The 144,179-nt window shown below is 33.5% G+C and overlaps 13 protein-coding genes and 3 long non-coding RNA genes across 17 annotated transcripts; 6 read left to right on the top strand and 10 right to left on the bottom strand.

Annotated features, from left to right (window-relative positions):
- The first annotated feature begins 47,764 nt into the window (after nucleotides 1-47,764).
- Nucleotides 47,765-49,764, top strand: DCTN6-p27 (dynactin subunit 6). Its single transcript, XM_075294097.1, has 3 exons — nucleotides 47,765-47,922; nucleotides 47,983-48,442; nucleotides 49,579-49,764. The coding sequence occupies exons 1-3, from the start codon at nucleotides 47,900-47,902 to the stop codon at nucleotides 49,678-49,680; spliced, it is 585 nt and encodes a 194-aa protein (XP_075150212.1). The 5' UTR covers nucleotides 47,765-47,899; the 3' UTR covers nucleotides 49,681-49,764.
- Polr1D (RNA polymerases I and III subunit AC2 l(2)37Cg) lies at nucleotides 49,682-50,296 on the bottom strand. Its single transcript, XM_075294098.1, has 2 exons — nucleotides 50,101-50,296; nucleotides 49,682-50,044 (listed from the first exon to the last, which is right to left on the bottom strand). Exons 1-2 carry the CDS (start codon nucleotides 50,116-50,118, stop codon nucleotides 49,751-49,753), a joined length of 312 nt encoding a protein of 103 aa, XP_075150213.1. The 5' UTR covers nucleotides 50,119-50,296; the 3' UTR covers nucleotides 49,682-49,750.
- A 118-nt stretch (nucleotides 50,297-50,414) lies between these two features.
- Nucleotides 50,415-51,935, top strand: mRpS23 (mitochondrial ribosomal protein S23). Its single transcript, XM_075294096.1, has 3 exons — nucleotides 50,415-50,573; nucleotides 50,624-50,785; nucleotides 51,502-51,935. Exons 1-3 carry the CDS (start codon nucleotides 50,530-50,532, stop codon nucleotides 51,878-51,880), a joined length of 585 nt encoding a protein of 194 aa, XP_075150211.1. The 5' UTR covers nucleotides 50,415-50,529; the 3' UTR covers nucleotides 51,881-51,935.
- On the bottom strand, nucleotides 51,892-52,907 carry Polr2C (RNA polymerase III subunit RpII33). Its single transcript, XM_075294095.1, has one exon. The coding sequence runs from the start codon at nucleotides 52,775-52,777 to the stop codon at nucleotides 51,950-51,952; it is 828 nt and encodes a 275-aa protein (XP_075150210.1). The 5' UTR covers nucleotides 52,778-52,907; the 3' UTR covers nucleotides 51,892-51,949.
- A 1,108-nt stretch (nucleotides 52,908-54,015) lies between these two features.
- On the top strand, nucleotides 54,016-61,122 carry IntS3 (integrator complex subunit 3). Its single transcript, XM_075294093.1, has 9 exons — nucleotides 54,016-54,523; nucleotides 54,590-55,200; nucleotides 55,340-55,973; nucleotides 56,044-57,414; nucleotides 57,488-57,645; nucleotides 58,140-58,284; nucleotides 58,338-58,463; nucleotides 58,547-58,735; nucleotides 60,648-61,122. The coding sequence occupies exons 1-9, from the start codon at nucleotides 54,422-54,424 to the stop codon at nucleotides 60,714-60,716; spliced, it is 3,405 nt and encodes a 1,134-aa protein (XP_075150208.1). The 5' UTR covers nucleotides 54,016-54,421; the 3' UTR covers nucleotides 60,717-61,122.
- Nucleotides 61,123-62,890: 1,768 nt separating this feature from the next.
- Nucleotides 62,891-65,609, top strand: LOC142224325 (uncharacterized). Its single transcript, XR_012719121.1, has 2 exons — nucleotides 62,891-63,212; nucleotides 65,134-65,609. It is a non-coding gene; the product is annotated as an uncharacterized LOC142224325 (long non-coding RNA).
- A 1,666-nt stretch (nucleotides 65,610-67,275) lies between these two features.
- On the bottom strand, nucleotides 67,276-68,536 carry LOC142224324 (E3 ubiquitin-protein ligase CHIP-like). The gene has a single exon (XM_075294092.1). The coding sequence runs from the start codon at nucleotides 68,454-68,456 to the stop codon at nucleotides 67,578-67,580; it is 879 nt and encodes a 292-aa protein (XP_075150207.1). The 5' UTR covers nucleotides 68,457-68,536; the 3' UTR covers nucleotides 67,276-67,577.
- Nucleotides 68,537-69,443: 907 nt separating this feature from the next.
- Nucleotides 69,444-111,094, top strand: LOC142224323 (calcium load-activated calcium channel). The gene is made up of 4 exons (XM_075294091.1): nucleotides 69,444-69,589; nucleotides 69,648-69,725; nucleotides 110,487-110,661; nucleotides 110,723-111,094. The coding sequence occupies exons 1-4, from the start codon at nucleotides 69,529-69,531 to the stop codon at nucleotides 110,955-110,957; spliced, it is 549 nt and encodes a 182-aa protein (XP_075150206.1). The 5' UTR covers nucleotides 69,444-69,528; the 3' UTR covers nucleotides 110,958-111,094.
- Nucleotides 80,412-104,608, bottom strand: LOC142224321 (uncharacterized). Its single transcript, XM_075294089.1, has 4 exons — nucleotides 104,391-104,608; nucleotides 104,188-104,250; nucleotides 82,487-82,649; nucleotides 80,412-82,414 (listed from the first exon to the last, which is right to left on the bottom strand). The coding sequence occupies exons 1-4, from the start codon at nucleotides 104,459-104,461 to the stop codon at nucleotides 80,474-80,476; spliced, it is 2,238 nt and encodes a 745-aa protein (XP_075150204.1). The 5' UTR covers nucleotides 104,462-104,608; the 3' UTR covers nucleotides 80,412-80,473.
- On the bottom strand, nucleotides 86,098-87,188 carry Csas (CMP-sialic acid synthase). The gene has a single exon (XM_075298063.1). The coding sequence runs from the start codon at nucleotides 87,155-87,157 to the stop codon at nucleotides 86,426-86,428; it is 732 nt and encodes a 243-aa protein (XP_075154178.1). The 5' UTR covers nucleotides 87,158-87,188; the 3' UTR covers nucleotides 86,098-86,425.
- On the bottom strand, nucleotides 111,014-114,343 carry l(2)37Bb (FAD-dependent oxidoreductase domain containing lethal (2) 37Bb). Its single transcript, XM_075294090.1, has 4 exons — nucleotides 113,809-114,343; nucleotides 113,575-113,725; nucleotides 113,356-113,505; nucleotides 111,014-112,317 (listed from the first exon to the last, which is right to left on the bottom strand). The coding sequence occupies exons 1-4, from the start codon at nucleotides 114,208-114,210 to the stop codon at nucleotides 111,479-111,481; spliced, it is 1,542 nt and encodes a 513-aa protein (XP_075150205.1). The 5' UTR covers nucleotides 114,211-114,343; the 3' UTR covers nucleotides 111,014-111,478.
- A 2,479-nt stretch (nucleotides 114,344-116,822) lies between these two features.
- l(2)SH0834 (lethal (2) SH0834) lies at nucleotides 116,823-118,779 on the bottom strand. 2 transcript variants are annotated; one of them, XM_075294100.1, is made up of 4 exons: nucleotides 118,459-118,778; nucleotides 117,520-117,597; nucleotides 117,241-117,456; nucleotides 116,944-117,182 (listed from the first exon to the last, which is right to left on the bottom strand). In XM_075294100.1, exons 1-4 carry the CDS (start codon nucleotides 118,688-118,690, stop codon nucleotides 117,154-117,156), a joined length of 555 nt encoding a protein of 184 aa, XP_075150215.1. In that variant the 5' UTR covers nucleotides 118,691-118,778; the 3' UTR covers nucleotides 116,944-117,153. The 2 variants fall into 2 exon arrangements, with proteins under 2 accessions (XP_075150214.1, XP_075150215.1); XM_075294099.1 differs by having other exon boundaries at nucleotides 116,823-117,456; nucleotides 118,459-118,779.
- Nucleotides 118,780-121,033: 2,254 nt separating this feature from the next.
- On the top strand, nucleotides 121,034-122,831 carry Rpn3 (regulatory particle non-ATPase 3). Its single transcript, XM_075294086.1, has 2 exons — nucleotides 121,034-121,337; nucleotides 121,395-122,831. The coding sequence occupies exons 1-2, from the start codon at nucleotides 121,183-121,185 to the stop codon at nucleotides 122,710-122,712; spliced, it is 1,473 nt and encodes a 490-aa protein (XP_075150201.1). The 5' UTR covers nucleotides 121,034-121,182; the 3' UTR covers nucleotides 122,713-122,831.
- A 1,123-nt stretch (nucleotides 122,832-123,954) lies between these two features.
- Nucleotides 123,955-126,709, bottom strand: Usp14 (ubiquitin specific protease 14). Its single transcript, XM_075294084.1, has 6 exons — nucleotides 126,515-126,709; nucleotides 126,257-126,436; nucleotides 126,093-126,193; nucleotides 125,636-126,036; nucleotides 124,710-124,932; nucleotides 123,955-124,649 (listed from the first exon to the last, which is right to left on the bottom strand). Exons 1-6 carry the CDS (start codon nucleotides 126,528-126,530, stop codon nucleotides 124,083-124,085), a joined length of 1,488 nt encoding a protein of 495 aa, XP_075150199.1. The 5' UTR covers nucleotides 126,531-126,709; the 3' UTR covers nucleotides 123,955-124,082.
- Nucleotides 126,710-127,200: 491 nt separating this feature from the next.
- LOC142224317 (uncharacterized) lies at nucleotides 127,201-127,674 on the bottom strand. The gene is made up of 2 exons (XR_012719120.1): nucleotides 127,472-127,674; nucleotides 127,201-127,414 (listed from the first exon to the last, which is right to left on the bottom strand). It is a non-coding gene; the product is annotated as an uncharacterized LOC142224317 (long non-coding RNA).
- A 185-nt stretch (nucleotides 127,675-127,859) lies between these two features.
- LOC142224315 (uncharacterized) lies at nucleotides 127,860-128,375 on the bottom strand. The gene is made up of 2 exons (XR_012719119.1): nucleotides 128,124-128,375; nucleotides 127,860-128,059 (listed from the first exon to the last, which is right to left on the bottom strand). It is a non-coding gene; the product is annotated as an uncharacterized LOC142224315 (long non-coding RNA).
- Between the last annotated feature and the right edge of the window lie 15,804 nt (nucleotides 128,376-144,179).

Below are 144,179 nucleotides of genomic sequence, written 5' to 3'. Positions count from 1 at the left end.
ACGTATAGCCCCCATATTAACGGACCCCTAAATTTGGCTTGCGATTGCTCTAAAAGAAGCAAATTTCATCCGATCAGGCTGAAATTTGGTACATGGTGTTGGTATATGGTCTCTAATAACCATGCGAAAATTGGTCCATATCGGTCCACTTTTACGTATAGCCCCCATATAAACGGACCCCCAAATTTGGCTTGCGATTGCTCTAAGAGAAGCAAATTTCATCCGATCCGGCTGAAATTTGGTACATGCTGTTAGTATATGGTCTCTACCAACCATGCAAAAATTGGTCCACATCGGTCCATAATTATATATAGCCCCCATATAAACCGATCCCCAGATTTGGCTTGCGGAGCCTAAAAGAGAAGCAAATTTCATCCGGTCCGGCTGAAATTTGGTACATGATGTTGGTATATGGTCTCTAACACCCATGCAAAAATTGGTTTCCATCGGTCCATAATTATATATAGCCCCCATATAAACCGATCCCCAGATTTGTCTTGTGGAGCCTAAAAGAGAAGCAAATTTCATCCGATCCGGCTGAAATTTGGTACTTGCTGTTAGTATATGGTCTCTACCAACCATGCAAAAATTGGTCCACATCGGTCCATAATTATATATAGCCCCCATATAAACCGATCTCCAGATTTGGGTTGCGGAGCCTCAAAGAGAAGCAAATTTCATCCGATCCGCCTGAAATTTGGTACATGATATTGGTATATGGTCTCTAACAACCATGCAAAAATTGGTCCACATCGGTTCATAATTATATATAGCCCCCATATAAAACGAACCCCAGATTTGGCTTGCGAAGTCTCCAAGAGAAGCAAATTTCATCCAATCCGGTTGTAATTTGGAACATGGTGTTAGTATATGATCTTTAACAACCGTGCCAGAATTGGTCCATATCGGTCCATAATTATATATAGCCCCCATATAAAGCGTTCTCCAGATTTGACCTCCGGAGCCTCTTGGAGGAGCAAAATTCATCCGATCCGGTTCAAATTAGGAACGTGGTGTTAGTATATGGTCGCTAACAACCATACCAAAATTGGTCCAATCACACAAAAATTGGTCCATATCGGTCCATAATCATGGTTGCCACTAGAGCCAAAAATAATCTACCAAAATTTTTTTCTATAGAAAATTTTGTCAAAATTTTATTTCTATAGAAAATTTTGTCAAAATTTTATTTCTAGAGAAAATTTTGTTAAAGTATTATTCGGTTCATAATAAAATTTTCATCATTGTCAAAATTTTATTTCTATAGAAAATTTTGTCAAAATTTTATTTCTATAGAAAATTTTGTTCAAATTTTATTCGGTTCATAATCATGGTTGCCACTCGAGCCAAAAATAATCTACCAAGATTTTATTTCTACAGAAAATTTTGTCAAAAGTTTATTTCTATAGAAAATTTTGTTAAAATTTTATTTCTGTAGAAATTTTTGTCAAAATTTTCTTTCTATAGAAAATTTTGTTATACAATTTAGAAGATGGTGTTACGAGGTTTTAAGATGCCTTGCCATCGGCAAGCGTTACCGCAACTTAAGTAATTCGATTGTGGATGGCAGTGTTTAGAAGAAGTTTCTACGCAATCCATGATGGAGGGTACATAAGCTTCGGCCTGGCCGAACTTACGGCCGTATATACTTGTTTTTAATATATTTTTTAACATATATTCCAGATTCGTTCGGAAGTTCCCGAAAAGGTGTTCAGCATTTCATACTATTATATTAAATTTTGACTACGAAATTGTAAAGTGTGTTTTATAAAAGACTTAAAGTCAGAAAAGAAAAGTGCTTGATATAAACGAAATGGACTGAGTTCAAATCAAATATTATTTTTTTATTGCAACAATAAAAATTGTGTAATAAATAAAGGTTTTTGTATACAAGTTTAAAATTTTCGAAGAAATTCAAAAACTCTTACAAAAGAAGAACGTGAGTTCGAGTATATAAAAATATTTTTCCATCGAATCCTAAGGTTAACGATAACCATTCAAAAGCACATTATATTCACTCTTAGAAAAATATGTTTTTCATATGTTCCGATATAAAAAAAATGTGTTTCGGGCACAATTTTAAAACACAATATATTTAAGTGTAAACATGTAATGTTCCTAAACTAACACTAAATGTTTGGGACATCTATGTTAATATGTTAGAATATATTATGTTTGGGGCATGAATGTTTCATAAAAATCATATGTGTGAATGCAAACATATATAAATTTACAAATTTCGACTAAACATACATATGTTGTGATATTTTATTCAAAGCGACAGAGAGAGTATAGAGAAAGAAATAGAGATGGAAGCCGGGAGAGTTGACGAAAGATATCAACATAACACAGCGAAAGAATCAAAAGAGAACAATTTCTGTGAAACCGCTTGTATGTTGTTTCGGAAAACTGTTTTATAATATTATTTAATTTGAATAAAGAGAATAGACATTCGGAACTAAGAGAATAGACATTTGAAAAACAAACAGCATATGTTTTCGCCTTGAGAGCAGCATTTTATGTATGTGTGGACATGTGTTTTGTTTATCATTTTGGCATTATGGGCACAATATTTTTCTTGGTTCGTTAAAAGAAATCAGGGGTCTTCATAAAAATAACGAAAGGACACTATACTATTTTTAGAGTTGGGACAGTAAAATGAAATAAGGAGGAAATAGTGAAAAATTACACAGTAAAATTTATAAAAACAAAGTTTAGTTCCTCTTTATTAATAAGTAGTCCACGAGGAGTTGACGGACACCTTCAAATATAAAAGCGGGCATTAATTTCGAGTTTTGCAGTTAAAACAATTTGAAAACTTTATTTTCTTTAAAATGAATTATTAAAGAAAAATAAAAGGCATTTTAGAGCGATGGTGTTAAATCCTAGTAAAAAACTGTTGACGCCTAAATAAATTTATGTTTATATTATAAAATTATTTATGTATGTTTTTACTCGACTCCACGTTCTTCTTTTGTTAGAGTTTTTGAATTCCTTCCAAATTTTAAAGTTTTGTACCAAAAACTGTTTTTTGTTACAAAATTGTTATTTTTGCAATAAAAAATAATATTTTATCCAAAAATCAGTCAATTTCGTTTATATCAAGCACTGTACTGACTATAAATCTTTAATAACCCACATTTTGAAGTTTTATTATAAAAATTTAATATAGTATAAATATAAATGTGTAAATTAAAAAAAAAAGTGTTCGGTCGGAGCAGGGATTGAACCCACGACCCTTTGCACGCAAGGCAGACATGCTAACCACTGCTCCACGTGGCAAACAAATGTATGTTTCTGTTAAATAATGTTATGTTTGCATGGGCTCGTGGGCGCTGCAAACTATGCTATATAAATGTAACTTATAACGATAATTATCTACTGGTGACTATAACAGCTACGTAGCCCAGTGGATAGTGTGTTGGCTTACAAACTGTATGTTCCTCGGTTCGATTCTCCGTGCAGGCGAAAGGTAAAATTTAAAAAATTTATAAAAGTGAATAATTTCTTCAACATTACAGAAAAAGGTGCCAAGAACTAAAATATTTCGTGGAAGTGAAAATTACGAGTATGTTAGGGAATGAGCACAATCGTCTTTGGGAAAAATTCTTCCAAGCATATAATATTTTTGGGCTCAAAATGCTTCCAAACATATAATATGTTCACATAAAACAAACATATTAATGTTTCGGCAGTATCCAATAATATATGTGCTTCCTGCAAAATATGTTTGGAACATATGTTAAAGAAGCGATTTTTTTTTTGAGGGTGTTTAAATTCTAAACAGTAATTTTACAACAGCACATAAATTTATTTTGGTGTAAACAATTGTTTGCTAGCATGTAACACCATTAATTTAGAAATACAAATTAATATGAATTTTTATTAACGAATAATTTTGTACTTAATTTAATTCTTAAGGCCGGTATAAATTGGTATTATCGCCTTAAAATGGCCATGTTTACCCTTTTACTTTTCTTTAATAATTTCTTTTAAAGAAAATAAACTTATTCAATTGTTGCTTTGGATCTTTCCCCACCATGTTATAATACAATTTACCGGAAAAAGTTGTAATGTTATTCTGGTTTTGCCGCTAAAATGAGAAATAATTTTAGCGGCAAAACTAGAACTCAATGCCCACTTTTATTTTCGAAAAAATCCGTCAACTCCTCTTGGACCACTCATTAATAAAGAGGAACTAATCTTTGTTTTTATAGCTCTTCAAAGGTCGATACTTTCAATGAAGTAGTGTTGTCGTTATAATTAACTGATTTGACTTAAAAATGGGTATCATAACATGAAAGAACAAATTTTGGACTAAGGTCAACTTGACTTTAATAATTCCGAAAAATTCTTTAAAATTAATGAAACTGTCTTTAAATATGTTGCATTTTTGCATCTTGACTACAAAGCAAAAATCATTCAAAAATAGGATATGTTTTTCAATACTTTATTTTAAAGACATTTTTTACTTTTAACGGACATTTTATAGCATATGAAAAAAAGCTGAAAAAGCGAAAAATTGAAATGTGCTTCGTAGAGTAAAGTACACCATTTAAAAGATAATTGTGTCTTAAAAGCATCCTTACTTGTATTCTCCGCTTCTTTGGTTCGGAATCAATATCAAAATTGTTAAAGTGGAGACACAATCTTTGGAACCGGACATGCTTTTTGTTCAGTGTATAGTGCCCTTTCGTTAGTTTTTATGAAGATCCCTTTAATTATCTTTGTTTGAATATTTTGATTTACTCGTCCTACGTTCCGATTTGTTTTGACGAAACAAAAAAATTGTGGCCGTAATGCGAAAATGATAAACAAAACTCATGCTCTTTTTTTCAAATATATTTTATCTTGGTTCCGAATGAATTTTCTCTCCGAATACTCATTTTAATATTTTACTTAAGCATATACAATTTTTGGCGAAGTCTTATATCACAACATATATATGTTTACTCCAAATTTGTAAATTTATACTTGTTTATATTCACACATAGTATTTTTCCAATCTTTAATGGAATTTTCTTTGTGTATATATATTTTTAAGGCGCCAATTGATTACTTTCATTATTTTACTTCCAGCATACACTTTGTCTCTCTTTGTAAACACATATATGTTTATGGGCTATTTCTAAATTAATATATGTTTGCATCCAAGCATATTATATTTACAAACATTTTATGTCCCAAACATAATATGTTCTAACATATTAACATATATGTCCCAAACATATTATGCTAGTTTATGAACATTATATGTTTGCACTCAAAAATATTGTGTTTAAAAATTTGAGTTCCAAACATATAATGTTTATACCCAAACATATGAAAAACAGTCTTTTTCGTCCGTGTATATATAATAATGGACCGATATGGACCAATATGGACGGTTGTTAGAGACCATATGCTAACACCACGTACCAAATTTCAACCGGATCGGATGAATTTTGGATCGGTTTATATGGGGTCTATATATAATTGTGGACACCACACCCTCAAAAAAAATCGCTTCTTTAACATATGTTCCAAACATATTTTGCAGGAAGCACATATATTATTGCATACTGCCGAAACATTAATATGTTTGTTTTATGTGAACATATTATATGTTTGGAAGCATTTTGAGCCCAAAAATATTATATGCTTGGAAGAATTTTTCCCAAACACGATTGTGCTCATTCCCTAACATACTCGTAATTTTCACTTCCACGAAATTTTTTAGTTATGGGCACCTTTCTCTGTAATACAAATAATGTTGAAGAAATTATTCACTTTTATAAATTTTTTAAATTTTACCTTTCGCCTGCACGGAGAATCGAACCGAGGACCATACAGTTTGTAAGCCAACACACTATCCACTGGGCTACGTAGCTGTTATAGTCACCAGTAGATAATTATCGTTTTAAGTTACATTTATATAGCATAGTTTGCAGCGCCCACGAGCCCATGCAAACATAACATTATTTAACAGAAACATACATTTGTTTGCCACGTGGAGCAGTGGTTACCATGTCTGCCTTGCATGCAAAGGGTCGTGGGTTCAATCCCTGCTCCGACCGAACATTTTTTTTTTTGTTTTTTTTTTTTTTTTTTTTTAATTTACACATTTATATTTATACTATATTAATTTTTTTAAATGAAACATCGAAATGTGCGTTATTAAAGATTTATAGTCAGTAACAGTGCTTGATATAAACGAAATTGAATGATTTTTGGATAAAATATTATTTTTTATTGCGAAAATAACAATCTTGTAATAAAAAACTGTTTTTGTACAAAACTTTAAAATTGTGAAGGAATTCAAAAACTAACAAAAGAAGAACGTGGAGTCGAGTATACACATACATACATAATTTTATAATATAAACATAAATTTATTTAGGAGTGAACAGTTTTTTACTAGCATTTAACACCATCGCTCTTAAATTCCTTTTATTTTTCTTTAATAATTCATTTTAAAGAAAATAAACTTTTTAAATTGTTTTAGCTGTAAAAGTCGAACTTAATGCCCGCTTTTATATTTGATGGTGTCCGTTAACTCCTCGTGGACTACTTTTTAATAAAGAGAAACTAAACTTTGTTTTTTTACATTTTACTGTGTAATTTTTCACTAGTTCCTCCTTATTTCATTTTACCGTCCCAACTCTAAAAAGAGTATAGTGCCCTTTCGTTATTTTTATGAAGACCCCTGATTTCTTTTAACGAACCAAGAAAAAAATAATGCCAAAATGATAAACAAAACACATGTCCACACATACATAAAATGCTGCTCTCAAGGCGAAAACATAAGCTGTTTGTTTTTCAAATGTCTATTCTCTTGGTTCAGAATGTATATTCTCTTTATTCAAATTAAATAATATTTAGACTTAAACATATCAAATTTTTGGCCTTATCATAAAACAGTTTTCCGAAACAACATACAAGCGGTTTCACAGAAATTGTTCTCTTTTGACTCTTTTGCTGTGTTATATTGATATCTTTCGTCAACTCTCCCGGTTTCCATCTCTATTTCTCTCTATACTCTCTCTGTCGCTTTGAATAAAATATCACAACATATGTATGTTTAGTTGAAATTTGTAAATTTATATATGTTTGTATTCACACATATGATTTTTATGAAACATTCATGCCCCAAACATAATATATTCTAACATATTAACACAGATGTCCCAAACATTTAGTGTTAGTTTAGGAAAATTACATGTTCGCACTTAAATATATTGTGGTTTAAAATCGTGCCCGAAACACATTTTGTTTATATCGGAACATATGAAAAACATATTTTTCTAACAGTGCATGTACTAAATTTCAGCCAGATCGGATGAAATATGCTACTCTTATAGGCTCCATAAGCCAAATCTAGGGGTCCGTTTATATGGGGGCTATACGTAAAAGTGTACCGATATGGCCCATTTGCAATACCATCCGACCTACATCAATAACAACTACTTGTGCCAAGTCGATATCTTGTTTCGTTCGGAAGTTAGCGTGATTTCAACAGACGGACGGACGGACATACTTAAATCGAATCAGAATTTCACCACGACCCAGAATATATATACTTTATGGGGTCTTACAGCAATATTTCGATGTGTTACAAACGGAATAACAATGTTAATATACCCCCATCCTATGGTGGAGGGTATAAAAATCTAACCACGCAAAGTGAAAACTAGTACTAATTCAACAGCGACGCAACTTCGAAACAATGCAAAACGAAACGACGCAAACTGAGCTCTAGGTGTATCATAAAAGGAATATGATAACCTCTTAGAGCAAAATGTTAATTTTTGTCAGTGAACATGTAACATGTTTGTCGCAACCATGTTATTTTCTCCGACGTTATGTATCTGATGTGTACAACAATTTTTTATTTGGCGAGAAACAATATTTTTGTGGCAAAAATTTTGTTTTCTCCCCATCTAAAATTGCTCTAAGAGGTGATCATATTCCTTCTCTGCGTGCACCTCCAACCTTCCTTGAAAATTTTAAACAAAGCAGAGAATTTCGGTCCAATTTTCAAAAAACGGGCAAGGAGGAGGTCCCCTTATCCGATCATATATCAAACAATGAGGTACCCTATTTCCATCACATGAACCACTCTGCGTTGTCTGAAAATTTCATGTAAATCGTTTCAGCCGTTTCCGAGCTTACCTAGGACATACACAAAACACACCAAGATACTTAAGGGACAACTATTTTTTCGAGTGTACAATTTAACAAAAAACTTTTTTAAATTTTGGTATGAGATAAACAAATCTAGACTTATTTGAAATGAACTTCGCATCGTTTGAGCCATGTAGACACCTTTTGTTTAGCACTTTCCTATTTTCTCCCATATCCCTCCTGAAGATTACTCTCCACCATTACGAGTTCAATGAACTTTCCACAATGAATACCAACATATGAACGAAGCAACCCCAAACGAATTTGCCGATTTTTAAAGGAAAAACTGACCTACCCTTTTGAAATATAAAACTTTGGCCTTTACAACCCCCAAAAAATTCTCCAAGCAATATTACTCCCCCGCTCATCGTTCCATTAGACCTAAACAACAACCCTAAGTCATCGCCCTTCCCTTTCCGCTTAGTTAGATGCCTTTATTTTCCTAGCTTTTTGGCCTAGCACGTATTCCTACACACACACCCACAAACACACATCTACAAATGCAAACACTTGTAGAGGGCAAAACACCACCATCATCCAAATACTCGTAGTCTGTTACAGGATTATTTGAGGACTATTTTGTTATTTATTATTCGAAATATTTGCAATAAGAAAAAGTGCTTCTGTAAATCCCCCCATTTTCGTAAATGTTGTAAGGGTGGTTGCATCGGTTCGGTTTCTTTATATTCGCCAGAATATTTGTTTACCTTTATGACTGACATAAAAACGAGGGGGACCCAGAATGGAATCGAATCTTAGCTTAGCTTAGCAAAGGAAAGTAAATACATTTTTTGACAAATGAGAAAAAGCCAAATGCGGGCAGAGCAAACTATGTGACAACCTAACCAATCCTACCGAATTGATGATATTAGCACATTAAACAAAAATAATTAAATGAAAGTCTGAGACAAATTTTATCGTTATAAATAGATCCACATTTATATAACATATAGAAGGAAGCTGACACGAAGTGTTACCTATTAAATTGATCAGGGATAAAATGTGTGAAAGTTTTCTTGAGAATACACTCAAAAAAATTGAACCCTCTATTTCATTAAAGCCAATTCAACTTTATTTTAGTTCATGGAATTATTTTATACGGAGAAAGTTTCCTTTACTCTAATAATTTTTTGCGTACGTTAGTAAAATGAACTAAAATAAGGGAAAAATTATACCCAAATGAGGTATAAAGATTTACTAAATTCGTACTTCACACAAAATACTAAAATAGTAAATTTTACTACAAATGCGCCCATCTTGAACTTCGTACGGCACTAAAGACATTCTTGCAATTTTGAACTCCAATTCTTAATTCAAACTACAAAATTTTCTTTATCAAGTGAAAAAAAATTAATTTTGTCCAATACATTTTCTTGTCGAAAAACATTTATTACTTTTATGATATCGCCGTGATGTTAAATTTTCTAAAATTATCGAAAACTTTTCTTCCTGGTGGGTTCACTGTTTTTTTCAGAACCCTACCGGAAATTGGTGCAAATTGCCACTGACGGACCTATTATAGGACTGGTACCGGTGATCCAGTTTGTCGCAGTTTTTAAATAGTCGTAATTTAATGATTTCCATACCCGCTTATTGGATCTACACATTTAATGAAGTAGAATTACCAGAACAACCAATTGTTCAACATATTTCAAAAGTTTTTCATTTTTGGTGCGATTCGGATAACCAAAATCAAAGATTCTTAAAAGTTTGTCCGAGACTGGTTCGTGCCCTAAGGAACGAGTCCAAGACGTGTCCTAAAGTGTAAATTTACACCGTCAATGATGACCGGCCCCTTCCATACGTCTTGACCAAAACTAGGACTGGTTCATACACACCAGGGACTAGTCCTGTACCGGTCCTGTGGTTGATCCATTTCCCGTAGGGAATATATTCACTTTTAGCTCATATATCCAATTTTAGCCTTGGGTCGGATAAGATAAGGGATAGTCAACTTTGAAACCACATTTCAATTACTACTCTTGAATTACTCCCTTATCACTGAATGTTGCTGATTCCATGTTTATCTCAATGACAAGGGTCCTGGTTTTTAAGCCGAGACCGAATGGCGTGTAAGAACCGATTTTATGAACTGTAAGCACGTTATTCAATAACTGTTGCATCCTTACAAGTAAAGCGCTATATTTGTTTCCTTTTTTATTTCATTTGTCAAAAGTATAAAATGCCGCATATAACATCAAATTGTTGGCACTTTAAATTTGTTCGAATTGGATGCCTTTGGCACGAACTATGGCAAACGATCGACAAAATGTCCCTTACGGATTGAGATCTGACTACTTTGGGGGGCATTGTGCTATAGAAATGAAGCTATGAACCTCATTTTTAAGTCATTCTTGGTGCTGACTGCGATGGTGTTGGAATGTATGTTACATTCCAACACCATCGCACACCGGCCACGTTTGCTACATTTGGTAGAATTCTATCAAAAAGGGTCGATTTTTTACTTTTTGGTAGGTTTGTAGAATTCTTGATGTTTTCATAAATTTTGCAAAATATTCCTCTCTAACTAATAGCTCATTCACATTAGGCTCGAAATCTATTAAAAGTTGATTTGAAATCCCTTATTTAGAAGGCAAATGACAGTTGAAATCTAGTTAAAGTTGATTTTGGAAGTGTAATGTGAATGAGGTACGACGACGACATTTTCTATAGAAATAAAATTTTGACAAAATTTTCTATAGATATAAAATTTTGAGAAAATTTTCTATGGAAATGAAAGTTTGACAAAATTGTCTATAGAAATTTTGACAAAAAAAAAATCTATAGAAATTTTGACAAAATTTTCTATGGAAATGAAAGATTCACAAAAATTTCTATAGAAATACAATTTTGACAACATTTTCTACACAGAAAAAAATCCAGTAGTTAAACTAACACTAAATTTAACTTATTTCTATTGGAAACAAATTATTTGCTTGTAGTTAAATTTTATTATTTTTATCGAAATTTTCCACAGCTTAATGAAATCATACTTTAAGTATGTCTCAAAAATTTCATGAACTAAACGTAAGTATAAAGTTCAATGATCGTGCACATAAGTTCAATATGAACTAAAATAAATGAAAATTTTCGTACGATTCCCAAAAATAGTAAGAATGAACTACTGTATGGTTAAAATGGTCATGATTTGGCGCCAATGATTTTCTTCTTTATTTTTCGTTAATTTTTTTTTCTATGAGATGATGTAATTTCGTGAACTGCAGTTAAAAAGTCCAACAGAGCATTAAAATTTCCTGGTTTTAATAACGCTTTGTGGAAATCTCAAAATGTGGAGTAAAATTTAGTTCAATTTTCGTGCGTGGTAGTTCATTCTTCTTATAAAACAGTTCACTTTTTTTCGGTGTATGGAAATAAAATTTTGACAAAATTTCCTATAGAAATAAAATTTTGACAAAAAAAATTTACAAAATTTCCGATAGAAATAAAATTTTGACAAAATTTTCTATATAATTGAAATTTTGACAAAATTTTCTTTAGAAATAAAATGTTGACAAAATTTTCTATAGAAATAAAATTTTGACAAAATTTTCTATAGTAAGTATATACAGCAGAAAGTTCGGCCGGGCCGAATCTTAAGTACCCACCATCATGAATCAAATATAATAGTTTATTTTGAAAAGTCTTAGTCGTAGCGGCTTACTTGATAATATATAGAATTTCAGGGGATTTTATGACAAATATTCTCCAAAGCACATCAGTTCAACCAGTACGCTTCCCGAAGATACATTTAAAAAATTTACCTGGAATTTTACATTCAGTTTCAAGCAATTTTCATGATCAGTGGGCCTACTATATCGGTCTATATGGCGGTTCTAGAATCTAAACCCCAAATCGGAGGGCACAATATATTCAGCATACCCGTTTATAGTCCTAAAAACCTCCAGATTTTCAGGCAAATTGGATATAAACTATGGTTTCTAGAAGCCCAAGAAGTAAAATCGGGAGATCGGTCTATATGGTGGCTATATCAAAACATGGTCTGATACTCACCATTTTTGGAAAACTTCTTTATGGTCCTAAAATACCTCCAGATTTCCAATTTCAAGCAAATTTAATAAAAACTACAGATTCTAGAAGCCAAGAAGTAAAATCGGGAGATCGGTCTATATGGGGGCTATATCAAAACATGGACCGATAAACATAATTTTCGGCACACCTCTTTATGGTCCAAAAATACCTCTAGATTTTCAATTTCAGGCAAATTGGATAAAAATTACGGTTTCTAGAAGCTCAAGAAGTAATATCGGGAGATCGGTCTATGTGGGGGCTTTACCAAAACATGGAACGATAAACATCATTTTCGGCACACCTCTTTATGGTCCTCAAATACCTCTAGATTTATAAATTCAGGCAAATTGGATATAAGCTATGGTTTCTAGAAGCCCAAGAAGTAAAATCGTGAGATCGGTCTATATGGTGGCTATATCAAAACATGGTCTGATACTCACCATTTTTGGAAAACTTCTTTATGGTCCTAAAATACCTCTAGATTTCGAATTTCAGGCAAATTGAATAAAAACTACAGATTCTAGAAGCCAAGAAGTAAAATCGGGAGATCGGTCTATATGGGGGCTATAGCAAAACATGGACCGATAAACATCATTTTCGGCACACCTCTTTATGGTCCAAAAATACTTCTAGATTTTCAATTTCAGGCAAATTGAATAAAAATTACGGATTCTAGAAGCTCAAGAATATCGGGAGATCGATCTATATGGGGGCTATACCAAAACATGGGCCGATAAGCACCATTTTCGGCACACCTCTTTATGGTCCTAAAATACCTCTAGATGTATAAATTCAGGCAAATTGGATATAAACTATGGTTTCTAGAAGCCCAAGAAGTAAAATCGGGAGATCGGTCTATATGGGAGCTAACTATATCAAAACATGGGCCGATACTCACCAGTTTCGGCACACATCTTTACGGCCCAAAATACTTCTACATTTAAAATTTCAGGCATATTGGATAAAAACTACTGTTTCTATAAGACCCCAAATCGGGAGGTCAGTTTATATGGGGACTATAACAAAACCTGGACCGATATAGCCCATCTTGAAGCCATCAGTACTTGACCTGCCTGCAGACAAAAGACGAGTTTGTGCAAAATTTCAGCACGATTGCTTCATTATTGAAGACTGTAGCGTAATAACAACAGACAGACGGACATGGTTATATCGTCTTAGAATTTCTCCCTGATCAAGAATATATATACTTTATATGGTCGGAAATCGATATTTCGATGTCACCATTCTATGGTGGTGGGTATAATAAAATTTTGACAAAATTTTCTTTAGAAATAAAATTTTGACAAAATGTTCTATAGAAATGAAATATGGACAAAATTACCTATAGAAGTTTTGGTGAAAAAATTATATGGTTGGAACTCAAATTTTTAACACATTATTTTTAAGTGCAAGCATATAAAGTTCATAAACTAGTATAACATCTATGGGACATGTATGTTAATATGTTAGAACATACTCGTATTATCATTGGGACATCACATTTTCTTAAAAATAATGCCTCTGGATGCAAACATATGTATATTAATTTAGAAATTTCTTGTAAACATATATATGTTTAGAAACTTCAGAGAGACAGAGATAATAGAGAAGAAAGATAACGATGGCGACGGAGATAGGTAACGAGAGACATGTAAAGATATGTAAAACTGCTTGTTTAATTACGACAAATATAAGTGAAGGTTGATGAGTAAACGTTCATTATTGCTCATCGACTTACATATTTTTAACACAGAAAAAAAATTCTGATTGATTGATCCATCTAATTTTTTAATTTAATTTTTTGGTTTGAACAAATTCTGAAAATGTATATATTTGAAGCAGAATATGTTTGGGAGTTTAAGTTACAGAGGCCAACTTTTTTGAGAATACATACCTTCAATACACGGCCATTTTGTTTATTCACAAACTTCTCAGTTTTAAATGGCTTCTCTCGGAGAAAACCAAATTCTCTAATTAGACACTTTCGTGCAAGGCTTTTTCTAGACTAATTTTTTTTGCGTATCCCTATGCTCTTGCACGATTTGAATATTCAATGGTTTTATTCCAAACTAATTTTGGCCTTCATTTTTGGATGGTGTTGTTACCTAAATACTTTTAGTACGCGATGCGACACTGCCAGTACACGCAGAGAAGGAATATGATCACCCCAAACATGTTTCAAGCGCACCATATTACTTTTCCACGAGGAGCACGTAACATGTTAGTCAAGCTTTACGATAGAGCTGCCAGTTGACAGAGTGCAACAATAGGGTTGCCCAATCCCGAAATACAAAAGGCTTAAGAAGTGATGCAAATTCAGTGCAAAGGATGCGGAAACGGTGGACATTTGTTCTATGACAATCTCGTGTTAAATTTATCGCTTTTGCGACAACTTCCGTATCCAAAAAGAAAATTCTCATTACGCATTTTTGCTGGAGAACTCTTGGCGAAGGTGAAAAGAAACTTATTTTTCAGTGTTTGAATTTAGAATTGTATTTAAAGAAAAGGATATCCTAAAATCATGGTGTGGGTGTTTTTGTAGGAATCGTTGTTTTGGGAGTTCTTTTGAAAATACACATAAACTACCACCATCATAGATATGGTGTCTAGCTACGATCTATCATTTATGGCTGTTGCTTCCCAGATCCTGTTACTCCCTTATCGACTTGGCCTACGGGGGGTATTGTACATAGGAAGGATGATGGGGCATAAATCATGGCAACAACCCCTGAGCTTAATATTCAGCAAAAGCAAAAAAACAAAACGTTTGATTTCTTGTGTTCATTCTTCAACGTTTTTCCCTGCGCCAGCATTTGATTCTATTTTCCATATGGATGGATGGCTATTGTAGACATTTACCATATCCAAGTGGCCTTGCCTGTAAATCGTCCTGTGTGTGGGTGTTCCGATATATGAGAATACTCGTATGTGTTGTGGAAAATCCTTGATTTTCCAAAGGCTATTGTGGGTTGACTCGAATAGTGAACAACTTCACAGTATGGGCACCGTCTGCCTTCCTGGTTGATGGTGAAGGTCTAGCTGGCCGACTGCATACGTAAGTAGTAACCCGGGTATAATAATGCTGCTGATCGAACATTTTCTAAAGGTGTGAGCAAATGGACAGACAGCCTGTCGTCTGCAATAAGATTTGTTGTGACCAACAAAAATAGCAACAAGGACGACATCGTTAGCCCTATATGCCAGCATCAGACAAATTCTATATATACACACGGATACTTATACTAATACACAAGTATATAGGAAACTGGATTTGCTAGGTGGCGGCTGCAATTGCTGACAAGGCCGGGATGATGTTTAACTCTGCAACTCTCTATTGATGTCATAGACGATGAGAATTTCATTTGGTATTTTGCCATGTTGACTAGCCATCCTGCTGCTGCTGCTGCTGCACTACTCTCAAAGCCAAACGCCAACGCCAATTGTGGGTTGATATTCTGCAGACTTCTCTTGACAGCAGAGCCGACGGTTTATAAGTTTTCAACCCCCAAGCAAATGAACGTACAGACATCAAGTATTTTCGGGGTCAATAAACTTTTGGAAAAATATATTGTATCTCAACTTCAACTCCATCCATACATCTCCCTCTCCTTTACCAATCATCCACCCATCATAGTATTTTGTGCAACAATTCGCCTTTGTCGGCCCATATACACCCGCCAATGCTGCTGCGATGATGATGATGATGTCTGGTCTGCGGAGTACTGTACCAATATTCTATATATTCCATCTACTCATCAACTAGGGGTGGTGGAAAGGTGAAGGTGGCTTCATTTTTCCGGTTCCGGTTGTTGTTATTTTATTTCATATATAAACGCATTTTTAAAAGCTTTAAATGTAAGTTACTCTAGCTTGTTGTTGGTTGTTATTACTACCGACCGTCTCTTGTAGTATTTCATTTCATCCCTATTCGATTGGATAGTGTTTCCAGAGGGTGGTATTGCCATTAAATGTAATGCTTATAAGGATATAGATAGGGTGGCGGTAGTGATGATATTGTTTGTTTGAATTGTTGATTTTTTTTTTGCACAGCATTTGCACTGCAGACCGCACCATCGTACACAATTTGTGTCCGCGAAATGTTATGGTGTTTTACCTTCCCTCCCTTCCGTGACCGTGCATATGTTGGCACGAGTGCAAAATTCATTTGTAGACATTCTATACCTTTTCCCATTTCATGTCTACGAAACAAAAAGTTTGAATTATTTAATCAAAGTACAGCTGTTCAATTTACCAACTCGCACCTTCCATGTTTCATTCGTAACGCACATTGTACAGTACTATGTACTTACAGGCCAGCATGTTCCTAAGGATTAAAGCTATTCAGACATAAATGCAATCATATATGTACGATTGCCTGGATCATAAAAAAAATGTACGAGGGTCGTTTAGAACAAAAAAATGCTTTAGGCGAACGACCTTTTTCGAATTTCGAAAATGACGATTCAGGCAAAAATTTTACTCAAAAAAATTGAAGATTTGTAAACAAAACTCACAAACCTACCACAATTCAGCACAACTTCCAAATTTTCGATATTCGGTAATAGCCACTTGGACATTTCTTGGATATTTTCTTATGGGAAGACTCAAATACGCGACGAATTACCGTGACGGTTAGCGGCGTGTGGCGAAATTGAAATATATTCTAACTCCTTGCAGGGAAATGGGATAGTGTTACCATCGCTTAGCAACATTTTTAACCAGGGCTGTGGAGTTGGAGTCGGAGTTTGAAGATTTTGCTGGAGTCGGAGTCGTAAAAATTTTGCTCGACTCCGACTCCGGCAAAACTAATTTTTTTAAAACAATTCACATTTTTGGAACTAAACGTGTTTTTACGCAGTTTAGATTCCATTGTGCTATTCATTCGATCAATGTACGGTATGAGTGTAAATGAAATGCAACTTCCAATTATGGAGATTATTTTATGTATCCTAGAATATTAGACTAGCAGATTGGCTGAATCAATCGATTTTAATATCTACCACCATAAACATTTTTTTGAAGTATTTAGAACCTTCGATTTTATTTTAAGACTATATAGCTATATACACATGTGGAAGATTGGCAGTCAAAATTTTGTCAAAATTGTATTTCTATAGAAAAATTTGTCAAAATTTTATTTATTGTTGTTGTTTTTGATTTAAGCTTAAAACCATGCATTGACTAAACTACAAGTGTAGCTTAACCAACAGAGGAAAAGAATGTTTGTCAAATTTATTTGGGCAAAGCCCTATAGACTGCAAGATGGTTGGATGGACGCACGTTTCGGAATTACCACATTCCTCATCAACATCCTCTACTTGCAGCAAAACTATCAACCAATTATCAGAATAAATTCAGGCAGTTCACTAAACCCAAAAGTGAACCACACTTGAACCCAGGGCTGTGGAGTCGAGCCAATTTTGCTCGACTCCGACTCCGGCTCCGACTCCAGCATTTTTCATCAGCTCGACTCCGACTCCGACTCCGGAGTCGACTCCGGGTAATATAACTAAATATCATTTTAATACCACTAATTTGTCATTCTATTGTGGGGTACCGTAAGTGGATCGATATAAAGTATCGTATTTATTTATGTGTGCAAAAAAAGGTCTTAATTTCACATTAGATGCCAATTAAACTCTATATTTCAAATTTAGGGCAATGTTTAATAAATAAAATAATGCTATAAATACCCATCATAATATGAGAAGATACCAACAGTATATGTATTTGTGGACCAAAATTATTGATACTATCTCAAATTCTTTAAATTTGTTGCGAGCTATATAAAGGTTTATATTCCCATATGCACGAATTTGAATCTGAATCGATTTAGACAAAATTGTATATACTTCTCAAAATCTATGTACTTTAAATTTAAATCTAACGTTATTGGACGTAAGACAATTTTAACAAAAAATAAAAATGCAAGGAAAGTCTAAAGTCGGGCGGGCCGATTAGAAATAAAATTTTGGCAAAATTTTTTATAGAAATCAAATTTTGACCAAATATATAGAAATAAACTTTTGAATAAAATTTTTATAGAAATAAAATTTGGCAAAAAATTTATAGAAATAAAAGTTTGAAAAAGTTACCAATAGAAATACAATTTTAAAAAAATGTGTAGCAAATAAAATTTTGAAAAATTTTCTATAGAAATAAAATTTTGCAAAATAACATATTCTATAGAAACAAAATTTTGACTAAATTTTCTATAGAAATAAAATTTTGACTAAATTTTATATAGAAAAATATATTTCTATAGTTATAAAATTTCGAATACATTTTTTATAGCAGTGAGCATCAGTAAGAAAAAAAATTTTGAGAAAATTTGCTATAGAAATAAAATTTGACAATTTTTTCTTATAGAAATAAAATTTTGAAAAAATTATCAATAAAAATACAATTTTAGAAAAATTTTTGTGTAGTAAATAAAATTCTGCAAAATATTCTACAATTTTGACCAAATTTTCTAATAAACAATCTATTGCTATAAAATGTTGGCAAAATTTTCTATAGAAATAAAATGTTGACTTAAATTTTTAAAGAAATAAAATATCAATAGAAATAAAATTAAAAAAAATGTGTAACAAACAAACTTTTGCAAAATTTTCTATAGAAATAAAATTTTGCAAAATATTCTATAGAAACAAAATTTTGACCCAATTTTCTATAGAAATAAAATTTTGACTAAATTTTCTATAGAAAAAAATATTTCTATAGTAATAAAATTTTGAATAAATTTTTTTATAGAAATAAAATTTTGACAAAATTTGCTATAGAAATAAAATTTTGACAAAACTTTTTATAGAAATAACATTTTGACAAAATTTTCTATAAAAAGCAACTTTGAAAAAATTTTCTGTCAATATTCCACATATGTATATGGCCTTAAAATAAAATTAAAAAAAATAATAATTTCGGGTATTAAAATGGATCGATCCAGCCCATCTGCTAGTCTAACATTCTAGGAAACATCAAAAGATAGCCGTAATTGGAAGTTGATTTTCATGTACAATCATGCTGTACATTGATCGAATGAATAACGCAATGGAAACTAATTTGCGTAAAAACTTGCTTAGTTACAAAAATGTGAAGTGTTTTAAAAAATTTGATTTAGCCGGAGTCGGAGTCGAGCAAAATTTTTACGACTCCGACTCCGACTCCAGCAAAATCTTCAGACTCCGACTCCAAGACTCCGACTCCGGCTCCACAGCCCTGCTTGAACCTACCGAAAATAGGTTTTACATGATAGCCGGCTTATGCCGACAATACTGTTTTATGAAGGGAAAAAATACGGTGGAAGCAAAAACTTGGCTTGATAATGAGTTTCCGGACTCTGCCCCAGGGAAATCAACAATAATTGATTGGTATGCAAATTCAAGCGTGGTGAAATGAGCACGGAGGACGGTGAACGCAGTGGACGCCCGAAAGAGGTGGTTACCGACGAAAACATCAAAAAAATCCACAAAATGATTTTGAATGACCGTAAAATGAAGTTGATCGAAATAGCACAGGCCTTAAAGATATCAAAGGAACGTGTTGGTCATATATGCGGAAGCTCTGTGCAAAATGGGTGCCACGCGAGCTCACATTTGACCAAAAACAACAACGTGTTGATGATTCTGAGCGGTGTTTGCAGCTGTTAACTCGTAATACACCCGAGTTTTTCCGTCGATATGTGACAATGGATGAAACATGGCTCCATCACTACACTCCTGAGTCCAGTCGGCAGAGTGGACAGCGACCGATGAACCGTCTCCGAAGCGTGGAAAGACTCAAAAGTCCGCTGGCAAAGTAATGGCCTCTGTGTTTTGGGATGCGCATGGAATAATTTTTATCGATTATCTTGATAAGGGAAAAACCATCAACAGTGACTATTATATGGCGTTATTGGAGCGTTTGAAGGTCGAAATCGCGGCAAAACGGCCCCATATGAAGAAGAAAAAAGTGTTGTTCCACCAAGACAACGCACCGTGCCACAAGTCATTGAAAACGATGGCAAAAATTCATGACTTGGGCTTCGAATTGCCCACCCACCGTATTCTCCAGATCTGGCCCCCAGCGACTTTTTCTTGTTCTCAGACCTCAAAAGGATGCTCGCAGGGAAAAAATTTGGCTGCAATGAAGAGGTGATCGCCGAAACGGAGGCCTATTTTGAGGCAAAACCGAAGGAGTACTACCAAAATGGTATCAAAAAATTGGAAGGTCGTTATAATCGTTGTATCGCTCTTGAAGGGAACTATGTTGAATAATAAAAACGAATTTTGACAAAAAAAATGGGTTTTACTTTGATAGACCGGGGACTTATCAGCCAACCTGTTAGTTTAGTCAATGCATGGTTTTAAGCTGAAATCAAAAACAACAACAATGATTAAAGAAAAAAAAACCAACAATAACAAAACAAAACGAATGAAAAAATTTTATTTCTATAGATATAAAATTTTGTCAAAATTTTATTTCTGTAGAAAATTTTGTCAAAAATTTTATTTCTATAGAAATTTTTGTCAAAATTTTATTTCTATAGAAAATTTTGAACATTTTTAATTCTTATTGATTTGCTTTAAATTTTGCACAAAGTGTATATTTGATAGTGCAGTCAAGTGTGGCAAATTTGGTTGAAATTGATTCCGATTTAGATATAGCCCCCATATAAACGTACAGTTGCAGAAATGCACTATTTCACCCGAGTTAGTGCAAATTTTAGGCGCATTTTACTAAACACACGCAGAGAAGAAACATGATTGTCACAATCATATTCGAAGAGCAAAATAATATGGTAGGAGCCATTTTTGCGGCGACCATGTAACATTTTCACCTGCAACCATGTTGGGTCAGTGAACATGGTTCTAAGAAAAATAAAATTGTCCTCATCTAAAATGTTATTATATTGATAAAAAGAATTTTGTTTCCATTAAAAGACAATGGTCACGATCTAAAATGTTATGGTATTCGTCAAAAATGTTTTTCTTTCAGTTAAAAGAACATGGTCACAACCTATAATGTTTTGATCTTTATGAAAAAAAAAATTCTTGGTCGAAAAAAGGACGCCACTTGAGAAAAGAAAACAAAAAATTAAATTTATTTATTTGTTTGTATTTATTTATAAATTAATTCATTGTTTATTTGTATTTAAAATGTCGTGCAAGCAAACTTCACATAATTTTACACACTCTATTTTGGTTCAATTTCAACAATATGTAATCATTCCATATTTACGTCGTGCCCATCAAATGTACAAACGCAGGCATCATGTAACTGCAAATAAAAATAAATTATACCATAAGCAAAATGCATAACAAAAATCAGGTAATTTTTTTTCAATTACACTTTCCTTTTTTGTGTTCACATAAAACCACGTGCCACTTCTGAATAAATAAATTAACACAAAACACAATAATTCCGTATTCTCCGTCCATTCCAAGAAACAATCAACACACGACTGACGCGTAAAATGAAAATCGTGTGTACCTTCTCAATGTTTTTATAAAATTATTTTCGCTGCAAACAAGTTAAAAAATCAAATGGTCACGAAAACAATGTACATGGTCTTTATGGTCATGTAATGGTTCTAGACATGTCTATATGTAACCTATAAAAATACTTTTTTCTCTGCAAAAAAGTAAAAAAACTTGAATGGTCAGGTACATGATTTTCCCGAATATGTAATGGTCTCAAATTCTATCATTTAAATAATAGAACATGTTTGCGGCATTTGAGAACCATTTAAATGCTTATTGCCAACATATAATTTTCTCCGCTCGAAAATTATTTTCACAAAGACCAAATACATGGTTTTCGCGACAATTACATACTCTAGATAAGCATTAAATGGATGCGGCAACCATTTCCAAACATGTTTATTCTGTGCGTGCAATATCATTAGAAAGGTATTTGAGAGGACTTTACGAAATTTACGAAAATTGAAAGTTTTGGGCACTTATATGCACTTATTTCCCCATAAGCCAGACTTTTAATCCAATGTTCATGAAATTTTGCACAGAGTGTACAATTAACATATTAGAAATGTGTGCTAAATTTGGTCAAAATCGGCTCAGATTTGGACGAAGTCCACATATATACCAATTTAAAAAACTTATCAGATTTTGCTTTAGGACCCTCTTGGAGGAGCAAAATTCATCCGATCCGGTTGAAATGTTGTACGCTATATTAGTATATGTTCTCTAACAACCATGTAAAATTGGTCCATATCGGTCTATAACACAAGGGAACAATGATTCTATTGATTAACCCTTTCGACCCCGAATTTTTATCGGTATTGCTAAATGAAGTCATTTAAGAAGCATCTTGCCAAAATTTCGGGTCGCCACGCCCATTCGTTTAGACGGTAGAGACGTATGATATACCTATTACGTTTTATTGCATTTTTTAAAGTTTGTTGTCACTTTTACAGTAAATATGTACTTGGATGCGCATGTGAGCAACGTTTATGCCTCACGCTCCCGCACGACTCACGACAATTTTCGTAATTCACGACAAATCTCGTGATTCACGAATATTTTCGGAACACGAAAATTTTCGTGGCTCACTGAAATGATCGTAATTCACGAAATTTCTCGTGACTCACTATAATATTCTTGATTCACGACAAATCTTATGTCTCTCTGCAATTACTGATGAGTAATTAACAATCATAATTCACGACGGAACCATTAGCACAATTAAAATACGTTGCACATTGTGATTTTTTGTGTCTCTGTTTTACCGTGAGTGAGAATTTTATGGCGAACGTGTATTTTATCGTGAGTGAACGTGAATTTTATCGTGAGCGTGAGTTGGATCGTGAACTCACGCACAATCACGAACACAATTTGAATTTTATTCACGCTCACGCACGACACATTTTTGTCTAGTCCCGTTCATGCACATTCAAGAGATTTAGTTAAAATTTCATTCACGGCTTCGCGTGATTCACAAAAATGCTTTGTGATTTTGGTTTGGACCCAAGTCATTTTAATTAGCAATAAAAAACCCAATATCCGTGCTCAAACTAATCCACACACAAAAAAATGTTTGTTCTGATTCAATCACGAAATTAATTAATCCAATTAATTTTTTAATTGAAATGTCTTCAGTCACGAAAATGATAGTATCAATCACAGTTTTAATTGGAAATTAAACAAATGCTTGATTACAAAATTGATTGATTTTATTAGCAATTTTCAATTAATTTTTTAATTGATTCAATTAAAAATTTAATTGATGTTGAAGGCAAAACTCAATAAATTTTTTCCATTAAAAACGTAACTATTTTCAATTACTTTCTTAACTGACTTACGGAAATTTTCATGTAGGTCCGTTAGGCTTTAACTGCCAGTTAACAGAAAGAAAAATGAAAATATCTTTTCTCCGGTGAACTTTCAACTGAAAAAATTTCAGCAGTTATGTTTCTAACTGGCATACGCAAGATGACAGGTGAGTAGATATCACGGTATAAAAGTTCTTTAGCTTCGTGAAAGTGGGGGTTAGTGTTTTTAGTTTGATATAAATTTTTAGTTAAAAATTAAAAAAATGTCGATCACTTTTTTTAAGTGACTTAGTCTTCCGAGTTTGATTAAAACGTTAATTGTATCAATTATTTTTTAATTAAAAATTTTAAAATGTTCAATCATTGTATAATTAGCTTAATGTTTCTATCTTGATTAAAAAGTTAATTGTATCAATTATTATATTAATTGAAAAAATTTTCAACTTCAATGAACTTTTTAATTGTAAATATTTTGGTGATATTTTATTCTGTGCACCAGTATGTTGCCAAGAAGGCCGATATCTCTGACTTCCTCCCTGTTTACGATTCCTTCCGAATTCCTCCCCAACACTGCAGATATGTCTTCCACATCATCGCCCCATTCCTCGTGACTGGGACATCCCAATCGAAGTTCAAAATTTGTTCAATATCATTCTTCTTCACACCTTTTTTCTCTAGGCCTCATGTTCAATAATATGTAATTTTACTACCACAATTGCCCAAAGTTGCCCACAGACAACTTTACAACTTTAAAAAGTTCTCATCTGTTCTTTTTTTTACAATTCTAAGATTTGACTTCCACAAATATTTTATTTGACATGTACTACAACAGATTTAATAAAAACGTTCAACATTTTTGTTGTAATTTTTGAAAATGTATAAAAACCTTTTTCGAAACTCGCAAATATTTTTTTCTTGAGGCATGCGTACGAATGAAAAAAAAAATTGCTAATTGACAACTAAATTAGCTGTTTTTTTTTCAACTTGAAGAAAACACTTGTAGCTTTCGATACCGTTACAGTTTTATGAACCCAGCAAAAAAAATTAGAAGTTGTTCCAAACATTTCTTTTAAAGCCCATCCCAGAATCCCCCATCGATTTTTCCAACTTCCGATGCAGTCCTTTTGGACAAGTCCACAAACATTTCTTCTAAAGAGCATCGCGGGATCCCCCAATGATTTTTTTTCCACTTCCGATGCAGTCCTTTTGGACAAGTACACAAACATTTCTTCTAAAGCGCATCTTGGGATCCCCCAATGAATTTTTTCTACTTCCGATGCAGTCCTTGTGAACAAGTATTAGAAAGAACGCAATCAGGCTGTTTTAAGTGCAAATTTTGGACAATTAAATTTTACAAAATAATAGAAAACTAATAAAAAAAATTTAAAAAATAGAAAATTAATAAAAAAGTAAAATAATAAAAATAAAAAAAATAAATTTCATCCCCGCTGGGATTTGAACCTGTGTCGTTTGACTTTTTCGCTTTCTTTTTTTTTTTTTGTTGATTTTTAATGGAAAAAAATATATTTATACGAAAATATATGCCGAAAATAAAAAATAAAAACGATGCAAAACATAAAAAAATATTTTTTTTAGAAAAATATTTGATAAAAACAAGTGAGTAAAGTAGAAAGTCGGGCGGGGCCGACTATATCATACCCTAAACCACCCCTACTGAATTAGTAAACATAAGCATTTGGGGGGTATCATTGGTATCGGATTTGGGGAACATAAAGGGGGGTACATGTTTATGGGTGTCTTGTCACAATCTGAGCAGAAATGTCTAATATTAGGAGCTATAGTTTATTTTGCACCAAAAGAGTTAGTATGCCACTAATATTGAGTTCATTATTAAAAAAGAGGAAATCGGTCAATTAGTTGTGGGAAATAAATCCAAATTTCTGCAAATAGGGCAATAGATTTGAAATTTGAATAACATAGGTTAATAAATAAGAGTATCATGGCCAAATATGACAAAATCGAGCGATGCATATATATGGGAGCTATATCTAAATCTGAACCAATTTGTATAATATTTTGCAGGTATGATTGATACCACAGAAGGTCACTTTGTGTAAAATTTGAGTACGATCAGTTAGTAAATGAGGCCCCTATGGTCAAAAATAAGGTTATTAGGGGCAAATTTTTCAAAATCGGGCGATACATATATATGGGAGCTATATCTAAATTTGAACCGATTTCGATGAAATTTTGCACATACAGTTAGTGCTATAGAAGATTACATTTAGCCAACCTTGGTTACGATCGGTTGATAAATAAGGGTTTTACGGCCAAATTTGGCAAAATCGGGCGATACATATATATGGGAGCTATATCTAAATCCGAACCGATTTCGATGAAATTACGCACATACAGTTAGAGCTATAGAAGATTACATTTAGCCAACTTTGAGTACGATCGGTCCATAAATAAGGGTTTTGAGCAAATCGGGCGATACATATATATGAGAGCTATATCTAAATCTGAACCGATTTCGATGAAATTGCGCATATACAGTAAGAGGTATAGAAGATTATATTTAGCCAACTTTGAGCACTATCGGTTGATAAGTAAGGGTTTTACGGCCAAATTTGGCAAAATCGGGCGATACATATATATGGGAGCTATATCTAAATCTAAACCGATTTCGATTATTTTTGGCACATATTGTCAGTACCATAAAAGATTAGAGTAAGCCAAGTTTGAGTAAGATCGCTTAATAAATAAGGTTTTTATGGCCAAATTTGGGAAAATCGGGCGATACATATATATGGGAGCTATATCTAAATCTGAACCGATTTCGATAAAATTTTGCAGACTTAAAGGGTGATGAAAAAGTTTACTATGTGCAAAATTTGATGGCGATCGGTAAGTAAAAAAGCGCAACGTGACTCCATATGTCGAAATCGGGCGATACATATATATGGGAGCTATATCTAAATTTGAACCGATTTCTTCCAAATTCAATAGCGTTCGTCCTTGTGCCCAAAAAACACCCTGTACCAAATTTCATCCAAATCGGTTAATAATTGCGACCGGAATCCTGTGAACAACAAATACATGGACAGACGGACGGACGGACGGACGGACATCAAGCGCTAGATTGACTCAGGAGGTGATTCTGAGTCGACCGGTATATATTTTATGGGATCTAAAATCAATATATCTGGTAGGTACATTTTTTTGGCCGATCAAACTTATTATACCCTGACCACTATGTGGTTTAGGGTATAAAAATTGCCGCTGCTGAGATTTTAACCTGCGTGTCTTATTTTTTCGTTCATACTAATAAAAAAACATCTCGAGAAGCAATTACAATGTTATTCCTTGGTGTCGTATTACGATCATATCACAAACATTTGAATTGACCTTTAGACGCTTTATGTTCAATGGCGTTTGTGGCTGAGTGTGCTAAGGTGTTCTGTTATGGTGCCATCAAACCCAGGTTCAATCCCCGGTCGGAGCGAAAAAGTTTTTCAAATTGTAAAAATTAGATAATAGGAAAATAATAAGAACTGAATATTGTTTTTAAGGTTATTTGGATTTTTTCTATCAGCTCGACTTTTCGAGATATACCGTTATGTTCAAGATTAAAACAAGTAAACAAGGGTTCGCCTACCGCCTACCGCATATCGCTATAGTTGTGTGCTTTGCGGTTGTGTTTATCCACTTCCATATTTTAAATGATTTTGCAGCTGTAGGAAATACTTTCTATCCTAACCTCGAACATCTATTACCCCATTGTGAAAAGCTGGAAGCTGCTCTTCCCTGGGCGCAGTCGACTTTTTCATCTATGTATGTCCTTATATTTTTACCATTACTATAAATATGTCCTCTTCCATTTTTCGCATAAGATCTACTAATTTCAAATAATTATTACTATTAGAAATATTTTCCAAAAACACAAAATTACCGTTAAACAGCCGATACTTTAATAAGGGATGTCAGGGCTGGCCATGAGTGGTGGTGGTAATGGTGATGAATCATTATTGGCTCTGTCTGCCATTATTTACAATAATGGTAGACAAAGGACAGAGAAAACGACAACCCCTCAACATCGCCATAATTTTATTGTTCTGAAACATGAGATAACAGAAAATGTGTCTAAATTTTCAAAGAAAATACATTTCGAAAGGCTTTTAATTTGGTCTCGGTTTCGGCAATGGATTTACCGTCTAGTTCCACGTGTTGGAAGCGTGTGTTATGAGAATTTTGCCAATATTGTTTATACATTATCTTAGCACAGAAAAATGAAATTAATAGCCACCGACAGGGGGAAGTTTTTCGTTTAATTAGGCAATTACGTTGTACCCTATTTGTTGATATTATACACGCAGAAAAAACAATTTGGCTACTGAGATTACCAAATTGGACAATGATCGACCAAGAATTGTTTCACCACATGTAAGGAATTCCATTAATAATAAAAAGCAAAATCAGCCAAATAGCTGCCACGACCAAGCTTACAGGACCATATACTTTGTATGACATTTTGCATAACCAAATTGCTGGTATATGGTATCTAACAACCATGCAAAATTGGTCCACGTCGGTCCATAATTATACACGGATGAAAAAGACTGTTTTTCATATGTTTGGCTATAAACATTATATGTTTGGAACACAAATTTTTAAACACAATATGTTTGAGTGCAAGCATATAATGTTCATAAACTAGCATAACATGTTTGGGACATATATGTTAATATGTTAGAACATATTATGTTTGGGACATAAAATGTTTGTAAATATAATATGCTTGGATGCAAACATATATTAATTTAGAAATAGCCTATAAACATATATGTGTTTAGTAGCTTGGAGCGCTATTTAACAGGGAGCGATATTGAATTAAATTGGTGGTTGTTGCTTGTTATTACAAAATTAACATTTTATTTTTCCTTGGGCAATTGATCCGCTACTTCTTTGATCCTTACAAACTGTGTGGTCCGCTGTTCGAATCCCCGTCCGGCAAAAGGTAAAATTAAAATAAAAAAAAAAATCATAAAATTGAATAATTTCTTCTACAATGTTTGTATTACAGAAAAAGGTGCTAAGAAGTAAAAAATGTCGTGGAAGTGAGAAAGATGTGGGGGAATATACAATTAGGCAGAAACAAAATTTTGAGCATTCAGGTCGAAAACCTATGTTGTTAGCACCTATATTACCTGTTTATTTTCATAATTCATTATGATTGATAAATAAATAAAATTTTGAGCACAATATTGTTTGGGAGAATTTTTTTAAGCATATAATATTTTTGGATGCAAAATGCTTCCAAGCATATTATATGATCACAAAATAACATATTGTTTTTTGGAAGACAACATTATTGAATTTGGATGCAAAAATACAAAATGTTTGGAACTTAGACTACCCAAACATATATTGTTTAGACCAATATGCTTTCAAACATATTATATATTGGAAGAGATCAAACATATAAATGTTTGGGCAATACCCAAAAATGTATATGCTTGAAGCAAAATATGTTTGGGAGTATATGTTACAGAAGCGATTTTTTGTGAGCGTGTATATAGCCCCCATATAAACCGATCTCCATATTTTTTTTTTACCTCCGGAGCCTCATGGATGAGCAAAATTTATTCGATTTGGTTGAAATTTGGTAAGTGGTGTTAGTAACGCCAAGTTTCTATTTGACATTTCTCTATTTCAGACTTACTCAATTTGAACCATGGAGAGATACATAATCCAACAACGCATTAAATGGTTCCAAGAAATGGCAACAGTGGATGATCAATTTTCGAAGAAAATCATCTTCAGTGATGAGGCACATTTTCACCTCAGTGGATTCGTCAATAAACAGAATTGCCGCATTTGGGCGAATGAGAATCCAAGAGTGATTGTCGAAAAACCAATGCACCCACAAAGAGTGACTGTTTGGTGCGGTTTATGGGCTGGCGGCATCATCGGGACGTATTTTTTCCAAAATGAGGCCGGTCAGGCAGTTACCGTGAATGGTGTTCGCTATCGTGAGATGATAACGAACTTTTTATGGCCCGAATTGGAAGATATGGATGTGGACGATATGTGGTTTCAGCAGGACTGTGCCACTTGCCACACAGCTAACGAAACAATGGCTCTTTTGCGCAACAAATTCAATGGCCGTGTTATCTCACGTAATGGCGATGTCAATTGGCCGCCAAGATCATGGGATTTGACACCGTTGGACTTTTTTCTTTGGGGTTATTTCAAAGAAAAGGTGTACGTCGATAAGCCAGCAACAATTCAAGAGCTAAAGGATGAGATAATTCGGCACATTAACGGCATAGAACCTCCATTATGCCTCAGCGTCATCGAAAATTTGGACCATCGGATGAAGGTGTGCCACCGAGGTCGCGGCACCCATTTGGCCGATATTTTGTTCCATACATAATTGAGTAATACCAATATATCATAGTAAAATAAAATTACAATAATTTCCTAAATAGTTTGTGTTTTATTGAAAATCAACATCGTCCCTTGAAATTTTAACCACCCTTTATATGGTCTCTAACAACCAATTCCTGCATGGTCCATATCGGTCCATAATTATATGTAGCCCCCATATAAACCGATCCGCAGATTTGAACTCCGGAGCACCGTGGTGTTAGTATATGGTCTCTAACAACCATGCTAAAATTGGTCCATACCGGCCTTAATTATATATAACCCTCATTTAAACCGATCCCCATATTTGACCTCCGGAGCTCTTGGAGGAGCAAATTTCATCCGATCCGGTTGAAATTTGGTACATTGCGCTAGTAGATTACCGCTAACAACCATGTCAAAATTGGTCCCTAATGGTCTATAGTTATATATAGTCGTTCCCAAAAAATAATCTGACAAAACTTTTTTTTCTATAGAAAACTTTGACAAAAATTTATTAACATAGAAAATTTTGTCAAAATTTTATTGGTATACAACATTTTGTCAAGATTTTATTTTTTTAGAAAATTTTGTCAAAATTGCATTTCTATAGAAAATATTGTCAAATTTTTATTAATAAAAAAAATTTTGTCAAGATTTTATTTCTATAGAAAATTTTGTCAAAACTTTATTTCTATAGAAAAAAACTTTATTTCTATATAACTCTAGACCGATATGGACTAATTTTGGCACGGTTATTAGCGGCCTTATACTAACACCACGTTGCAAATTTCAACCGGATCGGATGAATTTTGCTCTTCTAAGAGGCTCCGGAGATCAAATCTGTGGAACGGTTTATATGGGGGCTATATATATTTATGGACCGATATGGACCAATTCTTGCGTGTTTGTTGGAGACCACATTCTAACACCGCGTTCCAAATGTCAACCGGATCGGATGAATTTTGCTCCTACAAGAGGCTCCGGAGGACAAATCTGGGGATCGATTTATATGGGGGCTATATATAATTATGGACCGATATGGACCAATTCTTGCATGGTTGTTAGAGACAATATTCTAACACCACGGACCAAATTTCAATCGGATGGGATGACTTTTGCTCCTCTAAGAGGCTCCGGAGGTCAAATCTGGGGATCGGTTTATATGGGGGCTATATATAATTATGGGCCGATGTGGACCAATGCATGATCATTAGAGAACATATACCAACACCATGTACCAAATTTCAGCCGGATCGGATGAAATTTGCTTCTCTTAGAGGCTCCGCAAGCCAAATCGGGGGATCGATTTATATGGGGGCTATATATAATTATGGACCGATGTGGACCAATTTTTGCATGGTTGTTAGAGACCATATACTAACACCATGTACCAAATTTCAGCCGGATCGGATGAAATTTGCTTCTCTTAGAGCAATCGCAAGCCAAATTTGGGGGTCCGTTTATATGGGGGCTATACGTAAAAGTGAACCGATATGAACCAATTTTTGCATGGTTGTTAGAGACCATATACTAACACCATGTACCAAATTTCAGCCGGATCGGATGAAATTTGCTTCTCTTAGAGCAATCGCAAGCCAAATTTAGGGGTCCGTTTATATGGGGGCTATACGTAAAAGTGGACCGATATGGCCCATTTTCAATACCATCCGACCTACATCAATAACAACTACTTGTACCAAATTTCAAGTCGATAGCTTGTTTCGTTCGGAAGTTAGCGTGATTTCAAAAGACGGACGGACGGACATTCTCAGATCGACTCAGAATTTCACCTCGACCCAGAATATATATACTTTATGGGGTCTTAGAGCAATATTTCGATGTGTTACAAACGGAATGACAAAGTTAATATACCCCCATCCTATGGTGGAGGGTATACAAAGAATTGCCAAAAAGTTTTGACAAACTTCTTGTTGAACTACACACAAAACAATAAAATATGAATTTGTACATAAATGTGTACATTTTGGAAAATTTATGGACTCTTTCATGAAATAGATGTATTTTTTTTATTCGTAAATACTTGTTATTAAATTAAGCAATTTTTAATAATGTGCATGGATTCTTCCATAAAATTAATGAAACATTACATAATATATCCAAAAATACCGGTTTTCTCTTAGCATGAGAGAGCCACAACATAGAGTTACTCTCATATGTATACAATACAAGCATACAAAACAAGACAAAAACCAAACATAAAGTTTTTGAAGGCAACACGTGGCTTTGCTGTGCAATGGTTTGCATGCCCGCCTGGCATACAAGGGTCATGGGTTAAAACCGGGTTCCAAAAGGTTCAGTTCAGTTTGAGTCGCCGTCGCGATTCAAAGATTATTTATTGCTGAAAAAGGTTGACGAAATAAAACAATTTTATTAATTAACTGGAAGCATTGGTGTTCATATTTATAACTAATAAAAAATATTATAAAATGTGTTTTACTCGCAGGACTTTAATGCGGTTTTTAATAAATGTGTTCATACATTTTGACCAATTAAGAATTAGGGGAAAATCGAAAAGAAAAAAGAAAAGAAGAGATATATTTAATGCATGATATTTTTAATATATATTATGTAAAAATACATATTTCTCAATGTCGAAAATTATGTATACTACATTTATAAAATTACAAATTTCATTAATATTATGTATACATTCGTAGTCAATGAAAACCTGTACTTTTTAATTTATGAACTTTTTTCATATAATTTATGAATTCGGTGTTTGGAAAATTTTTGGGAACACTATTCATACAATAAATGAATTATTTTTTTGTGTGTAGTCACCGAGGTGAGACTACACACAAGGTCAAGGTTTTCGCGAACTTTTCATTTTAATATCATCAATTGAAGCGTATATAACCGACTATTATACTACGGTTTTACTCCCAACTTAGCGGGTAAAGACTATTCGACCAGTGATGCTTTATCATTGTTATGTATCGTTATTTTTTCATGTTTGAGAAGTGTATCCCGGGAAGCCTACGCCATTTGCTTTTGGTCCGAGAAGGGATAGACGAACATTCGCATTCTCCACACAACCTAACCTAATAAATGACATAAGCCGGATATCCGTCATTTCACTAGCTTCAGACCACTTCCCAAACAGTCTCTCCATTGACCGACCTTCCGATAGCGTCTGAAAGCCAGAATAAAAAGCCAATTGGGACGGCTTCAGAGTATTCACGTTCATGTATCCCAGAGACAGCTCCGGGATGCAACAGCTGCTTTATCGCTATCGACTTGCCAGTGTGGGATAAATTCCTAGCAGTATCAGCGAGGCTCGAAGATCCCGCTTATCTTGGGATTAAGGAATTGAAAAGAAAATTGGTATGAGAGTCGACGAACATAAACATAATACTTGAAGCAATGTAACCCAGACTCATATACAGATAAGTTTGGTACAACCGTAAAATCACTCTACCCAATAAACACAGGATGAGCGTTTTTCAAATGCAACAACTTTTCAGTTTGAGGGTAAATATAATTTTTAACATAAATTCAACTTGACTTGAAATAGCTCATCTTCAATACATCTTCAAATTGTTTGCGAATTACTTCCAATTTCCCAAAATGTTGACGAAATCTTTGAAAAGGTGTTGAAGATAATATGAGAAAACTTTGACAAAACACTACCCTAAAATGCAACGAAAAAACCATGTGGTTTTCAATACTTATTTTTGCAACGAAGTTCGTGGTCAATTGCAAGAAATTTAAAAAAATGGAAAATTTTAGACAAATAACAAAATAGTTTATAAAAATAGGTAAGTGAAAATAAAAAATGAAATAAAACTTTAAGGAAGTCACTAAATGTATATCTCTTTGCAGAAAACTAAAATTATGGATTCTACGTTCTTGAAAACATTAAAAAGCTGACCGATGAAAAAATTGTGGACAATTAACTGGAACTGCTTCAAATAGTTTATAATAATTGGTACGTCAATAGAAAAATTAAATCAACACTTTAGAGAAGTCACTAAATTTAAATCTCTTTGCAGAAAACTTTGGATGCTACATTCTTGCAAACATTAAGAAGCTGACCAATGAAAAATGAGTGGCTTATCGACAAGAAAAAGTTTCCAGAAACATTACAAGTGCAACCAATTAAAATTGTTAAAAACAACAAATTGTTGAAATCAGCAGCTTCTGGATGAAAATGTGCATCACATCGTCATTTTAATTCATATGCTATTATCAGTTTAAAATGGATATTTTGTGAATTCCTTCTGCTGGAAATCAATTCTAACACGCGGTCCAGTACGTTCCTAATTTCAAATTGCCCGCAGGTTAATAAACTTTAATGCTGTTTTATGACACCAAAAAGAAGGAAATCGAATTATCAATGCAAAAGTAAAAGTGTTTACTAATAATGTTTAAGATATTTAAAGTTTTGTTGTTTGTTTTTTTTTTTTGTTCTTATTTGTTGATATGTTTAATAAGATTATTATTTATCAATTGGTATTATAGTGTATTATGTAGTGTAGTGTATTATTATATATTTTATTTTGATGAAAATGAATAAATTATACAAAATTCATAGAATTTTGGCTTTGACTTTCAATTTGAAGTGGGGATATCATTCATACAAATTTAGGTTGAAAAGTATTTGCAACGATGTTAATTTTGAATTTGACTCGCATCGAAAATTGTTTGACAAATTATTGAGTAGCGATGCATTTCAATTTGAGGATAACACTTGAGATATTATTGCTAATGTGTTGAATTTCACTGTTGAGGGTAATGTCTGTTTTTTGTTGAGAACGCGATTTTCTCAACAACTTCTCAACTTGAATATTACCCTAATCCTTTGAAAAAATGTTTGAAAAATTGTTGAAATTTAGCACGGAAGAATGTATGAGGGCATTCCATTCACCTTTGGCGACTTGACGATGACTGATCCAATCCAAATGTAACACAGCGACAAAAAGAGAGGAATCTTGATGGCGATGATGAAACATTTGGGACGGACATCTGGGAGCTACCCGATGCCCGAAAAATGGATAAGATGAGTCCACATCCGGGCAAACACTCCAGCAAGGGTAAACTATACGAGCTAAGACTTTAGGCACTACAGTGCTAAAAGAATACAGCCCTAATGTTAATTTTTAATTTAACTCGCATCGAAAATTGGTTGAGAAATTATTGAGAAGCGATGTATTTCAATTTGAGGATAACACTGGAGAAATTATTGCAAATATGTTGAATTCTACTGTTCAAAAAGCAGACATTACGTTTTTTGTTGATTTTCTCAACAATTTCTCAACTTGAATATTACCATGGTAAAATAAATAGTTTTATCATGAATATTACCCTAATTCTTTGAAAGTATGTTTGAAAAATTGTTGAAATTTAGCATTTTTCGAGCGTTTGTGTTTATTGGGATAATTGGAAAAGTTTATTTACTTTAAAACGAATTATTAAAGAAAAGTAAACTTGAAAAATTACTATTTAAGCGCGATATTACGAACTTAATACTGGCCTTTAGACTTAAATAAATTTTTGCTACCGAAAATTTTAAATTGAATGTCACCATACACAACTGCTTACACCAGGGATGGAAAACGCAGTACTAAAGTACTTTTTCCAATACTTTTTCACCTTGGTCAGTACCGTGGTACCCCCGCGAATGATTTAGTACCTTTTGTGTATACAGTTTCGATATTAGATTTATGGAACAATGGTTTTGACAAAATATTTTAATATTTTGAGAAAGTCTTTAACAAACTTATTTACTAATGGTCTTTTACGAATTTGTCAAAATAAGCAAGTTTATGCGGTAAGAAAATCTCGATTTTGTAAAAGCCAGAGTAAAAACGATTTTCTATAAAACATTTTCAAAATTTTATTTCTATAAAAAAAATTTGTCAAAATATTATTTCTATAGAAAATTTTGTCAAAATTTTATTTCTATAGCAAATTTTGTCAAAATTTTATTTCTATAGAAAATTTTGTCAAAATTTTATTTCTATAGAAAATTTTGTCAAAATTTTATTTCTATAGAAAATTTTGTCACAATTTTATTTCTATAGAAAATTTTGTCAAAATTTTATTTCTATAGAAAATTGTGTCAATATGTTATTTCTATAGCAAATTTTGTCAAAATTTTATTTCTATAGAAAAATTTGTCGAAATTTTATTTCTACAGAAAATGTCAAAAATTTATTTCTACAGAAAATTTTGTCAAAATTTTATTTCTATAGAAAAATTTTATTCTATAGAAATTTGTGTCAAAAATTTATTTTTATTTATAAATTTGTGACGTACCATTTTTAGAAGAATTCTACCAACTGTGGCAACCGCGAGTACAATACTACTGTAGTCTTTGTAAGCGGATATAAAACTAAAAAAAATATTTAAAATTGTGGAGTTGGAAATCAAAACGTAGTATAAAAGAGCTCTTGACAATAATCTTCCAATGGAAATTTTGTTGAAATTTAGTGAAAAGTACTTTTTCGCTCAAAAAGATACCTTTTTTGTACTTTCTTAAAAATTGCATTTTCCATCCCTGGCTTACACCAACAATAATGTATAAGAAATTGTTTATTTATGTTATTTAATATCAAAATACATTACTCTTCTTCTACATTAAAGGTGAGTACTAAGTTCGTCAAAGTTAGCCGCTAAAATAATAATCCATTTTAAAGAATATAATCTCTATAAAAAGTTGCTTTGGGCTATTCCCCATCAAGTTATATCAAAATTTGCATCAAAGAGGTATCATTTTATAATTATTTTACAGATTTATTTTTGATTTTAGCGGCTAAATTCGAATTTAATACTCACCTTTTAAGGCCGGTACTCTGTTTGGTTTTCGCGTTGAAATTCCATACAAAACAAAAAATTCGAAAAAGTAGCGAAATTTTTTCCATTTGTAATACTTTGGTTTTTTTTTATTCGTTTTTCGCAGAAACGAACTTAGTCTAAGCATTAGCGGCTAATGCCTAGTACTAAGTTCGTTTTTGCGAAAAACGAATATCTTCATTTATCTCCGTAAATAGGGTCTCATGCGCTTTACAGACTATCAGTTTTTCCGGACGACAGTGCTCGTGTCGAACATATCCCATATATTGTGCACATTATAAGTTAAGTCCGAAGGCATAATCGATACTGCTGCATGTTTATGGGATCGATAACACATTTACCGATTATTTAGTCATCGCCGACAAGTCGTATCGATCCGACACACTGTAAGATTCTTTACAAACACCGACATTCCGTCCGGAATAACTGATAGTCTGTAAAGCGCATCAAGCCCAGGGATGTTAACTTATTTATGCGAAATAATATACTTGCCTATTTTTTCGTGCGAAAAATCCAGGGTTGTATAAATATGTGTTTGAAAATGCTCAAAACAAAGATTTCGCATTTATTCCGCGCTAACGTTTTTTATATGGAGTATAACAGTTTTTCGTGCGAAAACGTTATCTTAGTACTAGGCTTAACGTTTTTTATATGGACCCAATAAACACAGGATGAGCGTTTTTCAAATGCAACAACTTTTCAGTTTGAGGGTAAATATAATTTTCAACATAAATTCAACTTGACTTGAAATAGCTCATCTTCAATACATCTTCAAATTGTTTGCGAATTACTTTCAATTTGCCAAAATGTTGACGAAATCTTTGAAAAGGTGTTGAAGATAATATGAGAAAACTTTGACAAAACACTACCATAAAATGCAACGAAAAAACCATGTGGTTTTCAATACTTATTTGTGCAACGAAGTTAGTGGTCAATTGCAAGAAATTAAAAAAATGGAAAATTTTAGACAAATAACCAAATAGTTTATAAAAATAGGTAAGAAAAAATGAAATAAAACTTTAAGGAAGTCACTAAATGTATATATCTTTGTAGAAAACTATAATTATGGATTCTACGTTCTTGAAAACATTAAAAAGCTGACCAATGAAAAAATGGTGGACAATTAACTGGAACTGCTTCAAATAGTTTATAATAATTGGTACGTCAATATGAAAAATTAAATCAACACTTTAAAGAAGTCACTAAATTTAAATCTCTTTGCAGAAAACTAAAATCTTTGGATGCTACATTCTTGCAAACAATAAGAAGCCGACCAATGAAAATGAGTGGCTTATCGACAAGAAAAAGTTTCCAGAAACATTACAAGTGCAACCAATTAAAATTGTTAAAAACAACAAATTGTTGAAATCAACAACTTCTGGATAAAAAGGTGCATCACATTATCAGTTTATTTCATATGCTATTATCAGTTTAGGATATTTTGTGAATTCCTTCTGCTGGAAATCAATTCTAACACGCGGTCCAGTACGTTCCTAATTTCAAATTGCCCGCATGTTAATAAAAGGAAGGAACCAAAAGGAAGGAAATCGAATTATCAATGCAAAAGTGTTTACTAATAATGTTTAAGATATTTAAAGTTTTGTTGTTTGTTTTTTTTTTTTTTTTTTTTTTTTTGTTCTTATTTGTTGATATGTTTAGTAAGATTATTATTTATCAATTGGTATTGTAGTGTATTATGTAGTATAGTGTATTATTATATATTTTATTTTGATGAAAATGAATAAATTATACAAAATCCATAGAATTTTGGCTTTGACTATCAATTTGAAGTGGGGATATTATTCATACAAATTTAGGTTGAAAAGTATTTGCAACGATGTTAATTTTAAATTTGACTCGCATCGAAAATTGTTTGACAAATTATTGAGTAGCGATGCATTACAATTTGAGAATAACACTTGAGATATTATTGCTAATGTGTTGAATTTTAATGTTGAGGGTAATGTCTGTTTTTTGTTGAGAACGCGATTTTCTCAACAATTTCTCAACTTGAATATTACACTAATCCTTTGAAAAAATATTTGAAAATTTGTTGAAATTTAGCAATTTTCAAACGTTTGTGTTTATTGGGGAGTATAACAGTTTTTCGTGCGAAAACGTGATCTCAGTAGTAGGCTTTATGCGCTTTACAGACTATCAGTTATTCCGGACGGCGTTTGTAAAGAATCTTACAGTGTGTCGGATTGATACGACTTGTCGGCGATGACGAAATAATCGGTAAATGTGTTATCGATCCCATAAACATGCAACAGTATCGATTATGCCTTCGGACTTATAGCCTTTTTACACTTAAGTACATTTATGTGAAACGAATGGAACATATTGAAAATTGAAACATAGCGTTTACATGTTTAACATCTAAAGGCCGGTACTCTGTTCGGTTTTCGCGTTGAAACTCCATACAAAACCAAAAAATGCGAAAAATTTGCGAAATTTTTTCCATTTGTGATACTTTGTTTTTTCGTGTTGAAAAACTGACGTTTATAGCACGGCGCCATTTGCAATGTGAATTAAGAAATTATTTATTTATTAAAAACTATTTGTGCGGGTTTATAAATCAAACACGGGCCATATTTTTGTTCCGAAACTATACAAAGGATCAAAGGAATAGCAGATCAATCGCCCAAGGAAAAATAAAATGTTATTTTGTAAAAACAAGCAACAACCACCAGCTTAATCCAATATCGCTCCCTATAAAATAGCGCTCCAAGCTACCTAAAAAAACGCCGCTTTCTATGTGCGAAATAATGATTTCCATAAAAATTTTTCGCAAGAATGAACATAGTACCGGCCTTAAAGGCCGGTACTCTGTTCGGTTTTCGCGTTGAAACTCCATACAAAACCAAAAAATGCGAAAAATTTGCGAAATTTTTTCCATTTGTGATACTTTGTTTTTTCGTGTTGAAAAACTGACGTTTATAGCACGGCGCCATTTGCAATGTGAATTAAGAAATAATTTATTTATTAAAAACTATTTGTGCGGCTTTATAAATCAAACACGGACCATATTTTTGTTCCGAAACTATACAAAGGATCAAAGGAATAGCAGATCAATTGCCCAAGGAAAAATAAAATGTTATTTTGTAAAAACAAGCAACACCACCAACTTAATCCAATATCGCTCCCTATAAAATAGCGCTCCAAGCTACCTAAAAAAACGCCGCTTTCTATGTGCGAAATAATGGTTTCCATAAAAATTTTTCGCAAGAATGAACATAGTACCGGCCTTAACATTTTACATCCTTAATTTGACGTTTCTGCTAAAAAGCAACATTTGTTTTCTTTAAATAATAAAAAATGAATTTTAAGGAAAAACTGATTTTGGGTTTGGCTGTTTCAATGAAACAACAGCAAGATATAGCGCAACTGGTTGAGTTAAGTCAAATAATATCACAAGATGAGGACGAAGACGATGTAACATATATAGAAGCAAATTTATATTCACCTGAGAGACCATGGATGTTTGTAAGTAGATATTCGCACGTTTTTTCTGTGTATCTTACAAGATGTACACATTTTGCAGCCAAGATATGGACAATTTTGGGAAAGAGATGTTCCAGAAGGTGGGGATACATTTTTCAAGGAAAGCTTTCGTGTCGATACGGAAACATTTGGATTACTTGTAAGTCTTCTAAACGGATTACAAAAACAGGATACGTGCTTCCGTTTGGCAATACCACTGGAAAAACGTATTGCGATTGCTCTATATGCATTGGGCTCTTCAGCAGAATATAGAACTATTGGAAGACTTTTTGGTGTTTCCGCTAGTAGCGTATGCAATATCTTGCATGAATTTTGTAAGATTGTTATTAAAGTTCTTGGTGAAGAGTACCTTCCATCGCAATTTATAACAGAGGAAAAAGTAAATGAATGCGTCAGTGGCTTTGAGAACATTGGATTTCCCCAATGTTTAGGTGCAGTAGGTAGGCAAAAATGTTGAATGAGAAAGTCAAGTCTTTATATTTATATTATTAAAGATGGATGCCATATCGAAGTGAGCCCACCATCGGGAGATGCTGTGGACTACTTCAATTACAAGGGCTGGTATTCAATAGTACTTTTTGCATTGGTTGATTATCGGTAAGTACTTATGTGTTGTGTTGTCACGTACAATCATTCGTGATTATATTATTACATCGTCAATAGTTACAGATTTTTATATGTTAATGTCGGATGTCCAGGTCGGTGTAACGATTCATACATATATCGCCAGTCAGAACTAAGCAAAATGATAGAATCATCAAAATGATAGAATCATCCCCATTGCTTAAGAGGAAAACTAAGGACATCTGTGGAACACCAGTGCAAGTTCTTATAATTGGAGACTCCGCCTTCAAATTTTCGCCTACCCTTATGAAACCTTATCCATTTTCCACTGCTGCTCCATTGGATAAGCAGACTTTCAACTACGGGCTGTCGAAGGCAAGAAGAGTGGTTGAGAATGCTTTTGGGATATGGGATATGTTCGACAGGAGCACTGTCGTCCGGAATAACTGATAGTCTGTAAGGCGCATTAGACTCGAACTTAATACTCACCTTAAAATTGTAATTCATTCCCCAATGCCAACATTGTTTTGTTTGTTTTTTTTTTTTTATACCCTGCGCCACACTGTGGAACAGGGTATTATAAGTTAGTGCATATGTTTGTAACACCCAGAAAGAGACGAGATAGACACATGGTGTCTTTGGCAATAATGCTCAGGGTGGGTCCCTGAGTCGATATAACCATGTCCGTCTGTCCGTCCGTCGTCCGTCCGTCCGTCTGTCTGTGAACACATTTTTGTGATCAAAGTCTAGGTCGCAATGTAAGTCCAATCGCCTTCAAATTTGGCACATTTTCCTAATTTGGGTCAGAATAGAACCCTATTGATTTTGGAAGAAATCGGTTTAGATTCAGATATAGCTCCCATAAATATCTTTCGCCCGATATACACTAATATGGATCCAGCAGCCAGAGTTTTATACCGATTTGCTTGAAATTTTGTACAAATATAACACTTAGTCGTATAGTCAAGTGTGCAAAATTTGATTGAAATCGGTTCAAATTTAGATATAGCTCCCATATATATCTTTCGCCCGATATGGACTTATATGACCACAGAGGCCAATTTTTTTTTGCGCAGGGAGTAGAATTAGCATTGTAGCTATGCGTGCCAACTTTGGTTGAAATCGGTTCAGATTTAGATATAGCTCCCATATATAGCTTTCGCCCGATGTACACTCACATGACCACAGAGGCTAATTTTTAACTCCGATTTAGTTGAAATTTTGCACAGGGAGTAGAATTAGCATTGTAGCTATGCGTGCCAAATTTGGTATAAATCGGGATGGAAAATTGCATTTTCCATCCCTGGTTTACACCAACAATAATGTATAAGAAATTGTTTATTTATGTTATTTAATATCAAAATACATTACTCTTCTTCTACATTAAAGGTGAGTACTAAGTTCGTCAAAGTTAGCCGCTAAAATAATAATCCATTTTAAAGAATATAATCTCTATAAAAAGTTGCTTTGGGCTATTCCCCATCAAGTTATATCAAAATTTGCATCAAAGAGGTATCATTTTATAATTATTTTACAGATTTATTTTTGATTTTAGCGGCTAAATTCGAATTTAATACTCACCTTTTAAGGCCGGTACTCTGTTTGGTTTTCGCGTTGAAATTCCATACAAAACAAAAAATTCGAAAAAGTAGCGAAATTTTTTCCATTTGTAATACTTTGGTTTTTTTTATTCGTTTTTCGCAGAAACGAACTTAGTCTAAGCATTAGCGGCTAATGCCTAGTACTAAGTTCGTTTTTGCGAAAAACGAATATCTTCATTTATCTCCGTAAATAGGGTCTCATGCGCTTTACAGACTATCAGTTTTTCCGGACGACAGTGCTCGTGTCGAACATATCCCATATATTGTGCACATTATAAGTTAAGTCCGAAGGCATAATCGATACTGCTGCATGTTTATGGGATCGATAACACATTTACCGATTATTTAGTCATCGCCGACAAGTCGTATCGATCCGACACACCGTAAGATTCTTTACAAACACCGACATTCCGTCCGGAATAACTGATAGTCTGTAAAGCGCATCAAGCCCAGGGATGTTAACTTATTTATGCGAAATAATATACTTGCCTATTTTTTCGTGCGAAAAATCCAGGGTTGTATAAATATGTGTTTGAAAATGCTCAAAACAAAGATTTCGCATTTATTCCGCGCTAACGTTTTTTATATGGAGTATAACAGTTTTTCGTGCGAAAACGTTATCTTAGTACTAGGCTTAACGTTTTTTATATGGACCCAATAAACACAGGATGAGCGTTTTTCAAATGCAACAACTTTTCAGTTTGAGGGTAAATATAATTTTCAACATAAATTCAACTTGACTTGAAATAGCTCATCTTCAATACATCTTCAAATTGTTTGCGAATTACTTTCAATTTGCCAAAATGTTGACGAAATCTTTGAAAAGGTGTTGAAGATAATATGAGAAAACTTTGACAAAACACTACCATAAAATGCAACGAAAAAACCATGTGGTTTTCAATACTTATTTGTGCAACGAAGTTAGTGGTCAATTGCAAGAAATTAAAAAAATGGAAAATTTTAGACAAATAACCAAATAGTTTATAAAAATAGGTAAGAAAAAATGAAATAAAACTTTAAGGAAGTCACTAAATGTATATATCTTTGTAGAAAACTATAATTATGGATTCTACGTTCTTGAAAACATTAAAAAGCTGACCAATGAAAAAATGGTGGACAATTAACTGGAACTGCTTCAAATAGTTTATAATAATTGGTACGTCAATATGAAAAATTAAATCAACACTTTAAAGAAGTCACTAAATTTAAATCTCTTTGCAGAAAACTAAAATCTTTGGATGCTACATTCTTGCAAACAATAAGAAGCCGACCAATGAAAATGAGTGGCTTATCGACAAGAAAAAGTTTCCAGAAACATTACAAGTGCAACCAATTAAAATTGTTAAAAACAACAAATTGTTGAAATCAACAACTTCTGGATAAAAAGGTGCATCACATTATCAGTTTATTTCATATGCTATTATCAGTTTAGGATATTTTGTGAATTCCTTCTGCTGGAAATCAATTCTAACACGCGGTCCAGTACGTTCCTAATTTCAAATTGCCCGCATGTTAATAAAAGGAAGGAACCAAAAGGAAGGAAATCGAATTATCAATGCAAAAGTGTTTACTAATAATGTTTAAGATATTTAAAGTTTTGTTGTTTGTTTTTTTTTTTTTTTTTTTTTTTGTTCTTATTTGTTGATATGTTTAGTAAGATTATTATTTATCAATTGGTATTGTAGTGTATTATGTAGTATAGTGTATTATTATATATTTTATTTTGATGAAAATGAATAAATTATACAAAATCCATAGAATTTTGGCTTTGACTATCAATTTGAAGTGGGGATATTATTCATACAAATTTAGGTTGAAAAGTATTTGCAACGATGTTAATTTTAAATTTGACTCGCATCGAAAATTGTTTGACAAATTATTGAGTAGCGATGCATTACAATTTGAGAATAACACTTGAGATATTATTGCTAATGTGTTGAATTTTAATGTTGAGGGTAATGTCTGTTTTTTGTTGAGAACGCGATTTTCTCAACAATTTCTCAACTTGAATATTACACTAATCCTTTGAAAAAATATTTGAAAATTTGTTGAAATTTAGCAATTTTCAAACGTTTGTGTTTATTGGGGAGTATAACAGTTTTTCGTGCGAAAACGTGATCTCAGTAGTAGGCTTTATGCGCTTTACAGACTATCAGTTATTCCGGACGGCGTTTGTAAAGAATCTTACAGTGTGTCGGATTGATACGACTTGTCGGCGATGACGAAATAATCGGTAAATGTGTTATCGATCCCATAAACATGCAACAGTATCGATTATGCCTTCGGACTTATAGCCTTTTTACACTTAAGTACATTTATGTGAAACGAATGGAACATATTGAAAATTGAAACATAGCGTTTACATGTTTAACATCTAAAGGCCGGTACTCTGTTCGGTTTTCGCGTTGAAACTCCATACAAAACCAAAAAATGCGAAAAATTTGCGAAATTTTTTCCATTTGTGATACTTTGTTTTTTCGTGTTGAAAAACTGACGTTTATAGCACGGCGCCATTTGCAATGTGAATTAAGAAATAATTTATTTATTAAAAACTATTTGTGCGGCTTTATAAATCAAACACGGACCATATTTTTGTTCCGAAACTATACAAAGGATCAAAGGAATAGCAGATCAATTGCCCAAGGAAAAATAAAATGTTATTTTGTAAAAACAAGCAACACCACCAACTTAATCCAATATCGCTCCCTATAAAATAGCGCTCCAAGCTACCTAAAAAAACGCCGCTTTCTATGTGCGAAATAATGGTTTCCATAAAAATTTTTCGCAAGAATGAACATAGTACCGGCCTTAACATTTTACATCCTTAATTTGACGTTTCTGCTAAAAAGCAACATTTGTTTTCTTTAAATAATAAAAAATGAATTTTAAGGAAAAACTGATTTTGGGTTTGGCTGTTTCAATGAAACAACAGCAAGATATAGCGCAACTGGTTGAGTTAAGTCAAATAATATCACAAGATGAGGACGAAGACGATGTAACATATATAGAAGCAAATTTATATTCACCTGAGAGACCATGGATGTTTGTAAGTAGATATTCGCACGTTTTTTCTGTGTATCTTACAAGATGTACACATTTTGCAGCCAAGATATGGACAATTTTGGGAAAGAGATGTTCCAGAAGGTGGGGATACATTTTTCAAGGAAAGCTTTCGTGTCGATACGGAAACATTTGGATTACTTGTAAGTCTTCTAAACGGATTACAAAAACAGGATACGTGCTTCCGTTTGGCAATACCACTGGAAAAACGTATTGCGATTGCTCTATATGCATTGGGCTCTTCAGCAGAATATAGAACTATTGGAAGACTTTTTGGTGTTTCCGCTAGTAGCGTATGCAATATCTTGCATGAATTTTGTAAGATTGTTATTAAAGTTCTTGGTGAAGAGTACCTTCCATCGCAATTTATAACAGAGGAAAAAGTAAATGAATGCGTCAGTGGCTTTGAGAACATTGGATTTCCCCAATGTTTAGGTGCAGTAGGTAGGCAAAAATGTTGAATGAGAAAGTCAAGTCTTTATATTTATATTATTAAAGATGGATGCCATATCGAAGTGAGCCCACCATCGGGAGATGCTGTGGACTACTTCAATTACAAGGGCTGGTATTCAATAGTACTTTTTGCATTGGTTGATTATCGGTAAGTACTTATGTGTTGTGTTGTCACGTACAATCATTCGTGATTATATTATTACATCGTCAATAGTTACAGATTTTTATATGTTAATGTCGGATGTCCAGGTCGGTGTAACGATTCATACATATATCGCCAGTCAGAACTAAGCAAAATGATAGAATCATCAAAATGATAGAATCATCCCCATTGCTTAAGAGGAAAACTAAGGACATCTGTGGAACACCAGTGCAAGTTCTTATAATTGGAGACTCCGCCTTCAAATTTTCGCCTACCCTTATGAAACCTTATCCATTTTCCACTGCTGCTCCATTGGATAAGCAGACTTTCAACTACGGGCTGTCGAAGGCAAGAAGAGTGGTTGAGAATGCTTTTGGGATATGGGATATGTTCGACAGGAGCACTGTCGTCCGGAATAACTGATAGTCTGTAAGGCGCATTAGACTCGAACTTAATACTCACCTTAAAATTGTAATTCATTCCCCAATGCCAACATTGTTTTGTTTGTTTTTTTTTTATACCCTGCGCCACACTGTGGAACAGGGTATTATAAGTTAGTGCATATGTTTGTAACACCCAGAAAGAGACGAGATAGACACATGGTGTCTTTGGCAATAATGCTCAGGGTGGGTCCCTGAGTCGATATAACCATGTCCGTCTGTCCGTCCGTCCGTCTGTCTGTGAACACATTTTTGTGATCAAAGTCTAGGTCGCAATGTAAGTCCAATCGCCTTCAAATTTGGCACATTTTCCTAATTTGGGTCAGAATAGAACCCTATTGATTTTGGAAGAAATCGGTTTAGATTTAGATATAGCTCCCATAAATATCTTTCGCCCGATATACACTAATATGGATCCAGCAGCCAGAGTTTTATACCGATTTGCTTGAAATTTTGTACAAATATAACACTTAGTCGTATAGTCAAGTGTGCAAAATTTGATTGAAATCGGTTCAAATTTAGATATAGCTCCCATATATATCTTTCGCCCGATATGGACTTATATGACCACAGAGGCCAATTTTTTTTTGCGCAGGGAGTAGAATTAGCATTGTAGCTATGCGTGCCAACTTTGGTTGAAATCGGTTCAGATTTAGATATAGCTCCCATATATAGCTTTCGCCCGATGTACACTCACATGACCACAGAGGCTAATTTTTAACTCCGATTTAGTTGAAATTTTGCACAGGGAGTAGAATTAGCATTGTAGCTATGCGTGCCAAATTTGGTATAAATCGGTTCAGATTTAGATATAGCTCCCATATATATGTTTTTCTGATTTCGACAAAAATGGTCAAAATACCAACATTTTCGTTGTAAAATCGCCACTGCATAGTCGAAAAGTTGTAAAAATTACTCTAATTTTCCTAAACTTCTAATACATATATATCGAAAATACATATATATCGAAAATACATATATATATCAAAATTGCTTCAGATTTAAATGTTTCTCATATTTGTTTACTAACATTGTGTTCCACCCTATTGCATTAGCCGACTTAAATTTTGAGTCTAAAGATTTTGTAGAAGTCTATAAAATTCTGTCCAGATCGAGTGATATTTAATTGTATGTATTTGGGACAAACCTTTATATATAGCCCCCAACACATTTGACGGATGTGATATGGTATCGAAAATGTAGATCTACAAAGTGGTGCAGGGTATAATAAAGTCGGCCCCGCCCGACTTTAGACTTTCCTTACTTGTTTTAATTAGAATCATCTGTTCCGCAAACACTACCTACTTGTTTTATTATGTATTAACTGTATCCCCAGCTGATTCATGTATAAAACTATATGAACACAACCAGTGAAAGCGACAGCAAGATTAAACAGTCAGCAAGAAAACAAAAAAGACATAGAGGAAAAGAAAATAAACTATAACAAAATTCAGCAGTTGGAGTATTATAATATTTTCGATTAAGGATGCCTCCAGCAGATAACAATGAGTAAATTGCCGCACATTTAGTTTTTTTCATATTATAATGTATTTTTTTATTTTTCATAAGCATTAAAATAATGAACAGATCAATTGTCTGTGAAGAAAGCATACTTCGTGGTGACATCACAATATCGCAAGGATGTGTCATACATCCCAGTGCATCCATTCTAGCCGAAGCTGGACCCATTATATTAGGTGAAAATTGCATTGTGGAAGAGTATGCAACAATAGCATATCGTTTAACTGAGGAACAAAAACTTCTAAAGGAAACAGGAAAATTTGAAACTGCCCCAACATTGGTTATTGGAGCTAGCAATGTTTTCGAAGTGGGTTGCCTTGTAGAAGCCCACAAAATTGGTGATAAAAATGTATTCGAATGTAAAAGCTATGTGGGACCCGATGTCATTGTAACCAATGGATGTATTGTGGGTGCGGCTGTTAGTTTAAAATGTAAACAACAGTTACCTGAAAGTACTGTAATATATGGACGTGATTCGTCACAAAGAGAAGCTATTGATAAATATGCAGTAAGTTTGAAAAGAGTATGATATTCTTTTGCATTGGTTTGGTGCACATATGAGATTGTGGAAATATTTGGGGGTGATGAGAAGTCAACGAAGCATTTGTTTCCAGTACCAAAAAAAAGAATATATTGTCATAAAATTATTGGACAAATTGGGACATTTAATCGAATGTTAACATTAATGCAATTTGAAATTGTAATGTTTGAAGAATAACTTTAATCACTTTATCAGTTACCTCTATAAAGGAATTTGCCACCTAATTGCAATCATGATGTTGCTTTTTTAGGAAAAAATTTGGGTTCTTTCAAGTATTTTCATATCAAAAAACTGTTTTCCACATAATTAAAGCTTTATTTCTGTTGGTTATATTCTCTTCCTAGCAAAAAACGAGCTTAAAAAAATAGTTTGGATCCCCATCTTGTGATCATAATGTAGTGCAATATAACGTAGTTCAAATAATCATGGGTTTGTAATAGGACGGAAATACATCGTTTTTCTATCCTTTGTATTGTTCGTTTGGACAAAGAAATTTAAAAAGAGTAAAAACCCGTTTCACAAATTTCACTTTTTAGTATTTTTATCAATTTTCATTAAAAAAAAAACTTTTTCGCTCGGACCAAGTTCAAACTGTGTTTTTTGGTACCAAAACAGAGCGTCCCAGCCCAAAAATGAAGAAGGAAGGTTCAAATCTCTCAAACATCGAATTTTTTATAATTTTTTTCTGAAATATTTTTTTCTCTCTATGCATCGGTTTTTTCGTTATTAAAAAACGGCACAGATTCGCCATCGCGGTTGTTGAAAAATTATTATATTGTTTTATTTTTTTTTATAGATTTTCAATTCTTTTTATCGACATTTAATTGTTCATAATTTGTGTTTTTACTTAAAACCGCTAAATAGCGTATTAATAAGACTTATACAAAAGAACTTAATCGGACAGAAAATGATTGTACGATGTGCTTAAAAAGATATGTTTGTCGAATAACTTCTGTTTTCCCCTTTGCTGGATTATTGTTGGACAACTCTTAAATTCTACAAAAAAAATCCTATAGATTTTAGTCCCAGAATATTGATTTCATTTGTGCACGCCCATTGCAATAATATATTTAATTAAAAACAATTACTAATATTTTCCACAGCATCAAACGTTACAGATCGATTTCCTACGTAAAGTATTACCCAACTATCACCATTTGCGCAAACCAAATCAGGATTCCAAGAAGGCTCGTTCAGTGGTCTGACTTAAAGTATATGTATTAACTAGTTTATTTATGAGCTAATAAAATAGAAATAAAAAGTGTGTATATTTTCTTATGTTGCTGGCACTTTGAATTGTTTTATTTCCTTCTCAAATGTATCGATGGTATGGTCACATAATTTCTCTAAATCTTCAAGACCCCGCTTCAATATATCAATAGCACGGCCTTGTGAAGATTGGATACGAAAATGCAATTTATTTTCTGTGGGATGGGGTATGGTATATCCACAGAAATCAACGTCCGGATAACGACTAATGATTGTTTTCAATGCGTTTCCTAAAGTGTGCCCTTCATCCTGGAAGACAAAGGTACGGGATCCTTCGCCATTGTTTTCATCACCAGCTACCTAGAAATAAGTTAATATAATCATCCGCTATGAACAATAAACAGGAGTAAACTTACCTCAGCTAAAGCACCCATTATTAAAAAATATGTTTTCCAAAGGTGAGTAGACAACGTGTTTTTGTTTACATCGCATGGATTAGAGATGATACTATTTCAAAATGCTTCTTCTTATTCGATATGGCAATCACAAATATAACGAATTAATTTCTTTATTTATATCTTTTTTAATGGGACCCTTAAAGGATCTCCTTATTTGGCTAAATTTTTTTAATAATCCGTAATGAAATAGAAAATGTATTTGCTATTTTATAAGAACTTATTTGTACTCTTCGTATAAATCGATGTGTATAAATTTTCAACTGAGTTATCGATAACGCAAAGAAATCAGCTGGCAGTTGTAAACACTCATCGCCGAAATTTACTTCATTTGCAGGTACTTATGGTATTTCGTAATATTTCAAAGAAAAATAAATTCCTGTATTAGAAATGGCCCAAAGTAGATTGGAAAAAATAGGAACAATCTTTACCAGGTAATGTTGTAGTAGTTTTATAAGCACATTCTAACTCTTGTTCGCTTTAGGGTTTCTGGTCTATTGCGTTCCGGTGCAATGAAGCCTGAAGACAAACCACTGTGGTATGATATATACGAGACTTTCCCACCAAAATTGGAACCAAGATTTGATAGACCTGCTCCACAAATAGCCATTAAAAATATATTTTATGAAGAAGATACAATTAGGGCGTAAGTATTAAGAATATAAATTTTGCATTTATGAGATCCGTTTCGGAGACGTTCAAGATTAATGAAATTCTTTAATTAATACATAAATGTATAAAAAAAGAGTATCATTTGAGGGACAATAGGAACAAATAGAGTTCAAAATCAGAACGTATTTATTTTTGAAGTTATTGGAATGTTAAGGTGGATAGATACAGTATGTCAAGAAAGTCTTTTGACATTGCCAAATATTTCAAATTCTAGAAATAATTGAAATATTAAATATTTTATTAAATTTTTAATTCTGTGTACGTATATATACTTTGCAAAATACATAATAAAATATTTTTTTAAAATTGCATTATATTTAATTTTGGAACAAAACATAATTTTTATCCCATTGTCAAAACACTTTCTTGACAAACTGTATTTCTGTTTTCGAGCCGATAATACAAGCAATACATTAAAATGTTCCCATCCAAGTTTTGGCAAGTTTTCATAAAAAATGTAGACGTCGTCGCATGAATTTATGTAATTTTGATTTAAAGTTTTTATTAAAAAAACGAAAGTAGTACTCACCTTTAAGATTAACTTCTACCTGAACGGCGGTGAATGCACGCTTATAGACTAACATATTCTGTCATTGGTTTAAGAATTGTCACTCATTCTCATGAAATCACATCGAAAATGTCCTATTAAATATGTACCGGTCTTTATCATACCTTATTGTTTATTTATAGGAAATTCCACAAGTCTCAAAAACAACCAGAAATGGTTAGCCTGATTGATCGAAGAAGGGGGACTCAATCACAGCAATTTATAAAAATATACCAAGGCTTGAAATCTCAAGGTCCTCTAGATGACGAAAAAGTATTTGAAACTGCAATGGAGTTATTGCAGCAACAAAGAGCAGAAATGCGAACAGATGCTCATGGAGGTAGTTCTATGGAAGAAGGATTAGAAAATAAGCAGAGCATTAGCGATGCGTTTGCCGAGGCCAAACATTTGCAAGACTCAAATTCGAAAAAGGATACAGTTAAGGAATCGGAAACCCATGGCAAAACAACATCAAAATCCTCCGTTGGTGGCATTAATATCGAAAATCTATTTAAGGATTAAAACCACAACTGTTTTTTATCGCTATTATAATAAATGTGTTTATTTACGAAAAAAATCATTCAGACCATATTATACAGCAAGAGCATCGTTTTGATTCTCATGACTGAGTTGTGTTTGCAAATTCGACAACTTATTTTTTAATACCTGGACTCCCATTATTACAATATTTTCCGGTTTCAAAGCTCCGGACGATTCAACGTTATAGAAAAATTTATTAGGTTTAGCCTCCCAGTTATATGGAGCTTCATATTGGTCATCATCCAATTCGGTATGTTCACTTTTTGGCCATTCATCAGGTTTGGGATACAAAGTGTGACGCATTGAATTGTCAGGGTCATACTCAAAACAGACACCAGCAGTTGGATTCCATTTTGCGTGTTCTTTGCCGAAACCTTTTTTAGCATATGCTCGAAGCTTTAATTCTTGACCCTTTCGCAATTTAATTATTAAGATTTCATCAGTACTTTCACCATACTCATTATCTTCGTCGTTCTGATGGCGTGATGTTACTGGAAGTACTTTAGGATTACTGGATTTCAAATCGGCCGTTGTCACATGCCTTGTGGAATCCTCTGTACATTTAACATCCAAAGTGAACTCAACACTACATTCTGGACAGAAATCTAAACAGATGCAATCTCGAGTATATTGCAGACGTTCGACAACTTCATCAGATATCAGAGGTATTAGACCAATTCTATGTGCCAAGAATTCATCAGACAATACGGTGGAGTTTGCTTCCAGCTGTACCCAGTCAATAGCTAATGTTGGTGTTTCTGCTATGAAAACGCGTCTTAAACTATTTGCTACACTTAGCTCTGTATCTTCTAAAACAAATTTCACATTATCGTCGGTCAACTCAGTGATAGTTACGGATGGTTGATTAGCGTAAGGCATTTTAAACTTTATACCGCTTTGTTTAGTATTCAAAAACCTTAGACGCTTGTGGAAAATAGAAAATAAATGGAATTTGTGACAGTCAATCGAAATGCCGAAATCGGTGGCAAAAGATGACAAAACCTATCAAATAGCGTTGCCATACTACAATTATAGCGCCAATTCACAAAGCCCAATCAAGTCCTGCTATAAGGTCTATTCGCGCACAAAATGCTGCGATTTTAATTAAATCACTCGATGATTTTTTTAAAAATCACTCGATATCTCTTTTTGGTACTAAATGATCCATTTTTACACCAAAAGCTCTGAATTAAAGTTGAAAAATATATATGACGAATACTATAGTTTTAACCAATTTTATCAAATTAAAAACTTATTTGAACTGTTCCGCTTCAAGTTACCGTTGAAACAAACTGGTTTCCAGTCCAGTGCTATGTTCTTGTTTCACAGTTGTAAATGAAAAAAGACATAAAATTATACGTATTTGTTGCAGATTTCATTATAACTTGATGGGGAATACCCACCTTTAAGGTGAGTATTAAGTTCGAGTTTAAGGTAAGTCTATGTTTGCTTTTCGCGTTGCAATTTTCGTGGTTACTTTATTAAAACAGTCCAATATAAAGCAGATAAATTAACTCAATTGATGCGATGTTTCTTGTTTCTCTAGATTTCGACAAGACTTTACAGGAATAAGTTTGTTTTCATTTATAATTTCGATTATTTAAGGAAAAGTAATCGCGAAAATAAAGTGGTTTTCAACTCGAAAACCGAACATAGTACCCACCTTTAGCCGCTAAAGTGAAAACTAAATCAGCAAAAAAAATGCATAAAGTATACATATTTGTTGCAAAGTTTATTATAACTTGATGGGGAATAGCCCAAAGCAAATTTTCACAAAGTTTGTATTCCTTAAATTGGATTACTAAAGAAAAGTAATTGTGGGAAAATGACGATTTTAGCGGCTAAATTCGAACTTAATGCCCACCTTTAGTTAAGAGCCGATGGTAGAGATGGAAATGAAAACAAACTGTGGAATGGTGGCAAAGATGCTGATGCAATATTAATATATTTGCTATATGCACAATAGAATATCAAAGTAAACAAAAAAGTTACTTCGATTTTCATGCACAAGCATGTCCGATAAAACCGATTTATTAGTAATCAATCATGTGTATTTTTTATATTTTCAGCACAAATCGACAGTGGCAACACTGTACATTTGTCATTTGTTGCTTAACAAGAAGAAGACCAACGAAGTGAATTCTTTGAAGAGAGAGTTTTTCTCCAGTTTTCACTAGAAGATTTCTTACATTTTAGACAGCATTGATTTGCAAATAATATAATTAAATATATTTTATATCATTTAAAAACATGCACCGTTTTTGGCAAAGTTAACAGTTAGGTGAAAACATTAATTGAAAGGTGAATGTAAACATTGGCACACTCGATATTGGTGCGTCTCTGTATTTGTGTGCGTACGATTGGTTGGATTCTGCTGTTTCTGTGTGGTACTACGAAGGAGTCTAAAATTATTGTTTGTCCAAGCAACGCCAAAGCCTACATAAGCAGGTTGTTCGTGATAAGGTGGTAAATTGGGGAAGCTGGGAGCATTTTCAAAAGAACAAAGCATAAGACCTTGGTGAAATGCAACAGCAACAACAGCAGATGGAAACAACTCAAAAGATCCCATACATTTCGAAATTATTCCAAAGCACTGCCGTTGATGTTAAAGATGATTTGGAGGAGGTACCTACAACATTTTCTTTTAATAACCATTACAATTAATCCCATACTCTATATTTTCAATTATAGCGTTTTGAACGTGCATACATTAATTTGCAACAACAGATCAATGGACTTAGTGATAAGGATATGCATGATAAACTATCCCAGCTTGTATGTAAAGAGAAGCAACATGAAGAGATATCCATTGGTTTCCTATATATCATGTTAAGCGATCCAGCGCTAGCACCAAAAAGCTACAGAGATCTTACACTGGTTGCTCGCGATGGCATGAATATGGTAGTCACAAATTTGACTATGTTGGTGGCAGAAAAGTACAACAAACTTACAGAAATCGCTCGACGTCAACTTATATGGTTATTACGAGAACTTGTAAAACATCAAGTTCTAAATGTTGAAAACATTATATGGAATTGTTTGCGCCAAGCTGGTGGTGGTGATGTGACACCGAAAAATCTTTTTCTAGTTGAAAGTCTGTTAGACATATTCATAGAATATCGACCATGGCTGGAAACACAATCATTTCTTATCCAAACGGTAGTATATAGTTACGTGCGTCTGATCGAGGATCATGCTAGTCCGGCATTAACGGGTTTAAGGCACAAGGAGGTAAAATTTGTTATATCGTTGATACGTGAAAGATTTTTGGACATAATACCATTGGGAAGGGATTTTGTACGGTAAGTTGGACTCATAAATGGTAAAAATTAAATGTGTATCATATGAGAATTATAATAGTGTACGGTAATACTAAAATCTTATTAAATATTTTTAACCATATGAACCATTCAAATTTCCTTCTTTCTTTCATTTTTGTAGTTTACTACAGAATGTAGCTCGCATACCCGAATTTGAACAACTATGGAGAGATATACTGCACAATCCTAAAAGTCTGCATCCTACATTCAATGGTATTTGGCATTTATTACAAATACGCACTAGTCGACGTTTTCTTCAATGTCGCCTTACACCTGAAGTTGAACGTAAATTACACTTCCTCGCTTCTTCGGTTAAATTTGGGAATCAAAAACGCTATCAAGATTGGTTTCAAGATAAATATTTTGCCACACCTGAATCGCATTCTCTGCGTTCGGATTTGATTCGTTTCATCATCAATGTAATACATCCCTCAAACGACATGCTATGTTCCGATATAATTCCAAGATGGGCAATCATTGGATGGTTAATATCATCTTGTACGAATACCATAGCATCGGCTAATGCAAAACTATCTCTTTTCTACGATTGGTTATTTTTCGATCCCATGAAAGATAACATCATGAATGTGGAGCCGGGTATATTAGTCATGTATCACTCAATACGTAATCATCCCAGTGTTAGTAGTACACTGTTGGACTTTCTGTGTCGTATTATGAAGAACTTTTGTTTAAAACATGAGGACAAAATTAGGATGGGCGTTTACAATTCATTGAATAAAATTTTAGAAAAACAGGTGATATATACTCTCTTTTTGAGCTATTCCACATATTTTGTTACCTATAAACTATTTTCGTTTGTCACAGGTCATTCCAAACATTCAACCTTTATTCGAATCGCAAAAACTGGATCGAGAATTACGTATGCTAATACGAGAGAATTTTCGCGAATTTGTTTCCCCATCTGTACCATCTGGTAATGTTGGGCCACCCATGTATCCAGCTTCTTCCATCATTCAAGCTCCTGTTTTCAAAAAGGAAGCAGATCAGCGTTCTTTACACCAAGGAACAATGATGTTTGCAGGTGTGGGCGCTGGTGGACCCACAACTCAACAGCTCCAGCAACAACATGAACTCCAACATCTGCAAAATAATTATCAGCCCCACATTTCAAATACTGTAGATTTAATGGATGTGCATCCTATTGATAGTGGTGGTGGTGGGGGTGGGACAAGCGGTGGTATTGCAATAGTAAATACGACAAACATGGCCGACGAAGATAATAAGCTTTCGATAATACCTCCCGAATCAAATGATCTGGAAACCGAAGCGGCCTTCAGTGAAGATGATGAGGACATTAAAGATGTTAAAAATGAGGAGAACACAGATGATGACGATGATTTGCCTCTGTCAAAAGTACGCTTAAAAGAAAAGCCTGAAAAACCGGAAAAAGTTGATCTTCCTGCCTCAATAAGCGACACTTTCGAAACATTCGTTACCAAACGCAATTCATTCACTTGGGAGGCATTTTTAGAAGATTTTAGATCTTTGCCTGCTTCAGCTTTAGATGATGCACAGCTTCAGTATGTGATCTCGAATACGCATTTAATCTTACGCGAAACTTTACCAGTGCAAAATATCTTCCCTGAAAGTAAAACAGACGAGAAAAATCTCGCCAAAAGTATAAGCTACCCAATATTTGGTCTATTTCGGTTTCTCTATGAGAATGAGGATAAAAGTAAAAAACCATTTCAGACACTGCTTACCGAGATCTGTACACGTATTCCAGAAACTGGATTTCTGCTATTGTATTTTATGAAAGTTCATGTCAAGTTACAGACTCGGAAGAATGCCCAGCAGTCGGCACAATTCAAAACGAATATATATCGCATGATTTGTGATGCTGTAGACGAAAAGATGGACGATTGTTTAACGCGTGACATGGATCTTTTAGAAAAAGAAAATACAAACATATACTTATGGCTGCTTCCCGATATATATCGGGAATTTAAGTCTACAGCAATCAATAATAGTGATTTGCTGCGCATAACACTGAGATGTATTGACGCTAAAAACCTTCGAGATTTAATGTATTATGTGGCCCAAGGGAAATTAACGCTATTCAAACCGGATGGACTAATTGACTGTATACGTGATAGTTTAGGTTACGAAACATTCGAACAGCTATGTCTTTGGCAATTAGTTCAGGCCCACGATGTACCACTAAAATGTCTGCAAGTAAGTTGAAAAATTCTCTAAGAATATTTTTTGGCATATATAGCTTTTATGATTTCTATTTTGTATTTTATAGGACATATTACCCGAATTAGAATCTGCCAATCATCCGGAAGCTTTGGGTTATCTACTATTACTACTGAAAAGTGAAGAGCCTACAAATGAGTTAATAAGATTACTTTTAAGTAGAGAGACGAAATCACGTGGTGATCCATTTGTAACTTCCGCTTTGAGGTAAGCTGTATATTATTACAAAAAAAGTATATTAAAATGAAGTCAGAGTAACTCTGTACTCACACCAACTCGCGAGTGAACAAATTTTAAGCATTTTTGCGCACAAATGAAGTTTTTCAATTGATTCAATTAATTTTTTATTGAAATTTCTTCAATCACAGAAATTATAGAAGTTGTACAACAACGTCAATTAAAAAATTATTTCATCCAATTAGAATTCAGTAAATACAACTTTTTTTGATTAAAATAATTTTTCAATCAATTAAAGTTTTAATTGAAAATTCCAATAAAATTTAAATTGGAAAAATGTTGTTCATATTTTTTCTGTGTATGTGTAAAATCCGGATTTCCAAAAAAATCTCAGGTATAAATTATCGTGCATTTTCCTTCTGAAAATATTTTTTTGTTTAAATTACAAAAATGTTTCCAATAAAGATACAAACGTCGACCACTCAATTTTTTGTTAACATATAGTCGGTTATTGGTTTTTGCAGGTTTTGGTGTCAACGTTGCGAAGAAAAACTGTCTGAAATTATAGCATCACTGTTAACATCAAAGTATCCCTCTTCATCCCCAAATAAACGAAAAAGGCCTCTCAAGGGAAGTTCCGCCTTAAATAGCTCACCATCAGCAGATCAGGTTAAGACTGATATTTCATTTCCATTTCGCCAATAATGATATATTCTTCACAGGTATTAAGCCATTTGGAGCATTATCGAAGAAGTTGTCGCCATGGTACTGGCACTGGCCTATATGTACATGATACCATGCAAAGAGCATTACAAACCGCCTACACACATAGTACAGAAAGCACAAAGGTAATGTTCACTTATTGGATAAACAATCTTCAATTATAAAAATAATATTGGATATATTCTATATAATATCTTTCTGCATATAGAAACAATATAGCGACTTATTTTCTTTGGCTGCCGAAGATGAAACAACAGCTGTTGGTCGACGTGGAGGCAGTGGACGAGGACGCAAACCGCCAACATCAAAAAAAGATTCCAGCAATTCAAGTGCTAATAATAAGAAAAATTCGGATCCTGTAAAAACAATATACACATCTGATGAAAATTCTAGTGAGGTAAGATTTTTAGATGAGGTTTAGATTTTTTACTGTTGGTAGATTGGTAGAAACCTTGATGTTCTGGTAGATTTCGCAAAATGTTCCTCTCCAATTAAGAGGTACCATTTTCTATAGAAAAAAATTGCAAGAATTTGCTATAGAAATAAAAGTTTGCAAGAATTTGCTATAGAAATAAAATTTTGTCACAAATTTTCTATAGAAATACAATTTTGTCGCAAATTTTCTATAGAAATAATTTTTTTTCTATAGAGATAAAATTTTGACAAAATTTTCTATAGAAATAAAATTTTGACAAAATTTTCTATAAAAATAAAATTTTGGCAAAATTTTCTATAGAAATAAAATTTTGACAAAATTTTCTATAGATATAAAACTTTGACAAAATTTTCTATAGAAATAAAATTTTGACAAAATTTTCTATAGAAATATAATTTTGACAAATTTTTCTATAGAAATAAAATTTTTACAACATTAAAAATCCAACCATATTGCAGTCTATAGGGCTTTGCCCAAATAAATTGACAAACATTCTCTTTCCTCTGTTGGATAAGCTACTCTTGTAGTTTAGTCAACACAATGGTTTTAAAGCTGAGATCAAAACAACAAATATGATTGAAGTACAAACCAACAATAAAAAAACAAAACACGAAATAAAAAGTTGACAAATTTTCTGTAGAAATAAAATTTTGACAAAATGTTCTATAGAAATAAAATTTTGACAAAATTTTCTATAGAAATAGAATTGTACAAAGTTTTTAATAGAAATTGAAGTTTTACAAAATTTACTATAGAAATAAAATTTTTACAAAAGTTTCTATAGAAATAAAATTTTGACAAAAGTTTCTATAGAAATAAATTTTGATTAAATTTTTTATTCTTGTCAAAAATTTTTGTATAAAAAAAAAATTTGATAAAATTGTATATAGAAATAAAATTTTGACAAAATTTTCTATAGAAATAAATTTTGATTAAATTTTCTATTCTTGTCAAAAATTTTTGTAGAAAAAAATTTTTATAAAATTGTATATAGAAATAAAATTTTGACAAAATTTTCTATAGAATTAAAATGTTGACAACATTTATTACGGAAATAAAATGTTAACATCAGTTTTTGGAAAAATTTTCTCCCAATTATTATTATTTGCTCGTGTGGCAACCGTGGTTGTGACGGAAGAAAACGACTTTAAATAAACGCAAAACAGTCATTTTTTCATATTTTCAAAAAGCCAACTTTTTGATTTTTAATACTCACTGCAATGTATATGAAACACAAAGTTAGTACTGGCCTCATAACGACAAAAAGTTAATTTTCATTAAGGTATCGATATACATAAGACGAAACTCGACTTTTTCACTAATCGAAATTTTGTTAAAAAAAGACGAATAGTCGAAGTAGAATTTTTTGTAATCTTCAAAATCGATTAATCTGCTAATCGACGTCTTATTATAGCTAAAATATTAATTATCATTTATTTAACACACAAAAAAAGTTGAAAGGAAAATGTGAGTAATTCTTTTTATTATAAAATTAACCAGAAAGTCAAATGGCGACTTCTTAAATTAAAAAAAAAGTCCAAAAATTGACATTTCCGCTATGGAAAAAGTCAGAAAGTTTACTTTTGAAAAGTCGAAGTAGAATTTTTGTAATCTTCAAAATCAATTAAACGTAGTTTGAATTTTTTGATGTTTGGCAAAATCTACTAATCGACATTTTATTACGACTAAAACCGTAGAAATAGAAATTATTTATATTTAGAAACAGACACTTTTAAACAATTTTTCTTTTCTGCTGACTTATTGATTTTGTAATAGTGGAACTACCTTAATTTAATACGCCTTGGAAATAGTCATTCGATTTGTTAAAGAATTTTCTTAATGTTTTCTTAACTAATGCTTTTTCTCTTTTAAGGAGGATTGGTCCAAGCAAAAACCATCACAGGCTAAAAAACGGAAGAAAACTATTAATGACTCTGACTGACAGCAGTACCAATCGTCACCTTATTGTCTTGATGAGAGCGATGATAATGATGATGAACAGGGTGATAATTTCTAATACAAAATTTTTTAAATCAGAAAAAATGCAAAACACACAACAAAACACAATATTGAAAAAAACAAAACAAAAAAAATATAAAATATATACTTTATTTGATAAGAATAGTAATGCCAATGTAGAGTTTTGAATGTTGAAATATTCACGTTATATATTTTTTTATTTTTAATAAAAATAAAAATTTTCCAAAATTTATTACAAAAAAAAAACAAAGAAAAACACAAATTCCCATCCCCGCCCCCCATAAACACAAAATATAAAAAATCATTGTAAAAAGACTAAACTTGTAAAACAAAAAGTAAAGAATAAAATCATGTGTCTTTTTAAAAAATGATTTGTTTTTAAATAAAATCTCCAAAAAAACAAACGCAAAAACTATAATAAACACTATTGGCCCACGCGCATATATATTTGGGAATCAAAATTCTATGATGGAAATTTCTTTCCGCCAATTTATTTTCGCCTTCACTATTCTCAACAAAAACTAAAAGAATGGTCATATTCACATATGCATCACGAGGTGAATGTGAATCAATTCCTCTATCTTGACCGAAATTTTCGTGAAGTTTTTCACTACCGTAAGTCATAAATCAACTCTAAGATTTATGTCTGTGATGGATACATGTTACTTTCGTGGATACTTATATATTTATTCAATAGCATTTGAATAGTGCGGAATAAGTGCGGAGTAGTTTTACCACTGTGTAATGCATTTTCTTTTATTCGGTCTGCAAGGGTTAATCATATTGATATTCCTCTGAGTAGGTGTAGTACCTTCGATAGATCTTTTCTGATTCGTGTGGCACGTTGTTGGAATTATTTGCCTATTGAATTACAGACTTTTTCACACTCTAATAATGCTTTAAGGCGTAAGCTTTTGCAACATTTTTCGGGTGCTTTAACATGGATAATTGGGCATATTTTAGTGTTCATTTTTTAAATGTATTTATAAATGGCTGGGGAGCCAAATATACTATGGTCAAGTAATTTTTTTTTTGTAATTTAGGTATTCTAGATTTTAAGTTTTTGAATTTAATTATTTTCTATAATTCAGATATTTTGTTTTGCTATGTAATGCGTTTTTTTGGCCCTAGGGCTTTTGTATTACTTCGTGGATTAATAAATAAATAAATAAATAGGAATCAATTCCACGATCTTGATATTCAACTCCTCATATTCACCGAAATTTTCGAATTCACCGAAATTATTTCACTAAAGTAAGTCAATGTGAGAGTTGAATTATATCCGTGATGGATACATTTCCGGTTAAAAATTTAAAAGGTTTTATTTATTGTAAAATACGAGAGCGTTATTAAAAAAGACTATTTCTTTAAACAAAAAACGACAATAAAAGTCACAAAAATGAGAATTTTTGGATGATTTGTGTTAATTGATTGGTGATTGTTGTTAAGTTCGGAAACTGTGAAAAAAATTCTGGGATTCAAAATAAAAATCCCGCGATTTTCGGGACGGGATAAATCCTGAATGACAGCCCTAACATCTATACCATGATAGTGTAGTTTTATACTAAAATATATATATTTCAAAATATATTGTGTCCATATCAGTAAAATAAAATGACGTTGAAATGAGCATATCGGATATTAAAATTTGTCCTTTTAAGAGCGACGAAAATTAATTTTGCGTAATAATAATACATTTTGACCATGCATTTCTTATGAGGACAAAAATTACACAGTCAATAATGCGTTATGGAATTTTCATTAGCAAAACTGCTATGCATATCCGGTTTTAAAAGTCGAGCCGTTCCGTTGGAGCTAACATCAAAAGTTAATTTTGACCACCATTAAAAAGGACATAGAAGATAACGAAAAATTGAATCAAATTTTGAATATTATGGAAAACCCATTGTTCGAATTTAGAATGTGTGAAAAATTTAGTATTTTCTCAAAGATGATCGATTTTTTCGAATTCCTAATTTCTCCCAAATCATATATTCTTCGCTTAAGGTTGTATAAAGTCAACATTCCAATTTTATTTTTTGCTTTAGTATAACGAAAAATAGTGAACATTTTTTTATTATACAATTCATCACGATATTTCCATATTTCTATTTAAAATTATTAGATGATTTTTTTTTCAACAAAATCCAAATTCGATAAATAATATATTTATGTGCATTATATTTAAATAAAATACGCCATTAAAATTATGTACCATAGAGCTTTGAGATAACTTTCATGCAAAAGCTCTCTCTATCAAACATAGAATATAATCTAGAATCTTAATCCATATCTAGTCTGAAATCAATAATCCAATGCCCACTCGTTTTCTGCAATGAACGATTCTACTACTTCTTTCATTGCAAAATTTGGGATAAGTTGATCTTGGGTCAATTCTACTCGTGAAAATTCGGATCCTGTAAAAACAATATACACATCTGATGAAAATTCTAGTGAGGTAAGATTTTTAGATGAGGTTTAGATTTTTTACTGTTGGTAGATTGGTAGAAACCTTGATGTTCTGGTAGATTTCGCAAAATGTTCCTCTCCAATTAAGAGGTACCATTTTCTATAGAAAAAAAATTGCAAGAATTTGCTATAGAAATAAAAGTTTGCAAGAATTTGCTATAGAAATAAAATTTTGTCACAAATTTTCTATAGAAATACAATTTTGTCACAAATTTTCTATAGAAATAATTTTTTTTCTATAGAGATAAAATTTTGACAAAATTTTCTATAGAAATAAAATTTTGACAAAATTTTCTATAAAAATAAAATTTTGGCAAAATTTTCTATAGAAATAAAATTTTGACAAAATTTTCTATAGATATAAAACTTTGACAAAATTTTCTATAGAAATAAAATTTTGACAAAATTTTCTATAGAAATATAATTTTGACAAATTTTTCTATAGAAATAAAATTTTTACAACATTAAAAATCCAACCATATTGCAGTCTATAGGGCTTTGCCCAAATAAATTGACAAACATTCTCTTTCCTCTGTTGGATAAGCTACTCTTGTAGTTTAGTCAACACAATGGTTTTAAAGCTGAGATCAAAACAACAAATATGATTGAAGTACAAACCAACAATAAAAAAACAAAACACGAAATAAAAAGTTGACAAATTTTCTGTAGAAATAAAATTTTGACAAAATGTTCTATAGAAATAAAATTTTGACAAAATTTTCTATAGAAATAGAATTGTACAAAGTTTTTAATAGAAATTGAAGTTTTACAAAATTTACTATAGAAATAAAATTTTTACAAAAGTTTCTATAGAAATAAAATTTTGACAAAAGTTTCTATAGAAATAAATTTTGATTAAATTTTTTATTCTTGTCAAAAATTTTTGTATAAAAAAAAAATTTGATAAAATTGTATATAGAAATAAAATTTTGACAAAATTTTCTATAGAAATAAATTTTGATTAAATTTTCTATTCTTGTCAAAAATTTTTGTAGAAAAAAATTTTTATAAAATTGTATATAGAAATAAAATTTTGACAAAATTTTCTATAGAATTAAAATGTTGACAACATTTATTACGGAAATAAAATGTTAACATCAGTTTTTGGAAAAATTTTCTCCCAATTATTATTATTTGCTCGTGTGGCAACCGTGGTTGTGACGGAAGAAAACGACTTTAAATAAACGCAAAACAGTCATTTTTTCATATTTTCAAAAAGCCAACTTTTTGATTTTTAATACTCACTGCAATGTATATGAAACACAAAGTTAGTACTGGCCTCATAACGACAATTTAAGGTCTCATTAATTTTCATTAAGGTATCGATATACATAAGACGAAACTCGACTTTTTCACTAATCGAAATTTTGTTAAAAAAAGACGAATAGTCGAAGTAGAATTTTTTGTAATCTTCAAAATCGATTAATCTGCTAATCGACGTCTTATTATAGCTAAAATATTAATTATCATTTATTTAACACACAAAAAAAGTTGAAAGGAAAATGTGAGTAATTCTTTTTATTATAAAATTAACCAGAAAGTCAAATGGCGACTTCTTAAATTAAAAAAAAAGTCCAAAAATTGACATTTCCGCTATGGAAAAAGTCAGAAAGTTTACTTTTGAAAAGTCGAAGTAGAATTTTTGTAATCTTCAAAATCAATTAAACGTAGTTTGAATTTTTTGATGTTTGGCAAAATCTACTAATCGACATTTTATTACGACTAAAACCGTAGAAATAGAAATTATTTATATTTAGAAACAGACACTTTTAAACAATTTTTCTTTTCTGCTGACTTATTGATTTTGTAATAGTGGAACTACCTTAATTTAATACGCCTTGGAAATAGTCATTCGATTTGTTAAAGAATTTTCTTAATGTTTTCTTAACTAATGCTTTTTCTCTTTTAAGGAGGATTGGTCCAAGCAAAAACCATCACAGGCTAAAAAACGGAAGAAAACTATTAATGACTCTGACTGACAGCAGTACCAATCGTCACCTTATTGTCTTGATGAGAGCGATGATAATGATGATGAACAGGATGATAATTTCTAATACAAAATTTTTTAAATCAGAAAAAATGCAAAACACACAACAAAACACAATATTGAAAAAAACAAAACAAAAAAAATATAAAATATATACTTTATTTGATAAGAATAGTAATGCCAATGTAGAGTTTTGAATGTTGAAATATTCACGTTATATATTTTTTTATTTTTAATAAAAATAAAAATTTTCCAAAATTTATTACAAAAAAAAAAACAAAGAAAAACACAAATTCCCATCCCCGCCCCCCATAAACACAAAATATAAAAAATCATTGTAAAAAGACTAAACTTGTAAAACAAAAAGTAAAGAATAAAATCATGTGTCTTTTTAAAAAATGATTTGTTTTTAAATAAAATCTCCAAAAAAACAAACGCAAAAACTATAATAAACACTATTGGCCCACGCGCATATATATTTGGGAATCAAAATTCTATGATGGAAATTTCTTTCCGCCAATTTATTTTCGCCTTCACTATTCTCAACAAAAACTAAAAGAATGGTCATATTCACATATGCATCACGAGGTGAATGTGAATCAATTCCTCTATCTTGACCGAAATTTTCGTGAAGTTTTTCACTACCGTAAGTCATAAATCAACTCTAAGATTTATGTCTGTGATGGATACATGTTACTTTCGTGGATACTTATATATTTATTCAATAGCATTTGAATAGTGCGGAATAAGTGCGGAGTAGTTTTACCACTGTGTAATGCATTTTCTTTTATTCGGTCTGCAAGGGTTAATCATATTGATATTCCTCTGAGTAGGTGTAGTACCTTCGATAGATCTTTTCTGATTCGTGTGGCACGTTGTTGGAATTATTTGCCTATTGAATTACAGACTTTTTCACACTCTAATAATGCTTTAAGGCGTAAGCTTTTGCAACATTTTTCGGGTGATACAGAATGATTCTCTATTTTTGTGTTGCTTTAACATGGATAATTGGGCATATTTTAGTGTTCATTTTTTAAATGTATTTATAAATGGCTGGGGAGCCAAATATACTATGGTCAAGTAATTTTTTTTTTTTTGTAATTTAGGTATTCTAGATTTTAAGTTTTTGAATTTAATTATTTTCTATAATTCAGATATTTTGTTTTGCTATGTAATGCGTTTTTTTGGCCCTAGGGCTTTTGTATTACTTCGTGGATTAATAAATAAATAAATAAATAGGAATCAATTCCACGATCTTGATATTCAACTCCTCATATTCACCGAAATTTTCGAATTCACCGAAATCATTTCACTAAAGTAAGTCAATGTGAGAGTTGAATTATATCCGTGATGGATACATTTCCGGTTAAAAATTTAAAAGGTTTTATTTATTGTAAAATACGAGAGCGTTATTAAAAAAGACTATTTCTTTAAACAAAAAACGACAATAAAAGTCACAAAAATGAGAATTTTTGGATGATTTGTGTTAATTGATTGGTGATTGTTGTTAAGTTCGGAAACTGTGAAAAAAATTCTGGGATTCAAAATAAAAATCCCGCGATTTTCGGGACGGGATAAATCCTGAATGACAGCCCTAACATCTATACCATGATAGTGTAGTTTTATACTAAAATATATATATTTCAAAATATATTGTGTCCATATCAGTAAAATAAAATGACGTTGAAATGAGCATATCGGATATTAAAATTTGTCCTTTTAAGAGCGACGAAAATTAATTTTGCGTAATAATAATACATTTTGACCATGCATTTCTTATGAGGACAAAAATTACACAGTCAATAATGCGTTATGGAATTTTCATTAGCAAAACTGCTATGCATATCCGGTTTTAAAAGTCGAGCCGTTCCGTTGGAGCTAACATCAAAAGTTAATTTTGACCACCATTAAAAAGGACATAGAAGATAACGAAAAATTGAATCAAATTTTGAATATTATGGAAAACCCATTGTTCGAATTTAGAATGTGTGAAAAATTTAGTATTTTCTCAAAGATGATCGATTTTTTCGAATTCCTAATTTCTCCCAAATCATATATTCTTCGCTTAAGGTTGTATAAAGTCAACATTCCAATTTTATTTTTTGCTTTAGTATAACGAAAAATAGTGAACATTTTTTTATTATACAATTCATCACGATATTTCCATATTTCTATTTAAAATTATTAGATGATTTTTTTTTCAACAAAATCCAAATTCGATAAATAATATATTTATGTGCATTATATTTAAATAAAATACGCCATTAAAATTATGTACCATAGAGCTTTGAGATAACTTTCATGCAAAAGCTCTCTCTATCAAACATAGAATATAATCTAGAATCTTAATCCATATCTAGTCTGAAATCAATAATCCAATGCCCACTCGTTTTCTGCTATGAACGATTCTACTACTTCTTTCATTGCAAAATTTGGGATAAGTTGATCTTGGGTCAATTCTACTCGTGTGACTGGATCAAAATGTCCCACCCGCTGTAAGTGCTCTTCAATATCTTTACGCTCGTAAGTAATACCCGAAGGTGTTATTACAGGATCCGTAAGTATTTCGAAACGTATTTTTCCGCATAGGTAATCAGGTACCTCGCGCTCCCTTCTACGCTCGTCAACCTTGGCAAACAAATTATTTAACTCTTTCACATGATCGTCACACTGTTGTTCTATTTCCTGTTGCTTATCCTTTAGCTGAGCTTCATTGTTCGAATCATCAAGTTGTAGCTGAGCCAAACGTTTTTCCATATCCTTCTTTATGAGACGATTAAGATATGTTTGCAATTCGATTTCCCGTGATATTTGCTTTTCTTCCAATGCCCGCCAACGTTTTTTCCGAGCCAGACGAAGTTGCGATGTTATATCGTCTCCAAAATTCTGTTTGAGTTCCTTAGATAAATCATATGCCCTTTGAAGATGTGTTATGGCTTCTTCATATAGTTCCATTTCCATTAGGGATTGTCCGGCAAAGAAATGAGCTTTCAACATGTTCGGTTCCAAGTCCAAAGCACGACGGCAATCCTGACAAGATAGTTCCCATCGTTTAAGTTTTAAATAACAAAGTGCCCGATTTGTAAAATATGTAGCCACATCAGGATTTTTAATTATAGCCTTTGTGTAGCAATTAATAGCGTCATCGTATTTGCGAGCTGCAAAGAGACTGTTTCCTTGTTCCTTGAGTTGAACATCTGTGTAGTTGGCGGTAGTATATATGTGATGGTTATTGCTGCTTCTCATTGCCTGGCAAGGAATTTATAATAAAGCTTCTTTAGACTGTTTTCCAAAAATCTGAAATATGGAACATCTGATTTCTTCTTCTTTTTTTGTATGAGCATGCCAAGTTGCTGAGGTGCATATATTGGATATGTGCGGGTGATTAAACTGTTCGTGACTCATACGTCACGATAACGTGAAAAAGTTTCATATCACAAGGCCAGTATAAAAATCGTGTTTCAAATGTTGAGAACATTTGAAACACAAGCGTTGTAGAGAAGTTCAACACCACCACAACATAGTTATTTTGCTTAAAATTGTGGATGGTGTATTGGTGAACAATTTTTGACTTTCTAAATGGAATAAAGTGGTAGTTTTTCAGATATTTTTCAGACACGCTGTCTCCATCGAGAATAAAAACACTGGCTGATAGACGCTGCAACATGTAACTTGCTACCTGTAACTCAACATCCTTCTTTTATTAATGCAAAAAATTATGTTATATGTGATGTGATACTCGTATAAATATATATTTATAAGAATTTATAAATGTTTAATCCAATAAATAAACATCTAAACAATCGTGTTTTACTTGACCACAATGATTCTTCTACAACTATCTTCAAATGCACTTTTTCTGATTGTTTGAAGGGGCTATTCTTGGCGTCGTTCTAAATTTATCTAAAAAGGCACCTATTAATTGCACTCATGCGATACTTTTTTGTTGTAACTTGGCGTGGTACAACTTCTCAATAGTGACGGTGCTTTTGGGAGCAGTTTTAGATATTGTACACGACTGTTTTCGACGTGGTGGGGATTCTCAGAAGCGCCGTCAAATTCAAAAAATGTTGGCAGGGGTATTTCGTTGAGAACCAGATTTTTAGAACAATTTTTAACTTGATTTCGAGACTAATCCTTAATCCTCCAAGTACGTTTGCAAATGGCTTGAATTTAAACTTATTCTCTTCCTTGTGTTTATTGGGGCATTGTCATGTTCGTGTTATCGAAATTTATCGACGACTGACATTTCATGCATAATAAATTTTTATGACATTTGATACTTGGACGTGGTTGACCAAATTATTAATTGGGAAAAATGTGGGGTGATACTGTTTTAATTGTGTTCATCTCAATTTGCACCGCTTTATTGGGAGAAGGTTTGTTTTCATAATTTACAAAATTTTATTATTTTCTGATTATCCACTTTTGTTGTAGGTTTAACATGGGTACTTGTTTATAGAACTGAAAAATATCAGAAATTGAAAGGTGAAGTTGAAAAACAGAGTAAGAAATGTAAGTATCTTATTAGTAAAATTAAAACTAATTAATATTAAAATTTATAAGCAGCATTTGTGGAACTTTATATCGATGACAATTTTAAAGAAATTTATGGATGTTTTCATTCATTCAATATAAAAAATGTTAGTTTCTCTAAGTCGCCAAGTCGCCCGAACTCTTTCTGACTGACTGAATAAAAACAGCAGAACTTTTTAAAATGCAGCTAATATTGCTCATTCTTTCGAACAAATGGGTTCGTTTCGACATAGAGAACCTGTGTGTATATCTACTTTAGAGTAATTATGATTTACATAAAGTTAAACATTTTTATACTTATCAAGAAACGCCTTAATGAAGTTGTGATTTAGCAAAAATATAGAATGAATTTAGTTTATATTTAGACATATAAAATACCCTCCATTCTGGGGTTATTTTGTTGTCTTTCTGTTGTTCCATTGAAATATATCGGTATAACATAATATTATATATCATAATAGCTGCAGCCGTAGTTGTTTATCAATCCGTCCTCCTAAAGCTTGAAGAACATCGATTTTTTAAGCCTTCGGACGACATGTTTTATTCATTCTCCTCAACATCCAAAAATAAACCCATGTAGCCAGTAATAAGTTAATACTATCGTGTCGAATTAATGTCTTTTTCGGTTACTTTTTTTAAAAATTCATTTTAAGGAATGATTACCTCTGATGATAACCTAGACCGGTCTATGTGGGGGCAGTAGACTTCAAATCATCGGACTATGTTCGATGCTTCATAGGATGTTGCTTTTTAAGATTCGTAGATTTTTTGTTGTTTTACACGATTTTTAAAACTCGTCCTTGGACGCTCTCTCCGCAATCAATTAATTATGAATTAATTATTCCAACTGCTAGTCGATATATTAATGAATCATTTTATGTGAGAATTGGTACACTGTAAAATAGTCCGCCGGATAAATTGAATCATTTTGATCTATCCTATTATACTTACCGAAAGAATCTTCTTCAATATTTTATGTCAGCTGGATGACTTAACGATAATTGATACAAACTTTGTGTAATGAGTAGTCTCTTTACTCACGAATAAATATATATTTTAATGGAATCTGGAATTTCATATACGGACCTATATATATTATATATAGGCATACAGTGATATTCAAAACGTTTACAACCACACCGCCTGTTGAAAATAAACTGAAACTACAATGAAAATAAAAATATTACAACTAAGACTTTAATGCAATGTTGTTGCTTATTATAAAATTATTTAAAAATAAGAAAAATAAAATTTAGTGTAACATATATTTAAAAATAATGAAACGTTTTGTAACTTATAACGATAAATGTTAGTAGACGATACTACAGCCAGTGTTACCGTTGTGCAACTTTAGTCGAAAGGTTGCAATTTCTTACGTCATGCGACTTTTTGTGCGACGTTTTTAAAATATGCAAAATGTGCAACTTTAGTCGCACGAAAAAGAAGTGCTTCAATTTGAAGCAATTTTTGTAAAGCCACCGTTGTGCAATGGCCCTCCTTGGTCATGGATTCAACCACAGCTTCGACCAAACGACAAAATGTGTTTCAGCGGTGGATACTGAGTGTTTCAAAGCTTCTCTAAGTTGTTGTTGTTGTTGTAACAGTTTATTGTGATCTCATCCATTTCATGTTATACGCTTGGTACATCAGCTTGTTGGCAGATCAAGGAACTCTGCGACTAAGATGGGGTGTGTCCAGAGTGATCTGGTGGTAAGTCGGGTTGGTTTGGCTGGGCAAGAGAAAAGATGACGCGTGTCGTGTGGCCCTTGGTTGCAAATTGGACAAACGTCAGCTACGCTGCTATCAATCACCGATAAGTAGGAATTGAGGCGGCTGCACTTGCCTGATCTTAATTGGGCCAAAACTACCCTAGTCTGCCGTGGGAGGTCTCTTTCCTCCGGTGCTATGGGCGGTGGTCGGACTCCAAGAACAGGATTAACCTTGTAGCTTCTCACCGCTTCAGCTACAGTATCCTCATGAATCCTGTTCAAACCTGCCTGGTACGCTGCTTGATCTAGAGGCTCTCTTTTATAGCGCTGGATCTCGCGCTCTAGATTATGTAAGTAGTTCACTGCAATGTGAAAGTCCGTTTGAACTCGGTTATAAAAAGGAGTTCACTCATTAATAAGAGAGAAGAAAATCACGTATAGTATAACAATGCACTATTTCTGAAATCGCGATTTTAGCGGCGAAAAGTTTCAACTTTAGATTTTCAATATTTTCTAGATGGGTTTACTAACGAATATATTGATAGTAAAAAATCAAAATAAATTGTTACTGTTAGCAACCCTGTTTACGTACAAACAGCCGTTAACATTGACAAATCTTTTAATAGGCGGTAACAAGAGTAAAGCAGCGCAATTTTCTTAAAATTAAAAACTGTTTTTTAAATAAATATTTTTATAAAAAAAAATATGTAAGTATGAGTTCTAATACTCAAGGAGAGTAGTCTAATTATATGCAAATATAATTTGCAAAATGTTTGTATTTCGTAGTTATTTTGATGGTATTTTGAGTGTTAGGTTAGGTTAGGTTAGGTGGCAGCCCGATGTATCAGGCTCACTTAGACTATTCAGTTCATTGTTATACCACATTGGTGAACTTCTCTCTTATCACTGAGTGCTGCCCGATTCCATGTTAAGCTCAATGACAAGGGACCTCCTTTTTATAGCCGAGTCTGAACGGCGTTCCACATTGCAGTGAAACCATTTAGAGAAGTTTTGAAACCCTAAGAAATGTCACCAGCATTACTGAGGTGGGATAATCCACCGCTGAAAAACTTTTTGGTGTTCGGTCGAAGCAGGAATCGAACCCACGACCTTGTGTATGCAAGGCGGGCATGCTACCATTTTTTGAGTGTACTTTTTTGTGAAATTTTGAAGAGCTTTATCGTTTTTCGTGGAGTAAAACTAAAAATGTTTTGAAGTGTCATGGGAAATTATTACATGTGATTGTTTGGAAATCTCCAGTTTTATGCCATGGCAAAACTGTCTGCATTTGACTGCTAATGAATGAATGAGAGATTTTTTTCAGAAACACTCAGGTTAAAAAAAAATTTTAAGAGAAATGATTCGAATTATATTATAGAAATTACATATTGAAGTCTAACGGTTTGAGATATGAATAAGTCGTTTGCAGGCGTAGTCTTACTAGAAAAAAACTCAAAATTAAAAGAAAAAGTTTTGGATCTTCTTACGATCAAACGGTGATCAAAACCATTTCTCGCACGAAAAAGAGAAGAGCATTTTCCGGCAAGTACCTTTTAGCATCTTTTACTGGGATTCGTTTTGGTTTTTAAGACATTTACAGTCAATCTTAATTGCGTTCTCCGCGGAATTTGAAAATGGTACTCAAAAGTCTCGTTCTCATTGCATTAAAAATAGTGAAATATTTTTCACAAAATATGAATGGTCCCCGATGTCTGCCGCAATATACAAAATATTAGTATATCCATCTCAAAGAAACAAGGTTTCAGTAGTAACTGTAGATTTCCTTGCAGAAAATTAATCTGAGGCCCGAAACAAGTGTTGAAAAAAAGATCGAGCAGGTACCGCTCGTAAGGATTCAGAGTGCATCATATACTTCACATGCATCTCTGAGCTATGGATAGCTCTGGCTCATGTATTTCTTGTTTAAAAGAACCTACACATACCATAAAAAAAACATAAAGTTATTCGGAAATTCACTAAGCATTGTAAATGGTTTGGATTACAAAAAAAACTAAAATTGCAAAAAATTTTGTTAAGGAGTAATCGTATGAACTTTGTGTGAACTATGTAAATATATAGGCTACATTTCTTACTTTGATTGGTTGGTAAAATTTTCAATAGTTCATGAGCTATAGTAGGAAAACCAAAAAAATCGCTGAAAAAATGTATTTTTTTCGACATTTTTTGCGTTTTGACCATGAAGATGAAATTTTTCCGGCTTAATGTATTCAGCATTTTTGTTTGCTGAAGGATGCAAAAACAAATAACACCATTTTACGAGGTATTTATAGCCATTACTCTAAAAAGGGGGCGTGGCACGCCCGTTTTTTCTAAAATCCATTTTTTTATAACTACAAATCTGCACACAAAAAATTTATTTATTTATTTAATCACGAAATTAATTGATCCAATTAATTTTTTAATTGAAATGTTTTCAATCACGAAAATGATAGTATCAATCACAGTTTTAATTGGTCATAGAAAAAATTCTTGATTAAAATATTAATTGATTTCATTAGCAAATTTCAATTATTTTTTTAATTGATTCAATTAAACATTTAATTGATGTTGATTGCAAAACTCAATTTTTTAATTAAGAAATGTAACTATTTTCAATTTTTTTCTGAATTGGTGTTTATTTGGATTAACAATTGATTGTTTGAAATACATTTTTAATTAAAAATTAAAAAAATATTCATCACTTTCTTTAACTGACTTAGTCTTCCGAATTTGATTAAAAAGTTAATTGTTTTAATTAAAAATTTTTAAATTTTCAATCATCGACTTAATTGACTTAATATTTCTATCTTTATTAAACAGTTAATTGTATCAATTAATTTATTAATTGAAAATTTTTTCAACTTCAATTAACTTTTTAATTGGAAATATTTTGGCGATATTTTTCTCTGTGTGCTCACAAAAATTTGTGAAGCTAACTTGGTGGGTAGTATTTTTTGCCGCTAAAATCATGATTTCGCCCATACTGCAATGGACACCTAACCTACACGTTGTTCTGGTTTGTTCAGGCGTTGTTTTATTTCATACCATTTCAACAACTAGTTCCGTTCTAGTACTAAATAATTTTTGATAATTATAACAAATTTTTACTAGAAGTCCTTCGTTTACTCCAAAAAGCAAGCAAAATAGAGCCAGAGAGATCAAATGTGACATTTGATAAAAAGAAAAGTTGCAACTTTTTCCTAGGGTTTTTTCGCCAGTAAAAACTTGCAAAAGTTTGTCATAAACAAATCGTAAGTGCAATAAATTTCACAGAGTCAATTAGAAAAGTAATGCAAAAAATAAATATTTTTATTATTTTAATCGATTTAAAAGCTTTAAATTGGCTGAAGGCAAATTGGTACTGGATGCCGTTCGCTTACATATCTTCTACTTTTAGCAAGGAGAAAAAAAATCCATTTTGACTCTCTTGCAAGTTTACGTTTTACTAGATTTTATATTACAATAAGTTAGTAAAATATCTCTTTTGCTAAAGGGACTGTTTCTTTATTGTTTTTGAGTTGTTTTATAGAATATTTTTTGTAATCAAAAGACCTCACAAATCATTATGCGACTTTTTTGTGCGACCTTTTTTTTGAATATGCGACTTTTTGAAAATTTCCAACGGTAACACTGACTATAGCTATGCCCTTTGATTGATTACTTCTGCATAACCTCTTGCCATTGGTTAGGATTAAATGGTCGAAGATACCCTATCGTTCAGGTTCAAGTAGAAATCATAAGCCTTTTGCACAAATGTAATACAAAATGTTCGTTTTATCTAATAATTTTCATCAGAAATCCATTATTTTACCACCTTACACGTGTGCTGGAGATCATGAACGCGCTGAATAATCCATGCAGACGGCACTTCCCGGATGCTTATGGCAACATCACATTTGTGTACTTCCGGCAGCATAATACTCTCGAATCTATAAATCGGGCCAATAACTTGTCCAGAAAAACAGACGGAACTTTTTTTTATTTCTTGGATTAAGACTTTCCTTTCGGCTTTCGTACTAAATTGCTACCATCCGAGCTATGCAAGTTAAACTTTGATTCGTAGGGAAATATAACACATTTCCACTGCCTCTCAGACCATTTAAGGTATTTTTGTGAAAATTGAAGGCGCTTTAACCTATTTTTCTTGGAAATAGGTGGTTTTTGACATTTTTGTATAATCGCCTATAGCAATCAATTTATGACCAAGTTAGGCAATGAACAAAGCGATTTTTCTACGGTGCCTTTTTGTACGTTTAATCTATCCTATTTTAGGTCCTTATAACTATTTCAGGTAAAAAATACTAAAATAATGCCATTAAAGAAGAATATATTGCAGGAATATATTTTACAACAGACCATTCATTTACCCAATAAGATTTTGGAAAAAATGAATAAGAACAAAAGATTATTTTTTAAGTGGATGTTAAACTATAAAATTCTTATTATGGGAGATATAGGGTGAGTGCAGCAAATGTGGTACAGGCTGATAATGTTGTATAGTAGCTTTTTTCTATATCTAACAACATACGAATAACTAAACCAAGCTGAATAGATTGTGGCTGTCAACGAATGAAGCAATCAAAGATCAGTATGATTTTTGCAACTCTTTCTTTGTGCCAGTTGAAAGAATTCACATTTACCCGTGCTTGAATGTTTTTTTGTGGTTCTTAATCATTTCGGTTTGTGTGAAGGTACATTTTCAATTTACAAATTTTCGGATGTAAATAACATCAACATGTTCCTTTTAATTGTAGATGCGCCTAAATTTCTAATAAATCAGCGGCCTGTAAGCTAAGTTAGTTTTTCTTAAAGTAAACAGAATAATTAGAAATTAATTTTGTTCAATTAAAAGTTAAGTTTGGTAAACATTACCTGCATAGAATATCAAGTTCAGTTCTTAGTTCCAGGTTGCAGATTTATAATCTTTTGCAGATTTATAGTCTTTTAGCATAAAAAGGTGTAACTTAATTTTAGTAACAATTCCTTTCCAAAATTTCCACACATTAAAATCGTCTATTAAAATTTGAACCCATCAAAGACAAAAATAATGGGAAAGCAATGTAATATTTGGTATTATATTGATGATGCAAATTCTGGAAATAGAAAAATATAAATGGAAAGAAAGAACTTTTTACCATTGCATAATTCAACTCAATTTTTTATGTATCAGATATACTGCTCTCTACTTGGGTTCAAACTGAAAAAGACAGGTAAAACAAAAATTCAATTTAATGCCAACGCTACTTCGCAACTTCAAGGTGAATCTTCCAAAAAACCCATACCGCTCTTGGTTTTAAGAAAACTAGGAGTGAAAAATGTTATAATTTTAAAAGATCAATACTGTACCCACCCAGTCAGAAAAAAACTATCGGAAAAGCGTTGTAAAAGCGTTGTGAACGGTTGATACACGGTGGGAAAAAGCGTTGTTACAACCCCAAAATGATAACATCATTCCACGGTGTATCGATTGTATTAAACAACGTTTTCAAAGCGTCATGAAAACAATATTTTATACGCTTTTCCGATGGTTTAACGAACGCTTTGACAACCCCAAAATGATAACATCGTTATACGGTGTATCGATGGTTTTTACAACCATTAAAAAGCACTGAAAAACAACATTTCATACGTCTTTCCAATTGTTTCTAGAATGCTTTAGGAGAGTTAGAATTATAATTTTACAGTACCTTAAAACCGCTATTGAAACAAAACAAAATTAGTGTTTTACACTTTACAAAGGAACATCAGAAAACTTAACAATTAACAATTACCCCCATTTTCATAAAGCTCCGTTAGTGTTCCGTTAACTAACCAACTTTTGAACCGTATTATGGACGAAATTGTCATCTTGCATATATATTCCATAGCCAGTTAAGATATTTGCAATTTACTTTCTGTTAATTGGCAGTTAAAGCCTAACGGAGCTACATGAAAATGACCGTTAATAGGAAAAATACATAACTAAGATTAAGATTGACATTTATAATTGGTAAAAAAATTATTTTAATATGGTCAAAATCGCTAAAGTGAAAACTAAATCAGTAAAAAAGACATAAAAGTATACATATTTGTTGCAGATTTCTTTATATCTTGATGGGGAATAGCCCAAAGCAAATTTTCATAAAGTTTGTATTCCTTAAAATGAATTATTAAAGAAAAGTAATCGTGAAAAATTTGTGATTTTAGGGGCTAGTCATATGTCTTTATTATTTCCTATAGGTAATAGTTCAAAATTCACTCTTGGAAAAGTTTTAAGGTACATTAAAAAGAGAATCCTCTACGACACTAAAATGAACTTAACAAAGGGAAAAAGTTATACACAAATGTGCGTATTTCACACAAAACACTTCTGAATTTCTTAAGATTTGTACATTTTACCCCAAATGCGCCAAAAGATTTGTACATTTTACCCCAAATGCACCAAAATAACATTCTTGCAATACTGAACTCCAATTTTTTCCTTCAAACAATGAAATTTTCTTTAAAGGTGGGTATTAAGTTCGAGTTTAGGCGATAAAAACGTCATTTTTTCACGATTACTTTTCTTTAATAATCCATTTTAAGGAATACAAACATTGTGAAAATTTGCTTTGGGCTTTTCCCCATCAAGTTATAATAAAATTTGCAACAAATATGTATGATTTTGTGCATTTTTCTTACTGATTTAGTTTTCACTTTAGCGATTTAAGCGGCTAAATTCGAAGTTAATACTCACCTTAACATGTGAAAAAAAGTAATTATGTCTAACAAAATTTCTTCAATTAGTCGATAAATAAGTACTTATATTTGGGTTTTGGCGTGATGTCAGCGTTTAGTTTAAACTTTCTACTCATTTGTAAAATTACCCAAAATTGTTGTTCCTAGTGGTTTCACTGTTAATGTACATATTCACTTTATATGATAAAGGAACATTATCCTATTATAAATCAATTCCTATCAACAATTATACCTCCATTACTCATTAAAAACCATTGGACATTGATGGAACATGCATTTTCAACGATAATTTTATGGAAAATTTACTATTTAAAAACCGTCAATTAATTTGTTTAGCAAGCGTTGTTTCAACGTTGGGTTCCAACGCTGTTACAACGCTCAATATTTATAACCATCGTAAATTTCTGGCACCTTTTGATTGCAAACATATTCTTATATTCTTATATATTTGATAAAATGATGGAGTTGATGGCATTGATTGGTCAATTTCACGAAATAAAATTGGTCACTAAAAGAAATGAATAAAAAATATATCATTTTAGTCCGTTTAATGTAAACAGGCTTTAATGGAAAACGATATTCACATTTCACAATTTCTTACCTTCAATAAACGTAGATTGTTTTCCATTTTTACAATACCACAAAACACAAACTCAGATAATTTCAAATGCATTCTGTCATATATTTTTTCAAACCTTTACAACGTGGCCATTTGTTGTTGCACACTTTATTTATTTCAACACTTTGCTATGATTTGTTGTTGCGTTCAAAATATTTATGAACACATTTTGAATGCAGCAGACAGAATGTCGCCAATCTTGTTTTTCAATTTACGCGGAAAACAAAAACCCGACCGTTCGTTACGAGTTACTTCCGTCCGTCCGTCCGTCTGTTGAAAAACGCTAACTTCCGAACGAAAGAAGCTATCGACTTGAAACTTGGCACAAGTAGTTGTTATTGATGTAGGTCGGATGGTATTGCAAATGGGCCATATCGGTCCACTTTTACGTATAGCCCCCATATAAGCGGACCCCCAAATTTGGCTTGCGGGGACTCTAAGAGAAGCAAATTTCATCCGATCCAGCTGAAATTTGATACATGGCTTCAGCATATGATCTCTAACAACCATGCAAAAATTGGTCCACATCGGTCCATAATTATATATAGCCCCCATATTAGCTGATCCCCCGATTTGGCTTGCGGAGCCTTTAAGAGAACCAAATTTCATCCGATCCGGCTGAAATTTGGTACATGGTGTAAGTATATGGTCTCTAGGTTAGGTTAGGTGGCAGCCCGATGTATCAGGCTCACTTAGACTATTCAGTCCATTGTGATACCACATTGGTGAACTTCTCTCTAACAACTATGCAAAAATTGGTCCACATCGGTTAATAATTCAATGATTAAAACCGCTATGTTCATCGTAATTAAAGGAATAGGAAAAACAATTAGGTAATATGGGGAAAATTTTAAAAATTTGAAGCAGAACAAAAAGTGAAGCAGATTTTTGGAAGAAGGAGTGACGAAGTAAATTTTGTGGAAATGAAGCAAAATACTTCGATTGAAGTAGTAGCGGCAGCACTGCCACAGACTGATCTCTCCATCATACATTGTTGAATAAATACAAATTGATTGAATCAATTAATATTTTAAATGGAAACGTAACAAATATCAATCATTTTTTAATTGGTTTTTATTCGGATTTGATTAAATAATTAATTGAATCAATTAACATATTAATTGATTCCGTTTCCAAATTCAATTAAGTGCTTAATTGAAAAAATTTTGGTGATAATTTTTTGTGTGTAGTAAAATAAATGTGGTAAAATCTTAGCTTTGTCGGAGAAAAACAAATGCGTATATCTAATTTGCTGCACTCACCCTACCTAGATTAAGCTCATGGTAGAGCTAGTTGCATATGTTTTGAACAGCACTGTATATATCTATACCGATATAACCCATCTTCTTCAAATTTTAGCACGACGAAAACAAAGCAAAAAGAATAATTGATATTTCGACAAGTGTATACGATATACAATAGTAAATCATAAATATTAGAGTTTTGCAAAAAAATTATCCTCATTTTGTCTTGTTGTTTTATAGCAAAGAAACCAGTCGTCTCGATTTGGTTTTCCATAGACATTCAGTAACTTTCTCTATAAAGCTCTTGACTGAAATACTTTCCGTTTTCATTTAGCCCCCCACCCAATTCCGTGTACGCGAAGCCCAGTAATAGATATTTATTTAACGTGTTAAGAAATAATTAACATATTTTATTTTCAATAATAACTTTGGACAATATTAAGCCTGCGTGGCATTGGCGGTTTCACTGCCTGACGAAAAATCAAAATCACTTTCATTTCCTGGATTAGGTTTCGCTGATGCCGGCTGACCCTGTAATTTATCCATGGAACTTTCATCTGTTTCGCTACTGTCAACGAAATTTACTCGTTTCTTATTTTTCTGTGCATCCTTCTTATCAGCGGTTGCCAAAATAGAGGTTGGTTTTCCCTTACCAATATCAGCAGGATCTAAGTTGGAAGTATCATTTGTTTGTTCTTCTGATTTATTTTCCGATTCGGGCATTGTGGTCAATTCGCTTTGTTTATCTTCGTAATTTTCATAAGCCACGGGATCTGGAGTTTGCTGCGAATTTTGTTGGTCATATGTTTGATCGTAGGCATAGTCAGTTTGCTCTTGGTATTGATAACCTTCTGTATATTGTTGATCTGTTGCATATTGCTCGGCAGTGGCATTTGGATCAGGCTTATATTCACCAGTTGCTTCATCATATATGTAACCGGGATAAGAGTATTGGGAAGGATCATAATTTGAATAGTCATATTGTTGCTCTTGACCCTGCAAGTCTCCTGCTGCAGTATTGGAATTGTTTTCATATCCAGTATAATCGATAGTGCTGTTCGTGGGATTTTCTGTAGGGTTAGTGTTTACGTTGTAATCGTATTCTGATTGCGCATATGTTTGCGTATTCGATGGATCTATTTCGTTTTGTTCCATTGGTACTTTGGTATTATTGTCTAATCCCTTGTCTTCAATTATATTTACTTGTGGATCTTCTTTTGCTGGTACAATCGATTCTATTGTATTATCCATGTTACTTGGTGATTCAGTGACAAGATTATCTAGTAGTGCCGGAGAAACAGAGGGCTTTTCTGCTTGCTGTATATTTTGTGTATCTTCAGCTGGATTTACGAGTTCTCCATAAATGGCATTTTCTATATTCTCTATAGATACTGGAGTTGTCGGCTGATTTTCAATTGCACCTACAGAGGAAATATTTGAGTTTACAGATTCGGGTTGAAGGTCTTCCGGTTTGTCATTTCCTGTATATATATTAGGTAATTTTTCAATTTTGTTTGAATGGCCTTCAGCCGGTGATGGTTCTATGACTGATTTGGTAATATTTTCCGTATGGTCAGATCTTACAGTTGATTTATTTACTTCATGTGGTAATGGTTGGGAAGACTTTTCCATAATTTTATCTTGATTAGTATTCGAAATCGTGGAACTGGTTTGATCAAAATCTGGCGATTGCCGATTCGAGATCTTGTCATTAAAACCTCTTACATCGTCATTATTGTTTTGACTTTTTGAATTATTACTGTTTAAGGCAATATCAGATAATGTCTTAGCATTTAATTCCCTATCAAATGTTAAAGGTTCACTAGAAGTAGAAATTGATGTTGGTAAATCAAACTCTGGGTATTTTCCACTTTTTTCAAGCTTGTTAGATGTACTATCAAATCTTTGTGGTTCTATGTTTCTATTCTCTTCTCTTGCTTCAGTAGTGCAAAATTTATTTTCTTTAGGTGCAAATGCAGGATTATTGGCATATGTTTGCATGTGAAAAGGATCCGTTCCAATTTGCATGGGATCACTGCGACTAGAACTCAACGTGTATTCCAATATTGGCATTTCCATTAGCTTAGTAGATGATGGTAGGATATCTTGTTGTGGACATAGCAGAGATGATTCTCTTTCCATGAGAATAGGATCGGCACCATGTCTTTTATATTTGTTTTCGAATAAGTGTGGCTCTTCATATATTTTGCTATAATTGTATCCTTCAGCAATTTGTGACGATTTAATCCTCGTTGGTGTTCCAGGTATCTGTATCGACGATGCAGTCGTCATTGGTCCCAAAATAGGAATACTAGAACTTTGTAAACATCTTCTTGTTTGTGAATGAACTAGCTTTGCAAAATACATCTCGTACTGGAGCTGAAACACATGATGAAATATTTTAATGTGTAAATAAATATACCTATAGTGGGTAGTCTACATTTAGCCTACCTTCATCATTTTAAGCCTTTCACTACGGGCATTCATTGCTGCTGTTTGTTGTTCAATGCGCTCTAACATTTGTACTAATTGTTTATTACGTTCATTGCGTCGATGTTGCTCTTCCAAGAATTGTTGATATCTTTGTTTGGATTTTGACCGTACCATTCTATCACTAAAAACGAAAAGAACATTTATTAAATATAGTATATTTTTGCTTAGATGTTGGCATACAAAATAATTTTGATAAATACATGAATCCTGTCATATAACATATTGTTAAAGTATAGCCTAGTATCTAATGAATGTTTAAGTAACCAGAAAATTTTAAATTTCCCTATTTCAAGTCCATGTAAAATTCATTGCTTCTGAGCCTGCTTTGCTACGATGTTTTGCTGATTTTTTTTTTTTTTTGACAAAGTTGAACCTTGATATCCTTTAACCAGCCATCAGAACAAAGTTTTTCGTACTTCTCTTACACTTGAATATTTTACATATTACAACACACAATCCTATAATCTAGGTTGTTAGGTAACTTTTCAAATGTTTCAAGTTTTGTAAAAGTATTTTTGTTTTTTACTTTTTTTAAATTTAATATTTATGGAAGAGTCGACTTTTCTAAAATTGGGAAGAATTTTTAGGATTACGAGTATTGAAAAGTTGATTTTTTCCATATTCGAACGAATATTTCGTTCAAGTGCTTTTGCCGTTTGAGTCGAAGGAAGATGTATGCTTCGCATATGAGAAATTGGTTGTAACATAAATAAGTAGCCCGCCTAAAAACAACAAAAGTGGTTAAAACAAATTAGAGAAAAACAAATTAGATAAAAATGTTTTACAGCATGTACTGGATTTTAACTTCTAGGTTTTTGTGTAATAAACTCTGAATAATTTTTCAATTGGACAAAAAAAATGAGGCATTAGATGGTTAATGTAACCATTCGGACTCGGATATTAAACTGATATTCCCTGTCTTGCGACTAAACGTACAAATAAAAAAATATTTTTCTTAATTGATCTAATTAATTTTTAACTGAAATTTCTTCAATCAAAAAGAAAATGATCCAATTAAAAAAATAATTCATACAATTTATTTTTGACTAATTTTTGTTTTCATTAAAAAATTTATTGAATCAACTAAACTTTTAATTGAATATTGAATATATCTTAAAATTTAGTTGGGAAAATGTTGGTGATATTTTTTTCTATGAACCTAATCTTAGGTACATGAAAATTCCTTTAACTTGAAACTTATGAAAACTAGAAAAATATAATACCTCTGTAAAATAAATATATGTGCAAAAATTGTTTCATTTCTCCTTTGGACGAAAATAACGGTACTTAATTTTTTTCTTTCTAACGATGTTTATCACCCTCTATGCTATAATTACCATTTTATCGCTAGACACCAATTCGATGTACCGTTATATGAAATTTGTAATGAAAGTTAGAAGTTCAATAGCAAATAGTTATATGTGCATTGTAAATCATTTACATTTTTTCGCTGAAGAGTGCACAGACTCCCCTACGGGAAATTAGTGCAAATTGCCACTAATGGCAATTGAAAAACTTGGTATGTTCTATGCCTCACCGATTACATCAATAAACAAGGGCAATACTATATCGTATTAGTTAACCAAACTATCTTAATTTTATTTTGATATATATCTAAAATATAATTTTGAACATATAAATATTTTCTATGACAAAAAATTTAAGTATGTTTTTTCTGTCAAAGCAAACGTTAAGTAAAGATTTAGTTTATGTATTTTAGTAATGTACAAAAGTGTAAATAAAATAAGAAAAAAATGTTTTCAAGTTTTTCAGAGTTGCCAATTCGATTTTTTCCCATTCTGCCGTAATTGCAGACTTCGGTTCTTTGGGTGTTGTATATTGCTTGGATCTTAGCGGATAATATGCCCCAGAATTTACACGTTGCACATATAATTTTTTTACGGGGGTATATTTCGATCACTAAATTAATCGATCCGATTTATTTTTATTTGAATTTTTTCAATTGCAGAAATTATAGTATCAATTACCAAGCATCAATTAAAAAATAATTATAAAATTATTTGATACAATTAATTTTTTTTTATTCTGTTTTGTTTTAATTAAAAAATTCGTTAAACCAATTAAAATTTGTTTAAATAATCGAAATAATCAGAAAAATATGCATCAAATTCCCTTAAAATCGTATATCGACTTCGACTTTTTCATCAAAAGCTTTAAAAGCCTCTTAGCCAATATTAAAAGTCGAAGTTTTTTTATAAAAACATTATAATAATTATTATAATTATTTCAAAATTGTAATCTTTAACTTAAGTTAAAGATTACAATTTTGAAATAATTCGATTAGTCCAAAAGTCCAACTATGACTTGATAACAATCACCGAAGGAAATTGAATAAATTTTCGTTGATGAACTGAGAATTTTTACCAGTTAAGTTCCTAAATGACGTGTGTCTTCATAAGATCAATTACATGCCTATTCTTTGTACGACGAATCCGTCGTAGGTAATCCGTCCCTCAGCATTGTGTTATTCGCAAAGACAAAATTTCCTCAAATTTAAAGTTTGTATTTACGCGTTTTTCGTCCCAATTTTTTCTGAAAATGTAGATTTTTGAATTTTTATTTTGATTATAGATCGTCTTGTACAACAAAAATATTCAAATTGTGGTTAAAATCGGAAACTGGTAAAAACAAAAATCAAGGATAATTTTGAAATTCCCCTCTATTTTCTTCGTTTATTCCTTATTTTCGGAACTGTCAAACTACGTTTGATACCGATGGGTCATCTATATGTTAGTTATCAATGAACAAAACGACATAGTTGCTCAGACAAAAATATTTTTTGAGTTTCATCACAAAATGAATTGGTCCAAATAATTTTCAATTGAAATTGCTTCAATCAATTACGGAACTGTTAATATCAAACACCAATTAAAATGTTAATAGATTCAAGTAATTTTTGTCATTATCATTTTTCAATTAAAAATTTATAGAATCGACTAATCTCTAAATTAATATATATATATATATATATATATATATATATATATATATATATATATATATATATATATATATATATATATATATATATATATATATATATATATATATATATATATATATATATATATATATATATATATATATATATATATATATATATATATATATATATATATATATATATATATATATATATATATATATATATATATATATATATATATATATATTTTAATTCTCTTACATTTTTAATTAAAAAACTTTTTAAGATTATTATTAATTATTATTAATTAAAAAACTTTTTAAGATTATTATTTAAGATTATTATTTATTTATTTATTTATTTTATATTGTAATTTTATTTGACCTTATTGGCTTTGTATTATGAAATAAATGGAAATTGAAGCCACTTAGTGACCTATTAATATAAATTACAAAATTTCAAACTACACATTCCAAAGTCGAAAATCGGAGTTTTGCCTACAAATACAAAAAGTTCACAAATTGGACAACTCAAATTTTGCTGTCTTTCAAACCCAGTTCGAAGTTTTACTATTAGCAACATCGATACATACCTTCTTAGTCATGATATTCAAATAAAATAATTAATTGGTTTTAATTTATTAAGCACCTCATTCCTATATATGTAATAGTAATATATTTAGTATAAGATAAAAAATATAATCAATAAATATTTAGCCAATTGTTAAAAATATAAAAAAAATATAATTTCGCATTTAAAGCCTTAAGATTGAGTTACATATCATGCGTTAATCCGTGCGTTGATAGAAGGGTTGATATTTTTCAGTTTGAAGCACTCTAACAAAACTGTTGCTTTCAAAGAGAAAATTCAACTATTCAATCAGCGGACGCATTAACGTATGGTATGTAACTACCTTTAGAGAATATAATCTAATTAAGAAATTATGAAAATCAACTAGTATTCAAATTAATATTTGCTATACATTGTGCCATTTGAAAGTCTGTCATTGAATCTATTTCAAGCGAATCTTTTAAATCTATTTCTACGACTGCACATTTTTCATTTTGTAATGCGTTTTGTTGCACCAAATTCCTATTAGAAAAATAGAACATTCCGGTTTCCTCAAGTTCACCACTCCAATCTTGTCGCCTTGGTCTTTGTTTAGGATCAAAATTTAAAGGTGTCACAATATTATTTTCCAGATTTTTCCAACGTAGTTTATGAGATCTTGTAACTGCGAAAACACAAGGATGTTTACGAAATTTTTGTATCGCCTTGTCGATATATTGCAGTCTAAGAAATACCGAAGTACATTGAAACAAAGCAAACCGATTCACAAATGGTTTATTGTATAAAAATTCCTTTAGTGATTCGACTGAAGATGAACTGTCTTGAGCGAAATATGAAATTCTTTTGTATACCAAAGCACCATATTTTACAGCCTCTTGTTCTATCTTTGCACTATCTGTTGAAACCCATATAGCACTGAAGTTGGCTTTTTTAAGAATGTCAATCGTATGACCCAATAAAGACGTTCCATTCATATGTAAAAGATTTTTATCTCTAATTCCTTTGGATCCACCTCTGGCCAATATAATAGCATGTATGTCATAGATTGAACAACATTCATATATTGCCAAATGAAATAAAAAAATTAGAATAATTGTGAATTTAATATTCATCGTGAGAACACTCTACTCTGTCTGAATTAACTTAACCAAATGATTATAATCACGCGTTACAGTACCATTCAGTATAATACAATATGCTGGTTAGCTAAGTTTACTTTTGATAGATATAGTGTACATCAGAGTATAACAATAGCCATTATTTGATGTTCAATTAATTTTTTTTTTTCATGAAATCTATTCAACGTCGAATTTAATGTAGATGTAGGTCAATCCCTGTATTCTTATAGTACACCAAAAAATTGTTAGTGGACAGAGCAATTTCTCTAGAATTTATTAAAAACAAGTATATACAGTAGTAAGTTCGGCCGGGCCGAATCTTAAATACCCACCACCATGAATCAAATATAATAGTTTCCTTTGAAAATTTCAGGGGGTTTGATGACAGATATTTTCCCAAGTAGATCAGTTCAACCAGTACGCTTCCCACAGATAAATGTAAAGATTTTAACTATGAAGACTAGATCAGATTCTGAATTTATAAGAACTATTTTTTGTTTGAGTTTTAGAGGAATCCTAAACATCTCTTGTAAGTGCAAGAAAATGATTTGAAATCTAAAATCTGTGAATTATCATCCCAATTATTTAAATGACTACGAGAAGTAAAATCTGGAACTTTTGTATTCAGTTTCAAGCAATTTTCATGGTCAGTGCGCCTTCTATACCCTCAATAAGTGAAATCTATTTTTATGTTAGCCTCATATCAACGCAGGTTGGTTTTTCGTCCAAATCAATTACTTTACATTAATTACAATTTTAAATGCGAGTTAATTGGACATGAAGGTTAAGGAATTGGTATTATTATGCTATTGAAAAGAAAATGCCAGATACCCATCTTACAAGCCTGACTATACATATGTTTCAGTGTTGGCTAATCCACATTTCCATAGTCTCTAGTAAGATCTGGCTGGGTGAGATGATTCAATTTGGGTCTTATATGCTAATTTCTTATGGAAATTACACACGAGAATCATTTCTCCGAAGTTGAATCATTTTTTCACCACCACTGTGCATCATCTTCTCATATAGCTACAATCCCTTAATCTTATTTTTTCGATTTCAATTTGTTATTACATTACTGCAACAACAGATTGAAATCTATTTTTAGAGGCAATAGCAATAGCATAATAATACCAATTCCTTAACCTTCATGTCCAATTAGCTCGCATTTTAAATTGTAATTAATGTAAAGTGAAATCGGTCTATATGGAGGCCTTACCAAATGGACCGATAAAACTAAATCATATACACTTTGTTATGGGTCTAAAATGCCAGTATATTTTCAATTTGTGGCAAATCGGATAAAAACTACAATTTCTAGAAACCCTAGGAGTTAAATCGGGAGTTCGGTGTAATGGGGGCTATACCAAAACATGGAAGGATACACACAGTATTCAGCACATTTAATTGTAGTTCTAGAATCTAGACCCCATATCGGAGGGCCGGTTTATGGAACTATATGTCTATTCAACCGTCGAACGGAACGGACGTGTTTTTCAATAGCGGATAAACTCATCGTAATAGGTACCTACTACGAATTTCAAGTGTGGTGGGATATTAAGCCACCATGCAGCGAAATTCCAAGTCATCCACTGGGTTGCTAACTTCAGGGCCCAGTGGACGGGTATCGACTGGAGTTATAAATCTGGGCAATGACCAAGAGTTAGGCCCAATTAGTCGACCTGTAGACGGGTCGACAGGTGGCGACACTCTGACAAGTCGAACTTTTTCTAAGGTAACGACATCAAAAGGAGGTAATCCCTCACGAAAGAGATTCAAGGAACGCAGAAATGCTTTGTTTATCCTAAAGAAGTTAGGATCAGTCGACCCAAGCACGCTGTCGGCTAAACAAAGCGATTCCTTAAAATGGGCTCAAGGAATTCTTGAGACTGGAAAAAGGGAACGATCGCCGGATGAGCTGCCATCCTCCAAAAGGGATCAAAGATCGTTTGCCTCAGTTGCTAAAGATAGCCTTGTGATGGCTATCATTAATAAAGGAGCATTGGACGGTATGGTTCCAAAGCAAAAATGGGGGGAAATTGAGAATGCTCTGTCTGTCGTCTACTCACAGGTGCTGGAAAAGTTTCCCGGCCCAGATCGACACCAAGAGGCTGGTTGGTATCAAGGACGATTTAAGCTAGTCGCATTTGAGGACCAGAGGTCTATAGAATGTTTTAAAGCTGCTCTGATACTAATTGGTGAAGTTTGGGAAGGAGCTGCTCTAGAGTTAGTCGAGAAGAAAGACATACCGGCTAGACCTAGAGCACATGCCTGGATACCTGCAAACCCTTCTGACCCTGAATCTATTTTAAATAGACTGAAACGATGCAATCCAGATCTTCCAACAGCTGATTGGAAGGTTGGCCGTTTGGATGAAGTGGATGGACCAAGACGGCATGCAGTGTTTATATTGAACACTCAGTCTTTGCCACATCTGGCAAAGTCCCAGGGCCGTGTATGTTATGGCTTTCATTATATCCAAATGAAGGTGTATAAAAACGATCAGCTAAAGGATTCAGAAATGGACAAGCCTCTGTCTGAATCAGAAGTAAGCGGATCCTCTTGCGAAGTCGAGGGAGATACCAAAGTTGAAGACATGGATAGATACCGTATGCGTGAGGAGGCTTCTATTGCCTCAGAACTCACCAACGTCGAACCTATGGTTATTGCGAGAGTCACCGATATCTCTGAAGAGGACATTCTTGATGACTCGATTGAAGCGGCTGATGTGACGGTTGTTGAAAATCTCGATGGTCCTACGGATCCTCCAGATAAATCTTCATCATTGTAAGGCTGCATGTGCTGCCTTAAAAGTTCTCCTGATGAAAGGGGACATAGACATAGTTCTTATTCAAGAACCATATGTTTATAGAAACAAAATATGTGAATTAAGTACTCCGGGGTTCAAACTATTGCAGTATACTGGTAATGATGTAATTCGAGCCTGTATAATTGCTAAAAACGAGCTTAACTTGTTTCTGCTTCCTTCAATGTGCAATGCAGACACTGTCGTTGCCAATTTAGAAATAGCCAAATGCAAATATTGGGTATCTTCGGTCTATATGGGACATGACAGGGAGATGCCTCCATGTGCCGTTAAGACCTTAGTTGAGGAGTCACTGAAAACAAAGACGAAACTCATTATGGGATGCGATGCGAATGCGCATCATAGTATATGGGGAAGCAGTGATACTAATGCAAGGGGAGAGTCGCTAATAGAGTTTATTTTGCGTACTAATCTGGTAGTTTGCAACAAGGGAGATGCCCCAACCTTTGTCACTAAAAACAGGCAAGAGGTTTTGGACATCACCTTGGCCTCGCAAGAACTGAATGAAATGATATTTGAGTGGCATGTTTTAAGTGAACACAGCTTCTCAGATCATCGCTACATCAGTTTCAAATTTGATGTTCATATCACCAAGACCATATTTTCGCCAAATGTTAGGAAAGCTGACTGGAATAGGTATAGGGAATCGTTCAATATGATGATACCGGAAATAACAGAGACAAATATGAGAAATGTGCAAGATATCGAACACGCAGTGGAGCGGATTACTAAGGCCTTCAACATCTCACTGAAAGCTGCATGCCCTAGAGGAAAGCCAAGGGGGAAACATCGACCACCATGGTGGTCTACGGAATTAAGAAATATGAGGAAATCCTGCAGGAAGCTCTTTAACAAGGCAAAGTCCACCAGAGCCCCTGAGGACTGGGACGCTTACAAGAGGAATCTGAGAGGATACAAGCGAGAACTGAGAAAGGCTCAGCATAACTCTTGGAATGACTACTGCAGCAGTATTGAGAATACGTCCGAGGCTTCCAGACTACGGAAGGTTCTAGCATCCACCAACTCCGCTCCAGGTTTCATTAAAACATCGGAGGGAAATTGGACAACGTCCAGTGAGGAGACGCTGGAGGTGCTATTGGACACACATTTTCCTGGGAATCAGACGGTTGAACCATGTACTGGCGGTGCCACAGTTGCTCAGCGGTCGTTTCCTGTCGAGGAAATTGTATCGGAAACTAGAATAAGATGGGCGCTAAATAGCTTTGGACCATTTTCCGCCGGACCTGATGGAATTACTCCGGCGGAGTTACAAGCTGTAACTGACAAAATTATCCCCTGGTTGTCAGTGATATATAAAGGATGTATCAACTTATCATATATCCCAGGAAAGTGGAGGGAAACAAAAGTCGTTTTCATACCTAAAGCGGGAAAAGCCTCTCACTCGAGGGCGAAGGATTTCCGACCAATCAGCTTATCCTCATTCCTACTTAAGACTCTGGAGAGGATGATAGATATTTATCTTAGAACTACCATCGATTCAAGGTTGTTCTCGAAAGGACAGCATGCATACTCGAAGGGCAGGTCTACTGAGACCGCACTACATGAACTAGTTTAGCTTTATTGAAAGCTCACTATCTGTCAAAGAATACACAATCGTGGCGTTTCTAGACATCGAAGGGGCGTTCAATAATGTCCATCCGAGCTCGATATTAAATGGACTGACAACTCTGAATGTTGATCCATGTATACTCAGGCTGTTAGACGAACTGCTAATGAAGAGACGTATTTCAGCCACACTAGGACAAGCAAACATACAAAGGTATGTGAACAGAGGCACTCCCCAAGGAGGAGTTCTATCACCTCTTCTTTGGAATGTTGCTATAAATAGCCTTCTGGTTACTCTAGAAAAAGAAAGGATAAAAGTGGTTGCATACGCAGATGATGTGGCTCTGACAGTCAGGGGAAAATTCCCATCCACAATCAGAGATATTATTCAGAGGGCCCTCCGGATGACTGAGAAATGGGCGAAAGACAATGGTCTTGGGGTAAATCCTGCAAAGACAGAATTAGTCATGTACTGCAACGATCGCAAAACTCCCACGGTTAGGCCTATTTCCTTAGGGGGTATTGAAATTCCCTTTGGTGAATGTGCAAAATACCTTGGCGTTATTTTGGACAGGAAGCTGAACTTTAAGCTTAATATTGAAGAAAGGGCGAGAAAGGCAACTGTAGCTTTGTACTCGTGCAAAAAGGCAATAGGAAAAAAGTGGGGACTGAAACCAAAAATTGTGCATTGGCTATACACGGCAGTGGTTAGACCTATAATGCTATATGGTGTTGTAGTCTGGTGGCCGGCACTTCAGAAACCGACTTGTTTAGATAAAGTTCAGCGTATGGCGTGTTTGTGTATTTCAGGCGCATTCAGCAAGACAGGAACAAATTCCCTTAATGTCGTGCTGCATCTATTGCCTTTAGACATTTTGGCCAAACAGTCAGCTGCAACAACGGCTGTGCGGTTGCGCGAACTATCGCTGTGGTCGGAAAAAGGTTACGGTCACAGTTCTGTCCTCAAAATAATGCCAGATGTGCCTAACGTAGTGGATTACACTTTGGCGAGTCCACTTTTCGACAAAAAGTTTGAGACTCTAATCCCCAACAGTGAGGCGTGGTGCACACAGACCCCGGGGAATAAAGAATATATAGATTTCTACACTGATGGCTCCAAATTGGATGGACAAGTGGGGTTCGGAGTATATTCTAATGATCTGGAACTTCGAATAGCGAAAAGATTACCTAATCACTGTAGTGTTTTTCAGGCTGAAATATTAGCAATAAGAGAGGTGGCGAATTGGCTGAGAAGTAATGTTCCAAAAAATGTGGTAATTAATATATACTCAGACAGTCAACCTGAAATAAAATCCTTGGACTCTGTGTTCCTCAACTCGAAAACGGCCATCGACTGCCGCAAATCTCTCAATGAGATGGCTGAGCAGTACAATATTCACCTAATATGGGTGCCTGGCCATAGGAACATACCGGGGAACTGCGAAGCGGATGAGTTGGCAAGGCTAGGGACTACCTTACATATTCCAGGGGAACTAGAATTTGTTGGTATGCCCCTAGCTACCTGCAAGCTCATGCTGCGTGAGAAGGCTGTTATGATGGCAAATGTTCGATGGGAGAATTGCAAGGGTTGTAACGACACCAAGCAAATATGGCCCCATTTCAACTTAAACCGCACACTAGATATGCTAATGTTCTCGAGACGTCAGATATCACTCCTGATATCTGCTATAACGGGTCGCTGTCTGATAGGCGATTTTGCAAAAACTATTGGCGCGAAGTATAATGACTATTGTATGAGCTGTCATGATGCGGAGGAAAAAGAATCAATTAAACACCTCTTGTGTGAGTGTCCTGCATTTTGTGTAAAGCGCAAGCAACTTTTAGGAGCATATAGCTTCAGATTACTGGCGGATCTGGAAAACGTTAACTTAAGCAGTCTGCTACTGTTTTTGGAACAATCTGGTTGGTTCAACAAAGAAAATAATCAAGAAGGTTCAGCGGTTAAAACTAGAAGTGCCCATATGTAATAGGTACTTTTAGTTAATGTGGTATCACAATGGACTGAATAGTCTAAGTGAGCCTGAATCTTAATCAGGCTGCCACCTTAACCTAACCTATGGAACTATATCAAAAAATAGATCGGTCTATGTGGGGGCTATATCAAAACATGGTCCAATATTCACCATTTTCGGCAAATCTCTTTATTTTCCTAGAATACCTTTAGATTTCCGATTTGAAGCAAATTGGGTAAAAATTACGGATACTAGAAGACCAAGAAGTAAAATCGGTCTATATGGTGGCTATATCAAAACATGGACCGGTACTCACCATTTTCGGTGCACGTCTTTAGGGTCCTAGAGTAACTCTAGATTTCAAATTTCAGGTAAATTGGATTAAAACTATGGATTATAGAAGCCCAAGAAGTAAAATCGGGAGATCGGTCTATATGGGGGCTATATAAAAACATGCACCGATACACCCCATTTTCGGCACATCTGTTTATTATGGTCATAGAATACCACTATATATCTCTATATATTTCTAGACGCCCAAGAACGATACTCACCATTTTCGGCAAACTTATTTTTGGCTTGGCAACTCTGTCCATGCAAGAGTAAATATTTCCATCTGCTGACTAATTTTGGTAAAATAAAATATAACTTGAAGTTGTCTTAAATCAAATACCACTTCAAAAAGACCGTTTGGATATCTAGTGCACGAGTAGCATCGAGTATTTTCAACTCCTCTGGTATTAACAAAAAATATTGCAAAATACATCTTGGACTCTTCTGCTGCCGCTGTTTGGTTTGTTTTGTTTATTGCACACTTTATTAAAATGGCACCTACAACAACAATTGCATGCCCTAAATGCAGCGAGAACGTAACCAAATCAACTGGTGGTGTCTGTTGTTACATATGCAACAACTGGTATCATAAAGATCAATGTTCTAATTTATCAACATCTGCTTTTAATCTTTTGACAAAGAATAAAACTAAACTATATGGTACAGCAAGACGATAATATTTGGAAGTCTCTTGAAAACTTAACTTCGAAGCTGGATAATTTAATACAAACATTGCCGGCAACAATCAAAAAAGAAATTGACAGCAGTCTAGATCCCATTAAAAGCGAAATTGATCCAAAATTAGCCTCAATACAAGCTTCAGTTGATGCAGAAAGAGCTGCTGGTATTGAACATCAGAAACAATGTAATGCTAAATTTAGTACAATCGATCGGGAAATTCACAAAATAAGACATCTGCAGTGCCGGAACGATATTCTCGTATATGGCCTACCTCCGACCGCAGAACCAATTGTTATGGCTCAGAATATAGCAAAAGCAGTTGGTGTAAATGTGAAAACTGACGATTTTGACAGCTGTTTCTGGTTGGGAAAAACTAAAAAAACACTGTTGATCAAATTCTGCTCTGCGATGAAGAGAGATGATGTTATGAAAAAGTATTTTGCCAAGAGAGATCTTAAGCTGAATCAATTACTTCCAACAGATATAGAATCCAGGGTTTATTTAAATGAAAATTTTCCTCCTGCGGCTATTAAGGTTAAGAATTTATATCGTGCCTTACAAAAAGAACGTGTAATTAAAAGCTTTCGCCTCATATCATCTATTCCTGCAGCTAATGTCACGCATAAAGATGGTTCTAAAACGTTCTGTGGCATAATTCGGCGTCGTTTTGGGCGAAGAAGCAACGCGCCAACATCTATAATTCCAACTGGTACGCCAGCTTTTGGTACGCCGCATGCTGCTTTGTAACTTTGCCGTTGTGGCTGGGTGGGTGGGTTAGTTAACCAGGTTAAATTGCAAAGCAAATTAACCTGGTAGTTATGCACTAGATATTTCTTCACTAGATTTGGATAGGGTGGGTGGGTTAGTTGTCGGATTGCTAGGATTCATAGGTTGTTCATGTTACGATTTTACTCGGGCAATTTTTTTTTGGAGGATACTATGTGGGATGCTTGGCAAGGTTGACTTGGCTTTTAATAATTTCATTTGAGTCAGGTCAGGATTGCCATGCGTCTCATGTGGGGCCCCGGGAGATTGTGCGGGTGTATTTGTGGTATGAACGGTACGTTGTCCAGGCTATCCGACTTTATCTAGGTAGCGTTTTTTTTGTTATTTATTTTATTTATATTAGTCAGCTATTACATGATTTATTTTAAAACAAATTTTTTTTATCATTTCTAATGTTTCGTTTAGTATTTTACATAATATTTATTATAGTTCTTAGTTTAATATTTTCTTTCTATTCCATATTGACGCACATTTCTTTCGATATTCACATTGATTACGGATAACTGCATCGGCGAGGTTGTCAGTGATGATTCTTTTATAAGACATTTTTGTGCCAACCAAGGATTTCTAAATATTGGATTTTTTAACGCGCAGTCGATGAAACCTTCTATTCGTTCTACCAAATTTGATGAGATTCAAAATGCTTTAAACAGTGGACACCTTAATATAGTTGGTGTGGCTGAAACTTGGCTCAAGCCATATGTTCCTTCCAGATCCGTGCAAATCCCGGGCTATAACTTTTTTAGGAATGATCGCCTAGGAATGAGAGGAGGGGGTGTCGGGCTATATGTTTCCAAGAACCTACAGGCCAAGGTTGTTTCAACTTTATCCGAGCCGAATTCTTGTGAGGCGCTGTTCTTGAAAATAGTGTCCAGCGGATATGAGTTACTTGTTGGTGTGGTGTATTTGCCCAGTGGTAATTTAGATGCCCTGGAGAATTACATTTCAGAATTTATTATACGGTTTCCTGATGTAATTATTTTAGGTGATTTTAACTGTGATATCTTAGATCGTAGAAAGTATTCCTGTCTTAAATTGATGTTAACCCGCTGCAATCTCTCTGTGCTGCATAATAACGTCCCAACGCACTATGATCTCACAAGAAATGTGCTTACAATGATTGACTATACTCTTGTCAGTAATACTTCATCTATCACCCGCAGCACTCAATTTCACTTCCCTGCTTTGAATTCACGACATGCATTCATCCTTCTGCAATATAGGATCCCGACCTATAGTGATAATCTTGCTTATGTTTTTAGGGATTATGATTCTATTTCACTGGATGATTTGTCTCTCGCGGAATTGAATACTGACTTTTCTGCTATTTATTTTACTAATGATACTGACACACAACTCTCAATCCTGAGTAATATTTTATATGCATTGTTTAATTACTATGTCCCTTTGAGGTCAAGAGTAATTTGAAATGACAAGCCTATATGGTATGATAACAGAGACATACGTCGAGCTATTATTAATAGGGATCTCTCTCACCGGGATTTTATTGAGAATCGATCCGACGAAAGTAGATCTCGTTTCAAGATGTATAGAGCTATTGCCCGTCGAACCATTCGACGAGTTAAACGTTCGTATGTTTCAAAACGGCAAGAGTTACAAGGAATTGTGGTCTAGAGTTCGTTCTACGGGAGTTCTCGATTCTAATTTCTGTGATAGCGATAACTGTGATATAGATCTAGATAATCTTAATAATTATTTTACTACGCCTCATTATGTACCTGTTAATAGCTTAGGAAATTTTATATACGAGGATGATCGCAATAACTGTCTTAGTTTTAGAAATATAGATATGGTAGAATTAGAAAGTGCAATATACAGTATTAAGTCCAACGCAGTTGGTTCTGACGATATACCTATTAGATTTGTTAAATTGATTTTTCCATTTGTATCACAGCATATTTTGCGCTTGTTTAATACTATTATATTGACTAATAAATTTCCTATGACTTGGAAACTGGCTAGAGTGGCGCCGATGAGGAAAAAGGGTACTAGTGGTAATGACTGTTCTGATTTTCGTCCCATCTCTATCCTTCCAGCTTTATCAAAGGTCTTTGAGATAATAATAAAGGACCAACTTATTGAACATTTTGATCGTTACTCATTAATTTATGACTGTCAGTCGGGCTTCAGGAGACATCATAGTACCACATCTCTTATGATTAAGCTAACGGATGACATTAGGCGGGCACTTGATAGAGGTGACCCATGTATTCTAGCGGCCCTTGATTTGAGTAAAGCTTTCGATTCAGTCGACCATATTATACTACATTCGAAGCTATACCACGAATTTAAATTTTCTTCTACAGCTTGTAGACTTTTATTGTCTTTCCTGTCGGTCGCTCTCAATATATTCGATGTGATGGTCGTGTGTCTGGTGTTAATACAATTTCTGCCGGTGTTCCTCAGGGTTCCATTTTAGGTCCTGTGTTGTTCATGTTGTATGTCAATGATGTTCGGCTCTATGTTCAACATGTAGATATGGGAATTTATGCAGACGATTTTCGGCTCTTGAGTACGTGTACTAGTGGAGGATTATCACGCTGCATCTCACATTTGGACGACGATATTGGGAGGATATGCGACTGGGCCCGTCGCAACCATCTCAACATTAATATTCCGAAAACTAAATGTATAGTGTTTAACTACTCACGTCGCCAAAATACTCCTCAAAGTATAACTGTGCAGAATCATATAGTCTCTTCGAAAGATGTCATAACTTCTCTTGGTTATCAAATTGACTCCAATTTGGTTTTTGCGCAGCATATTGCCCACATCTGCTCCAAACTAAATCTCATCCTAAAAAAGTTGTACAGCATAAATGTGATCTTGCCTACGCAAATAAAGTACATGTTGGCTCACTCGTTACTAATGCCTCATATATTGTACGGAGCTGAGGTATATACTGGTACCAATAGGTCAAATATTCGCAGGCTTGAATCTTCATTTCACAGTATTTTAAGGTATGTCTATGGTCGTAACTGCCGACGTAATTATGTGTATTTCACGCATCAGTTCCTTGGCTGTACTTTTGAGCACTTCCTAAGCATAAGATGCCTTAGTTTTTTCTTTAGCATTATAAAACATGGTGAACCCGCTTACCTCCAATGTTTTAATTTTCTAAACTCTACTCGTAATACTCAAATTCTAATAGAGACTTTCTCACACCTTGTTTTTGAAAGATCGTTCATAATTCGTTTATCCAGATTATGGAATGCAATTCCATCCGATTATAAGAACTTTTCCGTAAGTCTAAGCGCTTTTAAAAGTAAATTAATTCAGTATTTTAATTATAACAATTAACTTTGTTTTTGTATCATCACTGATAATTACCTCCATATGCGGTGTTGCGTTTTTTTGGTGTTTAGGTAAAGAAATGTGCGTGTAGCTTTTCAGCTATTGAGAATATTGTATTCACACTAGTTTTAAGTATTATTGTGATTTTTTTCCTTTGCATTTGTAATTTCTTTAGCTTGTTGTACTTTTTTTTTCAAATCTATCAATGTATGGTCCAAGAGGGCTTAATTGATTAAATAAATGTTTGAATTGAAAAAAAAATTGAATTTATGGTCCTAAAATACCATTGAGGCATATTGGATAAAAACTAAGGTTTCTATAAGCGCAAGAAGTAAAATCGGGAGATCGGTCTATATTTGGGGGATATACCAAAACATAGACCGATACTCACTATATTTGGCACACCTCTTTATGGTTCTAAATTACATCTGGTTTTCCAATTTCAAGCAAATCGGATAAAACCTACTGATTCTAGAAGTCCAAGAAGTAAAATCGGGAGATCGGTCTATATGGGGGCTATACCAAAACATGGACCGATACTCACCATTTTTGGCACACCTCTTTATGGTCCTAAAATACCTATAGATTTCCAATTTCAGGTGAATTGGATAGAAACTACGATTTCTATAAGCCCTAGACCCCAAATCGGGAGGTCTTTTTATATGGGGACTATATCAAAACCTGGACCGATATAGCCCATCTTCGAACTTGACCTGCCTGCAGACAAAAGACGAGTTTGTTCTAAATTTCAGCACGATTGCATCGTTATTGAAGACTGTAGCGTGATTACAACAGACAGACAGACGGACGGACGGACATGGTTATATCGTCTTAGAATTTCTCCCTGATCAAGAATATATATACTTTATATAGTCGAAAATCGATATTTCGGTGTGTTACAAACGGAATGACAAACTTATTATACACCCGTCACCATTCTATGGTGGTGGGTATAAAAAAGTAAGTAAAGTAGAAAGTCGAAAGGGGCCGACTATATCATACCCTAAACCTTGTTTGTGGGATATCAATGACATAGGTTTCCATATTTAAAAAACTTAAGGGATACATGTGTATAGGAGTTTTATCGCAATCTAGACAGAAATGTCTGATATTAGGAGCTATAGTTGATTCTGCACCTACTGAGTTTGTATGCCACTAAAATTGAGTCTATTATTAAAAGTGAAGGAAATCGCTCAATTAGCGTGGGTAATAAATCCAAATTTGTGAAACTTGGGAAATATATTTATGTAAGAGCTATATGTAATTCTAACTACGATCGGCTAATACTTCAAAATTTTTAATTTGTATAACATTGGTTAATACATAAGAGTATTATGGCCAAATGTGGGAAAATCAAGCGATGTATATAAAGGGTGATTTGTTAAGAGCTTGATAACTTTTTTTTTTAAAAAACGCATAAAATTTGCAAAATCTCATCGGTTCTTTATTTGAAACGTTAGATTGGTCCATGACATTTACTTTTTGAAGATAATTTCATTTAAATGTTGACCGCGGCTGCGTCTTAGGTGGTCCATTCGGAAAGTCCAATTTTGGGCAACTTTTTCGAGCATTTCGGCCGGAATAGCCCGAATTTCTTCGGAAATGTTGTCTTCCAAAGCTGGAATAGTTGCTGGCTTATTTCTGTAGACTTTAGATATGACGTAGCCCCACAAATAGTCTAAAGGCGTCAAATCGCATGATCTTGGTGGCCAACTTACCGGTCCATTTCTTGAGATGAATTGTTCTCCGAAGTTTTCCCTCAAAATGGCCATAGAATCGCGAGCTGTGTGGCATGTAGCGCCATCTTGTTGAAACCACATGTCAACCAAGTTCAGTTCTTCCATTTTTGGCAACAAAAAGTTTGTTAGCATCGAACGATAGCGATCGCCATTCACCGTAACGTTGCGTCCAACAGCATCTTTGAAAAAATACGGTCCAATGATTCCACCAGCGTACAAACCACACCAAACAGTGCATTTTTCGGGATGCATGGGCAGTTCTTGAACGGCTTCTTGTTGCTCTTCACTCCAAATGCGGCAATTTTGCTTATTTACGTAGCCATTCAACCAGAAATGAGCCTCATCGCTGAACAAAATTTGTCGATAAAAAAGCGGATTTTCTGCCAACTTTTCTAGGGCCCATTCACTGAAAATTCGACGTTGTGGCAGATCGTTCGGCTATTCATGATGAAATGTCAAAGCATACTGAGCATCTTTCTCTTTGACACCATGTCTGAAATCCCACGTGATCTGTCAAATACTAATGCATGAAAATCCTAACCTCAAAAGAATCACCCTTTATATGGGAGCTATATCTAAATCTGAACCGATTTGGATAATATTTACCTTGTGCTAAATTTGAATAAGATCGGTCAATAAATAAGGCTTTGACCATAATAGCCATAAATTTATTAGGGATACATTTTTGAAAAACTGGTCATACATATATACGGGAGCTATATCTAAATCTGAAATGATTTGGATGATATTCTGCAAGTTCGGTTGAAATTACAGTAGATTACTTTGTGATAAATTTGAGTTCGATCGGATCATAAATGAGCCACTTTAGTTAAAATAAAGTTTTTATGGGAAAATGTTAAAATTCGGGCGCTAAATATACACGCAAAGAAAAAAAAAAACGTTTGGAAAACGTGTACCGAAAACGTTTTTCTTTTGTTAGAGTTTTTTGAATTGCATCGAAAATTTTAAACTTTTATCACCAAAAAAATTCGTTTGTTACAAACTTTTTATTTTTTCAATAAAAAAAGTTATTTTTGAAACAACAACACAGTCCATTTCGTTTATATCAAACACTGTTCTTTTCTGACTTTAAGTCACACATTTTACAGTTCAAAACTTAATATACTACAATGTAATGTTGACAATTTTTTCGGAATCTTCAGAACATATCTGGAATATATGTAAAAAAAAAAACAAAAAAAAACTTTGGTCGAAGCAGGGATCGAACCCACGACCCTTGGCATGCAAGTCGGGCGTAGCAACCACTGCTCCACAGTGCCAAACTAAATGTTTGTTTCTGTTAAATAAACTTTGTTTATTCGGTTCGTGGGCGCTATGCTATATAAATATAACTTATATGGATATTTATCTATTGATGACCAACCATAACAGGTACATAGCTCAGTGGTTAGTGTGTTGGCTTACAAAGTGCATGGTCCGCGGTTCGATTCTCCGTCCAGCCGAAAGGTAAAAAAATTTAAAAATTTATAAAATTGTATAATTTCTTCTACATTGTTGGTATTACAGGAAAAGGTGTTAAGAACTAAAAAATCTCGTGGATGTGAGAAAGATGTGAGGGAAAATGCAATTAGCAAGAAAACAATGTTTTTTTGTTTTGAGTTTGTCTTTATGAAATTGTTTTTACATCCTGGAAAAGAATAAACGTTTATCACAAAAAGTATATACTTTTCTTCCAAATACACTTCCTTACAGCGAAAAGCAAATGAGAAACGAACTTTGTTTGTCTAAAATTTCGTTTGGGAGGAAAGAATTATTTTTTTTTTTTAGTTTGAACTATAGAAAGTTAGAGTAAGCCAACCTTGAGTAAGATCGATGGATAAATAAGGTTTTTATTGCCAATTTTGGGAAAATCGGGAGCTATAGCTAAATCTGAACCGATCTCGATGATTTTTTGCAAATATAGTAAGTCCTATAGCAAATTAAATGTGGGCACATTTGATTACGTTCGGGTGATGAATAAGGGCCTTATGGTCAAATTTGGGAAAATCGGGCTTTTGTCCTTGTGCGAAAAATACCAAATTTCATCACGATCGGTTAATAATTGCGACCGGAATTCTGCGTAGAACAAATACATGGACAGACGGACGGACACCAAGGGCTAGATAGACTCAGGAGGTGATTCTGAGTCGATCGGTATATATAGTGAAGAGCAAAACCGAGTGCATGTTTTCACTTTTTGCAATCTTTATGAAATAGAAAATTTCTAGTAAGACCCACAGAGATTGGGTCGTTAATGATTGGAAATAAGTTAAATGGTCAGATGAAACAAAAATAAACCGTTTTTAATCTGGTGCAATAGAACATTACCGGTAAGGACCTCCGAGCATTACTGGAAATGACCTGGTAATGACAAAGTCTCCAAAAACACCACATCACATAAACCGTAAAACATAGAGGAGGAAGCTTCATGGTATGGGGATGGTGACTCACTCGGCTGTTGGTTAGTGATAACTGTGCTGTCGGAGCACAGTTCTCAAATGCTCAAAAGGCTAAACACAAAGCCCCGATTTCAATCCCATTGAGAAATTATGGTCTCTTGTTAAAAGGTGCTTGAGATTACACCAAAGAGCACCAAAAAATAGCGATGAAAGAGCACCAAAAAATAGCCAAAGATATAAAAAAAAACTTAGTAGAAGTTTGTCAAGACGAGTTAAAACCACAATTAGAAATAAATAACTATGGACTAAATACTAAGACATTTGATTTTAATGTATTATGCATAAAGTGCAAAACTGGATTCAGACTAACTTTTATTTTATTTTATTTTAATAAATGCATTAGTATAGGTATATAACTATCTGAATGTACAGTTTTGTTTATCAGGAAATAAAGTATATATGAAATAAATTTTGTAGCAATTGGAATGAAGACATCGATATAAGGTTTGGATAGTTTAATGCATGGATGTGCTATATAACTCTTCCCATAGGTATCATTTGTCTAAGCCACATGAATTAAATAATGTGCAAACAAACACACATATGCACAGAAAAAAATTCCGTAGTTAAACTAACGCTAAATTAAACTTATTTTTATTGCAAAAAATTATTTGTTTGTAGTTAAATTTGATTATTTTTTGCGAAATTTTCCACAGCCCAATGAAAATTGCGTTTTTTTAAGTATGTCTCAAACATTTTAAGAACTAAACGTGAGTATAAAGTTCAATGACCGTACACATAAATTCAATATCAACTGAAGCAAATGAAAATTTTCGTACGATTCCCAAAAATAGTACGAATGAATGTATGGTTAAAATGGTCATGATTTTGCGCCAATGATTTTCTTCTTTAATTTTAGTTAATTTCTTCTTCTATGAGAGGGTGTAGTTTCGAGAACTGCAGTTAAGAAGTACAACGGGCATTAAATTTTCCTGGTTTTAACAACGTTTTGTGGAAATCTCAAAATATGGAGTAACATTTAGTTCAATTTTCGTACGAGTTAGTTTATTCTTCCTACAAAACAGTTTACTTTTTTTCGGTGTGCCATAAAACGATTAAATTATAATTTTCGAAAATCTTGAACTTATGTTGTAATGCAGCCATCCCACTGAGAGTATTTTTAAAAATGGATAGGACGAATGTTAGTATATAGAATGAAAAATGCTAGTTGGGTAGCAAAAAACAAAATTTCTGCTAAATATATTCATATAAATCTTCCCATCTTCATACTTAAAATTATTTAAAGCGTCATATGTCTAAATTTGACTCCTATTTAATTTATGATCATTGTTACGTAAATACACCAACGATTATATTTCCCAATTTTATTTAATATTTTACTTACTGCTCTTCCTTTTTGTGTAGAATTTTATCGAGTTTATGTTCCAATTGTTGTCTTGATATTTCACTGGTTCGAAAAGAAACACAAAAAAGGAATATTAAATTAAATGCCTTTTACCTAGCTAGACCACTAAAAATCTAGTGAATTTTCGATCCACATCGGATCAATCACTTTAGTAAATTTCTATACATTAGAAATGAATGTACCTTCTTTGCAATTTTTCCTGTAGCAATTCCACTTGCAATTTATAATTATCCAATTCCGATTGTGGGAACATGATTTATGTAGGGAAAAATTTTTGCAACAATTTCACAACTATTTTATTTTGCTTATATAAAAATCCGAATTGAAATATTCAGATTTTATTTTATTTTCGAGACGTGCGTACTATGTTGAAGAAACTAACTTCAATATTCCCACGGAATACGACAATATATTAAATGTGTGCAAGAGCCTATCGAATATTCTATTAATGGGTAGTTTGTTTACTTCAAACATGTTTCGTTGTCCTGACAACATGATATGTACTTGAAATGCGGTGGTGGCTATGAGGCTAACAAAAGGTGGTAGAAGCAGATGTATGAAAATTGAATTGCGTCTCGAATTAAATATGTAGAAAAAAATAATTACCACTACAAAAGTTCGGGTAGTTTCTTGTTGGAACAACCCTACTCTATTGTAAAATTAATTAGTCAAGTAATACGTTAGTTAACGAAAATATTTTAGTTAAAAATAAATTTTATTTCTATAGAAAATTATGTTAAAATTTTATTTCTATAGAAAATTATGTTAAAATTTTATTTCTATAAGAAATTTTGTCAAAATTTTATTTCTGTATAAAATTATGTCAAAATGTTATTTCTATATAGCAATTTTCTCAAAATTTTATTTCTATAGAAAATTTTGACAAAATTTTATCTCTATATAGACATTTTTTCAAAATTTTATTTCTGTCAAAATTGTATTTCTATATACAAATTTTGTCAAAATTTTATTTCAATAGAAAATTTTGTCAAAAATTTATTTCTATAAAAATTTTTTCAAAATTTGATTTCTATAGAAAATTTTGTTAAATTTTGTCAAAATTTTATGTCTACAAAAAATTTTGTAAAAATTTTATTTCTATAGAAAATTTTTTCAAAACTTTATTTCTATTAAAAATTTTGTCAAAATTTTATTTACATAAAAAATCTTGTCAACATTTTATTTCTATATAGAAATTTTGTCAAAATTTTATTTCTATATAGATTTTTTTTTCAAAATTTTATTTCTATATAAAAATTTTGTCAAAATTTTATTTCTATATAGAAATTTTGTTAAAATTTTATTTCTATAAAAGAGATTTTGTCAAAATTTTTAGAAAATGTCAAAATTTCATTTATATAGAAAATTTTGTCAAGATTTCATTTCTATAGAAAATTTTGTAAACATTTCATTTCTATAGAAAATTTTGTAAAAATTTTATTTCTATACACAATTTTATTTCTATAGAAAATTTTGTTAAAATAATTCTACAGAAAATTTTTTCAAAATTTTATTTCTATATAGAAATTTCGTCAAAATGTTATTTCTATATAATTTTTTTCAAAATTTTATTTCTATATAGAAATTTTGTCAACATTTTATTTCTATATAGAAATTTATTTCTATTTTATTCTATTTTATTTCAATAGAAAATTTTGTCAAAATTTTATTTCTATAGAAAATTTTGTCAACATTTTATTCCTATAGAAAATTTTGTTAACATTTTATTTCAATAGAAAATTTTGTCAAAATTTCATTTCTATAGAAAATTTTGTAAAAATTTTATTTCTATAGAAAATTTTGTAAAAATGTTAGTTCTATAGAAAATTTTGTAAAAATTGTATTTCTATAGAAATTTTTTCAAAATTTGATTTCTATAGAAAATTTTGTTATTTTTTGAAAATTTTATTTCTATACAGAAATTTTGTCAAAACTTTATTCCTATAGAAAATTTTCCCAAAATTTTATTTCTCAAAATTGTATTTCCTTGTTGCGAGAAGAGGGTTTCGCGAATCTACCAAAACATCAAGAATTCTACCAATCTACGGAACAGTAAAAGATCTACAATTTTTGGTAGAATTCTACCAACAGTGGCAACCGTGTTTGCGAATATCGGAACATACGGGACAATTTTTAAATCCATATGATATTCAGTTAGTCCTACCGGATCAATAATTTATGTATTACAGAAGTATAGGTGGGTGATCACATCTTCACTTACTCTTCACTTCATATCGAAAAGACAATCAAAAATGCTTATTGTAGCTCAATTCATAGTCGTATGGAAGTATTTTCTAATTTTATTTCCTATTTCTCTTTACTAGTGTTTCACAAAATTTCTTACATTTCACAAGAACATTTGTTTAGTCTAGGGTCTTGTTTATTTGTTGTTGTTTTTAATGTGCTCGAGTATCTACACAGACATTGCGGCATTTTTGTTTTTGTGGACTAGGTCACTACAGAATACATTTGTTTCATTAAATTTGCTCCACTCTATTTGGTTTGCATTTGCAAATGGCTTGAATTGCGATAGGAGTTTCAAAAGAACTTTCGCTTCCATTTATGCATGTTAAAATTAAGCAATTAAGGGTTGAACTATCTATCAAACACCTATATGTTGTGGGTATAAAAAATATGGTATTTTGGTTTTTTTTTAGAAAATATACAAGGGGTTATTTAAACCAAAAATGCTCGAAGGTGTTAAAAAATATGATATTTTGTTTTTTTTTTAGAAAATATACAAGGGGTTATTTAAACCAAAAATGATCGAAGGGTATCTCTACGTCGGTATTATTCTCGACTTTATAGCGTTATGTAGAGTTATCAAAGAGTCTGGTTTTCCCGGCTTTAAAAAAACCTGACGAATTTCCAGAATTAATTAAATTAAAATTAATAACCGGTTAACGATCATACCGATAGAGCTTAGGAGGGAAAATATAATTATGTTGGCTTAAAAATGAACATAAAAATAAGATGTTTTTTTTTAATTTTTTAAATTCAATAGTACGTTGCATTTATCTGGAAGTATATTTTATAGCCTTTTATTACTATACGAATTTTCGATTTGTTCTTTAAAAGTCTAGTCAAGTTTGCATAGAAAAAAATATCACCAAAAAATTTTAATTGAATTATAAAAAATATCCAATTAAAAATGTAATTGGTTCAACGAAATTTTTAATTAAAACAAAAACCTTTCACACAAATTTATTTATTTATCAATTAATTTTTAATTGGAACAATTAATATTTTAATTGACTTTGGTGATTGATACTATCATTTTTGTGATTGAAGACCTTTTAATTAATTAAGAAATTCATTGGATCAATTAATTTCGTGATTGAAAACAATAAATATTTTTTTTTTTCTGTGGTCAGTATCAAATTAGTCGATTTTGGTAATAATCAAAATTTTATTTCTATAGAAAATTTTGTTAAAATTTTATTACTATAGAACAATTTTTCCAAGATTTTATTTCTATAGAAAATTTTGTCAAAATTGTATTTCTTTAGAAAATTTTGTCAACATTTTATTTCTTTAGAAAATTTTGTCAAATTTTGATTTCTATAGAAAAATTTGTCAAAATTTTATTTCTATAGAAAAATTTGTCAAAATTGTATTTCTATAGAAAATTTTGTCAAAATTTTAAGAAAGTGATTTGGTCATAATCAAAATTCGATTAGTTGATTTTGTGCAACATCAGATTTCGTTTAGTGAATTTGACTCGATTTTTAAATAAAATTGACAAAAATTGGCTTATATATACAAATATCAAAAATCGAAAAAACGTCGAAAAGTCCAAGATAGAGGTGTGCGCGTGAGGGAGTTTTCACGCACGCTCACGCACGCTCACAAATTCAAAATGTCATTCACGCACGATCACGCACGCCTGTTTTAGAATTGCTCACACTCACGCACGCTCACGAATGAATTCGTAACATTCACGCACGATCACGCACGCCCGTTTTTGAATTGCTCACACTCACGCACGCTCACGAATGAATTCGTAACATTCACGCACGATCACGCACGCCCGTTTTGGAATTGCTCACACTCACGCACGCTCACGAATGAATTCGTAACATTCACGCACGAAGGTTTTTATTGATTCACGCTCACTCACGTTCACGAACCAAAATCCTGCAAAGATAAACACTCACGATTGCAGAATAGTGACTACCGCACGCTCACGACGGGATATATCAACTCACGCACGTTCACGAACAACAAACTTATTCACGCACACTCACGATTCGAAAAAAAACTACTCACGCACGTTCACGAACAATGAAACGTACTTCCACACACTCACGATTCATAAAAAAACTATTCACGCACGCTCACGATGTAAAATGCAACTCACGCACGTTCACGACTATTATACTTACAAAACAAACGAAAAAATGTAATTCACGAATGAGTACGAACTTAAAAACTTACTCACTCTCGCTCGTGATACAAATGAGCCACCCACACAAATTCGCCAAAATATTTCTAATTAAAAATCTGAAGTTGAAAACGTACTCAATTAAAAAGTTAACAGATACAATTAACATTTTAATCAAATCAAAATATAAATTCAATTAAAATTTGGATTGATTTTGGCCGAAAAACTTAATTAATTTTTAATTGAGGCAATCAATGATTTATAGTGTTATTGTTTACTTATTTTATTTTTTATTATATTATAATTACATATATTATAATTATACTATATAGAATTATTTTTTTTACATCTAAGCCAAAATTTAATGAACCAATGAAACCAATTATTTCCGAATATTATTAATTTTTTATTTGGAAGTATGTTTTCAATTTAAAAATGTAAAAATGTTCAATCATTATTATACCCTTCACCACTACTGTGGTACAGGGTATAATAAGTTTGTGTATTTGTATGTAACGCCAAGAAGGAAAAGTCTGAGACCCATCGTTTAGTATACCGATCGTCTTAGAATTAAATTCTGAGTCGATTTAGCGATGTCTGTCTGTCTGTCCGTCTGTCTGTCTGTTGGTGTATTTTTGTGTGCAAAGTACAGCTCGCAGTTTTAGTCCGATTGTCCTAAAATTTGGTATAGGGTCCTGTTTCGGCTCAAAGACGATCCCTATTGATTTTGGAAAAAATCGGTTCAGATTTAGATATAGCTGCCATATATATTTTTCACCCATCTGGTCATAATTGGCTTGTATATCAACCGATCTTCCTCAAATTCCGTACATCCGAATATTTTATGAGTCTCGAAAAACTTGCCAAATATCAGCCAAATCGGTTCAGATTTAGATATAGCTCCCATATATAGCTTTCGCCCGATTTACACTTATTTTCCCACAGAGGCCAATTTTTTGCTCCGATTTAGTTGAAATTTTGCATAGGGAGTAGAATTAGCATTGTAACTATGCGTGCCAAATTTGGTTGAAATCGGTTCAGATTTAGATATAGCTCCCATATATAGCTTTCGCCCGATATGAACTTATATGGCCCCAGAAGCCAGAGTTTTACCCCACTTTGCTTAACATTTTGCACAAGAAGAACGTGAATTTCATCGTGAGCGTGAATTTTTCGTGAATGTGAGTTTCTTCGTGAGCGTGAATTTTCTCGTGAGCGTGAATTTTTCGTGAACGTGAATTTTTTCGTGAACGTGAATGTGAGTGTGAAGTTTTCGTGAATGTGAATTTCTTCGTGAACGTGAATTTCTTCGTGAGCGTGAATTTTGTCGTGAGCGTGAATTGTTCGTGAATGTGAATTTTTTCCTGAACGTGAATTTTGTCGTGAGCGTGATTTTGAAAAAAATTTACTCACGCACATTCACGAACAGAATTTGATGTTCACGCACGATCACGCACGACACATTTTTGTTCAGTCCCATTCACGCACATTCACGTGATTTGGTCAAAATTTCATTCACGAATCACGTGACTCACGCGTGAATCACGCGTGTCACGAAAATTTCGTGTCACGCGCACACCTCTAGTCCAAGATGACATTGTGTAGTCTTCAAAATCGACTTTTACAAATTTTGATAAAAATCGAAAAATCAAAATTTAAAGACGACTTTTTATTCCCATTACACACCCTTATCGATTCATTGGACAAAAAAATTCTTCATGTCTAGTTACTAATTTTCAAAATGTCGAAATTTAGGCTATTGCAAAAGTCGAATAGCCGACAATCCACTTTTTGAAGTTTTGGCAAAAAAAATTGACTTTTCAAAGACGAAAAGTCTACTTTTTATTCTCTATTTATTCGAGTTACTAATTGATTATTTTTTCTATATTCACAGTGGAAAGGAGAAAAGAAATCCACGGCGAGTCTTTAGACAAGTCACAGAAAAAGAAAATTGAACGAGATGAAGAGAAATTGAAAAACAACAATAGGGATTTATCTCTAGTGAAAATGAAATCAATGTTTGCAACAGGTTTTGCATTCACCGCTTTATTGAGCATGTTCAACAGCATGTAAGTATTCAATCATTTTAATTTGCCGAACAACAAATTTAATCTATAATTTTTCTTTTAGTTTTGACGGTCGTGTTGTAGCACAATTACCCTTCACACCTATTTCCTGGATTCAAGGTCTTAGTCATCGTAACTTGTCGGGAGATGATTATACCGATTGCTCTTTCATTTTCTTGTATATCCTATGTACTATGTCCATTAGGCAAAATATACAGAAACTTTTAGGATTTGCACCATCAAGGGCAGCCAGTAAACAAGGTGGCTTATTTGGTCCAGCACCGGGTCAATTTAAGTAATTTAGTAAAAATACATCATAAGATGCTATTAGTTGAAATTATACTACAACATTAAATTCATTTTAAATAAAAATAGATAACGTTTATTGTGTAAACATCATAATTGAATAAAAAACAAATCATTTATTACATTTTAATCTAAAGGGGTTTCGCACTGAAACTAAATTAAAAGTGTACACATTTTTTAACATATTTTTATTAAATCATATCAAAACAGGGATGGGGAAATGCACAATGCATTGATTAAGAAATTTGAAAAAAAAAAAAAAACGCAAAGCCAATTTTCAACGCCAATCACGAACATTGTACTACCCACCTTTATGTGACACAGCGCATATCACAATTGCCAATATAACAAATTAAACTTTATAATAAAATTAGTAAACTATGGGTAACATCCAATAATAACACATGGTCTAAAGTTATATACATACTTTTCAAAGTTCTTGCCTTCATCAATATGATACAAAAAGGAAAGCTATGAATCACAAATACAAAAAGTCTCTTTGGTTACAAATTTACTAGACAATGTTCGATTCAAACATTGGACGATCGACAATAATGCGATCAAAACCTAAACGTGTTAAATCAATAGTACGGAATTGACCATCGATAATTAGCTCTGATATGGCTCTACCAACTGCAGGCGTTTGCTGTATACCATGACCACTAAATCCAGTGGCTATAAGCATATTATTATAGTAAGGATGTGGACCAATTATTCCATTCTCATCGAAGACATTGTATTCATAAAAACCAGCCCAACTGTTTGTCACTTTTGCGGATTCGAATGCTTTGCAACGATTTGCCAAACTGGGCCATACATCTGTTTCGAAATATTCGTGATCCACATCAAGATTATCAATGGAAGGTTCTTGGGCGGCAGTTGGACTGCGACCACATAAATAATTGCCACCTAAACCATCTCGTCTGAAGTATGTGCCACAAGGATCTATTGTTAAAGGTGTAGCCAAACCAGGAGCATTTGATCCTTGGGTATTTATGACGTAGACATAGCGTTTCCTAGGCTCCACTGGCAGTGGGATACTTAGCATGCCTTTTCCTAGACCAATGCGAGCCATGCGTGCTACATCCCCTGAAAATGCTCCAGCAGCAAGTACACAAATAGCAAATTTAATCGTTCGTGTCTCTCCATCGGGCATTTTGACTATTAATTTGTCTAAAGACTCATAGTCTCCAGTACTATCGCCACGAATTATAACATCTGGTTGTTTCTTGAATTCAAATCCAACTACTTCACCATTGACAAAATGAGCGCCATATTCTTGTGCCCGTTTCTTGTAACCCATTAGCAAAGCCCAGGGATCAAACCAGCCCTCACGCTCAAGTCCATGACAACCTGAAAAAACAATAAAATAAATGATGTGTTTTGTAGATTTTAATATATAGGGCAATTGTTTTATTTGAATAAGATGAAGTGTCATCGCAAAAACTTCCCTGACTTCACTCTAGCTAAAACCTCACACACATTACACTTTCAAAATCCACTTTAACTAGATTTCAACTGTCATTTGCCTTATAAAAAGGATCGAAGACATTGAGCGCTCAAAAGAGATGGTTACCGAGGAAAATATTGAACAAATCTAAAAAAATGAATTTAATTGACGGTAAATTTAAATACAATAAAGCAGGAACTAGAAATATGTCAATTGAACGAGTACATGAAATCACAATTGGTTATGAGAAAAAAAGCTCTGTGTGAAGTGGAAATAATTAAGCGTAATAAATCCGATTTAAATTCAATCAACAGACACCCCAGTGCATTGCAAGGCGATCCGAAGGGAGCGCATGGAACAATTGCCATTGATTACTAGAATACGAACGAAGACTCCTTAATAAGCCTTCGGTGAGCTGAGGCCACTTAACCGAATACAATTTTTAAATATTTTTAGGCAGCTATACGAATATTTCAATGCCTGATGTCGAATTTATTTCACTTATATCTTTTGTGAGGATTGTGACTGGACTATTTCTATTCTGTTCTTTAGTTTGTTTTCTTGTTGCTAACACGGGATTGTTTACTAGTTATTTATACATTTTTTTTATTCTACTACGTGAATTATTTCAGTGTATTAGATTTGGGAAACCGGTTGTGATGTGTATTTAGTTATTTTTAAGGATTTTAATATTAAATTTTTTTATTCTGAAGCCTATGGTTAGGATTTATTACTGTATAATCCACCATTTGGGCCACTAGGCCTTTGTATTATATTGAATGAATAAATAAAAAAATAAATTAATTAAATTTCAACTAATAAAATGAAATGATACCATCCAACCAATTCAAAAGGATATGGTAACGAAATTTTCCATATCGAAATGTAACCCCTAAGTCCTAAATTTCAATTGATATACAATCTCATCCAATTCCACTTACCAAGCACAATTCCTTCGGTGTTCATCCATGGAAATTTGGCTTTCAATTGATTTGCGTTTAATAGCTCATTTCGAGCACCCAATTCATTTTGTAATCTAGAATTACGCATTAGAGTCTCTGCACCCTCTTCAGAGGCCAAAACAAGATAACCTAGAAGAGAGATAAATAGTATAACAATCAATGAAGATAATAATGGCTACTATTTGTTAACTATCTTACCGTGAGGAGTGAAATTCAATTCGACATCTCCCAAATGCTCTTTTACATCTCTCATAAAGTCAGCACCGAATAATGACATTTGTATGTTTTCCGGAAGCGAAAATTGCTGTCGTAAACCACCAACTGATAACACTGTAGAGGCACGCTGGTACTACAAGTGGTGAGGAAAATATCGAAGTTATCACTGAAAATTAATTGGATTTGTTAACATGTAGAAGACTTGAGTCCACTTACCCTTGGATCTCTTTCTACGACGACCACATTTAAGCCATCTCTGGCTCTTTGCTTTAGCCAATAAGCTACAGATGAGCCAACACCTCCGCCACCAATAACAACGACATCACAATGCGTTTGGAAAATGTCTTCACCACCGTAGGAACTACAACCATCAAATCGTTTTAGTTTCTCCTCGTCACTCACTTCCTTGCTGGCTGAAGATTGTTCATTTGGTTTGAAGAAATTTTTAACTTTATTTAGATCAGTTTTGAGAATGTTAAATGTTCTTGATACTGGATTATCCTCTTTCGCACATGCTGTCTTGTTTTGTTTACTTCCTTCACTGGAATTTGAGGAAGAGGCAAACGTCCGTAAACATCTCTTCACTGGTCTTGCAATCTGCAGTTGTAATCTAAACATATTCTATATTCTATAATTTTTACTATTAGCTATTGTTAGTGTTATAAGGCAGTTAGGCAAGAACTATCAAAAAAAGTCGAAAAGTCTCAAATCCGCACTATTATGAGCGGTCGTGATACTGATAAGAAGAATCTCTAGCAGCGAAGGAATATGAGAGTACATATTCAAAATATTACAGTACTTTTTTTGGTTCACCATCTGTCAATAGTTAACAGTGTTGTCAATGTGGAATTTGAAAATTTTCGTTTTTTACACCATGTAAAAGGTGGGTGTTAAGTTCGAATGGAATAAAAAAAAAAATGATTTTGTTGGAAAATTGTATTATAGTTTAAAGGGGAATGACCCAAACAGCAATTTAAAATTTATTTTCTTAAGCTGAGTACTATGTTCAGTTTTCAAGCTGAAAACCAGCTTATTTTCACTTTTTTAATCAATTAGTTTCGAAATATTAAATGGTTCGCAATCAATACATTGGATCTTTTCCATCGATAATTTGAAGAGACTTGATAAAAATGTTATCGTCTTCATAAAACATAGTACTCACCTTTAAAGAAAATGAAAAATTACTATTTTAGCGTGATAATGCGATAATTACCGCGATAATTCCGACCTTAAGGTGAGTATTAAGTTCAAGTTTGGCCGCTAAAGGTGAGTATTAAGTTCGAGTTTAGCCGCTAAAATCGCTAAAGTGAAAACTAAATCAGTAAGAAAAATGCATGAAATTATACATATTTGTTGCAAATTTTATTATAACTTGATGGGGAAAAGCCCATCAATGGATTATTAAAGAAATGGATTATTAAAGAAAAGTAATCGTGAAAAAATGACGTTTTAGCGGCTAAACTCGAACTTAATACCCACCTCAAAATCGTAATTTTTTCACGATTACTTTTTTTAATAATCCATTTTAAGGAATACAAACTTTGTGACAAAAATTGCTTTGGGATATTCCCCATAAAGTTATAATGAAATCTGCAACAAATATGTATAATTTTATAACTTTTTTTACTGATTTAGTTTTCACTTTTCACCTTTAATATTAAGTTGAAAAAATCAGCATTTTTTCACGAATACTTTTGTTTAATAATCCATTTTACATAATATAAACTTCGTAAAAAGTTGCTTTGGGCTATTCCCCATCAAGTTATAATAAAATTTGCATTAAAAAATTTACATTTGAAAAATTTTTACATTTTAGTATTTTTCAAACGTTTGTGTTTATTGGAAAGGGTGGAAAAGATCCAAGGCATTTATTGCAAAACATTTCTTATATCTAAATTCATTGATTTAAAAAAGTAATCGCAAACAATTTTTTTAATTTACTTGGGTTAGGTTATGTATAGTGGCAGCCCGTTATTTTAGGATCACGTACACTATTATTCTGTGAATTGTGATACCAGTTGTGAAGTTGAAGTCGAGCGGAAGCTTTTGCTTCGGATAAGAATAATTGGCAGCTAATTTTGTGTGATGCCAACTTGTAAAATTAAAATATCAATGATGCCTCTTCAATCGATTTTTATATATAAAAATGATGGTATCTCTGCCACCCTGAATATGAAATTATTTGCAGTTATTTGAACGTCGAATAAGCAAGTTTGAATTATTTACGGCAACTAAATAAATTGGCTTATTGTTGTCTAATAATTCTATTATTCATATACGTGATGCAATTAATTCAATTGAATTTAAATGGTATAAAATTCTTCCATTATATACAAACCATCAGCTTGTAAGATAAGCTTAAAAGCATTCATCCCTGTCCACAACAAAGCGCGGGAGTAAAAAGACCACCATGGCAATTTTTGTCTAAAATCAGGCAAGTTCAGCCGCATTTATTTCTACCTATCAGTAATTGATAACCGCGTAGCTGACGTGTGTCCCTGCCATCAAGGGCTACATGACACGCGTCACCTTTTCACTTGCTCAGCAAAACTTACCCGACTCACCACCAGATCATTCTGGACGCATTCCATTTTAGTTGCAGAATAAATACTTAAAACTCTTTAGTGTAGAGCACATTTCCTTTTTTGAAATTGTTTCAGTATTCCGAAAATGATCACTTAATGTCAATCTAATTCGTGTCCTTAAACGAATTTCTTCAACAACCTCAATGAATCAAATTTGGATACTGGTTAATGTGCGAGTTTTTTAAGACTACTGATATAGCTCTACTTGTGGAGTCAAGTCAGAAGTCAAATATGCAGATCAAATCAGTCTATATGCTAAGGAAGCATGTTGAAATTTCTATGATTTGTAAAATTGCATTTCAATTTATCTCCATATTTTATTATCAGTAATTGATTTGTGTGAAAACAATTATAGCAGATTTCATTATATGTTTATAGTTATAATATATTTTCACTTGCTGATAACAAATTAAATTACTGTAATAAATTAAATCGAAATATGAGTTGGCATTGTGAGATTTACAAGAAATAAAATAGACAGATTGTTGAATAAATCCACTTTCCACAACTGACCTATCTATGTTATATGTATTTGCAATGATTGATTTTTCAATATCCAATAATCAATAGAAATTAATCATAGACAAAGAAAGTTGAATTTTTATTACAACCTTAAAACTTCTCTCGTCGAAAATTAATTCCAACTTTATATATGAAAATATATCATACCGTTTATTTGATAAGATTTTACACAAAACATTATTTGGATTTGAAATGAATTCACACGAAATTAATAACAAACTAAAATAATTGAACAAAATAGATGTATTCGAACAATATAGATAGTTTTTCTATTTAATTATAATTAGCTCGGTAGGATGATTGTTCGCAAAACTGTTCATTAAGTACATTAGTATACAAAAACTAAATATGAATACACCTAGATCTACAATAATACTTTGTACTATTGTAAATATATGGAGAAATTTTTTCATCTGTGGTGGCAATTGGTCATTGAACATCATAAATATCATATTCAAAATGGGATGTAAGGGTTTTTGTTCTCTAAAAAATAATAAATCAGTTATCAGGCATATTCCTGCAGGAATAAAAATGCTAAAACCATTCTGTTTCCAAAATATTGTCAACACACAGGAAATTAAGGCCGATACTACGAGATGTAATCTGGCTTTAAAAAGTACATGACGTTCTTTTACTTCTGGAGTCTGGAACATGTCGAAGATATCGGGAAAATTATTAGCAGGCATTGAATCTTGTTGCAATGTGGTATTGGCAAAGTTGCCATCTGGAAACTGAAAGCTATCCCGTAGAAAAGGTCCTAGAAAGATGGATATATTATAAATATAATACACTTAATATTTCGAACGATAAATAAGCTTACGCATGCTCTGAGGAATTAAGTCCGGTTCAACTTCGGGGTCTGAGAATTCAGTATTTTCTGTAGATTTAATATTTAGTCCTGATGGAGAAACAAGAGTAAACAGTCAAAAGTTATAACGGCCTCATATGAATGATTAGATTGGATATGAAACAAACAGGGAAATATGTCATAAATAGATTGAAAAACGAATATTAATATTGCTAATTAAAGGTATTTAAAATTCGATCTGTTTTTTACAGAATTCCTTGTTAAGTATTACCGCAATAGTAACAGTTAAGAAATTCAAAGGTGCTGGTACCAAAAACTAGAATGTGTTGCCAGTTCCTGAGATGTGATTTTCAGGACCATGTCGACGGCTTTCTACTTATGTTAGCAAATTAAGGCTAAAGGTCGATCTAAAAGACAAACGGCTCGACGGCTATAACTCCTCTTTAACATGTCGGGTTTTTCCTAAGCTAACGAAACCTAAGCCGAAATCTTGAAGAAATTGGTAACAATCGAGCCAAGCACGTCGGCAAACAAGGTTCCTCTGCCTTAAGCTTATATGTGATACGGATTAATGTATTTTTCCACAGAAAACATTACATAAATATACTATAAAGTTTAGAAGATATGGCAAAAACATAAAGAGGAGATATATCAAGCTTTTATTGATTTCCTGGACAAAGCTTATTTTACCCTGTTTAGAATCAGCCCATCAACATAAAATTCAAAAAATTCGGTGAATGGCCCATAAACTAGAGTTTAGACAAAAACAACAACAATGAAATTATTCTATTGGATGTGATTATATGATCAGATAACAAAAGTGGATAATTAAATTCTCCTGCAATCTACGTCACTACACAAAAACATAAAGGATATCAGCTGTTCTGCTAAATTATATCTAGACCACATTTTATACATGACATCACCCATTATAACTCCATAACAACTCACCATTGAAATGGTCATTGTTTATTCGAGCTTTATTGCGGGGGACTCCATCGTTTCGCATCATTTCATCATTGGATATTGTCCGACCATTTAATTTTTCCAGACGGTTCTTTGCATTGTCCAAAATTTTGCGCCTTCTAGCTTCTCGTCTTTGATTTATTTTATCCTTTTCTATTTGGTCACTATTTTCAAGTGTTGCATTACTTGTTTCATCTGCGTTGTCCATTGTCTGCATGTTTTATTCAAGGAAACGTTGTCTTCTTGGAACCTACTTGGGGGAAATCAAAATAAGTGTTCAATGTTGCTAAGCTTACAAATGTGAAGTTAAAGCGAATACAGGGTGTTTTGATATTCATAAAAAGCGCTGACTTTCGTTTTGCTGACAACACAAAGAAAAAAGCTATGACTATGTGTGTGAATATAACCATAGCGATGGGCCAAAGGCGAACTTGTTTACGTGCATTTCTTATGGGAAGCTGGGGAAATCCTCGACGAAATACAGTGACGGTACATTGAATTATAATCTATTCTAATTCCTATGGCCTACGGAATATGGGATAATGTTACCACAGCTTATCAATTTTTTGAGTTGAAGAAATTAAAATTCTTTTTTATTGATATTATCAACAGATATTACTTGTTTTTTTTGCAATTCTAATGTCTAATATTACAACAATCATGCTATATTGACATTGAAAACACTGGACACAAGAAAATACGAAATTTTTGTTGACAAGGTTGTTATATTTGTTTGTCGCGGAAAAATGTTTCTCCCACCGCCTATCGCTATGGTTATGTTTAAACACTATCTGTCTGCACTATTGTGTTTCGGCCTCTAGAACACTCTAACTTAGTGTGTAAATATAACCATAGCGATAGGCGGTAAGCGAAAGCGAATTTCTGCCGCGACGACAAATACAGTTTTTTTATGTCAATATAGCATGGTTTTTCATTACTGAATATTGGAGATGTATAAAAAGATGTAATATTTTTTATTTCTTGAGTTATTTCTACATAAAAGATTGTCCACATGGCCAGCCAACAACAATGCCTAGTAAAATTTAATAAGCGTTGGCAACACTATATAATTTTTCGACACGTAGCTAATCGATACGGTATTTCACAGGGAGCGACGAGATAGTATTACAAGATTTTCGCATAAAATATTCAACGTTGATTTTAACAATCTGTTAAATATAAGGTGTTTGCTACAGCTACACAAACCCTGCCAGCATTTCAACGTTCCATTTCATCCTCATCGCTATCACAGACTCGTAAGTGACACTGCAACTATCGCCAACTGTGATGGGGTAAATATATCAAAAAGTACAAAATGTACATAGAAGTATTTTGCCATCACTATTGTTACAAGAGCCATTTTATATTTTGTGAAACACCAAGCACAACTAGCTTCTTATATTTTATTTAAATAAAAATGATAATGAAGTGCTATAAACATAGTTATTTCGCTTAAAATTGTGAAAGGTATATTGGTGAACAATTTTTGACTTTCCAAATGGAATAAAGTGATAGTTTTTCAAATATTTTTCCAGACACGCTGCCTCCATTGGGAATAAAAGCACTGGCTGATAGACGCTACAACATGTAACTTGCAACTTGTAACTCAACATCAATCTTTTATTAATGCATAAAAACATGTTAAATTTGATGTGATAGTCGTATAAATGTTATATTTATGAGAATTTATAAATGTTTAATAAAATTAATAATCATCTAAACAATCGGGTTTTACTTGACCACAATGATTCTTTTACAACTATCTTAAATTTCACTTTTTTCTGATTGTTTAAAGGGGCTCTTATTGGCACTCAATTGCACTCATGCGATACTTTTTTGTAGTAGCTTGGCGTGGTACAACTTCTCAATAGTGACGGCGCTTTTCCGAGGAGTTTTGGATATCGTATACGACTGTTTTCGACGTAGTGGGGATTCTCAGAAGCGCCCCCAAATTCAAAAAATGTTGGCAGGGAAGTAATTTACACAAAAGAACCTAAATATCTTTACAACCGTTTAACATTCGCTCGATCTAACAGAGGAATGAAACTTATAACTCCTAGAGCTAACAGCCTAGTATCTGAAAGACAATTCTACATTCACAGCATTCGTCTCTGGAACAACTTACCTCCCACCACACAACGCATAAGCAATTACACATCGTTTAAAAAAGAGTTATTTAATTTTTTGCAATAAATTGTATGCTCGTTATGTAATTATTTAATATTTCCCCCCTAATATTTTACTATTAAGTTTTAAGTTAATTCAAATTGTTAAAATCAAATATCGACCGGCACTGTAATTTATAAGATTTATCTTGTTGTGCTTGGTATAACATATAAACCAATAAATCAAATCAAATCACAGTGGATTTCCTGAGAGACATTTGTTTTGACAAATAAAAATGCAATCAAAAATAATGTTTTGTTTTGACAATTTTACAAAATATATTTTCGGTCCCTTGTTTGAATGAAAAATAAATATATATATACATATGACTGAAATATATGACAGTTGTCTAAATTTAAATTTTTTCCAAACCACCCTGTGGCTCAATGCCACCGTTTCGCTTATAAAATACCGATATCGCAAGTCATTTACTATTCATAGCATTACTCGACAAATTTATTTGCAAATTGGGTGTTTAATTTTGTTTGTTGGATAAAGAGAAAACTTATTTAATTAAATTTAAAAACAAGGATAGTTATTACAATGACTGTTACCGAAGCCAACGTTAAGGATACTGAGATGGAAGTTGATCCAGACGATGCTACCGCAACTACAAAAGATCAAGATGTTGTGCATATTTTGGAAATTCGTGAACACATACGGAAAATTGATAAAGCAGTCATAAGCAACGAGTACCGGTATGTTGGATTATTTTTGTAAAGACGAAATTATTAAATTTCCTCACTCCTTTTTAGCTTTATCGCAAGGGTACTTCGAACATTGCCTAGTACAAGACGTAAACTAAATGCCATTGTTCTACGCTATTTGGCAACTATTGTTTATCCAGCGGGATCTGAACGAGAAGCTGCATTGGCTTTCGCACCAGCTCTAGCTGCTGGCGCTCAAGAGCCGAAAATTCCAAAAGTGCGACTAGCAACTTCAAATCCAATCATCGAAATTGATGCTTACTACCATTTGCTGCTTTTGGTCAAACTGATCGACGATAATGAATTGGAAAAGGCGTCGGCATGTTCGGATGCATTATTAGCAAAAATTCAAGGCCAAAACCGTCGCAGTTTGGACTTGATATTGGCCAAATTTTATTTCTATCATTCTCGTGTTGCAGAGTTGACAAATAACTTGGAGGGAATTCGTCCTTTCTTACATGCTCGATTGCGTACTGCTACTCTACGTAATGATTTTGAGGGACAAGCTGTTCTCTTGAATTGTCTATTGCGCAACTATTTGCATTATTCTCTGTACGATCAAGCAGATAAATTAGTTAAGAAATCAGTATACCCTGAATCGGCAAATAATAATGAGTGGGCTCGTTTCTTATATTATTTGGGCCGCATAAAGGCTGCCAAGTTGGAGTACAGTGATGCTCACAAACACTTGGTGCAGGCTTTGCGCAAAGCTCCACAAACTGCTGCTGTGGGATTCCGTCAAACCGTTCAGAAGTTAATTATTGTTGTTGAATTGCTATTGGGTAACATTCCTGAGAGGCAAGTATTCCGTCAGGCAGCTCTTAGAAAATCTTTGGCTCCCTACTTCCAGCTTACACAAGCAGTTCGTTTGGGTAACTTGAAACGATTTGGAGAGGTTGTGGAGAATTTTGGGCCCAAATTTCAACAAGATCATACCTATACATTAATCATACGTTTGCGCCATAATGTAATTAAGACTGCTATAAGATCAATTGGTCTCTCTTATTCACGCATATCGCCAGCTGATATAGCCAAACGTCTAATGTTGGATTCTCCCGAAGATGCTGAATTCATTGTTGCTAAAGCTATTCGTGATGGTGTTATTGAAGCCACACTAGATCCAGCTAACAACTATATGCGTAGCAAAGAAAGTACTGATATATATAGTACCCGAGAACCTCAATTGGCGTTCCATGAACGTATCTCGTTTTGTCTTAATTTACATAACCAGAGTGTTAAGGCTATGCGTTATCCGCCTAAATCGTATGGTAAAGATCTAGAAAGCGCCGAAGAACGTAGAGAACGCGAGCAACAAGACTTGGAATTGGCCAAGGAAATGGCAGAAGATGAAGATGATGGTTTTTAAATATTTTGTTTTTGTCCGTGCAAAACATCATACGTATTTTGTAGCATAAAAGCTGTGCTTTAACATAACATTTTCCCTACGATCATAAATAAACTTACAATATTAATAATATAAAAATATTACCACAGTTTATTTCATTCATTCAATAAAAATTGGAAAAACATTTTTTCAAATTTTAATTTTCGAGCCCTCTGAATGCAAGTTGAAATTGCTTTTGTGCCTCTTAGGTCGATATTTTTACCAGTATGAACCTTCTTTCGCCTCAGAGATATGACGTCCATTCTTTTTTATATCGGAAGAGGCTCTGGTAAGGGACCGATGTCTTGCATAGAAAGGGTAGTGGGTTCTATTCCAGTTTCGGATGAGCACTAAGGTTATGTATCAGGCTCAGACTATTCAATTCATTGTGATACCACAGTGGTGAACTTCTCTCTTATCACTGAGTGCTGCCCGATTTCATTTTAAGATCAATGACAAGGGACCTCCTTTTTATAGCCTAGTTCGAACGGCGTTCCACATCTGAGTGAAACCACTTAGATAAGCTTTGAAACCCTCAGAAATGTCACCAGCATTACTGAGGTGGTATAATCCACCGCTGAAAAACTTTTTTCTTGCTTCGGTCGAAGCAGAAATCGAACCCACGACCTTGCGTATGCAAGGCGGGCATGCTAACCATGGCACCACGGTGGCCTTTCCAAGTGGGTTGACCGCAATGTGAAACGAAGTTTGGAAACAGTTATAAAAAGGATGCCCCTTGTCATTGGGCAAAACATAGGGCAGCCCCGTCGGAGATAAATTCATCACTTGTGTTACCAAAAATAACAGGCTGCCACAAACGTAACCACCCGAGTAAAAAAATACCGTTTTAAAAACGTCTACCAATTAAAGAAATTCTCATTGTGAAGTTTTTAATAAAATTGTGGTTGTCCAAAAAATATGAAACAAAAATTTTCCAAATTTCGAAAAAAGTCGGAAAGTTGGCTTTTGTAAAAGTCGATTTTTCTTAATTTTGAAAAAGTAGAAATTTTGAGTTTTTATTCCAATTACAATTCCTAAAAATACTTGAAAAGTATTCTTTTTTTGTTGGTAGGAGATATTTTAAAAAATTACTAATTCTCCATACATGGAATGTTAAAGATTACCTACAGTTACGTAGAATCTGGATCACCTCTAATAAAAAAGGGCTATCACCATGATCGGCCCACCAATAAAAAAAAAAAAGCGGCTACCACCGTGATCGTCTAGAGTTTAATGTTTTCTTTTTATTTAAATAAGTATATTAAAATGTACATAAACAATAAAAATGTTATGTAGGCTTGTATATAATCGATCCAAATGTATGCTCTCCGATCTACATCGAAACAATCTATTTAAGTGCTGTCCATGGCTTCGACTGTTTTTGGCAGTAATTTTGGTCCGTACAACAGAACATATGCGCAATGCCAATCACCACCTCCAGAAAGGCGTAAAATTTCCTCACTTGTCACTGAAGAAACAACATCATCATCGAACTTAAACCACACATCTTCGGTATGCTTAACCCATGCAACATAATGTCCAGATGTTGATGAGCGACCTTTGTGTGTTAGCACAGCTTGGAGTGTATAGTAACCGGAATTATTACTTCCCAGATCATCTTCAAAATGATATGGCTCATATTCAACTTTGGGTTTTTCATCACCTTCCTTTGTTGTTGTTTTAACAACATCCAATGGATTTTGAGTTTGTTTTTCTAGTTTTTTATCTTCCAACTCTTTGAATTTAGAACGTACAGGGCATAATTTATTTTGCAGTTCAGCGGTACACAATTCAAATGCATCAAATTCAAGGGGAAATTTAATATCTTTTAAAACCTTGGCATTTATACCCTCTTTTCCCTTGTATTGGAATCGAACAAATTGTATAGTTAAATAGGCAGGCAAACGGCTTATCAAATACTGAAAAGTGCAAAGATATCATTGTTGAGATTTACTAATTATCTTATTACACAAACTTACCGATCTAGTGTAATTAGCATCTCGTCCTAGGCTTTCAGAATGTTTTACTAAAGTCTCATTTAATTTGGATTTTAAGCCACTATGCATATATTTTACCTCAGGCGAAATGAAGCAGCTCAATTGCAAGAAGTTTTCCTTGGAAATTTTAGTATCTTCATCCGGAGCTTCACTGCAACTCATTTTAACTTCGAAAGTACCGCCAAAATATTGTTCTATGAAGGAACTAAAATAAAGAAAAATGTTAATGTATAATTTTATCGAAATAAAGCAAATAACATTTAAGATTTATTCGATTATTCTTTATATGGCGTTGTGTTTGACATTTTATTTATTTTCATTTGTTTAAGCATTTCAAAGCCTTTAAGAAACCGAATTACGATTAGATTTCCTGTCATGTAGTTTGACACCATTGTACCTTTTTCTTTTCTTATTCGATAGAAAAAAGGATAAGCTCCCAAAAATAATAGAGCTAAAGGATGAAATATTCAATACTTGAGAATTTGAAGCATTCGTTTACGTTTAATTCAAAATGGGCTGTGCAATTCCAACCATCCTCTAGAAATGACAGCTAAATGAAATAGTAGTTATTTTGCGGAAAAACGAGATCAAGGTTATGCTTTATAACTTCCAAAAGTCAATATTTTGCTAAAATCGTATTTTCTGATGTGAAAAATGCACTTTAAAAGGTAGAATTGATGAGGGTGTGAACATCCGAAATAGCTGTATTATAAATTCTTTTAAATTGCTACATTCCATATGTCTGCCAAAAAGTCCTTAGACTCATCTGTATTGGTCCTTTCAGCCAAATAGATTCTGTCACCTTGGAATCTGAGATAATTGATGTGAACATCCGAAATAGTTATCTTCTCATTAGTTTGTATTGCATGTCATGTTTATATACGAATGATTAATCAGTTTATACATACTTGTATTTCTTAGCTTGCTTCTCACTCTCGGCAGCATCTCCTATCGTCTTATTAGAAGATGGCAGTTTCTGTTGTAGCATCTTCAACAATTCTGACCAACATTCATTGGCATCTTGTTGGCGGTAAGTACCATTCTCACCCGTCTGCGAAAATTGGGGAAAGGCGCGATGCAAAGTTCCCAGCAAGACAAATGGGGTTACAGTACTTCCCGTACGTTCCATTTGCTTGAATAAAAATTTCATAGCTGATGTAATGGCCAATGGCATAGAATCAGCATCGGCACTTTCCACACGGAAACTATCAAGTGCTTCACGAAGTTCGGGAACAGCACGTAGACACTGTAAAGTGGCATTCATGTAGCATGTATTACCTAAATTTGTAAGACCAGCTGGTACTTCCATCTAAAATATATAGAAATATTAAAATGATGATCTACATAATATAGATGTTTTATTACCGCTGTAGCCATTTCAGCGTCATTCATATCTTCGATGAACTTCACCTGTTCCACTGGTTTTTCGGGCACTTGTTCCTTTGTACCAAGTAACAAAATCGTGGCTCCCTATAAGAACATATTTGAAATAATTTTGACTTTTTATAATAAGAACTCTACTAGTCCACTTGCCTCCTTGATTTGTAAATTCCACTCATCATCTTTTAATATGCCTCCTTTGCACATTACCTTCTGTCTCTCAGGCTGTACCCCAGTTAACGCAAACAGTTGGGCTTTAAACAATATTGGTTGCTCGTCTGTGTTCACTTCAATGTCAGGAAAGGTTTCTCGACCCCATTTTACTTTTACTGAATTTAATGGCCAATTGAGAAAAGGTTAGTTGAATAAACAGAAAATTTGGGACTTTTTCCCCTGCTGATACTTACCCTTATATTGTGGCATTTTATTTTATTTTGTTTGTAGGGATTTTGAAATTGTTGTGGATTTTTTGCTTTTATTATTTTTTTTTCTCAAAATGCTCTTTTACAACTATTATTTGCAAAATCTACACTTACTACTCGGCAAAATTGAAAAATTTAAAAGTCATTTCATTCTGGCATTTCTACTGAAGACTTTTTGCAAAGTAATAGGTGGAATGCATGGAAATGAAATATTTGACAGGGTGTTACATATTTTCTCATAAAAATCTGTATCAGAGTTTTTCTAAATATGGCGATAAGGCACAATAAAAAAGGAACAACTACCCTGCCAACATTTTTTGAATTTGGGGGCGCTTCTGAGAATCCCCAGTACGTCGAAAACAATCATATACGATATCAAAAACTCGTCGGAAAAGCGCCGTCACTATTGAGAAGTTCCCTGCCAACATTTTTTGAATTTGGGGACTCTTTTGAGAATCCCCACTACGTCGAAAACAATCATATACGACATCAAAAACTCGTCGGAAAAGCGCCGTCACTATTGAGAAGTTGTACCACGCCAAGTTACTACAAAAATGTTTCGCATGAGTGCAATTATTAGGTGCCTTTATAGATCAATTTAGAACGACGCCAATAAGGGACCCTCCAAACAATCAGAAAAAGTGCATTTTAAGATAGTTGTAAAAGAATCATTGTGGTCGAGTAAAACACGTTTGTTTAGATATTTATTAATTTGATTAATTATTTACAAATTCGTAAAAATATAACATTTTTACCACTATCACATTACATTTAACATAATTTTTGGCATTAATGATGATGTTGAGTTACAAGTAGCGAGTTACATGTTGCTGCGTCTATCAACCAGTGTTTTTATTCCATGGAGGCAGCGTGTCTGTAAAATATCTGAAAAACAATCACTTTATTCCATTTGGAAAATCACCAAATTGTTCACCAATATACCTTTCACAATTTTAAGCGTATAATCTATGTTTTCAGAACTTTATTTTCGTTTTTATTTAATTAAAATATAACAAGCTGGTTGCGCTTGGCGTTTCACAAAAAAAATGGCTTTTTTAACAGTAGGGATGGCAAATTACTTGCATGTACTTTTTGATGTACCTTTTCATGATGGTTGAAGTGACATTTACGAGTCTGTGGTAACGATGAGGTTGAAATCGAACTTCGAAATGCTGGCAGGGTTGTACCACGCCAAGTTACTACAAAAAGGTTTCGAATGAGTGCAATTATTAGGTGCCTTTATAGATCAATTTAGAACGACGCCAATAAGAGACCCTCCAAACAATCAGAAAAAGCACATTTTAAGATAGTGGTAAAGGAATCATTGTGGTCGAGTAAAACACGTTTGTTTAGATATTTATTAATTTGATTAATCATTTACAAATTCTTAAAAATATAACATTTATACCACTATCACATCACATTTAACATAATTTTTTGCATTAATGATGATGTAGAGTTACAAGTAGCGAGTTAAATGTTGCAGCGTCTATCAGCCAGTGTTTTTTCTTTCCGATGGAGGCAGCGTGTCTGTAAAATATTTGAAAAACAATCACTTTATTCCATTTGGAAAATCAAAAATTGTTCACCACACCTTTCACAATTTTAAGCGTAAAATCTGTTTTCAGAACTTTATTTTCGTTTTTATTTAAATAAAATATAACAAGCTGGTTACGCTTGGCGTTTCACAAAAAATAAAATGGCTTTTGTAAAAGTAGTGATGGCAAAATACATGTATGAAGTACATTTTGTACTTTATGATACGCTGCCCCCCATCACAGTAGGATGGTTGTAGTGACATTTACGAGTCTGTGGTAGCGATGAAGATGAAATGGAACTTTGAAATGCTGGCAGGGTAATGTACCATTCAGATAATAAATTTTAAATTTATTTGTACAATAGCATTGTGTCTGATGAGAATCTTATAATACGACATTACTATTGCACTTTCAAAACCTGATGCTAAAACTATTTTGTTTAAGTTTATTAAATAACAGCCAATTTCTCATATCCGAAACGAATGCTTTCGTTCGACTAGGATGCCAAAACAGCTGAATTTATAAAGGACAATCAGCTGTTTTTGGCATTTCAGTCGAAGCAAGCATTCGTTTCAGAAATGAGAAAATGGCTGTAAGAACCTTTCCCAACCTCAGTAATTTTTTTATTCTAAATTTGTCAAAAAAGTTTATGAAGAAAAGTTCTTCGTTGCGAGTGGACGTGTATGTATTAAGCTTCCATAAAGTAAACTTTTTAGGTGTTAAAAGTTTGTTCTACACAGTTTCAAGTGAAAAAGTAGCTAATTTAAACACCCTGAAAAAAACTTTGTGCGAAGCTTAGTATTTCAATAATTACAAAAACTTATTGTGTTTATATAAAGTTAAGGCCGGTAATATGATCGGTTTCTGCAGCGAAATCCCATACAAAATCAAAAAACAAAAAAATGCGAAAAACTACCGAATTTTTTTTTCGTTGATTTTGTTTTTTTTTCTTTCGGGGCATAGTCCATAATTAGAGCGTTTTGAATCCTTCTAAAGGGTGATTCTTTTGAGGTTAGGATTTTCATGCATTAGTATTTGACAGATCACGTGGGATTTCAGACATGGTGTCAAAGAGAAAGATGCTCAGTATGCTTTGACATTTCATCATGAATAGACTTACTAACGAGCAACGCTTGCAAATCATTGAATTTTATTACCAAAATCAGTGTTCGGTTCGAAATGTGTTTATCGACAAATTTTGTTCAGCGATGAGGCTCATTTCTGGTTGAATGGCTACGTAAATAAGCAAAATTGCCGCATTTGGAGTGAAGAGCAACCAGAAGCCGTTCAAGAACTGCCCATGCATCCCGAAAAATGCACTGTTTGGTGTGGTTTGTACGCTGGTGGAATCATTGGACCGTATTTTTTCAAAGATGCTGTTAGACGCAACGTTACGGTGAATGGCGATCGCTATCGTTCGATGCTAACAAACTTTTTGTTGCCAAAAATGGAAGAACTGAACTTGGTTGACATGTGGTTTCAACAAGATGGCGCTACATGCCACACAGCTCGCGATTCTATGGCCATTTTGAGGGAAAACTTCGGAGAACAATTCATCTCAAGAAATGGACCGGTAAGTTGGCCACCAAGATCATGCGATTTGACGCCTTTAGACTATTTTTTGTGGGGCTACGTCAAGTCTAAAGTCTACAGAAATAAGCCAGCAACTATTCCAGCTTTGGAAGACAACATTTCCGAAGAAATTCGGGCTATTCCGGCCGAAATGCTCGAAAAAGTTGCCCAAAATTGGACTTTCCGAATGGACCACCTAAGACGCAGCCGCGGTCAACATTTAAATGAAATTATCTTCAAAAAGTAAATGTCATGGACCAATCTAACGTTTCAAATAAAGAACCGATGAGATTTTGCAAATTTTATGCGTTTTTTTTTAAAAAAAAGTTATCAAGCTCTTAACAAATCACCCTTTATATGTTGAGATTAGTTAGTTTTATATCACGGCAATGTGAATTAAGAAATAACTTATTTATTAAAATTATTTGTGTGAATTTATAACAAGGATCATATTTTTGTTCAGAAAATATACAAAGGACAAAAGGAGTAGCAGATTAACCCTTTCACTACCGATGTCCACTTAGAAGGACATTCAAAAAGACACCAAATTCTATTTTCCCACTTAGTTTCGATTTATTTCTCGATGTTATTTTAAAGTAGAGGCTTTAATCTAAATAAGCTATAAATATTTTCCATATTGGTGAGCACTAAAATACATTTTTATAAACTTCTTTAAAAATAAACGAAAAATACGAAAATTTGAGACAATTTTTCTATTGTATGTTTCTAGTAAATGGACACTTATACAAAAACTTTAGCTGGTGCTTTTACGGGATTTTGTTTTGTATTTTTTCTCACACTGTGAAAGATATTATAGGCCAAATAGCGCTTATTTTCGTAAGGCCATTTGGTCACAATTCAAGAATCAAGTTTTCAGCACAAGTTCATATAGCTCTTGAAGTAATTGAGGTAGGTTCTCAAAATGACAATTTTTGTTCTACTCGCTGTTAGTACAAGTTAAAACAAAAGAAAAATTAAAGTTTTTAATATTATGTTTATTTCGGTAGTGAAAGGGTTAATTATCCAAATTTTAATTTTGTAATATCACCGATGGTTACACCAACCAAATACGCAGACGAACATATACGTATATTTGAATGTGAATTATGTATGTGAAATAAAATATATAAATTGAATAAATGTAATTAAATATTGGATTAATATAGTGAAATTTATTTGTTAGATTTGTATTGAAATTCAATAATAATTTAAATAAATGCACATTCCTATTTTTTATGTTTGTGTTTGCGTGTAATAACTTAGATCAATATCTGTCCCTACTTTGGTACCACTCCCAGTTACCTAAATAAACACCGAAATAATTACTTGTATAAAATTTTTCGCCAGAAGTATTTTATTTATTTTTATACCCTGCTCCACACTGTGGAACAGGGTATTATAAGTTAGTGCATATGTTTGCAACACCCAGAAGGAGACGAGATAGACACATGGTGTCTTTGGCAAAAATGCTCAGGGTGGGCTCTTGAGTCGATATAGCGATGTCCGTCTGTCCGTGAACACATTTTTGTAATCAAAGTCTAGGTCGCAGTTTTAGTCCAATCGACTTCAAATTTGGCACAAGTATGTGTTTTGGCTCAGAATAGATCCCTATTGATTTTGGAAGAAATCGGTTCAGATTTAGATATAGCTCACATATATATGTTTCGCCCGATATGGACTTATATGGCCACAGAAGCCAGAATTTTACCCTAATTTACTTAAAATTTTGCACAAGAAGAACAATTAGTACTATAGTCAAGTGTGCCAAATTTTATTGAAATCGGTTCAGACTTAGATATAGCTCCCATATATATCTTTCGCCCGATATGGACTAATACGGTCCCAAAAGCCAGAGTTTTACCCCAATTTGGTTGAAATTTTGCACAGGGAGTAGAATTAGGATTGTAGCTATGCGTGCCAAATTTAGTTGAAATCGGTTCAGATTTAGATATATCTCCCATATATAGCTTTCGCCCGATTTACACTCATATGACCACAGAAGCCAATTTTTAACTCCGATTTAGTTGAAATTTTGCGCAGTTGAAATCGGTTCAGATTTAAATATAGCTCCCATATATATGTTTTTCTGTTTTCGACAAAAATGGTCAAAATACCAACATTTTCCTTGTAAAATCACCACTGCTTAGTCGAAAAGTTGTCAAAATGACTCTAATTTTCCTAAAATTCTAATACATATATATCGAGCGATAAATCATAAATAAACTTTTTTGAAAGTTTTCTTAAAATTGCTTTAGATTTAAACGTTTCCCATATTTTTTTACTAACATTTTGTTCCACCCTAGTGCATTAGCCGACTTAAATTTTGAGTCTATAGATTTTGTAAAAGTCTATCAAATTCTGTCCAAATCGAGTTATATTTAAATGTATGTATTTGGGACAAACCTTTATAAAGGGTGATTCTTTTGAGGTTAGGATTTTCATGCATTAGTATTTGACAGATCACGTGGGATTTCAGACATGGTGTCAAAGAGAAAGATGCTCAGTATGCTTTGACATTTCATCATGAATAGACTTACGATCTGCCACAACGTCGAATTTTCAGTGAATGGGCCCTAGAAAAGTTGGCAGAAAATCCGCTTTTTTATCGACAAATTTTGTTCAGCGATGAGGCTCATTTCTGGTTGAATGGCTACGTAAATAAGCAAAATTGCCGCATTTGGAGTGAAGAGCAACCAGAAGCCGTTCAAGAACTGCCCATGCATCCCGAAAAATGCACTGTTTGGTGTGGTTTGTACGCTGGTGGAATCATTGGACCGTATTTTTTCAAAGATGCTGTTGGACGCAACGTTACGGTGAATGGCGATCGCTATCGTTCGATGCTAACAAACTTTTTGTTGCCAAAAATGGAAGAACTGAACTTGGTTGACATGTGGTTTCAACAAGATGGCGCTACATGCCACACAGCTCGCGATTCTATGGCCATTTTGAGGGAAAACTTCGGAGAACAATTCATCTCAAGAAATGGACCGGTAAGTTGGCCACCAAGATCATGCGATTTGACGCCTTTAGACTATTTTTTGTGGGGCTACGTCAAGTCTAAAGTCTACAGAAATAAGCCAGCAACTATTCCAGCTTTGGAAGACAACATTTCCGAAGAAATTCGGGCTATTCCGGCCGAAATGCTCGGAAAAGTTGCCCAAAATTGGACTTTCCGAATGGACCACCTAAGACGCAGCCGCGGTCAACATTTAAATGAAATTATCTTCAAAAAGTAAATGTCATGGACCAATCTAACGTTTCAAATAAAGAACCGATGAGATTTTGCAAATTTTATGCGTTTTTTTTTTTAAAAAGTTATCAAGCTCTTAACAAATCACCCTTTATATAGCCCCCAACACATTTGACGGATGTGATATGGTATCGAAAATTTAGATTTACAAAGTGGTGCAGGGTATAATATAGTCGGCCCCGCCCGACTTTAGACTTTCTTACTTGTTTTTTCTATAAAGCAATTCACTTTTTTCTATGTATCAAGAAGTCCAAAATATTAACAAAAATTCACCGACGACTATTTTTTGCAGTCTTTTGTCTTTGAGTGCAAAATTTACCCATATGAATAAGACAATTAGGTCATTTTCATGTAGCTTCGTTATTCTGTAACTGCCAGTTAACAGAAAGAGAACTGGAAATATATTCTCTCCTGTTAACTTTAACTGAAACATTTTCTACACTACTACAGCCTTACAATGATGAATATTAATCCGGCTTGATTGAGTCATAAAGAATTTTCTCTTCACTGATCTCGGTGACTCCCGTAACAACACTCGGTTCAGTTTTGGCGGGGTTTGAGGCTGTAGAAATATCCGCATACAATGTTCGTCAATGTCTGCATTTTTTATGTCTCCTTCGGCTACTCAAGGAGATCTGTTCACTTCTGAATCTAACGGAGGCTTCTCCGTTTCGGAATCTTTTGGCTGATCGCTTTTGTATACCTTCATATGGATATCATGAAAGCCGTAACTTACCATAGACTAGATATGGCAACGACTCTATGTTCAATATAAATGTTGCATGTCGTCTTGGTCCATCCACTTCATCCAAACGTCCAACCTTCCAATCGGCGTTTGGAAGATCTGGGTTACATTCCTTTAGTCTGTTTAATATTCACTCAGGATCAGGAGCGTTTGAAAGGTTTCCATGCATGTTCTCTAGCTTTAGCCGGCATGTCTTACTTCTCGACTAACTCCAAAGCGGCTGCTTCCCAAACTTCACCAATTAGCATCAAAGCAGCCTTGATACCATCCAGCATCTTGGCATCGAGAATCTGTGAGTAGACACCAGACATCGCGTCCTCAATTAACCCCGTTTTTGCTTTGGAGCCATACTGTCCAATGTTCTTTTGTTAATGATAGGAATTGCTTTGTTTAGCCGACAACGTGCTTGGATCGGATGATCCTAATTTCTTCAGGTCTCCAGGTCAACTAATTGGGCCGAACTCTTGGTCATTGCACAAATTTAACTTCTGCCAAAACCCGTCCACTGAGCCCTGAAGTTAGCAGCCCAGTGGATGACTTTGAATTGAAAATTGAAATTGTATGTTAGCTTAATGTACCACCACACTTAAAATCCATAATAAGTACTTATTACGATAAATTTAATTAATCGGACATTTAAAAAAAAAACGTCTGTTCACTTCGACGGTTGAATGTTAAAATACGATAAAATACCAATGAACAATAAAATGCATTACAATTCACTTTTACTACACCGTCACTTCTAAACAGAGTAGAATTCGCTTTCGTTACTTTTTAAAAAGATCCCTTTGGAAATTCTATCTATTTTTCACTGTTTTAATTTAGTCATTTTGACTTACTCTTCGGACGTCTCGATTTGTTTTGACGCCATAAGAAAAAAAACTGATGCCGATGTAGATAAACAAAACACATTATTAAAAGCGATCGTAATGGTTTTTTATAAAAAAATCCACTACCGTGTCTCGAACGTGGATTATCTGTACTAAATGTTACAAGTTTTTAATATTTTGTATGATATTCTTTAGGATTTATTACAGCCTGGAGTGTCTTTTGCATTGAGTGGGCTAGGTTTTCGGTCAAATCTACCGGAATTCTGCTCTATATGTGCATTAGGATATTTTTGAAAGTTTCTTTGCTTGAAATGTTAAAGTTTTTCAGCTTTGTTTTCATATATATGTCCAATTGGATTCGGACTCTGCGGAGGGTGAGGTAATACTTTTTTGGTTTTGTAGCAAGTATTCTTTAAGAATATCCGAGCAAAAACACCTATTACTGGGTATGCCTGCTCAAAATTAGGTAACAACTTCTTCGCAGGTATATTAGCAGTAATACTTTTCCATAGGCATGACATTGGAGGAAAGTATTTCTTTGCAAGCATACCGGCAGACGAAAAATATCTACTTCGCCGCAAGCATACAACCTGTTTAAAAATAATAACCTTTTCACAAACATACCGAAGCCTTAAAAATAACAACTTTCCGATAATAATACTGAGACTTTAAAAATAATAACTTTGCAGTAGTCATACTGAAGCTTTAAAAATATGTATTTCTGTTTAGAGAAATTTTCCATCGACGCAACAATATTACAATTATTTTATAGCACATTTATTACTTTGTTAATATATAAAGAATATGGACCCCGTCGACTGTTCCAATGGTTTGTTCAATCGTGATTTCTTGACCCATAAATTTTTGAAATTGAGGTTCTTGTCATTTCTAAGGGCTTTTTTGACATAAAGATTTTGTCGCCTCTGTATAAATAAATTTAGGATACTTTATTACAAGATATATTTTTTCTAATAGTTATACTTACTCTCAAGAACATCCATCAAAATTTTAAAATTGTTGAGTGAATTTTTATTATGATGCTACACGCAAAAAATAATTCTTTCCTCCCAAACGAAATTTTAGACAAACAAAGTTCGTTTCTCATTTGCTTTTCGCTGTAAGGAAGTGTATTTGGAAGAAAAGTATATACTTTTTGTGAAAAACGTTTATTCTTTTCCAGGATGTAAAAACAATTTCATAAAGACAAACACAAAAAAACATTGTTTTCTTGCTAATTTCATTTTCCCTCACATGTTTCTCACATCCACGAGGTTTTTAGTTCTTAACGCATTTTCCTGTAATATCAACAATGTAGAAGAAATTATACGATTTTATAAATTTTTAAAATTTTTTTACCTTTCGCCTGGACGGAGAATCGAACCGTGGACCATGCACTTTGTAAGCCAACACACTAACCGCTGAGCTATGTACCTGTTATGGTCATCAATAGATAAATGTCCATATAAGTTATATTTATATAGCATAGCTTGCGGCGCCCACGAACCGAATGAACAAAGTTTATTTAACAGAAACAAACATTTAGTTTGGCACCGTGGTGCAGTGGTTGCTACGTCCGACTTGCATGCCAAGGGTCGTGGGTTCGATCCCTGCTTCGACCAACGTTTTTTTATTTTTACATATATTCCATATATGTTCGGAAGATTCCGAAAAAATGTATAACATTACATTGTAGTATATTAAACATTACATTGTAGTATTGTTACGTTTTTATATTGAGGCGTGTTTAATAACCCGATAATTAAAACACAGTCCTTTTCAAATAACGACAATCTACAATTTATTAGTTTAACTGATGGCTTCACTTATTTGCTCTACGATGTGTACTGTATAAACTTTAGCTTACGACTGACTTGACTGCTCCCTCCGCCAGGGGCTTATATACCGTGATTTGACGATTTCGAAAATTCTGGATAGTCTGGCCTACAACCATCTAGAACTATCTTGTACAATTTATCTAACACCACATATTCAACTGGTTATCTTCATTGCCTACAGCCATCTGGAATATTCTATCGGCGTTACTTTATAGGTGATATGGCACACATACTTTTAGGCTTATGCTAATAATCTAGTGCATTCTACTAGATTAGGTAGATGTCGTGCAGGCATAAAACAAAAGGCGTTACTTTTACAATGAACGATTGGAAACACAAAAGATGTTTAAGAAAGTACTAGAAAATAAAGAAATGACTCTAACAAGTTATGACGTAATTTTATCGTTACAATTTGAAATTTAAATTAACGTAAACTAATTTAAATAAACTTAAATCAAGAAATATCACATTCGTAACACTGCCTCCCGCTTAAGCCTATTCGTCCCGAATAGGCACAGAACCCGTTCCGTATGGAGCCAACCGTTCCAGGTGAACGACTTTCATCTTTGACCTTGGGCTGTCGTCTTTTTGAATGCGGTATACAACATCATTGATCTTCTTGATGACTTTATATGGGCCTTCCCACTGTGTTTGTAGTTTAGGACATAATCCTTTCTTTCGTTGCGGGTTGAATAGCAGAACCAGTTGTCCTTCACTAAAGCCCTCAGTGTTTGCTGCACGATCATATCTCGCCTTCATTCTGTTGCTAACCATTTTTATTTTGTTTCGCACTGATTCGTGAACTTTACCAAATGTGTTTGGTATGTCGTTACTGGTTTCTTCCATGGCGAGCTCATTGGGTGTAGCGCCAAATATCAAATCTCCGGGCAACTTCAATTCCGTTCCGAATAGGACCTTGGCCGGTGTTCGTGACGTAGAATCATTTATGGCTGATCTATACGACAGCAAAAACTTTGGTATATGATCGTCCCAGTCTCGTTGGCCGTTATCCACCACCTTTCGAAGATGTTCTTCCAGAGTGCGATTAAACCTTTCTACCATGCCATCAGACTGCGGATGCAATGGCGTAGTCCTAGTTTTCTTGATACCAAGGGAGTCACACATCTCTTTGAATATGGCCGATTCAAAATTTCTTCCTTGGTCTGAGTGTATCTCGGTCGGCACACCGTAGCGACATATCCAGTTCTTGTCGACTACATCTACAATCGTCTTCGCCTCTTGGTTAGGAATGGCATAAACTTCTGGCCACTTGCTGAAGTAGTCCATGACCACAAGGACATATCGATTTCCAGAATCACTTACTGGGAAAGGCCCTGCAACGTCCATTGCTATACTTTCAAAAGGCGCTCCTGGCCTATACTCTTGCATAAGGCCTCTACTTTTTCGTCTTGGCCCTTTCGCCTTTATGCACTTCTCACAATTTGCCACCCATTCAGCAATTGATTTCTGGCATCCAACCCAGTAGAATCGTTGCTTCACTTTCTCGGCTGTTTTGGTTATTCCTAAGTGACCTCCACTAGGTCCATTGTGGAATTCCGTCAAAACATCCTTTACCTTGGAATCTGGCACGATTATCAAGTTGCGGCTATTCTTGCCATCTTCACTTTCCCACTTACGTTGTAGGGTTCCGTTGACCAGACATAGACTGTCCCATTGAGCCCAGTATGATTTCATAAGTGGGCTTTCGGCTGCGATGTCTTTCTTACTGGGTTTCTTATCTTCTTCTTTCGCCGAAATAATTTTGCTCAAAATGAGATCTTTACGCTGTTCTGCTGGCCAGTCCACTCCAGATTCGACGTGCAACAGCCTGATATCCACGATTTCTTCCTTATGTTCAGCTTTCGAGCAGTGTTTGCACTCGACATTACAAGGTCGACGTGACAAGGCGTCCGCGTTGCCGTGTTTGCCACCTTTTCTATGTTCGATGCTGAAATTATAGCTTTGGAGTCTTTCTATCCAACGTGCCAGCTGAGCTTCCGGATTCTTGAATTGAAGCAACCATCGTAGAGCTGAATGGTCAGTTCTTAGCAAGAAATTCTGTCCATACAAGTATTTGTGGTAATGCTTCACGCTTTCTATGACAGCAAGCAGCTCTCTTCTTGTTACGCAATAGTTCTTCTCGGGCTTGGATAACGTTCGGCTAAAATATCCGATGACCTTTTCTTTACCTTCAATCTGTTGAGATAGTACACCACCAATTCCGTACGCACTGGCATCTGTATCCAAAACAAATTTTTCGCCAGGAATTGGATACGCCAGAACAGGAGTTGAACATAAAAGTTCTTTTAGATGATGAAATGACTGTTCCTGTTCTTCACTCCACTGGAACTTCGTACCTTTTTGCGTTAATTTATGGAGGCTTGCGGCGATACTGGCGAAGTTTGGTACGAAACGCCTGTAGTATGTGCATAAACCAAGGAAGCTGCGCAACTCGTGGAGATTCCGTGGACGTGGCCAATCTTTTACTGCTTGAATTTTGTCTTCATCGGTGGATATGCCCTCTGCTGTAACATGATGACCCAGGTACTTAACTTCTCGCTGGAAAAGCGAGCACTTCTTGGCGTTAAGTCGTAAGCCAGCGGCTGACAATTGCTGGATAACGTCTTTCAAGTTCTTAAGGTGCTCGTCAAATGTTTTGCCCATCACTATGATATCGTCGAGGTATATCAAGCAGGACTTCCAATGCAACCCCTTTAGCACCCGCTCCATCAATCGCTCGAACGTAGCCGGAGCATTGCAGAGCCCGAATGGCATTACATTGAATTGCCAAAGACCGCCATTAACGCCAAAAGCTGTCTTTTCTTTGTCTTTCTCGGCGATCTCTACTTGCCAATATCCACTCTGCAAATCAAGCGTGGAAAACCATGTTGTTCCGGCTAGTGTGTCCAACGTGTCATCAATGCGTGGAAGCGGATAACTGTCCTTTTTGGTAACATCATTCAATTTTCTGTAGTCCACGCAAAATCGGGTACTTCCATCTTTCTTTTTGACCAGCACAACTGGCGAGCACCAAGGACTTGATGATGGTTCAATCACACCACTTTCCGCCATTTCCTTAACGAGCTTTTGAACCTCATCTCGTTTTGCTAGAGGGACACTTCGTGGTGCCTGTTTTATGGGTCTTTCTTCTGTGGTATTTATTTCATGCTTCACCACAGATGTTCTCCCTTGATTTTTCTTCTCAATGGCAAAGGCGGAGGCATTTTTCCATAACAATTTCTTGGCTTTATTTTTCTCGGACGGTGATAGATGACGTGTCCAAGTTTCGACATAACCTTCCAGATGTTTCATCACTTCATTATGCTTATTTGGAGATTTGCTTTCCAAGTTGACTATTGCTTCGGCAGGAGTACATTTGCCAATGTCCGAAAATTTTCCAATTTGCTCTTGATGGTCAGATAAATTCAAAACTCGAACTGGTATAAGTCCCTCTTCATTTGTTGTTACCAGGGCATTTGCTATCAAGATGTTGTTGTTTTTATTTTCTGCTGGTTCAACAACCCACAATTTGCCGACTTCACAATCTCCATTCATAGAAACCCATATAATTGTTTCGGCATTTGGTGGTATTGACTCTGGCTGGCTCATTGTCAAATATCTGACAGGTGTATTCTCACTGTAGCCCACGTTTACCGGTATTTCGATATCGCACCAGGTCATTACACGACGCTTCAAATCCAAGTTGAGACCAAAAGCAATCATAAAATCCGCTCCAATTATAACTTCGTCCACTATATCGGCCACAATGAATTCATAATTAACGGATTTGTTTGCAATGGTTAACTTTACAGGAACCTTTCCATATACAGTTGCGGGTTCACCTGTAGCCGTGCGTAGTTTGACTCCAATTAGTGGTGTAACTTTTCCTCTTACTAAATCGGATCTAATAATAGATTTCGATGCACCAGTATCCAACGTCAAAGTTCGCTTGTATCCATTAATACCACCCGCAATAGTCAAATTGTTATTTTTCTGTTGAACTATTGCTATAGAGATTGTGGGGCCATCACATGTGGGAGCCAGCTCTTGCCCCGCTGAACTAGCTCGATTTAGTTTAAATGTGAATCACTGGACTGTGGGTTCACCCACATATGGCTATTGTTTGGCGGTGAAGGCGATTTCGATCTTGATCGCTTACGACGTGCTTTACATTCACGAGCAACATGTCCAGGCTTATCACAGTTATAGCACTTTATTCTGGATTTAGTTGTCTCCTGCTTCATTTCTTGCATTGCCTGCTTAACTGCTTCTTTCACTGAGTCAATCACGGAATTTGATTCATCTTGCTCGGTCTCAACTCTGCGTACCTTGTGAATTTGAGGTCGTGCCAACAATCTCGCAGTTTCTTGTGCAAGTGCAAATGTTACTGTTTCTGCGAATGTAGCCTTTTGTGACGCATATGTCGCGCATTTTATATCAGGGTCTCTAATTCCATTCACAAAGGTCTCGATCTTGATGCGGTCCACAAGTGGATGACTTTCTCCTGGATATGTCAAAAGCACCAACCGCTCAACCTCTGTTGCAAAGTCTTGTAGAGTCTCATTTGACTTCTGGACTCTTCCTCTTAATTCCATTCTGAAGATGTCTTGCTTATGTTCTCCGCCGTACTTACGTTGAAGTGCCGCTATTACGTCATTATAATTATTTCTAGAGGCAGCGGGAATGCTTTGTATCACATCAGCGGCGTTGCCCTTTAATGCCAATAGAAGTTCAATTGCTTTGTCATTGTCGTTCCATAAATTTCTAGAAGCAACCATTTCAAATTGGAATTTGAATACATCAAATGAAGTTGAGCCATCGAAAACAGGAGGTTTGGTTTTCGAGCCCTCGATAACGCGCACTGGTCCACCTTTAATTTCCAGCTCTGACATTTTTCTTTCAATGTGTAGAAACTTCTCATCATGAACCATAATTTTCTCATCCACAGAAATAATCTTCTTATCCAGCTCCCCAATTTGGCTTTCGATATGGTCCACACGTTTTTCCATGCCTTCAGCAATTTGTTGAAGATTCTCATTTAGAATTCTAGAATTTTCGTCCATCTTTTTTGAATTTTCGTCGAATTTTTCTTCCAATTTTCTAGAATTCTCTTGCATTTTTAGAGAATTTTCTTCCATCATTTTGCTCAAAATATTGACCATCGATGTGTAATCAACAACATTAGAAGCTACAGATGGAGTTTCCAAGGCGCTGGCTACTACTGATTCGTCAAGATCTTCCTTATAATCGAACTCATGTGTTTCGATATCAATACTGCGCCGCTCGAACTCTTCCAGTAGTCGCTTTTGTAATTGGGCCTTGTTTCCTGTAGTCGGCTGCTCCATTTTGCTCAATTCCTTCTTCAAGTCTTCCACTCGAAGCTGATTAAACTTCATTGTAGATTTTTTTTCCCGTTATTTCACTTCCGACACCAATTGTTACGTTTTTATATTGAGGCGTGTTTAATAACCCGATAATTAAAACACAGTCCTTTTCAAATAACGACAATCTACAATTTATTAGTTTAACTGATGGCTTCACTTATTTGCTCTACGATGTGTACTGTATAAACTTTAGCTTACGACTGACTTGACTGCTCCCTCCGCCAGGGGCTTATATACCGTGATTTGACGATTTCGAAAATTCTGGATAGTCTGGCCTACAACCATCTAGAACTATCTTGTACAATTTATCTAACACCACATATTCAACTGGTTATCTTCATTGCCTACAGCCATCTGGAATATTCTATCGGCGTTACTTTATAGGTGATATGGCACACATACTTTTAGGCTTATGCTAATAATCTAGTGCATTCTACTAGATTAGGTAGATGTCGTGCAGGCATACAACAAAAGGCGTTACTTTTACAATGAACGATTGGAAACACAAAAGATGTTTAAGAAAGTACTAGAAAATAAAGAAATGACTCTAACAAGTTATGACGTAATTTTATCGTTACAATTTGAAATTTAAATTAACGTAAACTAATTTAAATAAACTTAAATCAAGAAATATCACATTCGTAACAGTATATTAAAGTCAGAAAAGAACAGTGTTTGATATAAACGAAATGGACTGTGTTGTTGTTTCAAAAATAACTTTTTTTATTGAAAAAATAATAATTTAGTAACAAACGAATTTTTTTGGTGATAAAAGTTTAAAATTTTCGAAGCAATTCAAAAAACTCTAACAAAAGAAAAACGTTTTCGGTACACGTTTTCCAAACGTTTTTTTTTATTTGCGTGTAATGAAAGTTATATTCAATTATCAATTTTTGGCCTGTTATTGAAGTTATTCCCTTCACTATTTTAAGCTGAGTACTATGTTCAGTTTTCAAGCTGAAAACCAGCTTGTTTTCACGGTTACTTTTTTTAATTAATTAATTTAGAAATATAAAATTATTTGCAACCAATTTCTTGGATCTTTTCCATCCACTATTTGGCAAGACTTGATCAAAATATAATCATCTTCATAAATATATTTCTACTTTTAATTTAGTGTTTTGGTGAAAAAAACGAACATAGTACTCACCTTTAAGTTAAAAATATTTAAAAAAATATATTTCGGTACAATATTTATTATTTCGGTACAATATGTTACTCACAATTTGTATTTTGTTTTCTTTTTCGATGGTGGTGTCAATGTTTTTCAAGATTTTATTGGAAATTTTGATAAAAATGTAGAATTCATAGCTAGAGTCGGCTTCGAAATTGTGTCTAAAGTTGTATTTTGATCCGCCAAAAGATCTCTTATAACCAGGTTTTGATTTGTAATAGTTTCTGTTGAAATAATTTTATTCTAACATATTTTTTGTCAACTCGAATGTCATTTTGAACGAATGAATTCCAAAGTGAAACACAAAATTGGAGATGTAGATGTCAGTTCCATTCCCTGTCGTTATCTGATCTGTTGTAATTAGAGCTTACAAGCATGAGATAATTACTAATTATTGGTCTATCCTCGATCTATCCTCCAAAAACGTTGGCTGAAGTCCTCAGTACCTCTGGCGACATGATATCGAGTTTCGCTGTTTTTTCCTTATCCTATCCCACATTTTAGTTAGGCGCTTATAATTTTGTGCAATATAATCACTGTCTCATATAATCACGGTAAAAATATGAAGTAATAATGAAGTTATCTTCAAAGATGCGTTATATCGATTCCCCAATTCCCCTGAATTTAGAACCCTAAAATATTTTAAGTCCAAAAACAGATGGCAAAGTTGGTTTATATCAATCCACGTTGCCGTCCTAATTTGACTACTTGAGGGATTGGAAGTTGTGTGAAACTTAAAATATAGCGTTGTTTTGGACCACAAATAGATGTGATTTACCTCCTTGAGTGCGAGAAAGCCGCAATTCGTATCCTATTTGACTCTGAAATTTGAAATCCCGGGGTTTTATAAATCTAGAAAGAGCTATGCCAAATATTGTTTATATCGGTCCATATAAATTGATCTTCTGATTTGAATTCTTGAGCGATCTCCCGAGAAGTATGTGCGCATTCGAATATCGGGCTTAATATGATTCAAGTTGATCTAAAATCTGACACTATATGAATCTACAGAATAAAGATCTCGAATTATTTGAAAGTTTATTTTCATCCGATTTGACCGTTTAGATGGCGAATTTATGATTCTCCTGAAACTTAAACAAATATGGTTCTTATAGATCCAGAATCTGATAGTCTCCATATGTGCAAATTTTAAATAAAGGGTGGTTAAAATTTCAAGGGCCGATGTTGATTTTGAATAAAACACAAACTATTTAGGAAATTATTGTAATCTTATTTTATTATGATATATTGGTATTACTCAATTATGTATGGAACAAAATATCGGCCAAATGGGCGCCGCGACCTCTGTGACACACCTTCAT

The sequence above is a fragment of the Haematobia irritans genome, chromosome 2 (genome assembly GCF_050003625.1).
Source record: "Haematobia irritans isolate KBUSLIRL chromosome 2, ASM5000362v1, whole genome shotgun sequence".
Taxonomy (NCBI): domain Eukaryota; kingdom Metazoa; phylum Arthropoda; class Insecta; order Diptera; family Muscidae; genus Haematobia; species Haematobia irritans.
This window is presented reverse-complemented; position numbering and strand designations above follow the sequence as displayed.

What these genes read in the sequence shown, in the direction of transcription:
- DCTN6-p27 (XM_075294097.1), top strand. Translation starts at nt 47,900, where the DNA reads ATGCCTCCAGCAGATAACAATGA. An exon ending in CCTCCAGCAGATAACAATGA is followed by an intron (nt 47,923 to 47,982) that starts GTAAATTGCCGC and finishes ATTTTTCATAAG; the next exon opens with CATTAAAATAATGAACAGAT. An exon ending in AAGCTATTGATAAATATGCA is followed by an intron (nt 48,443 to 49,578) that starts GTAAGTTTGAAA and finishes TATTTTCCACAG; the next exon opens with CATCAAACGTTACAGATCGA.
- mRpS23 (XM_075294096.1), top strand. Translation starts at nt 50,530, where the DNA reads ATGGCCCAAAGTAGATTGGAAAAAATAGGAACAATCTTTACCAG. An exon ending in ATAGGAACAATCTTTACCAG is followed by an intron (nt 50,574 to 50,623) that starts GTAATGTTGTAG and finishes TGTTCGCTTTAG; the next exon opens with GGTTTCTGGTCTATTGCGTT. An exon ending in GAAGAAGATACAATTAGGGC is followed by an intron (nt 50,786 to 51,501) that starts GTAAGTATTAAG and finishes GTTTATTTATAG; the next exon opens with GAAATTCCACAAGTCTCAAA.
- Polr2C (XM_075294095.1), bottom strand. Translation starts at nt 52,777, where the DNA reads ATGCCTTACGCTAATCAACCATCCGTAACTATCACTGAGTTGACCGAC.
- IntS3 (XM_075294093.1), top strand. Translation starts at nt 54,422, where the DNA reads ATGCAACAGCAACAACAGCAGATGGAAACAACTCAAAAGATCCCATAC. An exon ending in TTAAAGATGATTTGGAGGAG is followed by an intron (nt 54,524 to 54,589) that starts GTACCTACAACA and finishes TTTCAATTATAG; the next exon opens with CGTTTTGAACGTGCATACAT. An exon ending in GCTCACCATCAGCAGATCAG is followed by an intron (nt 58,285 to 58,337) that starts GTTAAGACTGAT and finishes TATTCTTCACAG; the next exon opens with GTATTAAGCCATTTGGAGCA.
- LOC142224324 (XM_075294092.1), bottom strand. Translation starts at nt 68,456, where the DNA reads ATGAGAAGCAGCAATAACCATCACATATATACTACCGCCAACTACACA.
- LOC142224323 (XM_075294091.1), top strand. Translation starts at nt 69,529, where the DNA reads ATGTGGGGTGATACTGTTTTAATTGTGTTCATCTCAATTTGCACCGCT. An exon ending in TGAAAAACAGAGTAAGAAAT is followed by an intron (nt 69,726 to 110,486) that starts GTAAGTATCTTA and finishes CTATATTCACAG; the next exon opens with TGGAAAGGAGAAAAGAAATC. An exon ending in TTGAGCATGTTCAACAGCAT is followed by an intron (nt 110,662 to 110,722) that starts GTAAGTATTCAA and finishes TTTTTCTTTTAG; the next exon opens with TTTTGACGGTCGTGTTGTAG.
- Csas (XM_075298063.1), bottom strand. Translation starts at nt 87,157, where the DNA reads ATGAATATTAAATTCACAATTATTCTAATTTTTTTATTTCATTTGGCA.
- LOC142224321 (XM_075294089.1), bottom strand. Translation starts at nt 104,461, where the DNA reads ATGTTCCCACAATCGGAATTGGATAATTATAAATTGCAAGTGGAATTG. An exon ending in CTACACAAAAAGGAAGAGCA is followed by an intron (nt 82,650 to 104,187) that starts GTAAGTAAAATA and finishes TTTCGTTTTTAG; the next exon opens with TGATAGAATGGTACGGTCAA. An exon ending in AAAGGCTTAAAATGATGAAG is followed by an intron (nt 82,415 to 82,486) that starts GTAGGCTAAATG and finishes CATGTGTTTCAG; the next exon opens with CTCCAGTACGAGATGTATTT.
- Rpn3 (XM_075294086.1), top strand. Translation starts at nt 121,183, where the DNA reads ATGACTGTTACCGAAGCCAACGTTAAGGATACTGAGATGGAAGTTGAT. An exon ending in GTCATAAGCAACGAGTACCG is followed by an intron (nt 121,338 to 121,394) that starts GTATGTTGGATT and finishes ACTCCTTTTTAG; the next exon opens with CTTTATCGCAAGGGTACTTC.
- Usp14 (XM_075294084.1), bottom strand. An exon ending in ACGCTGAAATGGCTACAGCG is followed by an intron (nt 126,037 to 126,092) that starts GTAATAAAACAT and finishes TATATATTTTAG; the next exon opens with ATGGAAGTACCAGCTGGTCT. An exon ending in AAGCAAGCTAAGAAATACAA is followed by an intron (nt 124,933 to 125,635) that starts GTATGTATAAAC and finishes TCTTTATTTTAG; the next exon opens with TTCCTTCATAGAACAATATT.